This window comes from Bacillus rossius, chromosome 13 (genome assembly GCF_032445375.1).
Source record: "Bacillus rossius redtenbacheri isolate Brsri chromosome 13, Brsri_v3, whole genome shotgun sequence".
Taxonomy (NCBI): Eukaryota; Metazoa; Arthropoda; class Insecta; order Phasmatodea; family Bacillidae; genus Bacillus; species Bacillus rossius.
In genome coordinates, this window is record NC_086340.1 from 33,784,491 (window position 1) to 33,928,669 (window position 144,179).

The window sequence follows — 144,179 nt, forward strand, 5'->3', positions numbered from 1 at the left end:
GCATAGCAACCTATCTTTACTAGGCGGTGTTCAGGGCGTGGTAAGTCGTATGTATATATGTTGAATAGGACAGGGCCAAGAATGCTGCCTTGTGGTACACCAGCTCTTATTTGTTTAATATCAGACAGAGCTCCTACAGTTGACACTCTGAAGGTTCTGTCTGCGAGGTAGGACGCGACTAGCTTAATATAGCAGTCGGGGAAATTAGTTTGAAATAATTTTTAGATCAGCCCCGCATGAAATACCCTGTCGAAGGCTTTTTCTACGTCTAAAAACGTCGCAACTACATAATCTTGAGCGTTAAATGCGCTAGTGATCTCTTCTGTGAGACGAACTAATTGATGTACTTTCGAGTGGGTACTTCGGAAACCGAATTGCTCGTCCGGCAGTAAGTTGTGATCGTGTATGTGTTTGTTAAGCCTGGATAGTAGGATTTTTTCCGCGACTTTCGACACAGTGCTTAGTAGGCTTATTGGCCTGTAATTCTGAGGCAGGGTTTTGTCTTTCCCTGGCTTGTGGAAAACAATTACTTGTGCTTGTTTCCACTGGGTAGGGAAAATATGTAGTCTGAGCATTGCGTTTATGCATTCAGCTAAATATTCTAGTGCTTCGTCGGGGAGCTGTTTTAGGACAACTGCCTGGATGCGGTCGTTGCCTGGTGCTTTACGCGGCTTCCTTTGCTTGATAGCTCGCTTAATTTCCTGGGCCTGTGTTAATAGGGGCTCGGAGACTGTGGGCAGGTGCAGTTTAGCGCGTAGTTCACGGTAAATCTGCGCTGTGAACGGCCTATCGCAGGGCACCATGTTGGGCTGGAAGGCGTTTTCTAAGACATTAGCGAAAGCTTGTGCCTTGTCTTGGGGCTGAAAAACTATGCCGTTGTTTGTTTGAAGGGGAGGGATTTTATCCGTTTTATTTAAGAGTCGCTTCGTCATGGCCCAGGCACTCCCGTCCTGGATCTTGAGTTGCGAGATCTTTGTTTCCCATTGGCTGCTGCGCCAGAGGGAAATTTCGTCGGAAATGACTGTTTGGATTTCATTTATCCGGCGTTTTGTGGCTTGTGTGCGCCGCCGAGTGTATTCACGGCGTAATCAGTTTTTTTGCGATGTAAGATCGCTGATGTAAGCTGGCAGCTCGTCATGTGCTAACTTAACTTCCTTTTCTGGGATGCACGCGTCTATACCGGCCTGGATTTTCACTGTGAACTCAGTTATCGCAGTTTCAAGATTAATGCTATTTTCTATAGTGAGTTCGGCCACATCCTGAAGGTTTGTGGTCAAGTAATTTTTAAACCCGCGCCAATCCGCGTTTTTATAATCTCTATACTTCCGTGGCGGGTTTGAGTCTGTGTTCGCGTCATCGAAAATTAGGTGAACAGGGAAATGATCTGAGGAAAGGGCGCGGACAACCTCGAGTTCGAATCCCGTGTTGACACGCTTGTTTATGGCGATATCTAGAATATCTGGCAAGCAATTAATGCTATTTGGGTCGTGAGTGGGCTCTGAGGGAGCATGCACGTGATAGTTTTTATTCTGTTGGTCGGCAAACAGTAGCCTACCATTTGCTGTGGTGCGTCTGCAGTTCCACTGTGTATGTTTGGCATTTATATCGCCTACTGCCAAGAAGCTCGGGGCTGCTCCGTACAGGGCGTTGAGATCGTCCTGGCAGAGGGACCTACCGGGTGGGGCGTACATAGAAATGATTTTAAGTTGTTGTTGGTTTATTGAGATATTAATTCCAACAGCTTCAAGGTTATGAAAGTCGGGGAGTTGGCATACTGAGTGCTTAATACTGTTATGAACAGCTAGGGCTACCCCGCCGCCTCTGTTGTTTCTATCGCGCCTATATATTACGTAATTTAGTATCGTTAGGCGATCTATCGGTTGTAAGTGTGTCTCGTTTATAGCCGCGATTTTAATTTTGTATTTTTCCAGGTGGTTTATAAACTCAGGTAATTTATTTTTAATTCCGCGTGCATTCCAGAAAAGAAGGGAGTGGACCTTAATACTATTAGTCGAGGTTGTTAAGCAACTCGGGACCGGATTATTTGCTACCATTGAGTATGGTATTCAATCCCTGAACAAAGCCCAGCGTAGCTTGGACTTTTTTGGGTAGGTCAAATGTGGGAAAGACGACATCCGCCCGACCGACCACTTCGTGCATCTTCGTGTATTGTCGGAAGCAAAAAAAAAAGAGGGTCGCAGGTAAGTTGTGGCCACAGCGGGTGGTACCCCACCCCCTAAACCTGCCTTGCGAAAATCCAAGCTCTCGCTCTGCCGGAGCACGGAGGGGAAGGATATTGCCGGTGGTGGGGGAACAGATCTCAGGGTCGCGCATTCTTGAGGCAAACGCCGGAACTAAATATAAATATTTGAAATACTGTTTATAAGCAAACCATCTATCGAATGTACACAAATGTATATATATTCAATATCGTCGTAAAATTTCCTATAGCTGTATTTTAAAATAAAACCATTTTTTGATGATTAAAAAATGAACAAATATAATATGTTTTTAAACTTATTAAAAACAGTTAAGCCGCTAACTTTTACTATGCATCCAATGTCAACAATGTCTACTTGCTGTAGATAATTAATTTTATGCTAAAAAATCCCCAAATTTTTTACTCCTTGGCTCTTTTCCCACAGTAATTCCAATGAAAAAATTAAGAACTAAGTAAATATGTCAATATCTGTTTACCAAACAAAAACTAAATCTAACCCTTTTCTTTCTTTGAACCGCAGATATGAACTCCAAAACAATTATAATAATCTTATATTTATATTGAGTTAAAATTAATTTTGCCAATAATGATTTAATAGATTCCATGACGTTTTATTTTTTTTTATAAAAATAATATTAACCCCTGTTACAACTTAAGATAACTATTCTTAAATTAAGTTTGATTTGATCGGAATATATTATTTTTTTAATGTTGAAACACTTTTTTCAGAATTTCTCCTTTTAAAATGTAGGACTTCAGCATGTTGTACGAAAGAATTGGTATATGTTGCGTTTCTGTAAATAATACCACATAACTTACACTCTGCTTGATTAGCTTCAGAAATACGACCTTTAAAAAAAACTTAACTACCTTTTCACCCATTTTAGTCGAATATAGAAAAATTGTAAACGTTAAATCTAATATTAAATAATAATTTATACCTTATTATTGCTCATTTTTTACCTTCATCTTGCAGGTGCACAGCTGGCTGACATCACATGTAGCCGCCGCAACATGAGACGCGCTGTAGATTACAAGGATTGTCGCTCCCCCCCCCCCCCCCCCCCCCACTGGCCAATCTTCCCATCACTCCCCGCGTGGGGCTGATAGCTAAGACACCTGACACCTCACAGCTGCGGGGTTACGCGAGCAGCCAAAAACGTGTTTCGAGAAATTTCTGCCGTTGGGTCGGCGCGGAATGACGCGACTGGCCCCAGCCACGCTGGTGAATTCGAGAAGCGGCGCCTGTGATACATAAGCACGGGACGCCGGCCTCCAAGTGCAGTGGAGAGCAGAGAGAGTTCAGGTGGGAGCTTTCCCGCTGCGGAATTTCCGGGTCGATAGTGCCGCAGGTGCGGCAGAGTGGCGAAGTTCTTGGACGAAGGTTCCAGGGAAGGAGTTCAGTGGAGTCGGGAGTTTTCCCGCGGAGGAGTTTCTGGACATAAAGCGGCGAAGTCCCTGGACGAAGGTTCCAGGGCGAAGAGTTGAGTTCCGAGCGATAGTGTCGCGGGCGCGGCGAAGTCCGAGCGAGGCGTCGAGTGGGATCTCGGCGGAGGGAAAGTGCGACGACGGAGTCCTGCGACGGAGGACCACGAGGGGTGTTGCGGCGAGAGTTGCGCCAGAGGGGCGGCCCAGCGAGGTGTGCGGTGTGTGAAAACTGAGTGACTGGGCAAGCTACATTATTTTTAAGTGCAATTGATTATTGGCCATTTTAGAAGATTATTTGTAAGTGATATAAGTATGAAACCAGCGATCTCAGCCACAAACCCTATTCCCTAAATATTCTGGTTTCGTACATGACGTAAACACAATCACATCATTTAACAAACAAAACATGCTTATATATTATAATTTTAATATTCTATTTTCTTTGGAGTGAGTACAAAACCCTTATAATAAAATTTCAGAAACACACACAGCATATAAAATTAGCTAAATCATATTTGTTACGACCCTCATGTAGCCGCAAATACAGCACAATTTTAAGAAGTTGACTATATGTTTATCTCATACAAAGGAAATTAAGAAAGTTACATATTATTACCAAGAGTAAAATCACATCTCGTATACAGCTGTATATACTAGCCGCCTTTACAAATTCAAGATTACGGTTATGGAGCGTGTCATAGCCAGACACGTATACTACACATAATTATTTACATTCATAATCAACATTACAATAGCTTTCACATATGTCATTCACGTAACATGTTCGAGCTTCTTGTATACTTAATAGCTTTCATTAAAAAGGTAACCAGAATGTAACTCAACATTAAACAAGCATCAGCAGTTTGCCGAATCTAAATAGTACCCTAGAGTGCTAACTTATTACGCGACCGAATTGATTGCAAGTAAGCTCCATTTAACTTACGATAGAAAAGACTCTATGTATATTAGTCTAAAATGACATAGCAGACTAAAACAATGAATCATAAAAAGCCTGATCGAAATGTCGCTCGGGCAACATGTTCATTAACTAGTACATAAAAAATAAAAGTTACATTCAAATCAATTTCTAAGGGCGTGCCGAAGCGAATTGACTAGATAAACGTTCCTACGATCCGTACTCACGCTAAGTGCTGCCCAGACACCCAACTACCATTACGACCTAACCAGACTATGTCATGTCAGTTACAAAGTTACGCCGGAGAAGAAAGAGCCAACCAAATTTACGAGCTTATATAAACTTGATGTGACGCCGGCGCATGCGCAGAGTGGACGGATCCAATTCAGGAGGGGTAAGGGAGACCTATAGGAGGGGATATCAATCTCTCATCCCACGGCGGGCACTTCAAAATATTCGCCATTACGTCGGTCTGTCGGCTCAACCCCCCATCCTTAAAGACCCAGATCTGGGTTCAGTCATCGTTACAAGAAATCTGCTTATTTCTATGCCTACATAGCGTAATATGTCCACCAAGCGTAAGACCATCATAGTTCAGAGTCACCATCACACATATAAAATAAGTTGGCAACGCTCCATCTTCACGCGCCGGAAGAAGCGACTCCGATGCGAAGCGAAGAGTAGTATAAATGTTAGTGCAGATTGACTAGCACAAACAAGTCTACAGCCAAGTCGCCAACAGCATCACAGCGTTGACGGTAAGGTGGCCTATCTCCAGGACGCTCAAGAAGGTCCCAGGACACATCAGTGGAAGGCAGATGAGCAGATGGACGGAACGACGATTGACAAAGGGGGAGCCGGCAGCACGGTGAACCACTCCAATGGCGTCGCAGTATCATCTTCACAGAGTAGAGCGGCAGTCGGTGTCGCTCGACGACATGCAACAACAACTTGCACCATGACCATATGCTTCCAATCCAAGGAATTAAGGAAGAATATAAAAGGTAAAAGCACTACATAAGGATGCGCGCAATGCAACCAGAGCTAAATTCATATAAACTTCAAAATAAAAATAAATAAATACACAGAAACATAAATTACAGCTATCATTATCCGCAATATTAAAAAAAAAGAAAAGAAAATATACCCCCTAAAGCTAATACACTGTAGTTAAATAAATGTATTCAAGAAACTCGCAGAATCCACACACATATAATCATTTTCCATTCTTTTTGGTTATAATAAACTTCATACAATAAATTGTAAGGCATGACCATTCAACTTACATGCCATCCATTCATGGCTTAGAAACATAAAGCTTTCACAAAGTGTATACAAATACATCCAACGTATAGTTTAAGATTTGAAACTCTTTAAATGTGTTACATGAGCTTTTCTGAAAACACGCTTATTATTCGGATTAACTAATAACACTGTGTTTGGAGCTAAAAATTTCCGAATCAAGTATGGCCCCACGTATTTAGGGATAAACTTACTGCCAATATTGGCTGCAGCATCTGGTAAAACAAAATTCTTACAACACACTAAGTCTCCTGGGCGATAACCATGTTCAATGTGTTCATCATTGTAGCGTTTAGCCACAATGTTCTGAGAGCGTTTCAAATTTTTCGCTACTTCCTCCATTAATGACTCACGAGAAGCATCATCCATAGGAAGGGAGGGGGAAGGAATTCCCCATTCATTAAGTAAAGGATGTACAAGGTGACGTCCCAGGAACAGCAAGGAAGGAGGGTACCCAGTGGATCCATGATCAGCCGAATTAAATCCAAGATTAATCAAATCGATATCCTCGTCCCAGCGCATATGATCTGAGTTGTAAAAGATCGTTAAGCATGCCTTCAAATTACGGTTGAACCGCTCGACCATGTTTCCCTTAGGGAAATAAGGAGAACTAAACACATGACGTATAGACCATTCGAAACACATGTTTTTGTACAATCCTGAACGAAAACACTTGGCATTGTCTGAAGTGAGAAAGGCGGGGGCTCCGAACAACTTCCAAACCTGTTCAGTCAATACTCGGACCACTGATATTGCTTTCAAATTCTTTAAAGGCAGGAGAAAAACAAATTTTGTGAAAACATCTAACACAATTAGAATTCAAACGTTGCCCTTTCTAGACCTAACTAACGGACCAAATATGTCCACATGTACCGTATGCCACGGCATTTCAGGTAAGTGTGCAGCATATTGCCCCACATTAGTTTGACGAGCCGGTTTACATAACTGACACTCTACACATTGCTCAACATATTTGTTTACATCCATAATTAGTGTAGGCCAAGCAAAATTTACAGAAATCATTTTTAACGTCTTTCCTCTGCCTAAATGCCCTCCAAAGACAGATGAATGAAAGTATTTCAAAACCAGGGATCGCACAGACTCGAGCACCACCAATTTCCTAGCTGGGCCGTTTTTTCCTGTATAACATACCAAGCCCTGATGAAGACAATAAGGCACGTTCGTACCTGCTTCTATCTTCGCCCTAATATATATACAAAGAGGATCTAGATTCTGCCTTTCATGAAAATTTATAAAGGACTCCGGTATCACTCTTAGAGCCGCTATTTCTCCTGCGAGGGCACTTTCGTCACCATCCTGTATCTCGTAATCGTCCGGGTGAAACATGCGAGAGAGCGAATCAGCAACTACGTTCTCTGAACCACGCACATGGTGAATTTTAAATCGAAAACATGAGAGGCGTAACACCCATCTACCCAACTTACCAAGCTGATTGAGATGATTAAGTAACCACGTCAGAGCCTCATTATCCGAATACAAATCAAAAATCGAACAGTCCAAATACGTTCGGAATTTCTCCATGCCGAAGAGACACGCAATCGCTTCTTTCTCGTAGGCACTTAATTTTCGCTCCGCTACAGTCAGAGAACGACTCGCGAAAGCTATAGGTCGCAACTTACCATCAATTTCATGACCCAGCACGGCTCCTAAAGCAAGCGAGGACGCATCTACCTGCAGCGCGAATCTCTTGGAAAAGTCAGGCAAAATCAAAATTGGCGGAGAGGAAATTTTACATTTAAGGGCTTGAAAAGCTGACTCCTGACTTTCGCCACAATTATACTGCTGTCCTTTGCGTTTAAGCTTTTTTAGCGGTTCAGCCAATTCATAAAAATTTTCTATGAATCGTGCATAATACCTCAACATGCCCAAAAATCTCTGCACACCCTTAATGTTTTTGGGTCGCGGAAAATTCACAATTTGAGCTACCTTGTCCGGATCCATGAGCAATTCCCCTTGAGACAATATATATCCTAGAAACTTAACATGAGTTTTACCTAATGATATTTTATCCGGGTTGACTGTCAGTCCAGCTTTCCTCAACCGACTCAAATCCTCTGCTACATGCTGAACGTGTTCTTCCCAGGTGGAGCTAAAGACTATTACGTCATCAATATAATTAAACACAAAATTGTATTTAATGTCCCCTAACAAATTATCTTACACTCGTGACAATGCCTGTGACCCAAATGAGCACCCTAACGTAACCCTATTATACTCAGAATGACCCCAGGTGTTGAAAAGGCCAAATATTTTCTACAATCCGGGTGAATCAAAACCTGGTGAAAACTATAATTCAAATAAAAAAACGGTAAAAAATTTTGCCCCCCCTAAATGTCGGCATAGGAAATGGGTCGAAAATAATCATATCATTAATTTGTTTAAAAGAATGAATGAGTCTGAACTCGCCGGGCTTTTTTTTTTTTTTGCTACCAAAAATGCAGGCGTACAAAATTCAGATTTTGAAGGAGAGATTACCCCAATACGCAATAACTTATCCACCAAAGAGCGCATGATCTGCAGCTTAGGGGGCAAAAGCTGATGCGGACGAGAACGTACTACCTCCTCGCTATTCACTCGAAAGTGATATGGCATAATGTCGAATCTACCTAATATCGTAGTCACTATGTCAGGATAAGATTTTACTAAATCATCCAGCGCATTATTTGGCTTATCCTGATAACAGATAAGTTTTCCTAGAACTGCTCGATTACTTTCACGAATAAACGGAATTTTCACATCAGCCGCAAATGCAAACTTCACGCATCTTTTTCCAGCATCCACAATTCCCTGAGCGTGACCCAGAAAATATAAACCCAAAATTATGTTAAACGACGACCTCGGTATAATCCAAAATTGATATGTCCACGAAAAACGATAAATTTTAAAATTAATGTAAGAGAACAGATTTGTTTGATGATAGGACATCTCCGTTCGCCACACACAACCATAAATTTTCATTATCCCTAACTTTTTTACGTAAATGCGGAAAGTTTCTCAACAACGACTCAAAAAATTCTTGACTAACTACGGAGTGCGTAGCACCCGTATCAACCAAAGTAGGTTATTGCCTGTCATATAAGCAGAGTGAAATTTTACATGACTGAGGCGATTTCTGAAATTTAAATTTCTTTCCTCCGCGCACACACCTCACATGAGCGGAACCCGCTCGTTTCCCGAGCATTGATTACGTATGTGTCCGGGTTTACTACACCGGAAACACAACCTATTCTCTGACGTCAGAACCGGAAACGTACAATCTATAGTACTATGACCATAATTACAACAATTAGCGCATCGCATACTAGAAGCACTTGCTACTGCCGCAGCAGGTATACGGGACTTTGAGGTTTCCAGACCCGCACCGTGTAGCTTCGGCCCCGCGAACCCAGAGAACGTGCGCAACCTATTTGACAAGCGCGTAGTTGGACCACCCATTGCCCGAGAGTAGCTACAGGGAGCAAATTTCGACTGGTACTCTTTCGTGGCTATCAGTCAGTTTTCTATTTCACTCGCTAAGGCCCGCAACTGCATATATGAAGAAGGGGCTTTGACAAAACTGCAGTGTTGCAATGTTAAAGGCGACAAGTTCCCCACAATGATGTCCACAAAAGTTTTCTCTGAAAAGCCGGTGGCTAAAACTGCAGAATAATCAATAACAGAGTTGACAAAAGTAATCATGGGTTCGTCCGGCCTCTGAAAACGTAAAACCAAATCATTCATACATTTCTCTCTAATACGTGGCGGACACGCATAATCTATCACAGCGTTCATGAAATCCTCAAATTTTCCCCGCTGTTTGATTACTTCACATAAGAGATGTAGGAGCTGATCCGTACATTTTGTCAGTAATGAGTGAACAAAATCTGTTTCGCTCACCAGCTGCAATTCATGCAATTTACCGGCAGCTATAAAAAAATCTAACACCACCCGAGGGTCTACCGATTCCAGTGTGGGAAGAGGTTGCAAAGACTTCATAAAAAGCTTCATACTTAAGGAAGGTTGGACGGCGTGACTCACGGATGATGCTTCCGAGTGAGTAACCGAGGCCAGCTCTGTGCGTAGAAACTGCACCGCTCGTCGCCACAGAACCTGGACAGTCTCGCCTTCCTCAGCTGATAAACCAGCGTCCACCAGAAACTCCATAAGCTCAGCCTTGCTCATAGCGTACACCCAGGAGACAGACATGACTGCTGATAACTCGTACTCGCTGACTCGCATGCAACAAAGAACATACACATGATTAATAACAATTAATAGCAGAGTGGCGCAGATTGAAACCAGCGATCTCAGCCACAAACCCTATTCCCTCAATATGCTAGTTTGGTACGTGACGTAAACACAATCACATCATTCAACAAACAAAACATGCTTATATATTATAATTTTAATATTCTATTTTCTTTGGAGTGAGTACAAAACCCTTATAATAAAATTGCAGAAACACACAAAGCATATAAAATTAGCTAAATCATATTTGTTACGACCCTCATGTAGCCGCAAATACAGTACAATTGTAGGAAGTTGACTATGTGTTGATCTCATACAAAGGAAATTAAGAAAGTTACATATTATTACCAAGAGTAAAATCACATCTCGTATACAGCTGTATATACTAGCCGCCTTTACAAATTCAAGATTACGGTTATGGAGCGTGTCGTAGCCCGACACGTATACTACACATAATTAGTTACAAACTTAATCAACATTACAATAGCTTTCACATATAAGTCATTCACGTAACGTGCTCGAGCTTCTTGTATACTTAATAGCTTTCATTAAAAAGGTAACCAGAATGTAACTCAACATTAAACAAGCATCAGCAGTTTGCCGAATCTAAATAGTACCCTAGAGTGCTAACTTATTATGCGACCAAATTGATTGCAAGTAAGCTCCATTTAACTTACGATAGAAAAGACTCTATGTATATTAGTCTAAAATGACATAGCAGACTAAAACAATGAATCATAAAAAGCCTGATCGAAATGTCGCTCGGGCAACATGTACATTAAATGGTACATAAAAAATAAAAGTTACATTCAAATCAATTTCTAAGGGCGTGCCGAAACGAATTGACTAGATAAACGTTCCTACGATCCGTACTCACGCTAAGTGCTGCCCAGACACCCAACTGCCATCACGACCTAACCAGACTATGTCATGTCAGTTACAAAGTTACGCCGGAGAAGAAAGAGCCAACCAAATTTACGAGCTTATATAAACTTGATGTGACGCCGGCGCATGCGCGGAGTGGACGGATCCAATTCAGGAGGGGTAAGGGAGACCTATAGGAGGGGAAATCAATCTCTCATCCCGCGGCGGGCACTTCAAAATATCCGCCATTACGTCGGTCTGTTGGCTCAAGTAGTGGCCATCAATAAAACTGTGTGGTAGTAAAATCTTTAATTGGGCTATCCTTACGAACCCGGTAAATCGTAACATTATTATAAAAACTAACCTGCCCAGTTTCATTGTCTTTAGGTCAAATATTGAAGAGAAAAAAAAGTAAAGAACTTTACATAAGTAATTATTAGGTTATTTACGGCAAGTTTCTTACATCCAGATTTATTTGTTATGGAGGTATGACATTTTTATGGTAAAACATACATTACTCCCTTTTACCACTCTTAAAAGACGAAATCCACGTAAACTGAAAAAATGCAATTTGTAATTATATGTGCTTGTTCATTCTTAATTTCTAACCCTTGGAACTAGTAAAATAGTAAATATGCCTTATTTCGTTTACTCCTAACGTCACCCCTTTACAAACCTTAGAGGACGAATCTTGCAATTTGGCATAACAAAATTATTTTTAGTTTATTGCTTTTACCATTTAATTTAAATAAAACTTTGTTATTTTCAGATTTACGATTTTTTAATTAAAACTTTACAACACTATCACACCATTAAAAGATTATTTATTTAAATTCAAAAAATAAGCAATATATAATTTTAGATGCGTGTTATTTTTAGTATTTTACTTATAGTCCTAATTGATTTGGATGTGTTCCATAAAAAAAAAACTACACCTTTTACCAACTTTAAGAGTTTGAATAAAGCAGTATTGTAGAACAGTGGTCGATAGTGCTTATATGTGTATTATTAGTACCCATTTTTTTTATTGTGCTTGATAAATTTGAAAATCAAATCATATATCTTAAAACCATATTCACCCCTTTTTCACAACTTATGGCTGAAATTTCGCAAAATGGTAAAATTGTAATTGGAAGTTTTCGTATGTTTATTATCGGTAAACAAAATATTTTCCTATGCTTAATAATTTAATTCGGAGATATGATTATTAATAAAAAATAATTAATTTTTTTCATTTATTAAGGGCTGAAATTTCATAAAATATAAAAATTTCGGTAAGTAGTAGTAGTAGGTAAATGTTCCTCCGGCCCAGGCTTCAAACTGTGGTACTATGGAGCCAACCACCATCTTGGATTGGGAAATGATGGCGGCCATATTAGATTACCTTGATATTGAACTTTAAACTTGACCTTGACCTTAAAAATTAGCCAAAATTTGCCCAAAATTCGCCAAAATCAGCCAAAAGCTCCAGATTTTTGGAATCAAATTTCCACCAAAAATTCTCAAAATATTTTTCTACTTCGAGGGAAACAGTCCCGTTTTGAGGGAAAATTTCCCGTTTTAGTCCTCAAAATTGCCAATGGCCTCTAAAATTCCTAAAAACAGCTTAAATTCTTTAGCGACAAACCACTCTAACCCGAACCTTGAATTATGATGTAACGGTTGCAATAATTATCGTTAGCCTGCCATCTTAAAAATCCGTAATTATTAAGCTATAAAATCGGTGAAAACTTTATTTTTTATAAAAAATTAATTAAATTTTAAAAATTAATTTTTTAAAACACCATTGCATATTGCATTACGGTCGCCATACTGGATACTAGAAACGTTACATGTTTCGTTACGCTCGCCATCTTAAATGTGTATGTCGCCATCGTTGCGCCTTTCGTTACGACCGCCATATTGGATTCTATATCGTTGCAATTTTCATTACGGCCACCATATTAAAAATAAATAATTTCTATGCTAGAAAACTAAAAAATATATAAAATTTATAAAAAATAAGAAAAATTTAATTAAAAACTCTCCGCCATCTTATATTATGACACCACAACTGTCTTATTTAAAATCGGTAAATTTAATACATTTCGTCAATTAGTATGACGACATGTCCGCCAGCTTATTTTCGTCTGCTGGCGGCCTCCATCTTATTTTCGTCCACTAGAGTGCACTGCACCATGTTAGTTTAATTTTTACCTGCTAGAGTGCAGTAATAATTTATTATTACTATGCCATCCACGTTCTTGATATTTGGGTGCCATCTTGTACATACGTAAATATTTAGATAGAAATTCGGGAAAAATGCCAAAATTCATTAAATAAATTTGCAATTAATATAGATACTGATTTATTCGATCAGTTCCTATCCTCGGTTGGATAGTTGACGGATGCAAATATTTTAATTTTATGTAAAAAATTCTTATTTAATAAAATATGGTGAGAAGTCCTAAAGGAGGCTTATATTCCTCAGATACCAGCCTCCTTTAAGCCGATATGGCCGCGGTATTAAAATTCTGTTCTAATTACCCAAGAAATTTGGGAAAAAATTCCAAAATTCTTCAAAAATACACTTATAAAATTAATTATTAATTTAATCGATATCTGTCCTAGCCCAGTAAAAAATTCAATTAAAAAAAAATATTTTTTTATTCTTTTTCCAATAACCTTTCGCGGAGTTTATTATTCGTTTACTCTAAGAAAATAACTAGACAAAAAAAGAACGACGAAAGTAGTATGTTTTGGGGGCTCCTGGCACAGGCGCCAGGTGCTGGAGCTGGGAGTTGGTTAACCATCATTGATTGTGACTTTACGGTGGCCATTTTGGACTCAAAAATTCCTCTAAATTCCTCAAAAATGACTCTAAATAACTCAAAATTCCAAAAAAAATTCTCGTATTGAGGGGAAAATTCCCGTTTTTGTTCTGAAAAAGTAAAAAATTCTGAATTCGAAAAACCTCAAAAGTCTTTTGCCTTAGAAAGCATCCATGTCTACAGCCTCCGATAAGCCTCTGAAGTCATCTAGGATTATACATCACCATTGTATTTCTTTTACGGCCACCATCTTGAAAATCTTTATTTATTATCCAATTTTAATGAAAATAATTTTAAAATTTATAAAAATAAACATTTAATAAAATATTATTTAAAAACCACTGTTGCACATATATTTATGGTCGCCATCCTGGCTTCTATAAATGTTGCATGTTTCGTTGTGCTTATTATCTTGGTTGAGTATGATGACATCGTTACACTTTTCGTTACGCCCACTATATTGGATTCCAGATCGTTACACATTTCGTTACGGCCGCCATTGTATACCAAGGTAGATACATATCATCAGCTAGTATGATGTCACGTCCGCCATAGGTAGATACATATCATCAGCTAGTATGATGTCACGTCCGCCATCTTGTTTTCGTCTTTTGGAGACCACCATCTTGTTTTCGACTCCTATAGTGTGCCACCATTATTTAAGTTTAATTTTTGCCCACTAGAGTGCATTAATCATTTATTATTACTGTGATATTTAGGTGCCTTCTTGGACTTGTAAAATTATTTAGCTAGAAAATCGGGACGGATTTCAATATTCATTAAATAAAATTTCAGTCAATATACTGATTGATTCGCTCAGTTTATGTCCTTGGTAAGATCCCTGGACGATGCAATTATTTTTTATTTTTGTAAAAAATATAAATTTCAATAAATCAAAATAAAAGTCCTAAAAGAAGCATAGTTTCCAAGTCAACCATCATTCTGTAACGCCCCTCGTGCCACCAAATTAGATTATTTTAACTTGATTAAAATGAACCTTGGAAACTGCTGGGTTCAAAAATATTAAGACAATTAAAGTTATTTACCAGAGGGGACACAAGGTGTTGAACAAGACAAATTTATACTCCCTGCACACAGTCAACTTGGGAGCTAGTGGATAGTTTAAATAGGAAATAGGTGAATATGAAACAAATCACAATATAGGTAGGTTGGTCTATAGGTTTCCCGGTTTATTCAGCCTAATTAAGTTCAATGTGTTCGTCAATAGTTTTATATTAATTAAGTTTCACAAAGAAAGATATAGAAAAGATTTCAAGCTTCCTAACGGTGGGCCGGCCCGATATTATTAAAACAATTTATATTATACTAATTACACATCATCACAGCACAAAAAATTGAAATATTCCACCATATTAGATTCTTTCACTGATTAAATTGATTATCGTTTCTAATTATTTTACATATTCTCGTGGATTATATTATTAAGTCACTGTTCGCTGGTTTGCATTTAATTAATTTAGTTCATTGTAAGGGAGAGATATGTTTCTAATATCACCCGGGTCTTCAGAGTGTGCCGTTGGGCCGGGAAAAATTATCTTCTTAAGGGGACTCGGAGCTCGAGGTCCCGAATAACATGCTGGGAGCAAATTCGTCCCCCAACACTTGGACCCTGTCTGAAACACATGTCAAATTCCAAACGAATTAGACCTGCTTCCAGACAGTCAAACACATTCGGCGCGAAAAGGCCAACAAACGGGGATTCGGGGAGGAAAAAGACCGGATTACTCACCAAACAGGGTGTAGCTCCAGGGCTCAGGAGATGTCTCGCGCCGACATCAGAATGTCGTGGACCGAGAAATGCACGGATGACGTGGCAGAAATCATCAATTAGTAAAATTAGTAAAATTAATAAAATTTAAACTAAAGCATGACTTTTTTTCTAATCACTACTACTGAATGGCTACTACTGAAATATGAAGCTGGGATCACATCCCTTAACACAGCTGACTACATCTTTAATTGAAGGCGATTCCATCATAGCCGCGAAAAGAGACGGCGAGAAGTTCTGCCCGACCTGCAGCGCGGTTAGTAGCCAATGTCAAAGTCCCTTGACGGCGGACAACACTCCTAATTAAAATGGGCGCTAAGGCCCTAGGGAAAAGGAGGGGGAAGGTTTGGTTCTAGGCCGAAAATTTCCGAAGGAGTTTGAGGCGGGCGTGGCAACAACACAACATGCGCGCTCTCTCCCGGCGGTAACAGGAAGCTACAAAGAATCGACTTTCACTGGACGTGACTTGAAAGCATAGGGGCTTATGGTGCCGTGGAGCTGCTCTCTAGCGGCGTAAATGGGAACTAACGGAGGAGGTGAGCTGAATCGCCACCAGGTGTCACGGGCGTGGGCTCTGCTCGCTTGCGACCCGGGCTGAAATTATTTTTTCTGTCACTAGCTGTCGTGGGGGTGGAGTAAGAGGGGACAGAAAACGCAACCAGGCTGGGAACGGGGGTCCACGGGATCCTTGTCCGTGCCGAGACACGCTAGTCTCAGCGGGTCTCTGAGAAATAGAGCTTGCAGGCCAGAAGCTGCTCTATGCGATTTTAGTCATGCAGAGAAGTAATGTTACAGGCCCCGGGCGTGCCTGTAAGCGGGACAAATGTCATACGGTCTGCTAATGCCTACATTAGACTAGCAAAAAATCAGATAGGTCCCTGAGAAAAGGGTGCGTCGGTCCACTGGCGCAAAGTTTAACTATGTAGAGTAGGTACACCAGCCTTACAAAGTGTTAATCGCCCTTTTTGTAACTAAATCATATAGAAAATAAAAATTTCCAAAAATAATTTAAGATTATAATAACAATAAAAAACGTGCCCAAATGCCTAATTTCCGGCACAATCCTAGAAGCCATTATGACTGTCATCTTGAAAAGTTGTCATAATAACCTAGAAATTCGGGAAAACTCCCAAACTTCATCAAAAAATCACTCTTTAACATATTTATTGACTCGATACTTGGTTAATGAACAAAAATAAGTGATTTAATAAAAAATACCAGAAAAATGTCAGGTTTGATAAATAAAACACTGCAAGTTCTTTTACAGACATAAAATTTATTTCATAAATTCTACACTACTACAAGTAACAAAAACACACACAGGTAAATTACTAAGGTCTTGAGCATTTCTCGATTCAAACAGTCTTCTTAGAGTACAAAGTAAGTCCGTTACATGGCTTTAAATGTCTTTTCAGTTTGTCAGGCCGACTCATTGGTACACCACATTTTTCACACAGGGAAGAATTATCGATTTCATTTAAAGGACAGTGATATACTTCATGATGTTTTGCACTTGGAATATTTGCTAATATTTTACCATAAAATATACAGCTTGAATCTAATGAATGTTTATCCTGTCCTTTGCAAAACCACATGTGCTTTTTCAATTTTCCATGGTGTATAAACTGGCTACAACACACGTTGCACTGATATTTAATGCATTCAGAGTTATTAATACAACTGTGTATTACATAATCACCTAATTTCAAGTTTTTAGTTTCGTCACAGTACGTACAGTTGGATGATGGAACACCGTTGGATATGACACGAACTTCGCTACCTCCATGTGAATTTAGTAGTATTATGTTCTGTCCGGAATCTCGGGGTAGGTTCGGCCTTGTGGCGGGAGGCAGAGGTTCGATGCAGCAGGGCCCCCCGAGCTGTTTAGGCCACTCGGGACGCCTGTTAAGTCCAAGAAAACACTGTGTTATAATTTATTAACTTAATCCCGCACAGCCCTTTACATGGTGCTACCCCTCCTGGCCGTAACGGTTGTCCCGAAACGAATCGTCACACGCGCGGCCACTCTCTCAGTGTGGCTCGTGATTTTATTTCCAGGTAATGTCATTCAGTTCTGACACGACATGATGATTACATATAGGAACCCTAAACATAACATGACGGACCATCTTTCAGTCCTTACACAGTACTTACATATGATGTAGCACGCTCGTCTTGGAGCACTAAATAATTAAGTTACATACCACACAGTAAATCGGGGCCGACCACGGGACTGAAGGAAAAGGTTTGAAGAATTGATTAATTACGGTAAACTACATGTCGGTGAAAATAAAGAAAATGCTGGGCCTGTGACGCGCGGAGGCTGCCGGCCTATGTGAACTCCGGAAGGATACTGCCGCACTCACTGCATGCGACCCCCCTCGCAGACAGCTCTCCCGCGGAAAATGCGTGATTTTCGCGGGAAACTGAACCAGCCAGGTTCGGGCCAAGGCGCACGGTTAAACATAAATTTGAAAGAAATAAAGTGTTAAACAATGAAAATAATATGTAATATGTTCCTGTGGAAAAAATACCTAAACACTCTTTTAGTTCGGCGTAGGGATATGCCACACCTGGCCAGTCTTCTCCGCCGACATGGCACTAATTGCGTGGCAATCGCCCCGTTGCACTTCCTACTTTCCGGTGAGCGCCCGAGCACGTTAGGTGCACAAGCTTTCATGAGACGTTGATGAGGCATAGCGGTCTATGCGACATAGAGGAGCATTGGCGGTCGGCGTCAGATGCTGCTTCCTTTATCAATGTCACTGGCACTGTTAACAACTATTGTAACACCAGTGAAATGTTATCTTCTGAAGCCTTCGAAGTCTGCTCTGCAGAAGATGTTGCACGCATCGAAATCTCGTGCTGTGCTGAGAGAGTAGGTGTAAATGTTAACGACGTTGTCATCAGGCTCTCTAAAGTTTATGATAGACCTTCCATCCAGGTCGGTGTTAATAAGGGAATTGATGCCATCGATTTTTCAACAATAGTGTAAGGCCCCTCGTGTCCTTGTTATTACTATTGACAAGATGTCGACAAAACAAGCCTTGGAAGTGGCGGGCAGAAAATAAATAGTTAAGAACAAAATTTTAAACATCAGAGGCGGACACGGGGTGGGTCCAACGAAAATTTGTAAACTCCCTATCAAGACCTGGGAGCATGGTGTGGATCGTTATTGCCTTAAGTAATAAAAAGAAACAGCTACGTTTTTAGGCATCCTTTTATTTAAGATCAAAGTTTGTTTTCAAGATTTTCTATTACAAGTTATAAAGAGAAAATACTTCTATCATTTAACCATTATTAAAGAGAGCTCAGTTTACCTACTCATTTGCCGACCCGGGCCGCCAATAGAAAATTATTTTTCCAACACATCATTCTTAAATAAACCGTAAAGTTTTAACATTTTACAATAATCTGTGATCACGTTATTAGCTTATCATTGGTTAATTATAACCATTTCACATATACAATTTCGAGATGGCTGAAGAGACCAAAACTGTTAAACTGGTTCGAATTTGATATATGAAATTACATTTGGAAATTAACAAAAAAAAACTTTCACTGGCACTCGCTCTCACGAACTGAAGATTTTCTGGCGGTTCGTAGCTGATGGCGAAAAGGCCAGGAGTGAGGGTTTCCACTGGCGAAACCACCAATTCAAAATTGGAGGTCGCCGGGCTTCCTTAGTTCCCCATGATGGTTTCTTTCTCTTTGGGAGGGGGGGGACTAGGACCCTGTCTGTGGACAGACCAAACCAAAAAAAAAAAATCAGATCTGCACCACAGACAGAACAAGGTCGGGTCAGAAAACGACCGCAAGAGAGACAAAGTTCAAAGGACCGAAGACAGAACTTACCAAAACAAGGTAGTAGTTGTTAGGAACAGCCATTTTGCCTGGTAGGAAGATGGAGGACGATGCGCGGCCGACGTCGCAGTTAAAAGAAAAAAAAGGATGCGGCACCAGACAATAAATTTGGTTCGCGGAGAAACTAGGATTACTACGTAGAGGCTATGTTGAGATGACTAAAATAAAAAACCAAAAGGTAAACAGGGAAACATCCCTTTCCTGATCAGACTACATCTTAGTACTGCTGCTCGGCGTCGCCTTTTATTTAACTGAACGGAGCCCGAAACGCGATCAGCGGACTACCGACGCGGTCGTTCCTGAGTGCAGAGTCAGAGTCCGCTCAAATCGGCGCCGCGTCACTAATTCAAACAAGGACCTCGCCCTAGAGGGTGGAGGGGCGTCGGAAACCTTCGGCAACTCTCGTGGTTCGGCCCGAAGTGAAATATCGTAAAAGACTTCCCTCTGTTGGAGTATGCACGCACTAAAGTTGCCCAGGGGCGAGTTGCGGTACAGTCGACTTAAAAAAAACTACATCTTTGTGTAACCAATTTATATGGAAAATAAAATTATTTCCAAAAATTATTTTAAAATTATGACAAAATTAAAAAAATGTGCCGAAATACTTAATTTCCGGCACATACTCCCCCGCTTGAATGCGGAGCATAGAGGAAAAAAAACTTTAAGTTAGGCGAGTAACCAGGTTCGCCTGTATCCTACTACTAAATTTTATCGTGCGCGCGCAGCGCTGTTACTTCTCAAAGTCAGGCTTCCGAGGTATTTGTACCTCGTAGGGTATCATGATTTAAAACATGGCTCTGTGAACTTGAAATACTGTTAATATTATAAACTTTAGTAGGTACTAAATTAATGACGTGAAATTTAGACCTGGTTGTTCTCGATGATTGGACAAGCTGTAGATTCCATCTGTTGGACACTGTGAGGGAGGCCATAAGGTCACTGAGGCGAAAAAGTTACCCGTGTCCATGCACTCAGTATAAAATGGAGACTATACACTCCTTGTAACTTAAAACTAGAATGGGAATTAAAACCCCTGTACAAAACATCTTTCCACAAGAAACCGAAGGCATTGGGACTTAGCCCTGCTCAATCAGGCTATATTTGATGCTTGCTAAAAGCGAAGCAACACCTCGGTCCCGGAATCTACAGATCTTAGCTAACGTAGGCTCCGTATGTCCGTGCACTGATGGTTGATCAGACCAACAGGCCGGAGCAGAGAGACCTATGAGGTTTTTTTTTCCCCAAGCTAGACTGGGTTTGAGACCCAAAACGATCAACCACATTAATAAATTTGAAAAGGGTAAAAATACTTTGAATGAATTTAGAAATATTATTAATAATAGCTTTGATTATACCTCTAATTAAAGTTAATGTAATGAGTCAGAAATATAATGTACGTTTTAAATATTTAATCTTATAGAGTGATGACTGCCTTGTATATTTTGCTTTTAGGGATTTCAGCCTCAACAACTCTGATGTTTTTAATATAATTAATTGAATATCTATTTTTTAAAAGTTTTCTGCAAAAAAAATTAACTACTCTTCGCACTCGAATTTAAATTATTTAAATATATATATATATATATATATATATATATATATATATATATATATATACACAAGATGAATCAAAATTCATGTTACAACGCTTGAGGGTAGAAAGCTGTTATTATTTGCAACCATTTTTGCCAATAAACATGTTGTCGGAAACACGTAGTTAAGCCCCTGTAGCCCCAGAAAGAGTCAGCATAGGCAACCCGTCGTAGAGTGTTATGTTGTGGATGTGCGGGCGTTCGAGTAGAGAAATAACGTTTTTAATCGTGGCACAGATTTTAATTTCACTCTGAAATCAATCACAGCTTCGGCTTTGTTTCACAACATTGAAATTGTTGCATACGTTTTAACAACGTGACAGTCTAAAGCAACGGCTCAAAAACACGCCCACCTTGAGCAACAAAGAGGTGGCAATGGCGAATCATGTTTTCATGGATACGCTAGAGCATGTGTGGAGTCGACCTTATGATTTCAAATGCTTCAATGATTCGCTGTGTAAGCTCTTCTACCGTTTCTACTGGCGTAGCGTAGATAAGCCCTTTTACGTAACCCCACAGAAAGAAATCTAACGGGGTTAGGTCCGGTGACCTTGGCGGCCATGCGACAGGGCCCGCTCGTCCAATCCATCGGTTTGGAAATGTTTGGATTAAATACTCTCGCACTTGCAGGGTAAAATGAGGTGGTGCCCCGTCATGTTGGTACCACATCACACGTCGGACATGCAATGGAACCTCTTCAAGAAGACCTGGTAGTTCGTTCTGAAGGAAGTGGAGGTATCCGCCGCCGGTAAGTTGTGGCGGAAGAAAAAAAAGGCCCGATGAGTACGCCGTCAACAATACCGGCCCACACATTAACTAAAAAACGTTCCTGGCGAGCTGTAACACATGTTGCATGCGGATTGACATCATTCCAAACATGACTGTTGTGCGAATTGAGAATAGCGTCTTGAGTGAACTTGGCTTCATCGCTGAATAAAACCGCTAAATCGGGGTTCCTCAATACTCTTCGAATGTACCAACGAGAAAAGGTCATGCGAAGAGGATAATATGCCGGACCCATGTGTTGCACTTTTTGAAGGTGGTACGGGTTCAAGAGTTGCTCATGAAGAACTCGACAAACAGCCATTTTGTCAGCGTCCATATCGGAACCTTCTGCCCTTGTGCTTGTATCCGGACTCTCCTCAAATCTCTGAAGTACATCTTCTTCAAAACTTGGAGTACGAACCCTGCGTGGAGCACCAGCATTTGGTCTTGTGACGGCACATGTACCAGTATCACGCATTCGCTGAGTAAGTCTTGCAAACATGGTGTGAGCTGGAATCCTACGACCCGGATATCGTTCTTCGTACAGACGACGGGCGGCTCGTCCATTTTGTCTAGCTTCCCCGTAAACAAGCAGCATGTCCGTGTACTCACTAAACATGTACTCCATTGAACTCCACTAAAACGTCGCCCTTTTCAGAACCACAGCGAAAGAAATGACACCTCGAGTTTGCTTGTACGACAGAACAGTCAACGACAGACCACCAGTGATATCAAAACACACTGCGACACTGCGATGTCACACTACGCAGTGCTATGGCATGGCACAAACGGAAGAAAAGAGGTGAGGGCTCCACCAACAGAAGTAAAACGGGGCGGGGGTCAGCATTCGACATCGTACAGTCCTCTCGAGCGCTGCCCGGCGTCGTAAACACGTAATTCACCACAGCATCGTCTGTCTCGCACAATGCCCAACGGGTTGCCTACGCTGACTCTTTCTGGGGCTAGGGGGCTTAACTACGCGTTTCCGGCAACATGTTTATTGGCAAAATGGTTGCAAATAATAATAGCTTTCTACCCTCAAGCGTTGTAACATGAATTTTGATACACCCTGAATATAAATCGCAATAAAAATATATTAAACAAAGTCTAAAAAGGGGTGAATTACAATTGAGCGGTTCGACCTTCCATGACTGCTGATAGATTTCACACTGCCAGTAAGGGAGGGTTGGACAGGTCGTCCAAAGTAGAGTGCTGGGGATTTGACCCAGGGTTCACTCCAGTGGTCATGGGATATTTCACCCAGAGGACCCAGTCTTGGCTCGTTGGCTAAGAGGACTGATTTTTGTGCTGCACTGTGGCCAGCTTGACCTAAGTCCTACTTTTGAAAACACATATAAAAGAAATCAGTTTGCAGTCTGGAAGTCACGTAGCTCTTACTTAAATAAACAATGTGATCATTAACAGTATAGAACAAATACGACTTTGGGGGTAGAATGCAAAAGATAAAATAAAAAATGGCTAGATGTGACAGCTTCTGTGCTCAGACTCTATATACGTCGCTGTGCATCACATTTACGTACAAGGAAAATAAAAAATATAAACTTTGTTAAATCAAAAGTCAATTAAAAAAAATTACTACAAAAAAATTCTTGCCTACTTTACAGATTATTATTTATTAAAAAAAATTGAATGTAATCAAAAATTCACTAGATAAAAAAATCGCCGGACTAAATTCGTGAAAATTCAAAAGGCATCAGAGAAGTATTACAGATTAAAAAAAATTAAAAAAATTAAAACTATTTACGTTAGTCAGTTTGCTAAAGACTGAACTTACGTATGTAAAAATTATCAATTAAAGTATCTTAAATTACCTAGAGTGTGCTAGCCTATAAACGGGATGCTTAAATGTACACAATTTAATTTAGTGGACCTCTCATTTGAGGTTGAAAAGGATTTCACCACTCTCGGTGATTAGTATAAATATAAAATGAGGCTAGTCAACCCGTAGGTGCTTAATTTTTGTGAAATACTTTTTTTGAATACGCTTGATTATATTATTATTTTATGACTATATTATGTTTTCAAGTATTACTACTTTAACAATGTAAGAAGTGAAATTTTTATAAAGCAAATGTCTTTAAGTATAGGTTAAAATAATTATTATGATGGGGGAGGGAAGCCCTTGAAACATTGGTATATTAAAAATCTATGTTTAACTATTACTTGCGTGTTAACTAGTAAAAACATTGGTACCAGATAAAAAAAGATACTCATAACGTATAGTTCTTTGTTTACCACTAAACTTAATCCTTAAATTTAAATACTTTTAGCTAACTTCTGCTGGACGACAGTAGCAAACGATAATTTAAATAATTCTCCGTCTTAAAGAAACTACGGCAGGCGGAGATAAACAAAACCCGGCGTCACAACAGAGACATCAGCTTTCGTCAGCCCTAGAAGAATAGACGCTGGCGGGCGACACAATCCGCATGGCGTGGAACGGAGAGGGGATGTAACAACATGGCAGCAACCACCTGGCTATCAGAAAAAACGTAAACTAAACAGAGGCTCACATGAAACTTTACTCTCCAGGATATACAGTGCATAAATTTTAAAATCATATCGCGGGCGATAGCCTTGCGCTAAAGAGACGAAAGGGTCCCGGGTATAGGGACTTTGGGTACCCCTGAAGAGGGTACAAATAAGCTAACGCGGCCCTGGGCGTCAGCAGGGCCCCTGGGGCACGGGGGAGACAGGCGTCGATGGCCGGTAGAGTTACAAGCGATAAGGCAGGCGCTTGCTCGTCCAGCTTCGCGCAGGACTTCGCGCGAGCTTGCGTGGGCGTTGGAAGTTACGAAGTTCACCGCACGTGAAAAACTACGAGAGAAAAATTAATTTAAAACATTTAAAGAAGGACAAGAAAGTTGTTTAATGCCAGCTCCAGCTTACAATATATCATAAAAAACAGGTCTAAGTACCAAAAATAAATTTAAACGTTTTGAAAAAAAATTTTTTTTTACGTATGCCTATTCAGGTATTCCTATAGACGAAACCACGCTCTGCTACCAATTGTAACGCCCCTCGTGTCCTTGTTATTACTATTGACAAGATGTCGACAAAACAGACCTTGGAAGTGGCGGGCAGAAAATAAATAATTAAGAACAAAATTTTAAACATCAGAGGCGGACACGGGGTGGGTCCAACGAAAATTTGTAAACTCCCTATCAAGACCTGGGAGCATGGTGTGGATCGTTATTGCCTTAAGTAATAAAAACAAACAGTTACGTTTTTAGGCAACCTTTTATTTAAGATCAAAGTTTGTTTTCAAAATTTTCTATTACAAGTTATAAAGAGAAAATACTTCTATCATTTAACCATTATTAAAGAGAGCTCAGTTTACCTACTCATTTGCCGACCCGGGCCGCCAATAGAAAATTATTTTTCCAACACATCATTCTTAAATAAACCGTAAAGTTTTAACATTTTACAATAATCTGTGATCACGTTATTAGCTTATCATTGGTTAATTATAACCATTTCACATATACAATTTCGAGATGGCTGAAGAGACCAAAACTGTTAAACTGGTTCGAATTTGATATATGAAATTACATTTGGAAATTAACAAAAAAAAACTTTCACTGGCACTCGCTCTCACGAACTGAAGATTTTCTGGCGGTTCGTAGCTGATGGCGAAAAGGCCAGGAGTGAGGGTTTCCACTGGCGAAACCACCAATTCAAAATTGGAGGTCGCCGGGCTTCCTTAGTTCCCCATGATGGTTTCTTTCTCTTTGGGAGGGGGGTACTAGGACCCTGTCTGTGGACAGACCAAACCAAAAAAAAAAACAGATCTGCACCACAGACAACAAGGTCGGGTCAGAAAACGAATGCCAGAGAGACAAAGTTCAAAGGACCGAAGACAGAACTTACTAAAACAAGGTAGTAGTTGTTAGGCACAGCCATGTTGCCTGGTAGGAAGATGGAGGGCGATGCGCGGCCGACGTCGCGGTAATAGAAAAAAAAGGATGCGGCACCAGACAATAAATTTGGTTCGTGGAGAAACTAGGATTACTACGTAGAGGATATGTGAGATGACTAAAATAAAAAACCAAAAGGTAAACAGGGAAACATCCCTTTCCTGATCAGACTAAATCTTAGTACTGCTGCTCGGCGTCACCTTTTATTTAACTGAACGGAGCCCGAAACGCGATCAGCGGACTACCGACGCGGTCGTTCCAGAGTGCAGAGTCAGAGTCCGCTCAAATCGGCACCGCGTCGCTAATTCAAACAAGGACCTCGCCCTAGAGGGTGGAGGGGCATCGGAAACCTTCGGCAACTCTCGTCGTCCGGCCCGAAGTGAACTTTCGTAAAAGACTTCCCTCTATCGGAGTATGCATGCACTAAGGTCAACCAGGGGCGAGTCGGGGTACAGTCGACTTAAAAAAACTACACCATTATGTAACCAATTTATATGGAAAATAAAATTATTTCCAAAAATTATTTTAAAATTATGATAAATTTAAAAAAAAAACTTGCCGAAATAACTAATTTCCGGCACAATAGCTAGATACTGGTCTATTATGTTGTCATCGCCGGGTTCTCGTTTTCGAGACCGAGCGTGTATCCTAGCATGAATCTGGCTCTTAGTGAAATGTGTTCCGGGAGGGTGCCAGGCTAGCTCTGCGTCTAACCACATTTGGGTTCTGTGGGTGCGTTGCCCCTGCGTGGCCTGCTAGGACCATCAGCGATGTGTGCATTTGGAGGGATCCCTGGCTGTTAACATGTCACAGGCCCTGTGCAGCATAACACACTAGCTGGGGTAGGGAGACTCAACACAATACCATACACGGATTTGAACTTTATACTGTCGGTGACACATCGCGCACAGATTGTGCGTAGTGGACGTTTAATCGGTTCAACAGTTACAATTACAGTTTACACTTACACAACATACATTGAATTACCCTACGAAATTACATTGAATTAACACTGAGTGCTCTGACGCACTGTCACTAATCTCTTACGCCAGTCGAGGTTAAGGGGGAGGTTGATTGGAGACAGCCAATCCCGAAAATTGCTAGTGTTCAAGCACCCGGGTCCACCTGTGTTGACCGCGGTCCGCAGTTAAATTAGATGCAAGTCCTATGCGTAGCTGTCGTTGGTGCCTGTGCACTCGATGTTTAACAAAAATTCTCTTGTAGCAGGATTCGGCCCATGCCATATGGTGAACTGCCCCGCGTAATGTCTAGTGGGGGGAGTTTATCATAAAGGTTAGGACCTAAACCGTAAAAAGACCAGGGAAGCAGGTGGTGTTTACGCAACGATAAAAAATTTGGTTTAAATGACTATAGTTACCAGCAATAATGTTCAGTGGAGACAAAGGGTGATGACTCCCCGTGGAACGCACGTCCGCCCTGGTCCGCGAGTCGCTCGGTACTGGCGTCTGGCCTTGGCGCGAGGGAATGTCTCAGCGTTCTCTCGCGCCAAAGTTTCTAAAGTTCTGTTATTTGGAAACTATTTTAATAACAAGAAACAGAGAGTGACTCTAAATTACTGCATTAATATATAATGAATAATCTAAATGGTGGATACTCTTTATGAATAATGGTTAACAAATTTATGTATATTAAATTTAAATAATAAGAGTCACACCAGAGACTGTACGTCACCTGTTGACTGCTCCAGTGGCTAGTTACACACAAAAAACTGGGAGGTAATATTTATGTTAACACAACACTATAATTAATTAAGGCTGAAGGCCGCAAAGGGGGCACTCACATACTTGTTAAAGTAAGTTCAAACGTGAGTGACTCGGGCACTCCTGTGTCGCACTTTTCTTAGGCGGGGGTTTTAATTATTATTGTGGTTATTATTAAATCATGTCTGATTATTCGTGAACAGTGTTTAACTAATTAGACACGGCCCTTGATTCTACCTTGGCATCGAAGGCTCGCCTGACTAGAGTGGGCAATGGCTAGGGGGGCATTCCGTTAGCGGGGTCGAATACTGGCGGTTGCAGGTCGGGCTTTGGCGTGGCCTTCGGCCGGACAATGTCAATGTTATGCAAGTCTAACTATCCAATCTGCACGGCACCGCGGCCAGAGGTAAACTGAGGGTCCAGTCGTCTGAACCTCACTTATATATTCTCATTGGCTGCTTCAATACATGTGTAAAAACAACAACAATGCTCAATATGTTTGCACTTATCTTTCTCGGAGCATTTTTTAGAATGGCGATGTAAGCTATCGAGATGTGAAATTTGTTTATTGCACTTGGTGCACTGAAATAGAACTTTTTTGAGAATTACTTGAACAATTTGCTTCTTGCATATCTGGGCGCACTTGATGTGGTAGTGAATGATGGACCACAGTATTTGCACTGACGCGATGAACGCTCGTCATTCATTAAAGTCTGCAATGCTGATGTGGAAACTTCAATCGATGGAACAGCACAAGTCGGTACCGGTATCACATATTGCACCGAAATGTCTGCTGTTGGTGGTACCGATGATGCCAGGATCTCCGCAGCTGTTGACACAACAGCCATTGAGCTGTCCCCTGTCACTGTAGTCGCTGTTGTCATCGTCGGTGACATCAGGGTCTGTGATGTTGATGATAGATCGTTCATCAAAGTCGACATTGGAATAATTATTAATTGCACGAAACTTCCTGAAGAAAGATTATCTGTACTGCACCACAGCCAGAGGTGGACTGAGTGTCCTGTTGTCTGAACCTGACGTTTATACGCGTGGCCAACTGGTATACTACGTGGGTCAAAGTATTGACTTTATTAAAAAAAATTTTTTATATAGGAAAGGAAGCACATTGGGAAGCACAATCATCGAAAAGTAAGCACAGTCGGAAGCTCAATCATCGAAAAGGAAGCACATGTGTAAGCATAATCTCAAAAAGGAAGCACATTTGGAAGCACAATCATCGAAAAGGAAGCATATTTGGAAGCACAATCTTGAAAAGGAAGCACATTTAGAAGCAGAATCATAGAAAAGGAAGCACATTTGGAAGCACAATCAACGAAAGTAAGCACATTTGGAGGCAAAATCATCGAAAAGGAAGCACATTTGAAAGCACAATCATAAAATGTAACCTAAAATAAATTTTTGATAATTTACTTTCTGCGCATCACTTGCAAACAAATAACTAAGTTGTCTTAGTATTAAAAAAATTGTAGATTTAGGCTTAACGAGATTGAATTTGAAACTCCAGTTACATAACATTAAAAGGATACGAGTGAATTAGGTTTTGCTTTAATGTAAGGATAATGGGCATGTAGTTAAGTTCCTATAAAGTGTTAGTTTATTCATCAATAAAATTAGACATTCATTTCCTAATATATTAGGTTAATTTTTCTTTTACAAGTTTCTTGTGATCCTGTGATTGAATCTTATTAGAAGTAAAACATAATGTAACAAAGCCTACCGAGTATGAAATAACCAAACCAATGAACTTTGCTATATATTCAAATTGACGTCGTACCGACCATGGTCGTTAAGCCCGCGCTCCGCACCGCCAGTACCGTATCCCGTTTTCGGAGCGTGACACTCGCCCAGCCGGATTGAGTCAAGCGAGCGCCCCGGGCGTGACCTCAATTAACTGAATTAAAACAACAGGACACGAAACCCCGGGGGCTCGACTACGGAAAACAATGCCCAAACGAGGCATTAGGACTAAATTAAGTAATCACATGCAGTGAGCAAGTGCGTCGTAGAGACTCCGTGCGTGCGCGGCTCGCACGGAACAAAAAACAACCCTCGTTACTAGCCAGAGCGGCTACGGGCCTTGATTAATTGGCCTATGATAGTGGTCTAGCCAAACTTAGGGAATTCAAACCCAAACAGTGCACATTGAGACAAATTTGTAGTTAAAATTACAGTCGCCAACTTGGTGCCGCTTTTTAAATTAATTATTCAAGTAAAACAATTGTTAAGCCTTAGGCAAATATTTACCAGGTGCAAAGTTCTAATCAAGCACCTGGAGTATGTTTTTTACTCATCATATAACCAGTTAAATTATTATAAGTTTTTGGTGCCGACTCACAAAGAAGAGAAAGTTTCTCTTTCTTGCGGGGCGGCCATGTTCGGCAGTCTCCAACCACTCCGCGCCGGGAACAGACGTGTGTCCGTGGGCAGCATTCAAGTTTGTTTCATTGATTATTTTTATTCTGTACTACATCTTCAAATTTAAAACCTTTTATTAATTCACCGCTGCCCACGTCGACTCGGCACGGAACCGGGCCTATCCCGACCGTCTCCAGTGTGATACCGCACTACGTATCGTATCACAGAACTTATGGTACTGGCCGACTCCAGCGAAAGTATTTTTAATTACGGACGCCGTGCATATGCCTGCCGGCTGCACTCACGTAAGTGTTTCTCCGAACTTGGGAGCCCGCTCATAGAGCCCCCCCTGCACCCGTTAACTTTCGGCGCTGGCCGTCTCCAGTGAGCATCGACCCACGTCCCGCGAGACTGCCGCGGTAACCATTAGTGTCGCGTAGTGTTGTGTTTTTTTGTGTTAATTGTGTAACCGCTAGACGTCGCCAAGTGTTTGTGAGAGTTTTTGTAGCGGGACTAAATTAAAGGTAATTCTCACCAACTCGTGTACAATAATTTTCCGTAGTCTCTCGTCCTCCACACGGCCGAGCGGCCTTCACAATCAAGGGAGAACCATTCAGGTTAGTTTCAAGCCGTGTACCTGGCGGGGCACGTGGGGGCCGAGTACCCACGACCCAACAACAATGGCCTAGTAGTCCGCTAGCCTGGCTCCCCTCCGGACAACCACAGCATCGCGACGTCTGTAGCACTCGTCAGGTACCCCCCGGACCTTTCACAGAGGTCGGGTGACGGCAAAATATATTATAACAATTATATAAACAAAAATATTAATAATACAATTTTTCTTAAAGTTAAATTTGTATTCAATAAACTGTAAGTTAAAAAAAACTAGTGTGATAAATGATAATATTTGAACCACAGATAATATAATTTCACGTTGGTCTCTGTTTCCGAAATCGAACACTCTAACCATTACACTACCGAAGCTCTAAGGAATTTAAGAGGGAAATTATGTATTATAACTGTGAATGCCACAGTTATTTTAATTATTTTTAATGGATTCTGGGTGTCCCGAAGTAAATTTAATTTTTCTGATGGTGATATGTACTTTATTTACCCTTAAACTCATTTTCTTCCAAATCCATTGTACCTACTCGTTTTGTAATCGATATGTAAATAAATGGGTGTGTTTAGTACCTGAAAATGTAACCACCGGTCACAAACAAACACTAAACTCATTAAAAACACATATCCTATTGCTTTAGCACTTCATATTGGATTTATATAAGTTTAAAAATACGTAGTCAACGATAATCAGCCATTTTATACACTGCGATCTGAACAAGCAATTGCTTGAGACATATCTGCAGTGGTCTTGGCAATGACAGTCTTATTCGTGTTCTTAAGTAACGTCTCAACGTCTATGAAACATGCTTATGCGATGGTGATCTCAAGCAAAGACTATGATACAAGAGAATGCCCTCTCAGAAATAAGAAATAGGGTACTAATTTAAGATGGTCTTCAACAAGACTGTCTTGTTTGCGGTCTCTTGAGACAATCTCAAGCAATGTCTATTGCACCCAAATAAAAATGCATATAAGAATTTCTTGATGAAGGAATTGTTCAAGAATAACTGTGAATACCACCTTTAGAGCTGTAAGTACGGCAAACAAGATCTTGCTTGAGCATGCTGTCTTCATAAAGTTCATCTCGTTCACGGAATATGAAACATGGATATTAAAATGGCCGCCTTGAGAAACAAGATGGTCTTAGCCATGATAGTCTCAAGATAATGCTAAAGACACGACTATGAATACTAGCCGTACCCATGGACGCATTTCCAGTGGGCTACATGACCCGAATGGTCCACGTAACTGCCTCAACGCATGAGACTCTCCACTGGGCAGAGTGAAACCATAACATCTACTTCCACCTAAAGACATCCATTACATTTCCGCATAGCTCACCTTAGTATTGAAATTTTTTTGTAACTATCTTATAAACAAAAATACTGATAGTTATATTTTCTTCGAATAATTTCAATACATTGGTTACCAGCATAAATACGAAATAAAAATTATCTACTTGTGTTTAACATTGATTCTTAAAGCTTTACCCACTCTCCAGTTTCGGAGAAGAAGAGGAACAGATTGTTTACATATTATCAAAACACACATTCTGTTTATCAATACACTGATGTTATTTTAGCTGACAAAGTGTTGTGCTATACTTTTATTAACGATGTTTTGGTTAGTTCATCAATCACAGTTAAAATTATTTTCTCGCACTATTATCACCTCATATGATCCAAGGCTTGGCAACATCTGCATGATTACATGTTAAACTCAGTTGTAGTGATGGGCAGAACGGTTCTTTTGACCGAACCGGTACTTTCGGATCAGTTCCGTGAAAGATTCGTTCAGAACGATTCGTTCATCTCGGTCATTTCGTTCTTTTCTGTGAATAGGATCTGGCTCTTTTATCAGGTGTCGTAACTCGTTCATCCTTTAGAGTATTGGCTACGTGTTTGCTTCCAGCCTCCCCTCGTTATCGCGTGACCCGATAACGAGAGGGGGCTGGATCGCGTGGGTGGTTATCTTTATCTACTCTGCATGGGTAAATGAAATTTCAAACGTCTAGTTGTATACTGACTGTTATAAAATTATTGACTGTTGATCGCTGCAAATGCTTCATGCAGTGATTCTATATAATACGGGAGCATTAAATCTAAGAATGTTAGGTACGAAAGTGATCTTTCTTAACTTTAATTTGTAATCGCACTATTATAGCTAGTAGGTACTTGAACATTGCTTTTCGTAGCCAGTGAATCACAGTTGCGTATATGAAACAAGATTATTTATATTGTATTACTTTTTAAGTTACAAATATTAATATACAGGCTATTTACACTCTAGAGAGAGTAAAGTGTTTACATGTAGACCAACACATTTAGAGAAAAAAAGACAAAAATTGAATACTACTACTGCGATTCAGTATGAAGAGAGAAAAATGAAGTAGGTACATTAATTAACACCTAAATGGTAAGTGTGAACATTTGTAGTTACTTTCCCTGTTATTTTTAATTCATGTTTTTTTTTCCCCCCAAATTTGTGTATGTGAATGTGAAAACGCAATTTTAAACCACTACTTAACAGTTGACATTTTCAGGTATAGATACTTTTCATGTTACCCTATTTTATTTGATCAGTTATCGTTTGCTCTTATGAACATGCTCACGCTGTGATTACTAATTCTTCAGACTCCTGACGTCATGAATCATTTCACGAACGAATCAGACCGGGCGCGTGGCCGGTTCTCTCATCTCGTTCTCTCGTTCTCTCCGCGTTTTCGTTCTTCCGAATCTTTCAAGGTACCGGCTCTCAAAGAGCCGGTTGGTTCTCTCGTTCTCTCCGCATTTTCGTTCTACCGAATCTTTCAAGGTACCGCCGGTTCTTTACATCGCGAACGAATCGCAAGATTTCGTTCTCTCAAAGATTCGTTCTTTTTGAACGAATCGTTAACGAACGACCCATCACTACTCAGTTGGACAGAAAAATAAAGAAATGTTTATCTAGCTCTCGAGCAGTGTTGCTGAGATTTGATATTTCCTTTGGTCTGCTATTGGCCAGTAAACTCAGTGCTGGCAATAGTAAATAGAAAGCGTCCTATTATTATTTTTTTTTAATTTTGTAAACAAAAACCACGCAATTGTCACGTGCCATGTATGTCAAATGCAAATAAAATTTTTGTTGTTGAATAACGTCTACTCAAAGGCCTTTGGACTCGAGTATCTTACTCTGTAGATAAGATCAAGGGAACCGTTTAAACTAATTAAGAAAGTGAGCAACTTGAAAATGTCACTAAAATTAAAGTTTTGTGCTAATTTGTCGTTCATGTTTCAAGAAACGAATACACTATTGGAAAGGTATATGGTAGCGAAGGAAGTAGGTTTCAAAGCCGTTGAATGTGCTTTTCCGTACGATTTCTCTGCAGACGCTGTTAAAACTGCAAAGGAAACTGCTGGTGTTGAACAGATTTTGATCAATGTGTTCGTAGGCAAGTGATATTTTGTTAATAATTAAATGGATACTTTCTACGGAGTCCCTGGCAATTTTTTGTCGTAATGGAAGTTTGTTAAACTATACTTTCTAAATAGAATCAAATAATTTTTTATGCTTGGAAATGTTGAGTGACGATTTAAAATAGTATGTTCGATAAAGAAATTCCGAAAATGTTTACTTTTGTTTTTGATAAAAGTCCGAGTCTCATTTGAGTACTACTGTTATAGTCATTATAATGGAAATGGTCATCCGTGGCCAGAATGTCGTATTTATGGCTGAAGGTCGTCGGTTCAATCCCACCACTCAGGCTTGAACTTGATGCAGATTTATGACTGAGCCAGCACCCAAGTGGTTCAGTATAATTGAAGAATATCTTCCACCACCTTGGTGCCTAACAGCGTGATGTCATACCCCAAACAAAACATACATCAGCAAAAGTTTTGTATCGAGTATCCAAGTCTATCCCTTAATCCTAATGGCATTAATAATACGTTCATCCTGTGGTACATGATGGTTGCTGTTTTAATTTAGTATAATAGATCCTGGATACAACATAATTGTGATATAACAATGAATTATGATTGTATTATCAGATCAAATAAAAATCTGAAATGAATATTTTTTATTCCTAACATTGTTTGTATTACCTACCTACCTATAATATTTTTGTTTTGTCCAGGATCTTTCAACGTACTAAATTAAAACAGTATCATGTACCACAGGATTAATCATTCAGGATCATGCCATCAGGATCAAATGATAAACTTGGATTTGTGATACGGAACAATTACATCTAAAATTCACAATTTAAAATTCCTTGTTCTCAATATTAGACATAGGTATAACTATCTTATTGCATACTGATCAGTACATTACAAGAGGATGAGCCTAATAAACCCCAAGGATTTGTGAAGTAGTTAACACTTGCTAATAAATTTAATTAAGGATGTATGTAGTATAGGTCTGCTAACCTAACAAAATCAATTTTAACCTAACCTTCATGGGTAGATCATAATTTCAGAGCCAATTCATTAACTGTTCTGTCTCTTGAGAGTGTATGTTAGGTATTTCTTTGTGAGCAAGCCATTTCATACTCCATTAAGCTTTTTCGTACACTTGCTCTTTTTTTCATCAACACATGCATTCTTTTGTAAACAAAGTTTGCAAAGATGAGAACCTTAGCTTAACTCATACCCACATGAACATTTTAAAACATTGTTTATAATCTTTGAATACAAAAAACTAAAACAACAGTTGGAAACGGAAAACGTATAAGGTCAAAGTTTTAGTTTGGTATGTGTGGTGATATTGGTTTTAACCTCTTAGCAACCTTTTAGCAACCTCTTTGCATGAACATTGTTTAACCTTCAATATTACCTCTTATTCAAATCTATGTATTAATTCATGTAACAATCTAAGTCATGTTTTGTGCTTAATAAAGCCTTAGTTTCTGAAGATAAGGTTTATTATGTCAATTTATTAAGCACAATAGATCTCAAGAGCGCATATTATCAAATACCAATAAGGGTTGAAGACAGGCCGTACACCGCCTTCGAGGCAGCAGGAAAACTCTGGCAATTCAAACGTATACCAATGGGCGTCACCAATGGAGTGTCTGCGTTCCAGAGGAAGATGGACGAGATCAAGACCAAAGAAAGACTACAAGGAGTTGACATCTACTTGGACGATGTGACGGTGAGCGGAAAAGACCAATCTGAACACGACTCCAATCTACGAAAATTTTTAGACGTCTGCAAGAAATATAATTTAACCATTAATCAAGAAAAATCCCATTTCAATTTGAAGTCTCTTAAGCTCCTCGGTTATCTCATCGAAAACAATATACTCAAACCAGATCCCGACAGACTTAAGCCACTGATTGATTTCCCTATCCCTAGAAACAAAGCATCCTTGCAACGAGCACTAGGGATGTTCGCTTATTATTCTAAATGGATTCCAAAATTTTCAGATAAAATACGTAGATTAGTGAACTGTAAAGTATTTCCTATGGCCCCTGAACTAATCCAAGACTTCAACAATTTACAGAACTGCATAGTTAAATCCTTCGTCGTTAACGTAGAGGAAGACATCCCATTCTGCGTCGAAACAGATGCCTCTGACGTCGCCATCGCCGCCACTCTGACTCAAAACAAGAGACCAGTAGCCTTCTTCTCGAGAACCCTCACTAAGAGCGAACAACACCATTCAGCTGTCGAGAAGGAAGCTTATGCGATCATTGAAGCCCTTCGGAAGTGGAGGCATTACTTGATAGGAAGAAAGTTTCAACTTATAACCGACCAGAAGTCTATTTCTTACATGTTTAACATTCGGCATCCTGGTAAAATCAAGAACGAAAAATTTACAAGATGGCGGTTAGAACTTGCTCCTTACAACTATGACATCATCTACAGACCGGGGAAGGAGAACGTGGCGGCTGGCGCTCTCTCTAGGACTTGCGGCTCGCTCCATACCTTCGACAGACTTGTCCACTACCACAAGGCTTTGTGTCACCCAGGGATCACCCGGATGGCTCACTGGGTGAAGAATCAGAACCTTCCCTACTCCATCGACGAGATACGCCGAGTCACGTCTTCCTGCAGAACATGCTCCGAAATCAAACCTCGCTTTCACAACAAGCGGAGCACCCTCATCAAGGCCACCGCACCCTTCGAACGGCTCAGCGTTGATTTTAAGGGACCATTACCATCCAACACTCCTCGGAAATATCTGTTAACGGTAGTCGACGAGTACTCCAGGTTCCCTTTTGCCATCCCTTGCAACGACCTATCCTCCACAACCGTCATTCAAGCACTAAATCAGATCTTTACACTCTTCGGATATCCTTCATACATTCACACAGACAGAGGCACATCCTTTATATCCAGAGAACTTCAATCATTCCTACATTCCAATGGAGTTGCTACTAGTCGTACTACACCATACAATCCGTGTGGAAATGGCCAAGTAGAACGTTACAATGGGATAATATTGAGAACTGTATCGCTGGCGCTGAAAACGAAGGGACTCGTGATAACGCAGTGGGAGAAGGTGTTACCTGAAGCGTTGCACTCCATCCGCACACTGCTCTGTACTGCTACTAACGCTACACCCCACGAACGTATGTTCTACCATAAGAGAAGGGTCAGTTCTGGAGTTACTCTTCCTTCGTGGCTTACTACACCAGGGAAAATTCTAATGAAGAATCACGTCCGTCAGAGTAAATATGACCCCCTGGTGCAAGAAGTAACTCTGCTTGAGGCGAACCCTGACTATGCTCTGGTTCAACTTCCAGATGGTAAGGAGACAACAGTCAACCTCAGGCATCTCGCTCCTGCAGGGGATATTGTCAACAATGAATCTAACTTAGAAGACGTGAATTTTCCAAACCTCGCTGATGATCCTAATCAACACACTGAAGCATCTGAAGACACCCAGCTGAACCTCACTCCAGAAGATTCACCTGCGAAGAACATGAATGATCAAGACCTACCTCAAGTGAACCCAATTCGGACTCCACCCAGATCTCCTCCCAGACCTCAACCTCCACTCCGGAGATCTTCCCGCACCACTAGACCTTCTGAATATCTCAAGGACTATGTCCTTAAATGAAGAGGGGGCGAATGTGGTGATATTGGTTTTAACCTCTTAGCAACCTCTTAGCAACCTCTTTGCATGAACATTGTTTAACCTTCAATATTACCTCTTATTCAAATCTATGTATTAATTCATGTAACAATCTAAGTCATGTTTTGTGCTTAATAAAGCCTTAGTTTCTGAAGATAAGGTTTATTATGTCAGTATGCTACGTAATTATTTTAAGTGTGTAAAACTTATGGCCATACCTAATTATTGTTTTGTCAAAGGCTTTGGTGTATGTGGAGGGTAGGGACTTTAGGTTATTTTGCTAGCTATCCTGCGCTGGATTATCAAAGATTTGAAATATCTCTCCCCACTTTTTAATAATATTTGCAAATAAGTATCTGTCTGCTTCCCAGAGTGTGAGTGGAGTGAGTTCTGAGGGCACACCCACCTACCTGCAGTATTTTATCCCTTACTTTAAATAATTAACTAAAAAAATAAGTAACACAACTAAATATTTAAAAGTTACATGACATAGATTTGTAACAAAAAAAAAGTAATTTAATTTATTTATGTGCTTTTGCAGGACACTCAAATAATATTAGTAAAAATTTAAATCAATTTGATAAGTTAAACTTATTTTTCCAGAAAACACTTTTCAGGGTTCTACAATTGCAATTTAATGAGGGCAGTGTCCAATTTTATCTTCTAAGGGCACTTAGCTAGCTATATTTCCATGAAAAGAGCATGTCAAACATTACTTCTTAATGTCTTTGTTCCGAATTCTCTCGAAGGGACAAATCCACTCTGGAATGTCTTGTTCCACCAAGGGACTTGCCAATCCTTTTCCTGATCTCTGGATCTTTGTAAAAAGTTTATATTTTAATGATTATTTTTTTTTGTAAATTGAAACTATTATAATTTGTGAAACTTTCAAAATGGATAAAAGTTAAGCACATACAAAAAAACAGCTTCGCTAATATATTGATAAAAAAGGGTATATAATGTTTTTTATCAATTCATAGAGTGTAAATTTTCAGGTTTCTTCATAAAACTGACCAGCCATTCCATGTTGAAGTCAACCATATAACCATTTTAAAAAAAAATGGGTGCGTGTACTTATGTACGCATGTGAGAAGTTATACTTCTTTGGCATCATTAAAGAATAGTTTTTAATTGCATGCAAATAATTAATTACAATAAAATAATAAAAGGGATGGAAAAAGATAATCAACAAAGTCAATAAAGTTCAGTTTAAATTTGAAAAATTTAATAAATAAAATTTATAGAATAATAAATATATATGACATAATTTGTACTAAGTATTATAGGATTCTTAATTTTAAATATTTATTATTGATTATCTAATATTTTAAAAGAAAATAAATAAATTTAATAATAAATTCAAAAATTTAATTTAAGTTTATTCATTTTTAAAATATTTATTATTTTCTTAAATTAATAATCACTTTTCATTTTTATCAAAAAGTTTTCATTAAATTTGTTCATTTATTTTTAAAAATATATATTATTTATTAAATTTAATAATAAATATTAAAAATTAATATTTTAATTTGATGTTCGATTTATAATTTTTATCACAAATTTTTTTGTTAACTGTTTTATTAAATTTATTTATTTATTTTGTAAATATTAAATAACCAATTATAAATATTTAACATTAATAATTTAATAATATTTAGTATTAATTATATTAAATAATAATATTTTAATTTATATCAATAAATAATATATATGGTTCGATAACCCCAATTATATTGGAGCACTTGAACAAGTATAAAGGCACTATTTTTTAAAATATTATTTACGAATAGTAAGTAATATTAATCAAAATATTAAATTTAAATCACCACTGAATATAATTTATTAGCACATATATAATTCACACTTGTACTTATGAAACTAAAATATGTGTTGTGAATGTAGAAACTAGAAACTTGTGGATAAATATTATAAATATGAAAACAGTGATCAGAGGTGATGAGCGTGCCAACATGCGCGACTAATAGAGGTTCTATTTATATTTTGTTGGTAGCTTTTTTTGAGACTTAATGAGCGGTTTAGCAGGCAGCTTCAACCTGTTAATTTTGTGTTACAGCGTGCATCTTAAAATTTCACTCTCATCATTTTTTCATAACGCGCCTAGAAGAAGTACAACTTCAAAAAAGTAAAAAAAAAATACCTATGCCGAGTTTTGAACCACGGCCCTTCAGCATATTGACCGCACAGCATAACCACTGCTCTGACAGAAGGTTAGGAGGAAATGTGTATTATATTTATGTAATATCATAATAATGTGGTTTTTTTTAAATCTTGGAATTTCCTCTTCACTATGACTATTTTAGTTTACCAAAATAAATTCCATGGTAATTTCACTATCATAAAGTTTCATTTGGCACACCAATACGTTTGCTATGTCCCCTATTGTGGGTATATGTTCATACACGTGAGTCCGCCATCTTCCTGTGAAAATGACGTCACATGGTGCGCGCGCAGCTTCAACCTGTTAATTTTGTGTTACAGCACATCTTAAAATTTCACTCTCATCATTTTTTCATAACGCGCCTAAAGAAGTATAACTTCAATAATCTAATAAATGTTATTTAAATAATTGTTCTAGTAGATAAAAGTACAAACAAGTGAGATCTGAAATTATTTAAAAGTAAATTGACATATTTTCAATTTTTTATGATTTTGAAGTTTGCATCAGGTAATTGATCAGAAGTAGTTTTCTGAAGTGCAAGTTGAGAGTGCTGTAACTTAAATAAAACACTGATTATTATCAGTTGACCTAGCTCCTGAAAAAACCCTGTTGTGATTGACATCTGCAATGAGTGTATCAGAAACATTTCAACCCTCTTGCCAATCAGTTGAGACATCAAATACATGTAAGCAATGGATTGACTTTGATGGTCACCCTAAACTTGCTGCATATTTGTGGCACAATTGAAGAAGCAATTGGAAACCTTGAAGGAAAATTATCATCATTTAAAGTCCATTGTTTTGTAAAGTCAATTCAAGAACAACACTTTGAGCAAAAATAATATTAAATGTTACAGTTGATCAAGAAATTCTACAAATAAACTTTGCAGAAAATTATTCACTAGTTGCACAAGATGAGATCCAAAGTGCACATTGGAGCAACAAGCAAGTGACGTTATTTACTTTTGTATGGTACACAATGTTTTGCAGTAATAATTGATTTTATATCATATGATAAAAGCTGTGTATGGCTTTTCTAAAAGAAATCATACACTATTTAAAAGAACAATATGGCATTAAAGAAGTTTCAATTTTTTCTGATGGCTTTGTTGGCCAATTCAAAAATAAATTTACCATGTCAAACTTATGCTGCCATATTGAACAAGATTTTGGCATAACAGCAGTGGTGTAGCTAAGGTGACTGGCGCCCCTGGCCGAATTTGAAAATGGCGCCCCCTCTTGGATTAAAAGAGGGGGGGGGGGGGGGGGGGTTCAATAACACGAAACCGTTGCTGCAGCTCCCCCCCCCCCCCCCCCTGCTCCAGCGCCCCTGGCGGGGGCCATCCCTGCCACCCGCTTGCTACGCCGCTGCATAACAGGTGAGTGGTGTTTCTTTGCAACATCCCACGGAAAAGGAGCCATTGATGGAGTAGGTGCAACAGTGAAGAGGATGGTATGGGACAGAGTAAAATCTAGGCAGTTGGTTGATTCAACAGCTGAAGAATTTCATAACATCTGCATTAATCTCTGTAAAACCAAAAGGAATTAAGATAATGTTTCTGGATTCTACATCAGTTATCCAACACTGAGACTTCCTGGCCAAGAGATGGAAAAATGTAATACAATCAAAGCACTATTTCCGAGCAGTAAACCAGCATTTTATTGTCACTGGAAGAACTGGTAGATCTGAATTTAATGCACTTGAAATCTGGCTAGATTGTGAAAGTGATACTGATTCACAAGTTTCATTTCATGAACCTGAACGTGAGAAGTCCGATTGCAGAAGAAGATTACATTATGAGGATGTTTATTCTGATTTGGATGAAAAAATTATCCTAAAAGGCGTAAACAAGAATGATGTAGAAGAAGAGGAATACGTTTTAATTGAGCACACAGGTGAAGGCAATTTGAAGAAGCATAGATATTTTTTCTTTACCCAAGGTTGTGTACAAAATGACAACGTGGAAGTGATTTATATGAAGAAAGTTGTGTCTACCAAAGAACAACTTTTTAAAGTAGACAATTCAACCATATTTGTGGTGAATATCACTGAAATACTAGCAGTAGTGCTCCCAAATCCAGAATTAAAAGAAATGGGAATAGAATTTTCTATCAGTTTTAAAATAAAGTGCATTTGTTATTCAATAATAAATGAGTTCACGTACGTAATGTTTTCTATCTAATATTATTTCAGACTGTATTTTCCAATGTGAGATTTACGTAATAAGTATAAAAATAATATTATAATTCCTTTATTTCAGCTTTGCATTAGGTTATCAAGTTCCTTATAATAAAAAAAATGAAATTCCTTGAGAGTATTATTCTTTAATTTAACATTCCTGTCCATAATGTACCATTCGTATCATACCACTTTTTCTCCATCTATCAATTAAATAGTTAATATCACTGTGAGTTTTTGTGAAAAATTCTGAAATATAATAATTTTATCCATGGAAAAAGTTACCACTCAATCATCCATTAATTCTATAATTAATCACAGAATTTTTCCTTTAAACTGTGGGTTACTTTTACTAGTTCTCAATTGTATCCTGTTGGTAACAAAGTATTAACTAGTGCTTGATAACATATTAAAAAAATAAACAAACAATCATAGTTTTCAAAGCAAATGATTCACCAAGTCTTGAGTAAATGTATCTACAATAAAACATATTTGATTAATTAATGGTTAATTAACTGAGTTTATAAATAGAAAAAAAAAAGAAACAAAAAATGTCTCGTCTGTAACAATGGAATGGCTGCAAAACATGTAAAAAATAAATGTAAAAAAATTGATTATTTTCTTGCAGTAATCAAACCAATACAATTAGTTATTTAATAGTGTATTTTGGGATCGTTAGATGGTACTATTTTAAGTGAGGAAAATTGCATGGGTTTCTTTGCACTAAATATACTTATGACATCATAAATTTACTAATTGAAACACAAAAAATCGAACGTTTGAGGGTGTCTGAATCAAGAAAAGCTTATTTTGAAAACAAAGGGCACATATGTTATTGGTCATGGAGGGATCAAGTGAAGTTAGTAATGCTCATCACAATGAATTAGGACACAGTCAAGGACTGATTACTACTGCAGTATTCATGATATTGTTAATGTATTTACCTTGGGTGACAAGCCTTTCTTTAATTGTTTTTATTCAAATTTTCTGAACCATTCCCGGATTTTTCAGAAATTCTGAAAATTTCTTGGCTATTCCAGTTTTTTCCTTGATGTTTGACTTGCAAAGTTTTGGCCATTAATTGGCATCAAGCTTTTGGCACTACCTATGTTACCTAAAATAAAATTAACGAAGAGTTCATTCTTCCATGTTGTTAGATCACCTACCATTTTTTCTATTATTTATTGGTTGCATACGGGGTGAAACTATTTTCAGGGTGTCTACTGACCCTGGAAAACCTGGAAAACCTGGAAAAATCAGGGAATATTGTAATCAGGGAATAATCAGGGAAAAATCAGGGAATTTTTTCAAAAATCAGGGAATTTTTGTTTGGTAGGTTATAGTTGGCAATACTTTTTTGTTTATTGATCAGCTTGCATTGACGTAGCATCAAGTGTATCCCCTCCCATTTTTATTTTTGAATGGCAAATAATGAACAGTTCCCACGTCCATTTTCTTTTATTTACCATCGGATTCGGAAGTTGCATTTAATCACGTGATACAAACTGGTTCAAGCTGGTCTGTAATCCTGCTGACGTATGTGCTGCGGCATGTTCTTCCCGCGCTCGGATTATACCGACAGATGCATTTAATTTTAAGTAATTATGGATGCCCCCAACGTAAACTGGGCATTTTTGTTAGCTTTGAAAATACATATCACAGACACTTTTGGTGAAGATTCGCCATCGTTGCTAGAAATTGGTAGCTGTGGGCTTCATAAAGTCCATGGTGCTTTCAAAACTGGAATTTCTGCTACACAATGGGACGTTGTTAGTTTTTTGAGGCACAGTTACTTTTTGTTTAAGCATGTACCTGCAAGGAGGGCAGATTACATTAGAATAACTAGATCAGAGCTTTTTCCCAAGAAATTTTGTGCAATCAGATGGTTAGAAAATACTGCAGTTGCTGAGCGTGCCATGAAAACGTTACCCCACCTAAAGAAATTTGTTATTGAAGTTTCTATTTCATCTGTCTTTCAATGTAGGTAGTGGAAAGTGCTCTTGAAGATAATCTTCTAGAAGTAAAATTTACATTTTTCCACTCTTTGGCATCAGAGCTAGAATTGTTTCTTACAATGTTCCAAAGAAATTTGTTAGTGAAGTTTCTATTTCATCTGTCTCAATGTAGTGCTCTTGAAGATAATCTTCTAGAAGTAAAATTTACATTCTTCCACTCTTTGGCATCAGAGCGGGAATTGTTTCTTACAATGTTCCAAAGTGAAGCACCCATGGCACCTTTTCTGTATGATATACTGGTAGACATTTTATTAGCTTTGGCAGGAAAGTTTACTGAAAAGCTTTAGGGAAAAACGCAATGTATCTCGATTGGATGTAGATAACCAGGAAAATCTATTGCCTGCTAACAATATTAAGTTGGGTTATGCAGTACGCCATGCCATCAAGAAAGAGAAAGTACCAGAAAAGTCTGTCCTGTTACTGAAAATTGATGTTAGGACTTGTCCGAAGGTTATGGTAATAAAACTTCAAGGCAAAAGTCCCCTAAAGTACAAACTTACCAAAGGAATTTCCTGCTTATGTCCGTCTATGGCTTTAAATTCGGGTGTGAGGAAACAGCGTGTGAAGTACAGTTTAGAATTTTGTCTTCGAAACAGGTGGCTATCAGGACAAGAAGCTGATAACATTGAGTGATCATATCAGTTGGTATGTTCCTCGCATGATTCTGAAGCACTGTTCTCGTCTTTTTCTCGAGAAGATGGGCGCCTTGATCATTCTTAAGGCACATACAGTAGTTGCCAAAACAGGCCTTCTAAAGTTTGTGAGGATGATGATGGAAATGCATCATTGGAAAGAGGATTTTCAGTGAATTCTAATCTGCTGACTAAAAACTTGCAGGAAGAAACACTGATTGCACAAAGACAAGTGTATGACTTTGTTCAACGTTCTGGAGGTGTAGAGCATGTTGATATCATCAAGTCCATGTTACAGTATGTAAGAAATGCTAGTTGTAGGCGTAAAGAAACCCTGCAAACAAAACAAAAAGAAAAGGAAGCTACAGACAAGAATAAGGCAGAAAAAAGAAGAGTTGAAGGGGAGATCAAGGCATTGCAGTTTAAGAAGGCTCGAGTGTTGGATTGGGCTTGTTCTGAAGCAAGTGCTATAGACGCAAAAGTTGAGTCACTGCGAAATTTATGGGAGCTTCCTTTTACTAATGTTTTTTGCAAAAGTAAGTGTGTGAAATATTTGTAGCAGCATGTTTTATTTGCCATCAATTGAGTCACTTTGGCCACGTCTAGAAGAAGGTAATATTTTTACTAATTTAAGTAAGTTCAAATACTTTGAAAACCATCAATGTATTGTTATGCAGTTTTTTCAGTTTCATGGAATGTTGTAATTGTGTTAAAGAAAACCTGGAAATATTCTGTTTTAGACCTGGAAAACCTGGAAAAATCAGGGAATTTCATTTACTAGATCTGGTAGACACCCTGTATTTTTGTTCTGGAATCTCAGTTTGTTATTGAGCTGGTGTATGGACTCTCATGGATATGGATTCTCCCTAATTTCAAAGAATTGTATATTTTATAGTTTTAGAACTCTTTTACTAGGCCTGTGCGAAACTTTGACTACGCGAATCAATTGAAGCTCGTTTTAATATTTGATTTGACATTGCCAAGAAATTTGCTGTTTGTTTTATATGAAGCTTTGGTTGTGAAGCAAAGCTTCATGTCTGATGTGAAGCTTGGCGTTTGTTGCAAAGCTTTTAAACATGGAGACTAAGAATTGCTCGTGAAAATATTTAGCTTTTTTTTGTGTTGTATATGTTTTGTATGAATAAAGTTGGCTACTTAAAAAAATCAAATGTGGTACTTAGGTTTGCTTTTATAAACGCTCACTATTAATAATAAGCATGGTTATTTTATTATTTTTTGAATGGTTTTTATATACAGGAAGGCTCATTGGTTGATCACTTAATTAGTTTAAACATTACAAATGTGTTAAAATACTATTTTTTTTTTTCAGTCCAGTGTTTTATAAAATAAGTGTAGTACAGTCTTGCTGAGAACAATAGTCGCAATTAGTTTCGACTTCATGAATATTTTAAACATTCAATTTGATATTTGCTTCACATCAAAAACCAGTATTTGTACAGACCTATCGTGTATATGTATCACTATAAAATTACTTTTCTGTGTGTCTGCATTAACGTCATCTGTGGAGTAGAAGTACATAAAAAATTTATTGTTATTTTGTTGCTACAGAAATTTTAAGGATGTGAGAAGCATTTTTTGGTGACTGTGTGACACCATATTTAATTTTGATCTCTGAATTTTTTTTCAGGCGATGTTCGGAAGAAAGAGCTGGGTTTCGCTGCGATTCCGGGCCAAGAGGAGAAATTTAAAGATAGCTTACATATGGCGATCAAGTACGCAAAAGCACTCAACTGCAGGAGGTGAGCATACATAGTGGTTGGGTTCAGAAATAAATTTATTTTCCCCCTAATTTCCCCTGGATACCCCATTTTAACTTGTGTGAACATTGAGTGGCAATTGGAAGAGGGGTTTGTTAGTCGCTCAGTTGCCCTACTTCCTCTCCCTGGATTCATCGGTGACTTGTGTTAAGGTTTATGGCATAGTCTCACATACCATGTTGATTTTTTTCCATCATTGCTTTTATTTAAGGGCTATTTCTAAAATTTTAACTCTATACCTCCCTTGCATTTGACATTCAGCCTCAAAATTTGTTTATAAATATTTACTTAATTGAATATGGGTGTAGAGAAGCACACAAGTCTTTGTAATTATCATAACTTTAGTTTATATCACACGATGGAAGGCTTCATACAGGTTCCGCTAGAAGCTTCCAGGAAAACTGTTAGCCAAGTCTCCATGTCAGCAGGTATGGCTGTTTTTATGGAAGAAACTATCACATGTATAATTGTGACTGATGTAGTCCTAGCTTGTATGAATGATTGTAATAGGATAGTTAATACTTTTTGTATTTTATGAGCATGGATGTTTCTCATAATTGTCGCATAATGCTGTAACTACTTCAACAGACCACATGTTCACCGAGTTTCAAATAAATAATCAATATAACTTCAATCCCTCCAAAATATTACAGTTTTTAATACTAAAGGCTCACTGCCACTTCATTCTGATTGGATAAAATTTCACCTTCTACGAATCCTTCCGCAGAAATTTGAACACGACCAATTACAGAAACTTCCATGAAAACTGCCAGCGCTTTGCTAATTCTTCCACAGAACCATCCATACCTGCTGTCATGGAAGATCTTCCAAGGAAACGGTCATTGTGTGATAAGGGCTTAAAGCAACTTTTTACGCCCATGACTTTACACTGAGTAAATATATGTGGCTGAAAAACAAATGCAAGAGAGGTATAAAGTCAAAATTTTTGGAATAGCTCTTAACAAAGTAATGATGAAAAATAAATACAGTGAAACCTCATTAATACAAACCTGAAGGGGAGTAAAATATTTCAGTTTGTAATAACGAGGTTCATATTAATGAGGTTCTTGAACCAATAGGTAGAATAAGAACTCAATAAGAAATATTGAATTCCTACATGTCAGAGCACTAAAAATGTGGAATATTATTATTGTAATAGAAGCCAGATATTGACATGCACACTAACAAAATACACTTAGAAGCAATTTTAATAGTATAATAAAATACACTATAACAGACTGATAATTAGTATACATATACATATGTATGTATTCTTATTTAATGTTTCCAAAGTTTTGACAAAAATGATTAACATTTACCGTACAGTTAATTGCTGTTGAGTGTATAGCAATTCTTATGCAAAGTATGCAAGAAATATTTACATAGGTTTAAAAAAATTATTAATTTTTTTCTGGACACACTTATCTCTGTAAATATCATTTACAGCAGAACATATCTTCTCAAATCCTGCAATCAAGTCAATTGGCACATCACTTGCAGCAAGTACATTTTCCAGTGTACGCAAAGCACTGATTGTGTCACTTTTGCTTGGAAGTTTATGCACTACCTCACCATTGTCGTCATCACCATCATTATCCTGACTTGTACCACCCTCACAAAGTGACTGTACAGCGTCAGCCCTTGGTGTTTACTGTAATCCTCGTGAACCAACAAGATCTTCTGCAGTTAATCTTTGCACTGGTGTACACACTGTCATCAATATGAACAAACTCATTGAAGTCATTATCAACTTGCACATGTTCTTTTAACTCTTGCCAATCCTCTAAAGGTTGATCACAGTCAGGTTCTTCAACAGTTTTCTGGCCAAAACCACTTTTTGCAAAGCAATGCACAATTGTCTTTTGGCTGATGCTGTCCCACGACATGGCTATACTGCGGACAGCATCCAAAACTGACCATCTAGGAAGCTCAGTCTTTCCTTTTTCACACTGCCTGATAAGGTATTTCACCAAGCGCTGTCTGTAGTTTCTTTTGAAGCACTGTATTATACCTTGGTTGAGTGGTTGTGTCACACTTGTTGTATTTGGTAGCAAGAAGAGTAGGGTAATGTTTTCCAACTTCATACCATGAGCAGTATGTGCAGCACAGTTGTCCAACAATAACAAAATTTTGCGATTTAGAGTCGCCATTTTCCTGTCCAATTTTAACAACCACAACTGGAAACTTTTTGTGGTGACCCAAGCCTTACTGTTTGCCTCGTAATCTACTGGCAGGTTTTTTGCTGCAACATCTTTGAAACTTGGCTTGGCAGACTTGCCAATAACCAAGGGTCGAAGTTTAGTACTGCCATCTTGATTACAACATAGTAAAACTGTAAGACGAACTTTACTGTGTTTACCGCCATGGCAGTTTTCGCCTTTTATGGTTAGTTTTATTGGGCAACAGATTGTAAAAAAGCCCTGTTTTATCCATATTAAACACATCATGTGGTGCAAATTTACTTACGATGGTCTGTACTGACTGAAGCCAGTCACTCGTTGCTGTTTGGTCGACAGCTGCAGATTCGCCACAAATGGTTTTTGTGGCCAAATTATGCCTATCTTTGAAGCGTTGAAGCCATCCGTTGCTGCAATGGAAATCATCAATTCTGAGTCGCAGTGCCAGCTGATCAGCCTTTTCTTGGATAATAGGCCCGGAAATTGGAACTCTGGCGGCGCGCATCTGATGAAACCACTCCAGCAGTTTGGCCTCTAATTCGGAATGTTTACCGACGCGCATCCTTTTCTTAGTTTGATTACTACCTTTCCTGACCGCTTCTTCTATTTTATCTGCTTGCTTTAGAATTGTACTTAAGGTTGATTTTGATATACCAAACTCTTCAGAAAGTTCTGTTTTCGTTTTTTCACCCTGACGAACTGAATTTATTTACTATCTTAATTTTCGTCTTCAATGCAATTTCCTTGCGTTTACGTTTTGCCTCCATTTTTATGTGTGTATGTACAAATTCTAAAGTTTAATAAAATTCTCACGAGATAATTCACTTAAAATTTCATTACAACGTACACAAATATTAAACGGGTTAGGCGTAATATATATTTTGATTTTATTGGTCCGGCACAGATTCATGTATACAAAGGAAGTACAAAATCGAACGTAAATACAATCCCACGTGAAGTTCGATATATCGAATATAGTACAAACGCGAGTGATTTCTGAACATATCGAACACACGAACGAGTGATTTTGAAAACATAAGAGTTAAAAACACACTTCGGACACTCAGGCGGGCCGTATCTTTGTGGTAATCTTTGGTTCATATTAAACGGTAAACATGACTGTTTGTTTATACGGAAGGGAATTGTTATTGTTCGCTATACATAATGAGAATTTCGTATTAACCTAACAGAGAGGGGAAAATGGATGCTAGGAGACCTGCTAGGAAGGGAGACTTCTGGCCATTTGGAAAGGGCAAGGTTTGAGCAGCAGGGAAGAAGATAGCAACTAGATAGTGAGGAAGGTGGAGAGAAGGGGGGTGATTGTGAATATAGTGCCGATAGCAATGCTAGGGAGGAGGTGACAGCTAAAGTCAACAAAACTCAGATTGGTTGGACGGGGAGCGAGGAAGGAGGAAAGAGGGGGGTGGAGTTGGATAGGGCTGCAAGAGTGCTGGAAATCGGGGTTCTAAGGGGAAGGGGCACTCGTATCAGGGCGGAAGGGACAGAGGCGCAAGGGGGAAAATGCCAATATGTAAAAGTCGCAGTTATAAACTGTAGAAGTATATATAAGAAGGTGGAGGAGTTCTGGGGCAGGGTGGAAGCCTATGGGGCGGATATCATTGTAGCGGTGGAGACATGGTTGGACGAGGAAATTAGAGATGGGGAACTGAAGAGAGCACACTTTGAAATATTTAGAAGGGACAGGAACAGGAATGGAGGAGGGGTAATGGTGTGCATGCGAGAGGGACTCTGTGGTAGGGTTGTATGGGTTGGGGGGAGAGCGGAGTTATTGGAGATGCAGTTCCAGGTAGGAGAGAAAAATGTACGGCTGATTGCGGTGTACCGGCCACCAGGGCAAGGGGATGAAGCCATACGGGAGGTGCAGGACAGGTTGGACATGCTAGGGGAAGGCAAGTGGGTGATAGTGGCGGGGGATCTGAACATGCCAGGGGTGGCATGGGAAAAGGGGCCGGAGGGGATGGGGTCAAGGGAACAGAGATGGGCATCTCAACTGGCAAACAGAGGACTGGAGCAGGTGGTGACTGAAAGCACCAGAAAAGGTGCCAGGAGAGGAGAGCAGGATGACGGGAACCTGTTGGATGTGGTACTTGTGAGACCAATGGAGGCGGTCAGGGGAAGTGTGGTAATGGAGGGCATCAGTGATCACAGGATCCCAGTAGTGGAGTTAGACGTGGGCTGGAGGGAGAAAAGGGTAAGGAGGGGAAACGTGGTAAACTGTTGGGGTAAGGCTGATAGAGTGGGGGCAGAGGCATTCCTGAAGGGGGAATACAGTAGATGGGTAGATATAGAGGACCTCGAAGGTAGATGGGCTGCCTTAAGAAATATTCTGCTGCAGATGGCTACACGTTTTGTACCTCAGAGGAGGGTAGGCCAAGGAGGTGACCCTCCCTACTATGGAAGGGAGTTGAAAGTGTTGAAAAGGAAATGTAGGAGGCTGCATGCGAGGGCAAGGAAGCTTGGGGGAGAGGAGATAGAGGCGGAAATGAAGGCGCTTGGGAAGGAACTAGGGAGGAAATCGCGGGAAGCAAGGGATGCTTACATGGAACAGCTGATGGGGGAAGGGGGGACGGTAAATGGGACGGAGCTCTACAGATACATAAGAAGAGTGAAGGGTGAGGAGGGAATAGGGGTTCTCCGAGGAGGAGGGGGGCAGGAATATACAGAGGACAGGGAAAAGGCAGACTTACTGCAGGAGCAATATCTGGCAGTATTTACAAAGGGGGAGGCATGGGAGGGTAAAGAGGACGACAGTTTAATGGGCAGGAAGGCCTTTGAGCTGCGACTGACAGATGTAATTAAGGTGATCAGGAGGTTGAAAGGGAGAAAGGCAGCTGGGCCAGATGGTATAGGGAATAGTCATTTGAAGTTGGGTGATAGGGAGATTGGGAAGTACCTGTTGGAGGTTTTCAAGCAGTCTCTGGAGGAGGGGAAACTACCAATGGAATGGAAGGAGGCAGTGGTAGTTCCCATCTACAAGGGGGGAAATGATAAGGCGGAGCCAGGAAGTTACAGGCCGGTCAGTTTGACGTCCTGTGTAGGAAAAGTGATGGAGAGGTTGGTAGGAAGGTACGTAAAGGGGGAAATGGAAGATCTGGGGTGGGTGGATAACAGGCAGCATGGATTCAGGATGGGGTTCTCATGCGAGACCCAGATGGCTGGGCTGTTGGAAGACCTGGTGGAAGCGGTGGACGGGGGGAAGCAGATAGATGCAATCTTTATAGATTTTGAAAAGGCGTTTGATAAGGTCCCCCATAGGAGGTTAATGGAAAAGGTTGAGTTGCTGGTGAGGGATGGAAGGGTGGTAAACTGGGTGGGTGATTTCCTGAGGAATAGAAGACAAAGAGTGAGAGTGGGTGAGGAAAGCTCCGAGGAGGGGGAAGTGACGTCGGGGGTGCCACAGGGGAGTGTGCTGGGGCCTCTGTTGTTCACAATTATGATAAACGATCTGGGGGAGGGCATGAAAGCCAGATGGAGGCTATTTGCAGATGACTGTGTAGTGTATGAGGTTGTGGGGGAAGGGGAATGTTTAGCAGAGGACTTGATAAGGTTGGAGCAATGGACGGAGAAAAATGGAATGTCCTTGAATGTTGGTAAGACAAAAGTTGTCAGATTTACAAAGAGGAGGAAAGTCACACGAAATGTATATTACTGGAAGGGGCAGGAGATAAGAGAGGCAGCAGGATATAAGTACCTGGGGGTGACACTGAAAAATGACCTAGGATGGGCGGAGCACATAGAGGGGGTGGTCAGGAGGGGAAGGCAGGCGCTGGGGTTGCTTGGTAGGACCCTGCAGGGAGCTGGGAGGAGGACAAAGGAGAAGGCATACTCCACATTGGTCAGGCCAATGTTGGAGTATGCGGCGGCGGTCTGGGACCCCTACCTGGTGACTGAGGTGAAGGAGCTGGAAGGGGTGCAGCGCAGAGCGGCTAGGTGGGTGATGGGAATGTGGAGAAGGAGGGAGGGGCAGGATGGGAAACTGCATAGCCCAACGGAAATGATTAAGGAGTTGGGGTGGGAAACGTTACAGAGGAGAAGAAGAGTGGAAAGGTTGGTCAGGATGTTCAAGGTGCTGAAGGGGGAAGGGGGATGGGGGCAATTGGGAAGCAAAGTACATAGAGGGGAGTACAGAGGACGAAGAGACCACAGATGTAAGCTCCAGAGGGTGTGGAGGCGGACAGAGAGAGGGCGGAACACCTTCCTGGTGAGGACGGGGAGGGAGTGGAATGGGCTGGGGGAGGAAATGGTGGAGGTCAGGGATGGGAGGGAGCTGAGGAGAAAGTTGATGGAGGGGGGGGGGGAGAGGGGAGTGAGTGGGAGTTCTTGCCACCGGGTGAAAGCCCAATTGCAGGTTAAGTAATAATAATAAATCTTCATTGTGTTTAATGGGCATATTTCACGGGGAAATAGTAATAGGTAATATTAACGAGTCGTTCGTAATAAGCGGGATAATATTAACGAGGTTTCACTGTATCAACATGGTGTGTGGGACTGAGCATTAAGGGGTATTGATCCCTAAATTAAAATTGCTCAGATAAAGTTTTCCTTTCGTGAAATTGTTCATTACATTACAAATATGAGTTCCTGTAAAAAAATAAAAAATAAAAAAATTTATTAATGAATTTTTGAACATTTTAATTTAAAATTGTATCATGTTTTGCAGCACCTCCAGCATGAAGCAAGTGCAACATTTTTTTCAAGTAACTTGTTTTTACAAAACAATAAAGTATAAAGACTGCCCTGATGCAAAAAGATTCTTAAAACGGTGCTTCAAAAGTTTAAAATATTGAGTTTTAAATTCAGATGAAAATACATTTTTTCAAGTAGCGCTCTAGCAACATTTAACACTAAATTAAAATGAGTTTGTATCAAAAAGGTAGAAACATTTTACCACAGGTGCATTTTTAAATATTTAAATGATGTATATCTTCAACGATGTTAAGGTTTAATTGCGTAGCTTTCTTGCTGGAGCAGCTAAGACAAAGGCTTGCATTTTTCAAACAGATGTAATATTCAAAGGCCGTACAGTGCAGCGCTCTCGCGGCAAAGAGGCAAACTGCTTGGACTCGCCACGTATTTTCCCCCTACCCCTCTCCAAGGTTGTGTGAATGGAGCCGAGGTGTTGTTTGACATGCTATCGGCGGGGGATCACGCGGTCTTCTTTCTGCACGTGGGGGAGGTAGGCGGGGGGTGGAGGGATGAGCAGGAAGGGCCCAGAACAGCGTTGCCAGATGTCCTTCTGGCAGGAATGCTCAGCCACACGCAGTGGAAGGCTAGACTGCTCAAGCGAGTGGCAGTTCCGAGCGATATTGGGCACAGAGTGTTGTGTGGCTAAAATAATTTTTATAAATTTTGAGGGAGGTCGTATTGAGTGACGAGAAGAGGCCGCAATACAGTAATTAAGAAGTCAACGATGCATGGTATCCTGAAAACTTACACATTCCACCAACAAATTTAATAAATGAACATCAAGCAAATCTTTTGTATCAGTCATTGCATTCGTTATCAATTTATGTTTATCAACAAAAAAAAATACAAAAGAAAATAATTTTATTTTGCTTAAACAATTTTATGGACGCTTTTACTTGCTTACAGGCTTTTTAAGATTTATTATTGTAATATTTTCTAAAAATACACATAGAGGGGCTTATGTTCATTTAAACATATTGCGATATGTAGTAGTTTTTGCCATTCGTATATTAATTACACCTGTTTGTAATGGGCCGTCTGGAGGGGAGGATCGAAAGGGGCAAACGCCCAGGCGTCCAGTTATATGAGCGGTCCAGCCAAGATATGGAGATAAATAAATGGATTTATTAGTTACTTCGGTAATATAATAACATCCAAAATAACATGAATTAGTTATACTACAATTGTAAGGCATTCAATACAAGGTATACTAAGCAGTTTAATTATAGTGATGCACTGTGAAAGGACCTTTTTCTTTTGTAGATTTTCAACGGACTCGAGTCATTCTATGCACCATTTTCAAAGTGAGATACAATCTTAAATATCTTAATGCAAAAAATATTTGCAGTAAATTTTATCTTTGGCAATGCATGAAATAAGTTTGTTCTTTATTGAATACATTGCGCTTAAGGTTTGTTTATGAAAAACGTTTAATACAGCGATGGGAGTGGGAGGAATTGGGGACGTAAAGGAAGTCAATGTAACGTATTTGTGTAAAAAGAAAATTATTAATGACTTTCATTCGAACGAATATTAAAATATGTAATTCTAAATTAATAGGACAAAGATATAAGAAAGTTTGTGGCTTATGCCATTAACGTATTACGTCACACGCCACCGAAACATTGTCGCTAATTTTTAGAGGAATATTACCAACTGGGTGAGCGGAAAAAAATATAACTGAAAAACGCTTAGGCATAGGGTTTGGTGCAAGGTGTGTTAAAACGTATGACAAGTTGAATGTACTAATATACTAATGATAATAATGAAAACAAGTCAATAATTGTTTCCGTTAACGGGTTGAACTTAGGTAACATTAGTGTAAAATTTTAAAAATGCCTTTGTTTGAAAAAATATTAAAGAGAAATTAAAATATATATAATAAAATACTTGAATCGGCCTATCATTAAATTGAAAACATGTTTTAAATTGTACTCAATAACATTTACTGCAAACTTTTGGTTGAAACCATTTAAAAGTACCAGAACGAAAGGAATTCTCTAGGAACACTCGTGCAAAACACAAAAATAACAGGTTATAACTGAACTAATATTTTTATAGTTACATATATTTACATATTTTATATTAACATAATTATATTAAACAGCCCTCATGTGGGCACACAGCTGCACTATTGAGAAATTACTTCCTTACCTATTGTCAGGAAAGCAGAAATCGGACAGTAACATTTAGGAATGAAGAAAATATTTGCAATTTCACGAAAAGTTGCTGACATAAACCATCATAGCAATAAAAGAATAGCATGAGAAATACTGTATGTTTTCACATTTGTATTGCCATGAAAATAAGTTTTGAACGTTGGTTAAAAGTGATGCAGCAAAGCAATAGCGAAAAAATGAAATAACCTAGCATAAAATTTCGTATTCTCCACGGAAAAGTTATTTATTGGAGGTATGACCAAAGCAACACACAGGCTAATTATTACAAGGGAATTTCACAATTTAATTTGAAATTAGTACACGCTAGTTTGGATAAAACATTAATAATTTAGCAGCATGATTGTAATTTTAACACTTCAATGCATATAAATGCTATACTACCAGAAAAAATATATGTATTGAAGTGGCACAAACGAAATTTCAAAACACTAAACTCGAAGAGCAACCCTTTTTTTGTATAATTTCTTAATACTGTAACAACAACTACAGTATTATACAAACATAACTTGTAGAACATTAAACACAAAATTCATTAGCCCTACATTTATCTTAATATGATAATACATCCACACATACTTTACAAATTTTTTATTATCTTATTACTTATTTTGTTACACTGTAACACAATACCACTCACTGGTTGTGGTGTCTAGTGCACTGCACTATGCACATTAGTTGCAAAAAGATAAAATATCAGTTAGTGAAAAAAATTAATATGTGTCATGATATACACAACCCATGAATAGCTGACATTTACTTTTGGCAGAATCATAAATAGGAATACAAAATAATAAAATTATTTTAAAACTAATATATTAATTAAACACAAATAAATAAATACCATGTATTCCTAAATTCAGTATTTACGTTTAACCGAAATAACATTCAGGTTTTTCCTATCTATCGTGGCGAGATACGATGAGCCATAGGTGTACCCAAGGGGGGGGGGGGGGGGTGTTTTGGGGGGTCACCCCCCCCCTCCCCCGAAATAAGGCAAGAAAATTATGAACACTAATGTCATTCGAGCTCAATTTCTAAACACAGAGCAACGAGAGAAATAACGTCACCAAGCAGTCCAATTGGTAAGTAAACGTAAACAAATTTGAATTGCAGCGGTTGGTTCATGATAGGTCAATCTAAATTCTCAAATCGCGGTGATTGGTCTATGGAATAATCAGTTCAACTCTACTTTGATTATGTTTTAGATTTGCTTAGTAGAATTGGGCATTGAGTAACAGTAGTGATTGCGACTTAATTTCATACAAAACTCTATAAAACTGTTAAAACGTTGGAGGGGGGTGGATGGGACGTTTTTTGGTCGTTGGTTTTGTCAAGTCAGGTACTTTCATTTAAATACTGTACATCTGTACGTATAACACGAAGAAAAAAGTTTGATTATCGCAAGGTGTGTAATTTTAAACGACTGTTACAAACATTGAAAAGCTGAAATGTAAATTTCTCGCCTCAGATGAAAGGGACCTCGTTGAGTGCAACGTGGTATGAAGTTGTGTTTGAGTCAGTAGCTTAATGGCCTCAACTTAATGTGTAGGTGTTTTTAGCGAATATTGTAAAAGAACAATATAATTTAATATATATTATACTAGCTGCCCGACCCAGCTTTGCACGGCTATACTAATGGGGGAAAAATGAGACTAAATATCCCATTTACAGTAATAATAAATGAAACATAATGCAATTAATTTTGACAAAAATTTATTACAATGCTTTGTAATGTACCGGAGAGAAAACGAGTAGCACCGATGGTTTCCAGATTCTCGAGCACGCAACGTACAACTGATGTATGCCCTACCCGTACTTCGCTACGGCAGTCTACAGACAGAACACTTGCACCGCTCATTATACATGCCCCTCCTTGTGGGTACGCCACTGTCGCACCTCGAATGGAAAAAAAAAAATCAAAGCAATGCTCGTTGCCATGGAGATGCAGAAGGCATAAACAATGCAAAATCCCGCTGTCCCACTGTTGCCCGGGCTTAACCACCCTTGGGAGTTGATTTTCGGAAAACGTCATTCTGCATAACATGAGGAACATTACTGTCAAGTTCAAGTCTGTAGGATATAAAATTGAAAAAAAGGGCAATTTTTGATATTTAAAGTCCCCGTAAAATTTCAACGGTGATGAGGACTGCACTAACAGTGAATCAGTTGTTGCCATAAAGAAGAATGAAGCATCAACAAAGCAACAGCCGTTGCCATGGTGATTTTCTACCAAAACTGGAATTTTGATTTTTTACACCCCCAAAACTCCCTTCGGAAAATCATATCTTAGTGAGCGTCTAAATACATCACAAAATGAGTAACTATGCCTAGTTTCAATCGGTTGAAAGATTTCAAGTCATTCGTAATGAGTCAGTCAGTGATATTTCGCACAAATATATTTTTAAATTTAAATAATTTTACATAAAATAATAATTAAATCTATACAGAAATATGCCTCGAATTGAAAAAAAAAAATTGATCCAAGCGATGCCCGTTGCCATGAAGACGCAGAAGGCATAAACAATGCAAAATCCCGTTGTCATGGAGATGGAGTACCCACTCTTGCCAGTGCTTAACCACCCTGGGAGCTGATTTTCAAAAAACCCTGTCATTAATCGAAATAAAATGTAGCCTATATATATAAAGTTGGACAAAGTTACAAATATTTGTGCGAAATTTCATTAAAATCAATGAAGTAGTTTCGGAAATTAGCTCGGACAAACATTGTGACACGAGATTTTTATATATAAAGATTTAATTCTGTTCTGCTACACAGCCTGAATTACAACAGCCCGTCGCATCCGAGCGTCATCCGTTCGTCCGTCAGCCGCCAAGCGATATACAACTTCACTTCACTGCTTAGATTTTGGCCTTGAGCGGTATCCGTTTAGCCAGAAATATCAATTTCATTATTCTTTTTCATCATCTTTTATTGCAAGTGTAAATTTTGAATAAGTCTCAATTTTACTCCCATGCCTTACCCGGGACTCGAACCCAGAACCTCTCCCACCATAAGCCGGTGTGCATCCGACTACGCTACGGAGGTCGGCTGGCGATTTACAACACTCCGCTCGTCCGTCATAATGTTTCTCCATGTCAATGCTGACAACTGTTGAGAAAGCTTAACAATTTGGGGGAAAAAATTATCATATGTAATTACATATATTACTTAAACAATTATGTAAAGTAAGTAGGTACTTGAAACTCATTAAACTCATGGTGTTTATTTTGGTATGTATTTTCACATTTCCAGAGTTACCATACATAATTATAATACTTCCGTGACTTAGACCATTTTTGTTTCAATAAAGAGCTTTCAAAATGTGTCTAAACGTAAGCTAAGAAATGATTTTGGAATCAGCTAAACAATTAAATAAACTTTAATACATTTTAATATAATATTTTATATGCAAACACCTAGAAGACATTAGGAGGTTATAGTTTCATCCGTTCACCCATCAAAACTATAAAGTTACCAAGCTTTAGACGGACGAGTGGATGACATTTTTCAGTCCATGTTATTGGGTGCAGGTCACGTAATTAACATGACGGATGGACGGGGCTATTGTAATTCCGGCCGTCAACTTATTAGGAATAAGTTTGTAAAGTGCGTACGTAAATTTGTTAACTAATTTATATATATATATATATATATATATATATAAATATAAATATAAATATAAATATAAATATATATATATACACACACACATACACACACACACATCTTTTTGGTTTTTTTTGTAGGTATTTTAATATTGTAATGTGAACTTACTTAAGTTAATAGAAAGAAAAATTACGTACAAATTACATATCAACAATAGCCCAGGTTAAAAAATGAAATTTGAGACTATTCTATTTATTTACTCAAGAAATAATTAATTTTTGGTGTTTATGGAGTTTTTCTTAAAAATCTGGAAGAACACCCCCCAAAAAAAATTTCTGGGTACGCCTATGCGATGAGCACACCGTTAAAAATGTACAAATAAATTTACGTTTAGAATGTTTGCTAGCTCATCAATTTAATCAATTGTCCGGTAGAACTTGAGATCTATTATAGTCTTAATATATGTAAGTCAGTTGTGTATTTGAATGTTCATATGATTGTGCCATTTAACACTTCAAAGAGGCTAATGAAATTATTCAATATGATATTTAAGAGTGGCGGGTTAAAGTTTATTAACGTAATATCAATGCAATCAAAATATCGCTCGCAAATGTTAATATGTTGCGTGGCGTCGGTATAGGCTAGCGTTAGTGACAAAGCATTAACAAAATGGCCATACCTGGACGGACGATTTATTCTTACGTTAATAACGTAAAATTTTTGAATGATGGTTCGCAACTTATTATATCATCAGCCTTATGATGATATCAGGTATCTTTTGTAAATCTAAAAATAGTAATCAATAATTATATTTTAATAGTGCAGAAATACTAAGTTTATCTTCATCACTTCCTTATTAATAAGAGCATGCATTTTCTGCGAAAAGATTTCGAGACTAGCTGAGAGTTAAAACACTAGTATTGTCTATGTTTCATGACTTGTTCAGTTTCGTTCAAGCACATGCTTACTATTAGTACATGAATCACAGCCATACAGTGCGGGAGAAAAAGCGTTCTGATCTGCACTGTGAAATAGGGCTGTCTTCTCTTGCAGGCGGCCACCAGTCACAAGGAGGAAACCGTTGGCGTGGGCATACCTTTTTGCGGTCTAATGGGCATTCAAATTTTTTCGCGAACTTCATGGCCCTACTTATTAGTCGAGAATAAATTAATTTTTGGATAAGTGATTGTTCTACGGAAATGTGTCTTTTTCGTTAGGCATTAAGAAACATTTAATTACAATGTTCCTGAGACCTTTACCCATTTGTCTAACATTTTTAATAATAGGTGTTGCTTTAACTCGCCCTTGTTTCTCCACTCTTGATGTCTGTACCAAATTTGCCAACGATTTCTTACTTTTAACACCATTATTCATTTTCTTGATAAAAAAAAGTTGGTTGTCTGTAAAGTCGGTTTATGGACGATAGTTTAACGTGACAACGTCATAACAAAACATTGATGAAATGATTGCATACTGTTATGAATAAAATTGAAACATTGTTATTGAATGATCACTATTTTGTATGGATACAAAGAAGGAGTGAAATGAAATCTACAATTTAATTGATAAATTTACTTTTATTTGCACTCATTAATTCAAATATATTTATTACTTTAATGAAGAGATTATATTAACTATAACTTTTATACATGTTTGCTATTTAACTTCTTCCAATCTGTGTTATTCTGTTATGGATAGGACGATGATAGGAAAAGTAGGAAACGAATGGGAGTGTTTCAAGTTTAATGTGCCTCGAAAAAGTCAAATTGATGGTTGTTCCAATCGAGTGGAAGAGAGATATATGTGGCGCAAGTGCACAATGAGCGTAACGGGACACAGCGTAACGGGACACAGCGTAATGGGACAATGTGCGTTATGGGACACTTTTTTGTGCGTGCAGCCGGTGTCCATCGATTTATTAGACGTTGTCACGTCAATAAAGAGCGTTTTGAACGTTTTCGCCCTTTGCGCCACTTTGGCATTTTGACAGAACCGAAAATGCCGTAGACTGCACTCCAACTCTATCGCTCCGTCTGCAGTTTGGCAACAACGGAGAGGGCGACAACCAGGGAGGGGGCGAGCCCAGCGTCATTTCTGATAATCGGCTGTGAACACGAGAGAATGGTGTCAAAGATAAAGATAAGAAACGGGAGGGGTGGGAGGTGGGGAGGAGGAAAGGGACGACGGAGGCAGCGCTATCCTACAGGCAACAGTTGAACTTTTTTCTCATTCTTGCCCTATGTTTCTGGAAACGAACAACAGATGTGTTAGCATCGGAAATTTATCCTCGTAGCCGAGGGCCTAATAAGCCTTAAGAGTGGTTTCAAGTCCTATCCCAAGTGAGGAAAACACTATGTTTTTTTTTTAAATTTCTTTGTTACATCAATTAATTTTTTAACAACAGTGATGCAATATATATCTATACTATAATAAAACAGTAGTTTTTTTTTCTGTCTGTCTGTTTGTACGCGGTGTTCTACAAAACTACTATACGAATTTTAATGGGGTTTTCAAGTTAACTTGAGCATAGCAGAGAAAGAAATATAAGCTTTATTTCATCAAAATCGGCTCAAGGAAAGAAAAGAAATCTTAATTTTATGACATACAATATAATCAATATAAGAAGCCATTAAGTTTTGCTATTGTAAGGAACTATGTAGAGAGTAAGAAAAAATAATGATCCTGACAGTTTGTAGTGTCACCATATTTGTTTCAATTTTCAATACCCTTTTTGTATATTACAATTTAAATTGCAGAAAAAAATCATGTTTCATAGACACATAAATAGTGAGTGTTGTCATTTCTCTATGTCCACGAGGTCTCGCCGCGTCAATTTTCTCCTTGGGGCGAACCCGTCCGCTTAATTATATTAAATAAACAACCTTTATCGTTGAATGATTTATTTCATGAAAATCTGCTCTCATAAAGACAATAATGAATCACCAACATATTCGATAACAAGAAATTGTGATATGGTGTCATTTCTCTATGCCCACGAGGTCTCGCCGTGTCAATTTTCTCCTTGGGGCGAACCCGTCCGCTAAATTAAATTAAATAAACCTTTAATCGTTGAATGATTTATTTCATGAAAATCTGCTCTCATAAAGACACTAATGTATCACCGACATGTTCGATAACAAGAAATTGTGATATGGCAAAAGTGTTACAAGATTGTTCTCTAATCGTTTCGGATGAATGCACGATGGCGAATAAAAAAGCAGTTGAAGCTGTGGACAGGACACTACGGGACATTAGGCGCGATGAAAGGCCAATTGGGAATGTCACACTACCCTTTTCTGGAGATTTTCGGCAAACTCTACCAGTTGTAAGTCGAGGGACTAGAGCCGATGAAATCAAAGCTTCACTGAAGAATTCTTACCTCTGGCCTCAAATAAAAAAACTGCAATTAACAATTAACATGAGAGCACAGCTGGGTGGTAATTCTCATGCGCAAGAATTTTCCGGTGTTCTATTAAAAGTTGGAGAAGGTGCCCTCCCTGAGCAACACGGTCAGGTGACGCTTCCAGAAATACTTGGCAGAGTCGTAACTTCGGAAGACGAACCCATAAGTTCGGTATTCGGGGATCTGTAAAACATACAAAATCAGGAACATACGTGGTTATGTGAACGTGCCATACTCACTCCAAGAAATGACCAAGCTGCTGCAATCAATGAAAAAATTTTAAACGATTTGAATGGGGCTGAAGTGGTTTTCACATCGTTTAACAGCGTCCTTAATCAGGACGACGCCACTAATCATCCAGTTGAGTTTTTGAGTTCTCTCACTGCAAGTGGTCTTCCTGTTCACAAAATTGTTCTCAAAGTCGGTGTTCCAATAATGCTTCATAGGAACCTTACTCCCCCAAAATTGTGCAATAGAACCCGACTTAAACTACAACGAAATATAATCGAAGCTGAGATTCTTACAGGATGTGGCTCAGGTGAAACTGTTTTCATACCACGCATACCGATCATCCCGAATAACTTCCCGTTCGGTTTCAAGCGCACACCGTTTCCAATAGCAGTTTGTTTCGCGATGACAATAAATAAGTCTCAGGGTCAGAGCCTTAAGGCAGCTGGTGTCGACTTAAGGTCTGATTGTTTTTCCCACGGCCAGATGTATGTGGCTTGCTCGCGGGTCAGTAATGCAGACAATCTTTACATTCTAGCTCAAAATGGGAAAACAGTAAATGTGGTTTACAAAGAAATTTTATGAAGTGTCTTCCCAACATTACATTTTAAGGATAAACATATTTACCCAAAATTTAGGTAGTAACATATTTTTATTGTAATGACTGAAATAGAGATGAGAACAATTATCATTTGTGAACATAAGAAAACTACTACAACTGTATCAACTGTTATGTTATAATGTTTAAATTTCTAAATGGTGCAAGATAATACAAAATTCAATGCGAAAAAAGTCGTGGGCAGCAGCTACGTTTAGTTATAGGTATAGGACTATGCATTCTGATTTTTCATATACTGCATGGATGCGAATATGTAAGAATAATCTATCTATCTTACTATAGTAAAACAGTAGTTCTTTTTCTGTCTGTCTGTCTGTTTGTACGCGGTTTTCTACACAACTACTATAAGAATTTTAATGGGGTCTTGCGTATAACAGTCATTACTTAATTATTTGCCTTCAATGCAGTTACCTTATTTTATGTCCAGCGAAGCGGGCGGGTTTGGCTAGTATATATATATAATGATGATGAAAACACTTAACTTTGCATAACCGCCAGTTAACTGGAACATAAATTTTTGAAAATAAAACCACAGCAGAATAGGTCGTATCGTAGTTTTTCATACAGGTTCGGTCACTGCATTGAATTTTTTTTCAGTTTTCAGAAAGCTATTGGTAAGCTTCATGCGAAACTCTTTCCATCCGAAGAATATTGCATGCTTTGTGCTCAAACCACCTTTACCTTTGTTTATAAAACACTCCTGAGATGTTGCCATGCTAGTTTCCATCAGACAGACCTGTGCCAAGGTAGGTAGGTAGGTAGGTAGGTAGGTAGGTAGGTAGGTAGGTAGGTAGGTAGGTAGGTAGGTAGATAGATAGCTGGTAGTTTGGTGATTAGTTGAAAGTATTTGCAAACGTTTTGCACATGAACTAGCCTCAGGATGATAACTAGGCACTCCGTTGTTATTTACATGTTCATTCTGCAATGCCATATCTTTTCCCTTGCCATTGTCAGTAAACATTTAATTATAATTTTACAATAAAAATTTAATATTTTGGTTCATCATCAACTGCTTCCAGCCTGTGGCCGGGTTAGTAAAGTTAAATACCTCTATCTTCCTATGTCCCTCTGTCCCTCCACCATTCCTCCTCTACATTCTTCTCCTCCCTCCTGCACTTTAACTATCTGGTATTACCACACCTTCCTTGGTTGTATTTGGGGCATTCTCCTAGGCAGCCTCTCATCTCCCATTCTTGGTACATGGCCATACCATCTCATTCAAGTCCAGTACGCCTGCTCTTGTTTGCACCGGCTCATTCCTCATCTGTCTCACCTCGTGACTGCTAACATACTCCTGGCCGAGGATACCCGCTAGACTATTCATCCAGACTCAATGCCGAGTGTCGGGCTACGAAAGATAATCTGACTCCCTATAGGGTCCAACATGTTCGGACGGAGGAGACCTTGTAGTAGGAGGGTATTTGAACCCCCTGGAAGAGGAAATGCTATCCCTCCCACCATTACTGGCGGTAGGCTGAAGATAACTGACATCAACAATGACTCATGATTAGGGACAAGATTATATGGTGAATTACGGTAAAACAAACAACAATGAAAAGCTTGTCAATACATCATAAAACTAATTTGCATTTTCAATCAAAATTTAACTCTAATTAAATATTAGCATGAACATTTACCACAATTTACAAAAAAAAAAAGATTGGAGAAAAAGTTTACTCTTTTTTAATCCCGCAGCTGTTATTAGTTACTCATTTTTACATTACCATGTTAGTACATTTTTCAAACACCGAAATATTTAACATATTTATTTTATTTGTTCTGAAAAGTTAGACATGCTTATTACAAATCATTATATTGAAAAAAAAGTGCATCATGTATCAGTAAAAATGACACTGTTTTAAAAAAAAAATTGTAATGGAACTTTTAGGAATCAAATTTGTTCAGTAATAGGTTATCTTTTTTAATAAACATTTTATAAAAAAAAACCAAATCTCCTGTTTTAAAAACAAAATTGGTCTGAAAATAAAACCATAAAATCTTATCTCAACTCATGATCAGATAGTAGCAGGCATGGATGAGGCGTCTCTAGTGGCTGCTACACAGCCCCACTTGATAGCCTCAACAGCCCGGTGTAGGCTGCTACAGGCATAGTGAGCCGGCAACCGAAACTACTTGAGTGAATTATTGAAATGCCGGATGTATAATGTTTTAATTAAACTATTTGAATATACATATAAACAGAGTTCAACTATAAAAATAATCAGAAGTTATTTTTTGATCATTCACATTACCTTTGATTTATTTTAAATATGGTATTTAATTAATATTTTATTGGTAATTTAGTTTATTTTTATTTATCATAACTAAATGATAATATTTACATTATTAATCCTAACTTTTGTGAAGTATTATCGTATTTAAGACCTTGGTTGTGGAAGTACAGACAGCTACTGTGTCGACACACAGTGGTGTCTGAGCTTGTGGGTACAAATCTGGTGTGCTGTTTCGACCTTCGCTGTCTTGTGAGTCATGTCGAACCAAAGAGCGCACAGCAAACTTATACCTTGGCATCAGGCGAGCGTCTAGACCCGCACACTGCCTGATGCCTCGACCGCATGGTGACGAGTGACTCATGTCTTGTGGCCAGCTAGAGCTGTTACGAACCTCAATGCTTGTTGTGATTTGTGAACACCTTAGTGCGCACAAATTTTTGTTTTGTTTTGTCACATTGTCACATGGGATCTTTTATTGCAAGTTGTTTTTTGGGTTTTGCAGCATTTGTTGATGTTAAGTTATGTATTATTATATTTAAAGTTATTTTAATTGTGTTTTATTATCCAGTTTAGCATTGTTTATGGGAAAATATAGCAAAACATAGATTGAAAGTATGCCGATAAGGAGTGAGTCCTGTTCAGAATTATCTAGTTAAGATTGTAGAACGCTAAGTTAAATTTAACATTTATCAGTTACCCATCATACGGTGGTTTGCTATAAATTTACAAAAAATTTGAATGTAGTTTTGGTACCCTTCTTTCAAAATAATTGGTACCATTTTCAGTGCATGGATGCAAGTCAAAGAGTGTTGTGTTTCAATGTTAATTCAACACAGGGTGAAAAGATGCACAATGAACTAAAATTTTTTACTCTGTTTACTTGACTCTTAAGATACCCATTCTAAGAGACTTTTTTTTTTGAGCATCATTCAAGGATCTTAAAGTAAATGTTTACCAATAAATTTAAGATGGACTTCAACAACTTAAGTATAGAAAACATTTATGTAGTAAAGGTGAATTTTGTTACAGTAAGTGGTGTTGTTTTGAATGAGTTGAGTCACTTTAGTCTGAATAACCCAGAGAAAACAAAAGTTGAGGTATACCAGGGTTTCTACCATTCTTTAGAGGTTTTTAGAACCTTTTTATAAAATATTTTTATTAGTTTTTCAAATCATATTTTTTTATTTAATATAGATAATAAGCATAATTGAACTTAATATAAAATATTAACAATCGTAGGAATGTACAGATTTTTATGTTAGAAATGTAAAACCATTTCAGAGAGGATTTTCGCATAATTTAATGGACAGTCTCCAACTATTTTTGTTTACTGTGTGACTATGAACTGAAGAGAGGCATCAAAAAAAAAAGAAGCTAAGTTGGTAAAATTCTGCTGGAAATTAAAGTTTTATATCTTCTAGTACCGTCTCTGTTTGTTTCTGAACTTTTTTGTAACCAGTTTTTCAAGTTTATAACTTTTTCATAACTTTTGTGGTCTTTAGTATAGAGATCCTCTGTATGGATGGAATTTCTTGAATCCTTTCATAAATGCCAACATGGTTGTACTTCCAATTGGTTGTAACAGTTGTTAATTAATTTAGTGTTAAGAGAGAGAGAAATGAAAATCGACGTGTATTTTCCTCCCTGATGCAGTGTCTACTTGGATGGAATGGGACTGACACTCATTAGAGCCTGCTGCCCTACCCGAGGGACGGGCTTGTCTTTCTGGCCAGCCTGAAGAGTGCTTGAGACGAGATGGGGCAGCAACGGAATGAATTGGTGGGGGAAGCGGGAGTACCCAGAGAAAACCCACAGCTCATGGGGCAACGTCCGACACATTTCCCACTTGTGAAAAATCTCTGCTGGGAATTGCACCCTGGTTGCCTTGGTGGAAGGTGAGTGATCAGCTAATTGACCACCGTGCCTATGTTAATCACAGTAAGCCTTGCAAAGGAGACCTTAATGTAATACTAGCTAAAGTACTCATACTTCACTATGGCAACTCTTCGCACAGCTCATTTTACATGTCCGTCCTCGAGTTTGTGACAATGCCGCACTTCGAACGGAAAAAAATTAAACAATGAAATAGCTGTTGCAGTGGAGATGCAGAAGCTAAGTTCCATCAAGAAGTATCAAAATTCTGCTTTTAATGGGTGGTTTTCTTGTAATCTCACGTAGACAACGGTGACCCTTCTCGTGTCTTGAAGGTCAAGTGTGCAAAATTTCATCAAGGTTGGAGTAAAACTGTAGATTTGTATGAGAAACAAACATTTTGCAGAGTGCACGTGATGGCGGGGTATGTCCCCGAGGTGAGTGAAGAGCACAACAAAGTGTACGAGAAGAACATCCGGTACGCAGCAGCACAGTTCGAAGCTACGAATATCATCGGCCTCATCGAACCCATCAACTCTTACTCTGTCCCGAACTACTTCCTCAACAGTTACGACAGAGGTGAGCCAGTTGCTGGAATCATGCTTTATTACTGTTATTCTCACTTGTTCAGTTTTATTTTTCTTTGATTCGACATGTTCGGACCACTGCCTTGTCGGATAATCGGAACATCAATACCATAACATAAATACCAAAGAAAACATATTATACAGTAGAGTGGTATTTAAAACACGTTGCAATAGCTGCTTTGTAGAAAGAAACTCTACAGATGAGTCTTGATCTTCCTCAAAAATTTTTATGGAAATGCAGCCCGCTATATACTGTACTAAATAAAAATGACTGCAACAATAAATTTTGAGTGAAATAAAAATGGTCAAGGTCAACAGCCAGAACACATGACTGTCTGAGGGATTGCTCCCCTTTTATTTGTTAACCCAGCCCTCTTAGCCGTCAGGCCCTGCTGGCCTGGGGCCCCCACGGGCTTGGATACGGATACGCCGTATACGCGTAACAGGAGAGGTGTTAGATCTCCGGCTATGTCCAGAGGCTGAGGCTACCCATCCCAGCATAGACACCACCGTCACCCCCTGCATCACTCAGCTAACCAGACAGTTGGCTGAGTCTTGAGCCCTAAGACTTTACCAGCACTGCCGGTGCCTTCCCCGATCTCCCTTATCACGCTGGGACCCCTCAAAACACCCAATGAACCCCGTGGTCCGGTGGAGGCCTATCCAGGCTAGCACCGGAGCTGTGTCGTCGCTCACCACGTCGACTCCGCATCGGACTAGGGAACCCTCGGAGCCTGCTCCAAGCGATCGGAGTGAAATAATAATGCAGGTGGTCAAGATTAACAGTCAGAATACACCTGGAAAACTCCGAATGAGAGGGGCTCAATTGGGTTAGGTTACAGAACGTGCCAGATTACAGAACACGCCAGATCACATAATGTGCCAGATCACATAATGTGCCAGATTACAGAATATGCCGAACTATAGAATGTCAGACTGAAGACCTTTCACTGTAATGATAAATTTCACGCAAGATTTTTATAGTATGCCTACACATTCTTATCTATACTAATATTATAAAGCTGAAGAGTTTGTTTGTTTGTTTGAACGCGCTAATCTCAGGAACCACTGGTCCGATTTTAAAAATTCTTTCAGTATTGGATAGTGCATTTATCGAGGAAGGCTATAGGCTGTATTATATTATCAATAACATTAGGGATCCTTACTAAAAGTCCAATAAGGTAACCCAAAGTGTAAAAAAATGACCCGAAAAAATCCTTACATGGCATGTGCTGCGAAACCTATTGATTATAGAACAAAACAATGTACTACCACTTTGCAGAACATATAATTGTCTTCAAAAAATATCGCGTAACCATATGTCTAACTATTGTAGTTATCTCACAATTAGTGTTTTCTTTTATTTTTTTAAATAATTAAAATGCCATCGCTTCAAAAACTCTTTATTGTGTACCTTGGTATTAATCCTTATCAAAATAAATTACTGCATATCCAAGACGAATTCAATACCTTTCTAGAACTTTTTGAATTATTCAATTCGGACGTTTCATTCAAAAGATATCGCAATATTTAAAATGTTAGTATTAGTGTTGTAGCCAAATAAGTATTAAGTATTGCACGCGCATGTATGACTAGCATTGAAGACCTAATCTCTAAAGTGTACCCAGATGTAGTTCATATAGAAAACAAAGACTACCAGTGGATGTGTCAAAGGGCAATATTGGCAGCTAGAAACAGTAGCGTTGACGACATCAATAACATGATACTGGGTAAACTTCCAGGAGATAGAGTGAACTACAGGTCCATTGATAAAGTAATGGATCAAGAAGATGCGGTACATTATCCACAAGAATTTTTAAATTCTTTAAATCCGAGTGGCCTTTCCTCACATTCACTCAAATTAAAAACTGGCTGTCCAATTGTGCTGCTAAGGAATCTTAAACCACCAAATTTATGGAACGGAACCAGACTCCAAGTAAAATTCCTTCGCGATAACGTGATTGGTGCTACAGTATTGACTGGTCCAGCAGTAGAGCTAACAGTGCTGATACCTCGCATACCTATGATACCAACGGATTTGCCTTTTCACTTTAAGCGAATTCAATTTCCGGTGAAGGTATCGTTTGCAGTAACAATTAATAAGGCCCAGGGACAAACATTTAAGTACGTAGGAATAGATTTACGCCAAGAGTGTTTTTCGCACGGGCAACTATATGTTGCTCTGTCAAGATCTGGTTCGGGAGAAAATCAATTTCTACTTCTGCCGGAAGACAAAACTAAAAATATAGTTTACGCAGAAGTACTTTAATATACCATTGGTTATGAGTGTTTTGAGAATAACCTTAAACTGTGCATCTACCATATTATCTCAGAAAGTCACAATACCCCCCAACAAAGTCCACGCGGACAAAGTCGCGGGCACTGCTATAGAGCATCCCACTCTTAGATTGCACTGTGGAAGTAAATGGGCGCATTCTCTCTCTCTCTAACACACGCCGATTGCCGTTAGCGCTGTCCTTGTTTCTTCGTGCGTTGTTGCCAAATATCAAACGAAATTAAAATTTTAATTTTTGGACCAAGCTTTTTTTCATATTGTATAGCATCGAAATATGCATCAGTCAATGCTTATTTTGAATACTTAACAATATTTTAAGTGTCCGAAAAAATTAAAAAACATAACTTATTCACTGCGAACTGTTTTGAAGTATTCCGAGATGTTTCACATCAAAAAAAATAACCTACATGTGTATTTCATTCAGATTTTTTTTATTAATAAATTAATGCCTTAGGACACCACCGAACAAATGTTAAGACAAAAACTATACAGGTTTCACTTAAATAATTTTTTTAATATATTGAAATGCATTTTCTCACAAAATGACACATCAAAAAGTTGACCAGCGAAAAACGTTTTTTCTATTAAAGATAGATGGGGGACAAAAGCGTGAAAAATGTTCACAATGAATTGAATTAGTTTTTAAAAGCAGTTCCATCTTAATTGCTTCTACAGTTTCCGTGGAAATAGCTATTAAAGATGTGTCTATCACAGTACAAGAGCGCGCTGCAATAGAGGTTTCTCTCACAAGCTGCCGTCGTAAGAGGAAACAGGGTCGTGTGTTTAGATAAGTGGGGTTCTGTCCTGCAAGCAATTTCAAATACATGGCTTCCTTAGTCAACCATGTATTTCCTTAGACACGCATTTCTGAAAACCAGCCTGCCAGTAGTATCGCGTCTCACGACGAAGCAACGCGTTGTGTCCGGTGACTCGTTACAGTTATAATTTTGACAAACAAATTATATATTAACATACGTGATTTTATTTTCTACATTTATTTTTATTACGTACATATAAAATATGGAAGATAGAACACCGAAAAGAAATTATATCGGTAGGCTACACGGGAGGGAGCGCAAGATTGTGTTGAATGTATTTGAGTATTTTTCAAAAAATATGAGTGTGTGCAATGCAATTAAGGAAGCTTACCATTCTTCTGGTCAGCTCTGTGCTACTCTTATGGAAGGGGTATCAACATTGGTCAGCGGTAGCGATAGTGATTAAAAGGTATGTGATGTTATTAATTTCTTAATCAAGTTAACGTTACATTTATCGTATAAATTTCTATGAATGAAATGTGTGTGAACAGATTCTTGTGTGATGGTACAGGCTTTTGTGGTCCGGCCGAAGATGAGCCGCCAGACGAATAACTTAAGCCGAACTACTGGTGTTTCTAGTATTCATTTATTATCATATGCCCACAGGCCCCAGGTCACTGGCCAGCACTTATTACACAGCACGGCGGCGCTCGGCCATTCCTCTCGCGTCACACAACACAACTACCTAGTTCCTTCCTGCCCTTTTTCATGAACAGCACTTTTTTAATCCAACATGGCGGACACCATTGGCTCCACCCACAATCACAATTAAATATTACACAGTTCAGGCAAGTTCCTCATACTGGTTGCAAAGCACATCTAGATATATTAACCAACTTTGGACTGCTCACCTATGACAATTAAACATTATGATAAGCCACAAAGATTAAAGTTACATGCGGATGAAGAAATAGTCCCGCGGAGGGATCTGTGCCTGACAGCAACATGGAACAGTGTTCTTCACCCATAATGTTCTAGAACGAAAGTGGGCCGCCAATGCAACTTCCGGCAATACATTCACATGAGAGCAAAAAGGCACCATCTTTATAATTAAAATAAGGGAGGTTAACTAGAACAAAGAAAACTTGTTAAATATAAAATGAATAAAAATGGTTATCAGACATAAAAGATCAGAAATAAATCAGTGATCACAATGGTACCTAAATTGTCAGTGATATTTAGTATTTAAAATTCTATTAAATTTAATGACAATAGGAATTTGAAATTTAACTGTACCAACACCACTTTCCATGTTACTGACGGTTACCTTAAAGGACCAAACACATGTTACACCAGGTTAACATCCTTTTCTATAATTATTAAACTATTAAGTGACAGACATTGAAGCATATAAAATTATGTTTCTTGTTCACAAATTAAGGGAATACAATATCAAACACAAAAAAAATAAAGATTACAAATATTCCAATTATGGTTACCGTGAGCAGTCTGCTAACTAGTTAAATTATAATAAAATTGGCCTTTGCCGTAACCCAGGGGAAAATTCATATTTTACAGTAATTTTATTACAGCATTTGGTTTTAATTAATAGTCCAAACAGAGAAAGAAAAACCATAAACATAAGGTATTAACTCATTTTTGTCCTTTCAGTTGCATTGTAGAAGATGCTCATAAGTTCTTACTAGCTTATTTGTGGATTATTTAAATTGTAACACCAGATCGCCATCTGTTTTATATATATATTTATTCAAATACCATGATGTCATCATCACATGCTCCTTAAATCACTCACACACGATGCTGTAGATCCTTGTTGTTGGTGCGTAGGGGAAAGCATAATGACCCAAAATACATTGACATACCTTTGACAGAGGCCAACTAATTCACCCGGCTCGTCTGAATAGAATGCATTCTGGCTACATAAAAGTTAACTATTATATATAAATCAAAAAGGTTGGGCGGGTGGAAGGCCAGGTTCTTCACAACCCCCCAATATAAATGTTAAGAGTGAAGCTCGCAAGTTTATATTCTTTAATAAAATATCAAAGATGGCAAATTTAAGTGCCCAAAAGTTAGCTATCAAAAATAAAATATACATACTTGCATTCTATTTGGTGGCATGTTTGCTTAGGACCATCATTAGGAGGCTTGGAGATTGAGACAACTAAGTAAAAATTAAAAATTATTAAATGGTTTGAAATAATTCATACTACACAGGCAAACAAATGTGCCATTCGCTCCTTACTGGGGTAATATTTGGGATGGAGCTGTTTACAGACGTTCTAATTTTCCAAAACGGCCTGCCGCATGAAATATAGTTGGTAGTACCCTTTGTTTTTAAATAGTCAGTGAAAGCTCACTGAAAAGAAACTGCATTAGTCCAGCGGCACACTCTCTACACTCCAGCAGTGACACATCGAACACCCAACACAATACTTCACTAGATTACATCACTAGGGAGACAAACTTGCTTAGCCTCACTGTTCTATACATAGTAAAAGTTTTAAACACAAAATATATGAAGTGTGCACACATTATCTTGAGCTATTCAAAACAATATGCCCATCAAATAAATTATACCATAAGGGCCCCAATGGTACCTGTATCCTGCATGGCTAGTTGCCTGCTCCACACACTAATTAACATAGTTATCACTAAAACACTTATTCATGGAATTTCTTCCATTCTTTCCTAAACAATGAAGACACATTTTACAACCATCTCATGCATCCTCCATTTCGCTTGATTATTACAAGGACCCAAGTGAGATCATTGTGCAAAACTTTAACACACTAATAATACAGTAAAAAGGGGAAATGGAACAATTTATCTACATGTTACAGCAATTATACCTTATACTGGTGACCATTGTCATATTACATAGTACAAGGACGCAAACTAACAAAAGAAAAAAAAAAACAATAAAGAAACGTCTTGGTACAGCGCCGTGCAGTGCTACCAACAAGGAGCCAGGGAAAACTGCTAGACGGGTTCTAACAATAATAATAATAATAATAATATGCATAGAAAATGTAAATATGACAAAAAGAACAGACAACAAAACTTTCATAACTCATATTGAGCAGAGTTTTCCCCTTACTCTTTGATACTTCCACTTATTCCAATTGCACATAAATGATATATATAAAACAAAACACCATAATCGAACATGAAACACTAAACACAGTTGCCGTGGGTACCAGCTATCACTCTTTCCCTTGATTTATAAGGCTTCAGAAGGTACGAGTTATATACACCTTTGATGCCGCCTGCCGGCGTTAAATACCCTAACTCCCATGAGTTAGGCCCTGCCTGTCTTAAAATAATGAAAGGTCCGTCATATAGAAGCATCAATTTCTTTGTTTCCTTCGCTTGAAATTGGCTCCTCTCTGCCACTCGTAACAGGACTCTATCCCCAACGTGAAAGTTTTGGTACATGCTCCTCTGATATCTACCCCGTCTCTCTCCTTCCAGTCGCAGTTTCTCAGAAACGGCCCTTAACTTATCCTCCCTGGTTACGTTGACCTCGGGCGGGAAAACCAAACCGGCAACAAGGCTGTCACGCATAACACTGTCGCTGATAAGCTCCGATGGAACAAAACCTGTAGTGGCGTGAATATGCAAATTGAGAAAGTTATTTAAAAGTGGGACTGCATCGGCCCAGCTACTGTGTCTCTCATGACAATAAGTACGAAGAAGGCGGCCTATTTCCCGCATGCATCTCTCCACCGGATTTCCCTGGGGATGGCGAATAGATGAATATACTAAATCTACACCTAACCAAAGCAATTCCCATCTCCACACGTCAGCAGTAAACTGCGTACCATGATCACTAATTATTCGTTTCGGCCTGCCAAATGACGGGAAATGGTCATCTAACAGACGGTCAAGGCATGCTTGCCCTGTTGCTTTCTTGAGTGGATAGCAGATGACATGTTTTGTGTAGACATCCAGAACAACAAACAAATACTTAACACCTCCTCGTGACCTTGGCAATGGGCCATACAAATCCACAGACAATAGGTCGAGTGGGCCAGCGGGAAGAATGACATTCCACGGGCCTTCCCAGCTCCTATTTGGAAATTTAGACTTCTGACAAACATCGCAGCAGCTCACCACCTGCCTCACTGAATGAGCCATATTACTCCAATAATAGCTAGTCTGTAGCAACCAGAAAGTCTTCTTCTCCCCAAAATGTCCTGTGGTCTTGTGCACATGCTCAATGATTGCTCTTACCCAAATCTTAGGCACACACACACGCCAACTTATGGATTCTAAATTAACCTTCCTAAATAAAACTTCATTACACAAACAATACCAATTAACCACTTTAGTTACCACAGGATCGGCTAAGTCCCTATCAACATTCTCTAACACACAAATAATACTACTCCAAACAGTATCTGCACGCTGCTCTTTTGCAATACTACCAAAATTCTTAACTAGATGTGCATCTTGTTCCACACTAATTTTCGCAATTACCGGGCCAGACCTAGGCTTCTCTTCTGAAATGAGAGTGCCGTTCTCGATGACCGTACGGCTCAATAGATCAGCGTCGCGATTGTCCCTGCCTGCTATGTATCTAATTTCTAATTCAAATTCCTGCAGCGCTAGACACCATCTTGTTAGACGACTTCCCATGAGTTTACACGAGAACAAAAAGGATGAACTGTGATGATCCGATAAAATGACGACTCTGTGACCTAACAAAATATCCCTGAACTTGCTTAGGCCCCATACTGCAGCTAAACACTCCCGTTCTGTTACGGTATAAGACCGTTCTGCTCCCGTTAACGACCTACTCATAAATGCTAAAAGCTTCTCTTCTCCCAAGTCATCAATTTGGAATAATTTAACCCCAAGCCCATAGCTAGATGCATCAGTACTTAAATAGAAAATGCTACCGAAATCAGGATGGTAGGCTACGCACTCGTTTAAAAACAAATTTTTAGCCGCTTCAAAACTCGCCTGACATCTGTCGTCCCATAACCAAACTTTATCCTTTTTTAACAACTCTAACAATGGTGAAACAGTTGTAGAAAACTTATCTGCAAAACGCCGATAAAAATTACAGAATCCCAGGAAACTTCTAAGTTCTCTAGTGTTGCGCGGAACAGGAAATCTTTTTATAATGTCTACTTTATCTTCGTCTGGCATAACGCCCTGTGCACTCAGAACAAAACTAAGGAACTTGACCTGACGTCTTAAAAAACATGACTTGCTCAATTTCAAGGTTAGATGAACCTGACGTAATCTGCTAAATAACTTATACAACGACTCTAAATGCTGCTCAAAACTCTCACTAACTAGTAACAAATCATCGACGTAAGTATGGACGATTGAACTAACTTCCGGGCCTAATGACGCTTCAACTGCCCTACAAAACTCGCCGACACTATTGGACAAACCAAACGGTAAAACTCGAAACTGATATGTCCGCCCCCTATACAAAAATGCTGTGAATTGCCTATCATCTGGGTGCAGTGGTACTTGCCAAAATCCCTTGCAAAAATCTGTCGTGCTTATGCATTGAGCTCCTTGAAAAGCTGAGAATAAAAGGTCCGGTTCAGTTGGTGACTCCCTGTCTGGTAAAATACGTAAGTTTATGCCTCGTGCGTCGAGACAAACCCTCACAGACCCATCTCTCTTCCTCACACACACAAGTGGGTTTATCCATGAACTACTGCTCCTCTCTATTATCTGTTTATCCTCCATCGCTAATATTTGCCTATCAACTTCTTCTTTGCAAGTCCACGGAATGGGATACGACCTTGACTTAAATGGCGATCGGTCAGAAACAGGGATGCGCGCGACGTAACTCGTGGTTAAGCCCGGCTCGTCGGAAAAAACATCACGAAACTCGTGGATGAGACTCTTAAGCGCTCCCCTCTCAGCTTCCTTTGCCGTCTCACAGCTGTCAATCACCTCACTCACCTTCTCTTCCCAACTCGCTACTGCCAACCTATTCACAGAATACTCGGTACCGCTTATCAACCCTGCTAGCTCGTAGCCTGCCTCATACAGATCCGTTTCACCCATGATATCCAACCGCAGCGACTCTACCGCTCTCTGTTCTCGTGAAGATTTCACTACCATACTGACACGATTTTCTCCAAGATGAATACCCTTGCCAACAAAATCCACGATAACATTATGCGTCTGCATAAAATCTATGCCGACAATTATATCCCTTGCTAAATTTGGAATTACCAGACAAACAGCCTCATAATCAACATTATTGAAATTCAATTCAAGAAAAACCTTCTTGCTTTTACCCTTCGTAGCGCCGATAATAGTAAGCTGCGGAACTGGCAACGTTGGAAAATTGAAACCACGTGTTTTTAAATCTATGATGAGCTTTTCAGACACCCCTGTAATCTCTGAACCAGAATCGAATAATACTTCCACCTCCTTATCACCCAGCCGACAAACTAACTCTGGCACTACACAAAAATCCACGACAGGCTCATGTTCCGATAATAAGAACTCTCTCTCATCTTCAAATATGGTTGCGGTCATGCGGATTGGGTTCTCGGTCGTACTGCGCTGACCATTGTCTACGTACGACCGCTCACGTTTCCCTGTGTCTGCTGCGCCTGCTGATCAGGCAGTACTACATGTTCCGGTGGCGCAGTCTCCGTCATGTGCTCAGACCCCCCAAAGTCTGCATTCCTTACATTCTGATGGGATGCACTCCACCCCCCATTACCATGATTATGATAGCCGCGGCTTGACTGTTGATGACCCCTGTGGTATCTATTTCCCTGAGTAAAACCACGCCTAAACGCCTGCCCCCGATACTGATGTGTATCACTCGCATTATGTGCTCCATACTGCTGCTGTGACGGTGGTCCCGTGTATTGTTGTGACTCATTGTTTTGACGTGACTGTCGCGCATGCTCATAGCCCCTCTCATTACCGTTGCTGCTACCAGGTTCTGTGAAAGCGTGTGTGACGTCCCCTATTCTGTCATATTCCTTCAGGACACAACGTAACTCTTCTATTGTACTTATTGACTTGCCTACCAGCATTCCCTGCACAATCTTAGGCGCCTGTTCATAGATTAGTGTTACAATGTCCTCCTCTTCCAATGGTACATCGTAGTATCGTGCACGCTCTACCACCTTTCCTAAGTGACTCTCTAAGCCTCCTACCTCGCATGTACCTTGGTACAAGTTTGCCCTGTCAGTCCTTTGTACTTTTTTTCCCCAATACTCACTTAAAAACTGCCGCTCAAAATCATCATAGCTATTAACTCTTCCCTCGTGAATAATCCACCAATCTACACAGTTACCACCAATAGAACGGCGTGCAACGACTAGCTTTTCTGCTTCGGCACAGGAATAAGTCTGGAAAAACTCCCGCAACGCATGATATGTCGTTTAGGATGGTCGCCTGTGCTACCCCTGAACTTAGGGATGTCGTGCTCCCGGTACATCATGCCTAACCAGACCAGGCCGTGAACTCAGTCTAGCCAGTGGCAGGGAATTCACTCAAACAAAAGCAACGTCTACCCATTCAGCTGCCGGTAACTGAATGTGCTTGATCACTCATAATGCATCGTGTTCAAGTATTTGAGACAAAACTAGAAGTATTATGGCGCGCAGATTGTCATGAAGGCCACGCTTTTGGTCGCACTTTAGTTTTAGTCAACTGTGCGTACAATCGTACGAAATTAGGACTCTTATCAAAAGTTTATATAAGTCTGATGCTGTTGGTTGTACTAGTGGAAATATATTGGACATTAGATACCAGAGCAAAAATGAACAGATTAATCACGTGGAAAAAATTGTTAAATGAATGTTGGAATGAAAAAAAAAAAATAATCATTGGCCTGAAAGGATTGGTGTGAACTAGGTAGAGATACGGAAATAAGCACTTAGATAATTTTGGAAAAATAAAATGTAATAATACGGACAGTAATATCAGTTTCACTGTCAGTAATGGATGGTTTGGAAAGGTACGCGACGTGATTTGAAGGTCATGCCCGGGCGGGCAAGTCAGCTAGCCGACTGACGATAAAGTACATAACCACGTATCTCCCGTTACGTGGTGTCGTATTCGTCATACATAGTGCGATGGGAGGCATATAAAGATTAATGGTGTGACATATTTATAGTTGAGTGTTATTCTACGCATTAATATTACGTAAAGTATATTTTCCTACACAATTTTCGAACACATTAAATAAATTAGCCTTGCTATTTACGGAAATTAATGCTTTAAAATACGTGATTTCGAATAACACGAGAATTTTTAGGAATGAATTAGTCGTGCTAAGTGAGGGATATGTGTACAGAGAAACTTTTCTACACATCAGAAATATTGTCTCTCTTCAGCATTTTGTACAATGAATCTCAAGCATACAGTGGGTAGGCTGGCTGCTGCATATATTCAACAATAATTTTTGTAAAATTGAGGTAGGTGTGCTATTAAAACAATAATACTCCTAAGGAAATTCAAGAATTCGAGCATGCAAATGATAATTATAAGGTAGATATTTTGTAAAGTATCTAAAAAATGTCAATCATGATATTTTATTTTTTTATTTTTTAATTATGCTGTTTTTAGATCAGTGCAATTTTTAAAGTATGTAATTATTTATATTTTAGATTCTTAGTATTTGGCGTATACTATTGCATTTGCTTCATGTGAGTATGTAGTGTGATTATGAATGGGATCCGACCATCCGAATCCGGTTTTCCATGGTTCCTTGAATTTACTCCAAGAAAATACTGGGATGGTTCTTAATGTCTGTCCTGGTCGATTCTCGTTCTCCCAGACTTGTAGAGTGTTCGTCCATTTGCAATGACCTCACTGTCAAAGAGACATCATGCCCAGATGTGGAAAAAGAAACTTTGTATTACCTAGAGGATTTTTGAAGCCAAACTTCATAATAGCCTTTAGGGTAATTGATGCGATAAATTATCAGAGTATAACAAAGAGTGAAACAATCAGGAGTGGAGCGCTCAATGATGAAGAGGGGGAGGGAGAGTAATGAATAGACTGTAAGACTATTTGCAGGTTTATTGTCACCATGTTTGTTAAGGTCCTGTCAAACACAAATTTTTATCTCTGACCATATTTGACAATAGAGTTTGAGGGGAATTATTGGATGGAAAATGGTTTCCAATTTTATTTATCAAATAAATTTGGTCAGATAACCTCAAATATGTTTTAAATCTTTACACTATCAAAGTTTATTTTTAGCCTGAGCTATCTTAAACTGTTCCATTTTAATCTCTTTTTGAAGTTAAATGATGCATCACAGTGCTGGATGGAATTTTTAAAATTGTTATGCTATTTGTGAATTTAAAATTTTTTTAAACATGTCAATATTTAACTCACAATAATATTGATTGCATAATATAACAAATTTTGAGTAATTTTTTAATGTTATAGAAACATAACTTCCTTTTACGTATAAAATTATTTTGCATTGGGCATTTATATTAACATTATTTTAATTACCGGTATTTAACTTTTACAACCTCTTGTACTGTGCTGGTCATGTGCTGGTTACCATTTTAAAGATATGTTGTGATGGAAACAAATGTCATTTGCGTTTTCGCTAGTCACATTTTCAATGATGTCATAACTCCAACTTTATTTGACACAACATATTGGAAGTTGTTGGAGGCAAAAGTTTGACAGTGCAACAGGGACTTAACAATTGTGAATTTTAGTGTGTTTATAGTTTGCCTCAAGTGCTCTGAAATGAGTAATTTCTATTGTTAAATTTATATACAAAGCCACCATTTCTTACAGGTGTGGAGGTTGTGAAGAAAATTAATAGCCCGAATTTAAAACTTATGCTGGATCTTTTTCACCTGCAGTTCATGAAAGGAAACCTGACAAACAACATAAGGGATTTACTTCCCATCGTTGGTGAGTGCTTAAATAGTGTGAGATATATAAAAAAAAAAAAGTTGTTAAAATAATAATTTTGTGCATAGTACATAGAACTCTTAAATTCAATATTTCTCATGCTAAAAAATAATAAACTAAAAATATAGTATGTTTTTTGAATTAATCTTGCAATCGGAAAGATTTATCTCAAGTATTTTATGGACATTGCTGGTTTCCACTGTATTCACACATTTGTCATCGACTGATTTTGGCTTGTTTTTCTGTGTGTCTTTCTTATCCATTTTTGTGGTTTCTCTATGACAAGGGTTAAGATTTTATGGGTCAGGCCACAGTATTTTTTTGTCACAGGACGGCATGTTAACATTTCAATCATAATAATTTCCTGAGTATTATAAATATTAGTTAGGGAAATGTTTTGGAAGAAAATGTGAGTTTATAGGAATGGTTTGATATCAGGTTTGCTTATAATATATGTAGAATTAATTTATAAAAATTATAATGTGTAACGTCACAGAAGGACAGGAATAAGACATATTGTTCTGTATTCAGTGTGAAATTTCATTTTTTTACCTCTTAATAGAACACTAATTTAACAAGGCTCTGTATGCTTAATATTCCAGGTATGTACATCATTTTACATTTAACAACAAATTTTTATTGTTTTGTTTACTTACATATTTCAATTATTAAAACTCTTCAAGTACCAATATGTAAGGAAATTGTGTCCCATTATTGTTTAAAAATTCATGGGCTTAATAAATTGTTAATATTACATAGAAAAATTAACAGCACATGTTAGAAACAAATTAAGCTTCATTTACGTCAGTAGGAGAGTTAAACTTGTAAATAACCCTATCACTACCAATTTGACATTCCATTAGTGGATGCGGGAGTAAAAGCAACACATAACTTCTTAAAACTGTATCACTTTCATCATATTCCTTTGTTATCTATTACCTTCAACCCCATTACTTGAAAATCACTTGGAGACAATAATTATTTAATTATACACTAGTAACAAAACATGGAATTATTTTCAGAAATAACTTTGCATAACACAAATTTTCCTTGACTTGGTTTAGAGCTTTTAACTTCCAAACCAATTCTTTGTGACAATGTCTCTGGAGAGTTTTCATCATTTCCTGGTAGTATAGTGTTACCATTCTTAATAATTTCATTACGCTCCTGTCCAGAAAACATGGAATTAATTAACAGCAAAGCACGGTTGCCATTTTCAGCTGGCACTACTGTGCCGTTTCAGTGCTAATTTCAGGCACAAATGTACGATTTACTTAATATTACGAAATTTTTAATTTTTTTAAACTTTATTTTCCATATGATGTCCCACTGCTTTTTTTTTTTCCCTCATTGAGATTTGTTCAGTTGAGTGTACCGACAGGTTAGTTTGTTTAGCAGTCCAGTGCTCCCAACGCTGTTCCCAGCGATTAAGGCTGAGGTTTGCTGGCGACATGCTGGGCCAGCGATCGTCTTGTCTGGACCCTGCTAGGTGTCACTCGTCGAGCTGTTCACCCTAGACGGTAGCGTGACTAGAAAAGCTGTTCTCTGCTCCCAAAGATGCTAACTCCTCTTCTTGGAGTTGTGCTGAAGTTAGCTGCCTCTCTCACGAAACGGTGTTCCGTTCATCAGCCCAACAACACGTACCGTCGTGTCGGACCAGCCTGTTCCCAGGCCGGGTCAGTCACCGGTCGTAACCTCTTCCCCCCCCCCCACCCCCCCCCCCTCGTTTCTTCTGGTCCACACAGGTCATAACCCACAGCCGCGCCAATGCCCGGGATGAAGGCCACAGCCCCTCGCGCCCCAGATGGACCACAAGTGACATCTCGCGGGAGTTTTGCCAACTACCGGGCATGATCCCTCGCCTCTCCGCCAGAGGACAGCATAGTCCCCTCCTATCCAAGCCAGGCCTTAAGGATCGACTTGCGTCCAAGTCGAAAGTCGTTTAGGGCTTGTAGTTCTGTGCGCACTCGCCAGGACGCGCTAGAGTGCTGCTCCTCCTCCAATCGGAACTTCAGGTTTTCCAAAGCCCCTCCCTTGGACAGGCGACCAAAGACAGTTTTAATTGGGCGAGCCGGCGCCATTTTTGACGATTCGGCGGGCACGCGGTAAGGGCGGATCTCTCTTCGCAGCCCGAGACAACGCGCTTCTGAAAAGTCGTCAACGGCTTTCTCTAAAGCATGTAGTTGGTTATCGACAAGGCACTAAATTTTTAATTATTAGCTGCCCGGAATAGTTTAGTTTTTGAAATAGTCTCTTTTTGTCTTAACTTATTATTCTTCATGGCGACCGCGAACTTACGCGTCGCATATCACCTGGCCATCTCTATGGACCGACCTGATCTACTCCACCCCGCAGCTTAGGTAAGTTGTTTCGTCGCCCCACACACACTTTTCCTTTTGCTGTTCTCCTGGGCTTAGCTTCGACCAACCTCAGCTGCCTGTTAACCAACCTAATTTGATGGGAATACTGGTTGCAGGCGGGGATCAAGAATTAGGACGAGAAATTCCGCTCCAAATTCAACTCCCGAATGCGCAGTTCATGAGTTAGTTCACCAAAATTCATCGCCCCCTGCAATCGGAGAATTTCTCAAGAGTTCCAGCTTTCAAAGTATTTTCCCCTGAGTGGAAAAACCACAAAATAATTTATAATTCTAAACAACCAGTTTCAGGACACTTTTTATTTATTTAACGAGTAAATGTAATTTTTTTATATTATGTCTTAAGAAGAGTCTGCGCGCTCAATATTCAATGGCCTGTGAAGTTAAAGGACCAAATGACCTAAGATTCAGTGAAGTATAACCATTGTTACTTATTATAATATCTCGCCCCGGGGCCTCCCCATTTTGTTTATTGTTTAACAAGATTTAATGTATTAAGTATAGCAAATAAGGTCAACAATTTTCTTGGTATTTTGTTTCGGCTGTAATGCCATGGGTCATCTTCAGTGGGATAATGTTTGTAAAGTCAAAAACAACAGCAACAAAATCATTAAGTAAGATTTAGTAAATGCCTATATAAACCAAACCAGATCTTATTATTTTCTTATCCTATGATCACGATCCACATAACCTTACCAAGTTTTAAGGAGGTTAATCATAAATTTTGTTGTGCGTGCGCTGTGTCCCTATGTTTAATACTGTTTCTGCCTGGCGCTTCCACGGCCAATCTATATTTGTTCTTTAGACGAAATGTCATATTGAGCGCAGCCGCACGTTACACTACATAATGATAATTATGGAGTCCGAGCACTGGGAGAAAACTTTCCCAACAATGCTGTAGTTTGCATGCAATATTTGGTATTTTAGTTTCAGGAACATAAAATATAATTATAGATAATTGGCTTGCTACACCATCAGAAAAGTAGTGAAATAATCAAAATGAAACAGGAGCCTTGTCTTCAAATCATTGAAAATGGTTTCATTGAATGCAGGCACACTGTCTTTATTATGGTTCAATGAATTTGCATAGCAAATATGTTGTAATCGACCTTAAAATTTTTAGTATACTACAGCAATGAAAATTGTAACACTGGGTGAATGAACTCCAGTAAGCCTGCATGATTTCAGACTGATGCTTAATTAAATAATTTTCTGTGAAGTCTTCCGAAATAATTGTTTTGTTTTCTGGGAGTGTTTCTCTTAAAGTTTGTAGTTCACTTCATTGTATTTTAGCATTGTAACTGTGCCAGAAAATATATTATTAATTGTGTGTAAAGTTTACATTTTTTACATTTTACTGATTCAATGTCTGAATGTATTTCTTGCTTTACAACTCTGCAATTTTCTGTTCCCCATTTATAATAGGAAATACTTTCATTGAACTCAATGTCATCAAAATTTGAAGTTCCACAGTGTAACAAACCGTGTATGTTTGTCACAGTCTATGAGTCTATGAGTGCTAGAAATAAGACAGTTCAATGATATTGTATGCTCTATATATTGAAAACAGAATAAGTACAGGCCAATGCTTTACACCTCTCTAGGTTCTGATGAAAATATAAATTTTGTTATGGCACAACAATGAGTGAGTAATGTAAGTAATGTTTTGCTATATCAAAAAGAAAGTTTATAATTGTATTTTGAATTAAGTAATTGCATTAGCTGGTTTTGCATTTATATCATAGCACTAATGATGTTGATGATTTTTGTTTATAGTTAAATGTGGATAACTTATAGGGCAGTTATACAAATAACTGTATTTAGGTTTGAATTGAAATATCTACCTTCATGTATACATAATGTTACGAAAGTAAGCAGGGCTGCGGCGCTGCACGGCCGCTGACGTCACGTGGCCGCCACAACGTGAGACGTGCCGTGCACGTCTGGAAGATAACAAGGGTCGCCGCTTTCCTCCCTCCTTCCCTTCGCTCCCCGCGCAGCTCTCTGTCTCGGCGGTGTTACCATGACACCTGACAGCTGCGGAGTTACGCAAGCCGCCGATGCGTGTCTCGAGAATTCTGCCGTCGGGTCGGCGTGGAATTGCGTGACAGGCCCCAGCACGCTTGCGACTTCTAGAAGGACGCCGGCCTCCGAGTCAGTTGAGTCGGGAGTTTTCCTGTGGCAAAGTTTCCGGGCGATAGTGCCGCGCGTGCGGCGGAGCGGCGAAGTCCCTGGACGAAGGTTCCAGGGCGGAGAGTTCAGTTTCGGGCGATAGTGTCGCGGGTGTGGCAGAGTTCTGGGGCGAGAGAGTCCCGAGCGAAGTTCCGAGCGAAGCATCAAGCGGACCCTCGGCGAAGGGAAGTGCGACGGCGGCGACAGAGTTCCGTGACGGAGGTCCACGAGGGGTGCTGCGGCGAGAGTTGCGCCAGAGGTGCGGCCCAGCGAGGTGTGCGGTGTGTAAAAACTGAGTGACTGGGGAATCAACATTTTTAAGTGTAATTGATTATATGGCATTTTTAGAAGATTATTTGTTAGTGACGTAAATATTGGCAATAAATAAAACTGTGTAGTAAAATCTTTAATTGGGCTATCCATTTACGAACCCGGTAGTTTTCCTACGACGATTTATTATTTTTATTGTTTTAATAAATTGTTAACAATACTTTATTATAGAAGATATCATTTAGAAGCTCAAATCTCACTGAATATATATATATTGCTTGGACATGAGTAGACGTATGAGCGTATAAGTAATTAATAATCTTTATTTTTCAAGAACTTCTAAGAATTGGATTTAATGTCAAGTTAGTAACTAATTTTGCTGGTCTCTCAAGAACATACCAGTAGTCATGAGGTTTAATACTTGTGCTCCTCGATGAACTAACTAGTGGACAAATAATATATTAATTTTATACTGATGAAGTTAAAGTTGTGCTAAAGGGATACTACTATTTCCAAAATATTGATTACTGTGAAATGTATTGGGATATTTGAAGACATTTGCAAGTGTAATCAGATTTTAACGAGTCATGATACTTTGTAGTTTGGATTAACTCTTATGTGATAATGTGATACCTAACTAATGTTGAATATTGGGTACAATTTCAATTACATTGTTTTATGGTATGAATAAGTATTAAACTTGTTTATTAATTAAATAATTTACGAATTGTTGTGATGTATCTCAAAAATGACACACAAAATTGTTTGACTTGCTTGTTAATTATATGCAATTATTCTTTGCTGGAGTATTGGTAATAATGTAACAATTTGCCTATTTAATGATCCTGTTATCAACCTATCATTATCTAGTGTGTTTGATAAAATAGCTATTTACAATTGAGAATGATCCATACGTGACTTCAATAGCCTATGACAGAAGTATAAACATAGATAACGTATATTAGTACCCTTTAGTTTTTGTGCCCATGTATTCTTAGATAGATTAACAATAACACAAATTTCATAAATTCTATGACTTATTACAGTATGTATGTGTTAAAATGAATAAATTGACTAAATCATACAATAGAAAAAAAAATCTGATATTATAAAGCGTAAGAACATTTACATGTAGTGCCGTAAATAGTAAAGTTGTAACACACTTCAACAGTGATTGCATTCTCTGTCTACACAATGAATATTATTTGTGTCACATAATGTTTGTAAAAGCACTTTGCTTACAGAATTAGGGAAGTTATATAGGTACTTCCTCAATGAGCCTATAAGCAGTTCAGTATTTCCATGATAACTACATACACCCATCCTGATCTGTAAGAGACATAGAAACTATATGTTCAGGGCATAAGGATTTGAATTTGGAATACCCTGATGAAACATCACTGGAATCATTCTTGAAAATACAGATTGCTTCAGTAAGGTCACCAGCAATAGATGTTTCTGATACCACATTTTGCATTTTGAAGTTTGGACAGTTACAAAATCTTTCTGACCTGCACATTGCCAACTTATTTATCATCTCTTTAAAAAAAAAAGTCTTTTAGAGTTCTCACAGTTTCATCTGTAAGACTCACTTCTTCATTTCCTTTGAACTACCTTTTTTTTTTATTATTGCTAAGCCCTGCTATATCCAATAATTTGTTTGGTGACAAAAGTCTTAACAAATTTTCCAAGAACCTCAACACTTTTCCTTGGTGAATGAGGTTATGCCTTTTTCACTCAAACAGTTGCTTTACATATTATTGCACTTGTATGTAAGATCTGTGCAGTTTTGCTGTCTTACTTTCTTTTGTGTATCCTTTTTTCTTTCTCATCCATATTTTCTTAATTTAAAAATACCTCCATTTTTTGTTGGTTATTCTCTCTTTAATTTTTTCCTTTCCTGATCGAAACGCCACATTTCTCCTTTTTCTGCAAGTATCTTCTGCCTCTTTCTGCATTCCTGCATCTGTTGAGCACCTGTATTGCCCATTGTTTACTAAAAATATAACACATCACTTGTAAAGTCATAGAAATGTAAGTTAAAGCCAGTTTTCCATTGTTTAAAGAATGTATAACTACATTAAAGAACAGAATTGTAAACATATAACAAAACCTCATTTTTAAAATATTTGTTAAAAGATTCTAGATACAATTTTACTAGTTTTTTAAATATGAATTTAAATATTCTTTAAAATGTGAAATGACAGTGGAATAAACTTACCACATTTAACAAATTTGCTTCATTATGTAAAAGTATTTTGTGAGACTTAGTATTCAACCTCCAGCTGTCAGTAATGAAAATGGAGGGAAAATATCATGTGATAAAAAATAGTAGAGAACAGGAAACAATAATTTTGAGAAATTTATTTGGACTTTTTCTTCCGTAACAGTTTGTAAGAAATTATTTTTTTTTTCAATAAAAATGTTACAAAATATGTTAGTGGTTAATTAGATAATTTTAATTGCACTTAGGAAAATGTGAACTTACAATTTCATACCTTGATAATTATTAGTATTTTATTTTAAAAAATGCCTTAAAATTATAATGAAAGGATTTTTTAATTTTTGGGGGTCACGCAATGTTGTTATATTTATTTATACTTCCTGTTTTTTTCTCCTGTTTACTCATATAAAGTAACATAGGCCTATTATGAAATATTTGACGAAAAGAAAATTGGAATTTAATAAGTTATAAAAAAAAACTGTTGTTCTTCCATGACCATAAATTTTACAACATTTAAGTTTGAGCACGTGTATTAAACCAACGGTTTTGCTAAGCCCTTAATGCAATTTGTCTACAATACGTTAAAAGTTTAATATTTCTCCTGATCTAATATTAAATTGTGAAACTATGTCCCACTTAGAGATGGAAAATACCCAGGTATATATAATTAAGGGTAAATACCTTGGGTACTTACCCAGGTAAATACCCAAATTTCATAAATACCTGGGTATTTTCATTAAATCAATGATAATTTTAATTTTGTCGAGTTTTAATAATTTCACAAAGTAATATGTTACAAACAGGATGTTAATGAAAGTATGTTGCAAACTTTAGCAGGTGTTCCCTTATCAAAAACATGGAATAGTTACACGCCACCATTTTTTCCGAGCACAATTCTTACGGGGGAAAAGCAATAGTGTGAAATATTTAGAAAAACCAGACAACTAAATTTTTATTTTGGGGAATAGCGAATAGGGTAACCTGACCTGACCTATTATTATCATTATTTTAAGGTTTTTTCCCCCCGAAGGTTGTATAATTCAACACACCAAAGATTTATCAAAATATTGTAATTTTACTCCACATCATTTTCCATACTTTCTCAATATTAACTATTTTAAATTTTTTAACTACAAATTTACCCTAGAGAATAGTACTACGCAAAAAAATGGCGTAGTGTAACTCTAAGACTTGACTACCTTGTTTTTGGAAGAAGGAATCACCTTTCAAAGTTGTAGCATACTTTCATTAACATCATGCATTCAACACAAAAGCACACAATATTACATAACTAATCATATTTACATTTTTTTGTTTTTTAAGTTTCTGTTTTTAATTTATCTTTTTGTTTTTATTTTAATCCATCTGTTATTACTTTCCAGTCCTTACTTAAATCTCACATTAATTAACCTACAATGTTATTTAATTTACACAATATCAAAATAAAAAGTAAACATGTATTTTCAAAATTTTCTAAGAATAGCTGAGAAATTAATTGCATGTTTATTTGTTCTTCACTCTTCATCTGTGCAAAATGGACTAAAAGTTAAAAATATTCCTCGACTAATATTTTTAATAATATTCTTCCAAGTTTAAGTTTGTCTTCATTCACTAACCACTTCACTATCACTTTCACTTGTAAGTTCCAGCTTCTCATCTTCCTGTGTGTCATCTTCCTCTGTGTCATCTTCATCTTCACTGTCAGTTTTGCTGTGGTTCTTGTATGAAGATACCTTATTTCTCTCTCTCTCTTTTTGTTTTCCTTCTGTCTCTGTAGTACTGTTTAGTAATTTCCAGTTATGAGATACATATGTTATCTTGGCAGCATGTAAGGTTGTTAACCTGTTTCTTTTCTTGTCATGAATCCAGCTAAAGGTACTGAATGTTCATTCTGTAGCAGCTGATGTGACAGGAGCCCCAAGGATTCTTACCGCTACATCAGCTAACACACAAGTTCCACGTAGGCCCCTCCACCATGATATTGTTACCCACACCATCCCAAATGAACTGGCGCCTCCACAGTCCTTCTTTATCCATGTAATCAGCCAAATCTTGCCGAATCTTCATTACATTCAAGGCCATGTGGTGACCAACTTCACAGATAAAAACCAAGGCATCAACCAATTCTGTTGGTTTCAATTCATTACCTTGTACTGCAGGATTCAAAAGATTTGCTGCTAGGTGAATTTCGCCAATACCAAATTTTTTTCCATTTTGAGAATTTTTCCAAAATGTTTCTCTCTTCAGCTTTTTGGAGTGGAGACAGGGGAACTGCTTCATTTAAGGTAGATTCTAACTCTGCAAATACAATATATACTTTGTGTATCTGGGGGATGTTTGATTCCATTGCAGTTATCATATGTACTGACGGCGACCCAAGTGTCTCCTCGGCTCCTTCAGGCCGTTATGCCTCGTCAACGTCCTCCCTTGTTTCCCCAGTGAACCAACAGTGTGGTGCATCGGCCAGGGACACACCCGCGTGCGCCCTAGCATGCCAGTGGGCTCTGTTGCTGTGTAAATATTCTGTTTCTCCTCAAGTATGCTAGTATGTAATTGCAGCCTGGCGCGCCGCGGGGCGGGACCTCTCCCACGCCGGCCGATTTCCCCTTCCCTCCCTGCAGCCCGCGGGCGCCGGCCCGCGGGCGGGCGGGGAGAGTCAGTCGTATTCAGGGCTCGATCGAGGACAGTCGTGTACGCCGCTCCGCGCTGCTCGCGAGGCGCGTACCCGGAGCACGTGGCCAACCTTTCGTTTTCAGTTCACGAGTTGATACGGCAGTCAAGCTGCCTCCGTGAGTCATTCGCCGCGTTACTGAATTTACGAGTCGTCGAGTGACGTTACTAGCAGAGTGTTCTAGACCGCGGACGTGCAATTACGGGACTCAGAGCTTCTATTGTCGTACGAAACGTTATGTAACGGGGCGCGCGCGCACTGTTCTTCTTCACGGTGTAACCTTAAACGGGATCAGTATTACGTATAAACACTCTCAATCTGTGCCGGGACGTCCTAACGGGCTGTACGGTGTTACGGGAGTCTGGGTCGTCGCGGGAAGGGAGCTTGTTCCGCGGCGGTTCCGCCAGGCTGCGGCAGGCTATAAATCGTTAATAAAAGAGGCTCGTGAAATCGTCAACGCCGAATCGTTATTGGAACAGTTTACCAATATTCCTCTCCACCTAACCCCTCCCTCCAGGTCCCGCAGTTCCCTGTCCCGGCCACGTTGGCCTGGATCCACACCCCACAGAGCAGTACGGGCATAACTGGACAGTCTCGCAAGCAGGGAACTGGGGGCCTCAAGCCGAGGGACGTCAGTACAATGGGTTTCAAGATGTTAGTGATCTTTTGAACCTGGATCCAGAACACACAGTCATCAAGCAGTCTTCTTTTAATGTTTGGAGCGAGTTCAGCCTCTTCACTAGCTGCTAATTTCTGGAGAACTGACTTATTGGCTAACAAACTCTGTAAAGAAAATAAGCTGCTCCCCCACCTAGTTTTTGCACGTAACTTTAACAAAATTCTTTCATTAGACTTTCTCTGAGATTGAATCTGATTAAACAATGCATGCAGTATGTGGCTATTCTTGATTGTCTTAACAATATCAATTACATAAGCCATAAAGTTTTTGACAGATGCACATCCTAAAATGTCGGCACAGAGAAGATGCAAAAGATGAGCATATATTTCTGCTATATTTCATTAAAAATTTGAGTGTATTTTTTCACTTTATTTATGATTACTAAATGGTTTTATAAGGTTAATTTAGTAACAGATAAGCATAAAGTTACAGCAATAAAATAATGAATATGAGAATATGCCATATGATTATACACTTAAAAAGTGATTTTACTTTAAAAACCCTCATATTGGGTATTTACCAGAGGCAGGGGTAAGTACCTAGGTAAATACCCATTTATAAATACCCTACCCACCGGGTATTTACCCAACTCACAACACTAGTCCCACTTTATTGTGGCCAAACCCATACGGTGAATTGTGATAAAACCGAGAAGCATGTGAAAACACCCCGTAACACCAAAATGCAAGTTAATATACCTCTTAGCACTGAAATGCAAATTACATTATGGAATTAAGTAGCCTTTAACCCAAACTTACTTATAATCATATAAAAAAAGATTTTAATGTTTGAAATTCAAGGAATGTAATTTTTTTGGACAAAAAAAATTGTATCTATGTGCATGAATCAGAAAATTAGTTTTATTGTGCGTCTCTTATCGAGTCAATTTTAAACCATAAATGGTAGATAATTTATATTTATTTTTCTGAATGTATCAGTTTTAGACCATTTAAAGAAAAAAAATTTTACCGTAAAATGCAGCATATAAATTTTACCAATATTTTGGTGGAATACGTATTGCTAAACAACTTAAATAAAAACTATAATCCTCTGTTTTATAAATGAAATCTGACTAAAAATTAAACCACAAAATCTTGTTTCAATCTATGACATAAAGTGAAAACCAGCTTATGTCCATAAATTTTTTTTAACTAATTTTTTTTAACTAAAAGTATGGGTAACATAATACATGTTACTGTATTTGGGCGTAAACCATGACATGAGGTAGTTAAGAAAGTGTGAGTTTAAGGTTCGTATGATTAATTACATTTTGTTAGTTAAAATGAATAAATGTCAACTGAATAGTTTTTTTTTTTAATTAAAGTTTCCTAAAGAATAAGTAAATCATGAGTGTTGCAGTTTGTAAATCATTCTGTCTAGGTCTATTGAACAGACAGTCCGTAGGCAACATGCAACACTCCAAACCCCTAAAGACTGGCCCACTGACTAAAACACTTGTTTCCTAAACTTGGGATTTCCCAATGAAAATACATATGGAAGTATAGAGAAAAACTGTGTAGACAAGTCAATGCCTCGATTTTGAACGATGAGGACGTTTATTTTTGAAAATAAATTTATTTCCATTGTTGATTTACTTTAGACGTAAAATCATTTATGCATATATATATATATTTTTTTTTTTGATAGCCCTGTTCTACTCCTTTCAGCACATTGGCGATTCCTCCGCCACAACACCTTAACTTAAAAAGTAATTGGAGAGATAGTTCTTCAGGCCACAACCAACTTCTAAAGTCAGTTCAATATTTTTTAAATTCATTAATTTACATATTTTGGTGGTACTATATTGTGTAATTTTAAAATGTTGGACTCCCTATTCAACCCACTTTAATAGTGGCACCTGTTTATTTACAACTGATACAAAAGAGATACGTATTACAAAGTTATACTGTCCTTCAATGTAGTCAGCAGCATTGTATACAACCCGTTGCCAGCGCCTGTTGTGGTGAAAGTTTGACTGGAGCAGTATACTTCTTGAAGAATCTGTGGAACATTTCTCAAGCGAATGCCACTAAGTGGTTCCTTCATCTTAGGAATCAAGTCAAAGTTGCAGAGTGGATTATGGTGAATGGTGCAGCACTTCCCAGCTCCATCGACCGAACAAATTAGCCACTGCCTGCACAGCATCGTGATGAGTGGGCAATGCAGATTCCCCGCAAGCCTCTCGAAGAATTTACTGACACTATCGTGCCTCAGTTTTCTCGTCAGCGACATTACTTGGTTCCGTTGCATGGTGTCTCTGCAGCAGTGAGTCCACTATTAACATTCCTAACCTCGTATTTGGTAGGGTATATTTGTGTTATTTTGAATACTTTAATTCATGTATGAATTAAAATTTTCTTTGAGACCATGAATTTGTAAATATTCTCAGATGTCAAGCCTCACATAATGAGAACAGGGGAACCAACACACAGCAAAGTTATGAGACTGGGTGTGAAAAAGGTAGGTAGCTTGTTGCAAGAATGATGAAACAAAACAGATGTATGCACCTCAACTGTGGAGAGTTATGCTTTTGTAGCAATTGAAACTGAAAAAAAATTAAAATATGAAATGAACATACTTAACAAAATGGAATGCATTAAAGAAGTGGAAACAGATGAGATTGTTGTAATTGAAATTCCAAATTAAATATTTTCCTTAAAAAAATAATTTAAAAAAATATTTTTAAGGCTGGACAGTTTTGCTTATGTCAATGCTTGTGATTTATATACCTATATTTAAATACACATATTTTACCAAATTCCGAAAGGAATAAAGGAAATGTTGTCTCAACCATCCCCTTAGCTGATCTAGTTGTCCCTTCACTTTATTTAAATTGGAACCTTGTTTGTGCCATTTTATAGTTTGTATGTATATCCACTAAAACTATTTTATATATTATATGCTATAAAAGTATGGGTAATGGCAGACTGAACCTTTACATTTTTCCAAATTGCTATTACTGGGGAATTCCCATTACTTTCGTAGATTTAAAATAAATTCCCTGACTGCAGAATGTTGACACCCTGCTAAAATCATTCAGGTTTTAAAATCTATTTAGTGTTAAAGTTGTCACGAGTATCAGAAAATTCTCTTTGTTATTGATGTTTGCGATTGTCTTGTTTGTTTCAGGTCACATTCAGGCAGCGCAAGTGCCAAATCGAAACGAACCAGATACCAGTGGAGAAATAGACTATAGATATGTTTTCTCCTTGCTGGAAGAACTCGGATACGATGGCTGGATAGGGCTGGAGTACAAGCCGCTCACTACCACCAAGGAAGGGCTCAAGTGGATCAACAATTTTGGAATAAGCTTGTGAAACACAGCAGCCTGTAGTATTCACTGGAAACAATGGGTTTTGGATAGGCAGGCAGTCACTTTGAGTCGAGACTTAACATAACTATGTGCTCGTCTCGTATGGCCAGTTGCGAGTCATTAGCTGGTTTGTTCCTTGTTGGATATTTTCTGTTGCACCATTGAGTTTTGAGCGCTGAGCGAAGATCATCGGGAACTTCGATGTAGACAGACTCTCGAGTCGGTTCATGGCAATGATCTGGGATCGACACTGGCCCAGCAGATATGACTGCCATTTTCACGGACTTTATGGATGTAAATTTAATCAGATGTTAATATTAGATTCTTCTTTTTTTTAAAAAAAAGCAGATCATATATAACACATGTATCAAAAATTTTACTTATTCTAGTAGTAGAACCTCTTCTCACATGACCTCCCATATTTTAAATGCATAAAAAACTTGTTATTTTAGTTTAATGTTTAAATATTTTGCCATGATTACTTTGAATATTACAGGGTGCGGCGCAGAAACTTGCTAATTTGAAAGGCCAATAAAAAATAAAGTAGTAAATATATCATTATATATCTATAATTTAATTTTTCTTGCAATACATAACACCTGAAAATTTTCCATTATATAGTTTTAAAGATGACATGCATCAAATGATGGCCCCCATAGTCAATGCATTGAGTTACCCGATTTCGGAAGTTCTGTGCAACTCTTTCAAGCATATCGACGGGTATGTAGGTGATAGCTTGGCGTATGTTGTTTTTAAGATGAGGTAGGGTCCTTGGACGGTCATTGTATACAATTGATTTCAGATAACCCCATAAAAAAAGTCACACGGAGCCAAATCGGGGGAACGAAACAAAGTCGCCTCTCGTTGAGATAAGGCGCTCTGCGAAATATTAATTCAAAACATCCATTGAACATCGCGCGGTGTGTGCCGTGGCTCCATCCTGTTGAAATCAGACATCCCTAACATTCATTTATGCGAGTGAAGGCAGACAAAATCCTTCAATCATTTGTGTAATGAGCCGCAGTCACCGTGACTGCACGTTCATTTTCCTCAAAAAAATAAGGACCAATTATCCCTGTCTTGACACTGCACACCACACAGTTACTCGTTCACAGTGAAGTGGCCGCTGATGAAGTTCACGCAGATTGTTATCACTCTAATAACGCATGTTTTGCTTGTTTTCACTGCCCGAAATGTGAGTTAGCCTCATCACTGAACAACACGAGTGCGTCATGAGCCAAGTTTTCACGGAGCACTTCACATGCATTTCGGCGAGCAATAAAATTGCGTTTACTAAGCACTTGTCACAACCATTTTGTAGGGATGAAAGTTCAGTTCATTATGAAGAATTCGTCTCACACTGCGGTCCGAAATCCCCAGAGCAGCGGCGTGTTTACGTGCTGAACACCATGGAGAGCGCAAAAATGACTGCCTCACTCTCTCAATGTTTTCGGCGGTAGTGACAGTCCGCGGACCTCCTGTCCCACTTTTCATCACGCTTCCACTCGCCCTCAATGTGTCCGCCCACGTGACATTCAATTGCCGACCAGGAACTGGACCTGCAGGACGAATGTTGAACCGAATACGGAACGCTTGTTGAGTGGCGATAATGGAACTGCCATTAGAAAAGTAAGCCTCGACGGCAAACGCGCGCTGCTCGTTGGTCCAATGCATGGCAGCAACTGACTAGGCAGGTGACAACACGTCATGGATTGCCCTTTCGAACGAGACCCTCCCCACCCTTTTCCGACCCCTTCTCACTTCTTGACGCGAAATACAAAAATTGGCCCGAATTCTCTATTACGACCATTCCGTTTATAAGTCCGTTTTTCCGGAAACCGTGAGGGGTCATATCAGCGAGATTCTACTGTATATTTTGGTACAAACTTCCTGCTAAATAAATTAAATTAATTTACTATTTTAACTTGTATTTGTGTTTAAGAGAGATTTTGATTAAAATGCTCAATTACTTGACATTTAGATGCTATATGGTGTATTCACTTTCACTTCGGTGTAATAAGTATATTGATGTGCATTTCTGTTTTCACAAATCACCATATAATCTTGTCCCTAATCTATACAATAGTTGGGGGATAGAGAAACTTAGCAACAATATCTTAACTAGCACAACATTGCTTGATGTAAGTTTTTGGACATACGCCATTGCTAAGAACTTTTTCTGTTGAAGAAAAACTAATAAATAAAATAATAAGTATTGTTACCAAGGTGAAACCAGCCACAGAAAAATTACAAACTCACAACTGTGTGTATCAAATCCCCTGTGAATGTGGCCACATGTACATAGGTGAAACTGGCAGAGCTCTATCCACCCGAATCAAAGAACACAAAAACAACTGCAAGAAGGGTGAAACCCTAAAATCCAGACTTGCTGAACATTCATGGGAAAATAGCCACAAAATTCTCTGGGAAGACTCCACACCACTCATACAGGAATCCGATAAAATAAAAAGGAAAATCAAAGAATCAGCCTTCATTATTAGCAATAAAAATATTTTCAGCCAGCAGAGCATTGAATTAAAAAATATGTGGATCCCTTTGATAAAGAGAGAAACATCCCTGCAGCACAAAACAATAGCCAATACTCAACCCACCATAACCAATCCGCTTTAACTACATGGTGCACAGCCAATGGGGAGACAGCTCGTCTGTCATTGGCTGAGCAAGATGTAGCCCTTTCTCTGATAAATACCCTCATTTTCCAGCCCCTTCTCAGTCGCACCTGTGTTTCCGTACCATGTGCGTCTCTGCCTGAGGACGGGAGCAGATAGCAGTTCCCGAAACGTCGCTTGTTTCTGTTTAGGTAAAACTATTGTATTTGTTTGTTTTTTCGTTTTGTCATGTTTTTTGTCTCGCTTCAACTGTTGTGCTGAATCATTTTGGGTTTCAATATTTTTGTGTTGTCATCATTTGTGGGGATTTTTTCGTTCTCTTAGTACATTTTTCTTTGTTTTTTCTTTGTTTGCTGACCATATTCCTGTTTCGGAATATTTTGTGGTGTTCATATCCTTGTTGACAACAGCAATTGTTTGCTTAATTTTGTGTGTTTTTTGTATCTTTTTTTGAGTATTTTTATTTTTATTTATTTATTTTATTTATTAGTTTTTCTTCAACAGAAAAAGTTCTTAGCAATGGCGTATGTCCAAAAACTTACATCAAGTCATGCACTCCCATTGCACAAATCTTTTAAAGATAATAGCACAACATTTTATACACCAACAAGCTCTCCCTAAAATTGGGAGGCCAGGAAGAAAGTCTATCTTCTCTTATTCAAAGAACTTTTCCATATACAGTAATCTAATAGGTGTTAGTACCAGGGGTTGTTTGTCGTATTATATTTGTATTTTTATTAATTGAGGCGAACACTAATATACTCCAAATATACTGTATAGTTTTTTTTTTTTTTTAAGTTTATGAGTAAACTACAGTGATAAATAGAACTGTGCAAGTATAAATTTGTTTTGTTCAAATCATATTAGCATAAAAATACAGTAGAATCTCATTACTAAGTACTTACGGGAACCTAAAGTTTTGTACTTAGTAATGAAAAATACATACACTTTAAAAATAAGAGAAAAATTATAAAATAAAAAATATTATAAGATACATTATCATTTGGTGAACATCTGACATCAGTTTAAATATAGGTGTTTCTGCATAACTTAAGTTAATTTATTTTTAAAAAAATCTGTTTTGTTTTTTTGTTTTTTTCACTTTGTTTTTTTCGTTTCAATGATGCTCTGTTGAACAAAATGTTCTATGTCATAGAAAGATTTCCTGATCTCTTCTGAAACCTTTTCGTGTTTAGAGATTAATTTGTTCAGTTTTTCTAAGCTCAGAATAGCTTCCGTAGCTGTCACAGTCACAATAAGCTTTTAATGACTGTGATCAAATGACTTCACGAATGATGTCGCTGTCAGTCAGCACTGGTGTTGTTTATAATTTCATTATCCACAGACACATAGACTGTGAATGAAACTGCATGGAGGCTGATACTTCTGGGTCAATGTCATTGCTTTCGCATGTTTGTGTTGTGTGGTTTGCATCCTGGTCTGATCAAGTTGGTGTGAGCTCGTCAACTTTACATTTTACATTGCCAGACTTTCTCCAGCAGTTGGCAATAGTTTCTTGTTGAAAATTCCACCATCCATCCACCTGTGATCATCTTAATTGCCTGACGAACATTGATGTTGGTGGGCACTTCAACCTAATGTTGATGAGCAACCTCTCAATGAGGCATTTTCAAAAATGTACCTTGGCATTCTGAATAATGCATGGATTAAGCCTGAACTGGCGTGGAATTCTTTGATGTCCATAAGCAATGCAAACTGTTTTGCTGTAACTTGTAACATTGGGCTAGTTACTGGAACATATTTTTATAGTACTTCTTTCAACCATTTTCAAAGCATTTTCCATACCTTGGTGATCTCCAGAACAAAGGTTTTTGTGGTCACAACCAAACAAAGTAGCTTAATACATTTTTTTTTTTTTTAATTTTTGCCCGGTCTTTAACAATTCTACATTCGGTCTTCGCCGCAATGCCATATGTCTTCGCAACTGCGACCTTTTTCTTTTTGTCCAGTTCTCTGAGCATTTCTGCTTTTTCTTTGAGCTTGAATTGCTTTGATTGATTGATACACTAGCGATTGGGTTTCTGCCCGGTAGCAAGGAGTTTCCCCCCTCTCTAGTCCAATTTCTGAAGCCTCTTCCTCACTTTCCTCTTCTCGCATCCAGTATCTTTCCCTCAATCCCATTCCACTCCCTCCCCATCCTCACCAGGAATACTTGCCTTCCTCTTGCCGTTCTTTTCCACTCTCTAAATCTTCCATCCATGATCTTTCCTCCCTCTATACACCCCTTTGTTCAACCTGTTACCCAGCATCCCCCCCAACCCCCCCCTCACCCTTTGTCACCCTAAAAAACTTCACCAACTTCTCTACACCTATCCCTCACTTAGCACGACTAATGTGTTCCTAAAAATGCTTGTGTTAATCGAAATTGTGTATTCTGAAGCATTAGTTTCCATAAATAGCAAGGCTAATTTATTTAATGTGTTCCAAAATTGTGTAGGGAAATATACTTTATATAAATATGTCCCACCATTAATCTTTATATGCCTCCCATCGCTCTTTGTATGTCAAATTTGACACTGTATAACAGGAGATACGTGGTTATGTACTTTATCGTCAATCGGCTGGCTGACTTGCCCATCTGGACGTGACCTTCAACTCACGTCGCATACCTTTTCAAACTATCTTTTACTGACAGTGAAACGGATACAGTAGAACCTCGCTACTATGAGAGCTGACAATGGCAGGAAAAATCCTTGTAAAGAGTAATCGATTATAAAAATTAATGTTAAGTTAGATTCTGAACCATCTAAACAGTCTTAATTTCACACTGTAACTTGAAAATGGTGTACTAAAGTGAAAAAACCCACTGAATAAAAGTTGTAGCAAATTAAATTACGAATAGAAAGTGTTTATATGAAATTTTTTGTATCTACAATGGTTTTTTATTTAATTGCGAATGAAATGGCCTGATAGAAAAACCGGTACTGTTCAAGAACGGAGTGGTGGTATTTGAAGCGGTGGAGGGGGGGGGATAAAATGAATGGAGGAAGAAAGGTCATTGGCTGGTCTATTTTTAGATTTCCCCTTTGCCGACATGGGAGGAGAAGCAACTGGCGCCGTCAAGAGATAGAGAGATAGTGCATGTTGATTGTCACCCACATTCTTCCCCCCTCTTCCTTGCTTCTACCTGCTAAGGACCTAGTCCGTCGACGTAGCCATGCAACATATACGCGCGGACGTAAAAACATTTGGTCCTTTAAACTCCATAGCCGCAACTTAACTTGCCATAGCTGATGTTTGTACAACAGCAGATAGCATAGTCAATCTTGCGCACGCATCTCCCCCCCCCCCCCCCAGTATACCTAACTGCATGCCACCACACATCTATTGTTTACAGAAGTTGAAACGGACACGGACATTGTGGCGTCATGCACGACTTTTTTCACCCCTTCCCTCCTCCACATACCCATTGCCCATCTAGCCCTAGGTATGGGTCCCAAATTGCCACTGCATGTTCAAGCATTTGCCTCACCAACATTGAATACGCCTTCTTTTTCCTGTCCCCTTCAGTGTCTTAGCAATCAGCCCCAGCCCTCTCCTCCCCTTCATTACTACCTGCTGCACCTGCTTTCCCCAACCCAAGTCACTCTGTACTCCCAGGTACTTGTATTCCCCTACCTCCTGAATCTCTTGCCTTCTCAAAATCAATCAAGATTGTGTCTACCTGTTCGCTCTCATCCACTGCCTCTACCAAGTCCTTCAGCAGTCCCACCATCTGCTTCTCACAGGAGAAACCCTTTCTAAAGACTTGTTGCTTCTCGTACATCCATTCCAGCTCTCCAATTTTTCCTACCATGTACCTCACTATAAATTTTTCCATCACCTTCCCTGCACTTGATGTTAGGCTGACACCTATTATTTTCTGCTTTTGCCTTATCTCCACCTTCCATGAAAATAGGCACCACCACTGCCTTGGCAGTTGTCCCTCCTCCAGTGATTGCATACTTGCAAGTACAGTAGAATCTCGTTATAGCGAGCACGGTAATAGCGAGAACACGGCTATAACGAGGTATTTTTGAGGAATTTACGGCGTGATCGCTTGAAGCGCGCTTTTGTTATTTGTCTGCTTTATCTCCACCCCTCTCGCTCGACACTAGACATCTTGCAGTTGACGCCTGTCACATTCTTCAGCCTTGCTGTCGCCACCTAAGTGCGTGGCTTTAAAAATAGAATCCCATCCTTTCTTTCATCAAACTTCCGTTAGTTATCTGTGCAGTCTGCCGTGTGTAGGCAAAGTTTGAGATTGGAACAGAAACAACGTAAGAAAGTATTTTTTCAAATTAGAAATATGTTTTTGTTTTTATAATCGCGTATTTGCACGTTTTTTGGTTGTCATCTTAAAAGAGATAATATTAAAAAGCCGCTCTAATGAGATTTAATTGTTTCTTGGTTAACAAAAACTATTAATTATCAAATATTGTTAATTGTTTATATTCTATTTATTATTATTTACGCGGCGGCATACTGTACGCCTACGCAATACGACTGGATTCTTTGCTGCAACATAACATAGCATGTTATGCGGTATCAGAAGTAACGAGTAACGTAACGATAGTAACGAGTACTAATTGTTATAGTAACGAATACATACGGGTACACATATTTTCGTTACTTTTACACCTCTAGTAGGCACTACCGTATTTATTTCCGAATCGCTAGGGCAGTTTTCTTGTAACTTTTGTTTCGGTCAGTTGTTGGGGTATCTGTCCGGGAAAGGGGTGGTGATGGTTTGAGTTTAATCCCAAATTTATTTTCTAAAAGGTTTCTTTAAATGAAAAAAGTATAGTTTTCCAGCGACTATTTCGTTTGAGGCGTAAGTGCGTTGCCGCAGCTGTACTCCTGCTTTTTTGTAAGGAATTAAATCGTCGCGCTACACAAGCACCACCTGTTAGCAAAATCCCGAACCAACATGGCCGCCAGCAGACTGCCCGCGTCGACAATAGATAGCAGGACAATGCTGCGTCGGCCGCGGGCTGAGATGCTATACTTACGTGGTGTGGTAGGGTATTCTGGTTATTTTGACGCAATCAGTGATTGCATCCGTACTTATGGGGTATCGTTTTAAAGAAAATTCACACATCTGCTCACAGAAATTAAGATTTCGTTAATATAACCTGTTATTTTCCAATTATACAGGTTTAAACACAATTTTATGCTATTTTCGGTTAATTTTAATTTTTGGGGGCCAAAATTTGTCCAATTCGGTTATAGCGAGGACACGGTTATAGCGAGGATCAAACCCGGAACCGTGACACCTCGCTATAACGGGACTCTAGTGTATCTACAAACCTCCTTTCCCCCAATTTGAGGTGACTGTTTCCTATCCCATTGGTACCAGCTGCATTCCTCCCATTTAGTCTACCCACCTCCCTCATCACACCTCTATCTTTATTTCCAGGTCTCTCTCGCCCCTTGGCTTCTTGCCCTGAGCTCCAAACCATAACTTCCCCTCCACAAATCAGTATTTTTGCCTTTTCCAGATCCACACACTCTCCTGCCCATCTCTCCCCCTCATTACTGGTAGCTTCTCCTTCCCCTTTACTCTTCTGACATTGCAATACAAATCCGCCCAATTTCCCCTACCCCCTTCATCATTCAGCATTTCCATGTAGGCATCACTTACCTCCTTTGCCTTTTTCCCCATTTCCTGGTATCACAATTGTAGGTATCATCAAGGTCTACTTATAATCAGTAAATTCTATAGTCTAAATAAACCAGTCATTAACATACCTAAGTCCAGTGGTTAAATTATTGAAATTTGGGGTGCATTTACAATCCTACAAATGATTGTCGGTGCACAATATTCAAATTTGTGATAAATATGTAATGAACTTTTAGTAGAATATCACAGAAAAAAATGAAAACACACCTTAAGCTTATTCATTCTTATGTTAGTGAGAAACATGAGCCAGTAGTCATTAAAATAACACACAATAATGTGTTAAAAAGAGTAGTATATCTATATTGAATTTTTATAATGGAGTAACAATATTTATTATATCTGGATGTATATTTCCATGGAATATCACAGGGCGAACCTGTGCACCATGACGCATACCGTATAAACCCACGTCTCCACCCGCACCTTTTTTAAAAAAATCAGGTTCGGAAAAAGTAGGGTGCGTGTGTTACATGGGTCTTGGGCCATTTTTGCACAGTGACGAAATAACACCAGCACAACTGGAGGTTGCTGCGATAGCAAGAGGGGTAGGGGAAAAGGATGGGAAGGAAGCGGCACAGTCAAGGTCACATTCCTCACAGGGTGGTCACACTACAGCTTCGCTGGTTACAAACGCACGCTCCCACGCACTGTCCTACCCTCATTTGCAAAGTACCCAGGTGTTACACGTGTGTTGGCTGCAAGTATTGTAATGAATCGTAAAAAGTTGTTCTTTCACAGTTGTGGAAAAATTAAAAATAATCAGTGAAGTGGAAGAAATCGGTAGCCGTGCTGCTGGGCGAAAATATGATGTCGACGAATCATGTGTGAGGGATTGGAGGATGCATCTGAAGCGGCAATACTCAGAGTGGATGGCGAGCGAAAACCACAAAATGACACAGACCAGGAGAATAAGGCGACCTATCTTGTTGTATCAGTGGTCTGCGATCCCAGAAACATTAGTCGTAAAGAGTTTTAAAAAGTGCTGCATTTCAAATGCGCTCTACGGCACGGAAGACGATTGCGTGAGCTCCGATGATGAGTGTTCCGACACTGACAGCATTGTGGACAACAGCTGTGAGGAAGTTTAAGTCAGTTCTTGGCCGACGGCTGTGACATGTTATTCTTTTGTTGATTTTATTTCTGTGTGATTTTGTACATCACTTTTATTTAAGCCTAAATAAATGCCATATTTGTGTTAACCTAATTTATATTTTTATGTAGAATATGCCACATTTAGGCACAAGGTTTTTTACTATGCATGTAATAAAAATACAGTGAAACCCTGATTATCCGTTTTCCAATGGACCATGAATAAAAAACGGATAATCCAGGAAATCCTACAATGTGGGAACACACTCTAAAGTTACCAAATGCACAATGTATGTACTATTGCAAAAACTTTCAGTGAATCAGTTAGTTATTTCCTTAAACTGACACCAGCAGCACACTGTATATACACTATCAATATTGGAAAATTATACTTCCTTAATTTTTTTAAATGAACAAAACAAAATAAACTTCAAATTTGTATGTTTTAAGCAAGTAATTACGTATGTATTATTCAAAATTTAAAAGGTACATACTCACCACATGTTATAAGATGCACACTTCTTTCTTATTTATAATGCAGAGAAATTATAAGATGAGTTTTTATGCAGCAAAATATTTTTGGTGTTGGTAATCACAAGTTTGTTATTATTAATACAATGTACAATAAGAAATACACTTATTTAAATCAAATAAAAGGGGGAAATAATGTACAAATGAACTGTATATAACACAAGTCTCACATCCTCCTTGACACTTAATTTTTATTGAAGAAGTCTTGTATTTTTGTTTGCTTGGTATCAGAACTTCTTTTAAGACTGAACAGCAAGGTTTGCATCATTGAAATTCTGTCTTCTTCCAAATCTCCGAGCTTCCGTGCATAGCAAAATGCCTTCACTTTGTTGAAAGCAGCTAGTGCTTCCGAGAATGAGGGTACCTCTTCTCCATCATCTTCATTTGCTGCTTCTTCACTTTCTTCCTTTTGTCCTTGAGCATCGCTACACAACATCTCAATGCTCACCTCACCACACGTAGCAAGATCATCGTCCAGACTGCAGTAGGTTTCGAAGTCAACATCTTCACCCAGCTTTCCCAATCTTTTTCGAACTCCTTGTCACTCTCCGTCACAATTTAATCAACTGGTGAAATTACCTTTCCAACGCCACATTTCTGGAAGCAGTGGGAAATTGTTGTCGCTGTTATGTTTTTCCACGAAACTGACAAATAGTGGATGGCCTGGAACACACTGATTTTCAATGGTTTACCTGACTTCTCCTCTCTGGCATCTAGCAGACCCACTGCCTTCCACACAAGCATTTTTCTGTATTGTTGCTTGAAGCACTTTATTACTCCTGCATCCAATGGCTGCAACACACTAGTGCAGTTTGCAGGGTAGAAGACTACTCGCACATTTCGTAAAAAAGACATGTCCTTCGGGTGAGCTGTGCAGTTGTCCACAAACAGAATGATTTTGTGACAGTAAGTGCCCATGCTGGAGTCTAGTTCACACAAAAATGATCTAAAAATATCAGCAGTTACCCATGACTTTTTATTGGCGTGGTATGTAACTGGCAGTGTTTTAACATTTTTAAAACACCTTGGCTTTGCTGATTTTCCCACTACAATGGGTTTCCTTTTGTCACTTCCATCACTATTTGCACAGGTAACAACACAGTTATTCTATCTTTCGATTGCTTTCCTCCATGGCAAGATTCACCTTGAAATGAAAGGGTTTTGTCGGGGAGACAGTTGAAGAACAGCCCTGTCTCATCAGCATTGTAGATGTCCCTTGGAGAATATCCATCTAATAACTGTGGAAGTTGTTCCAGCCACTGCTCAGTAGTATCTTTATTTACTACAGCACTTTCTCCAGACAATTGTTTGTAGGCAAGCCCATGTCGTTCCTTGAATCTACAAATCCACCCATTGGAAGCTGTGAAGTTTTCAACTCCAAGTCGTAAAGCTATTTGAAGAGCTTTTTCTTTGATCAGTGTGCCATCCACTGGGATGTTTGATGCCTGAACTTGCTGGAACCAAGAAAACAAAACTTTTTCAAGCTCACTGTATTTCGACTGTCTTGCCATTTTCCGTTTTTTTGAAGACTGGCCGAACTGACTTGCTTGTTTCCGAATCTCATTTCTTCTAGCGAAGATAGAATTAAGAGTCGATGGAGGAATACCATAGCGCTTTGCCAAATCAACCCGTTTTTCGCCTGGATTTTTTTCAACAGCATTTATAATTTCTAAACGCTCTTTAATGGTTTTAACCTCTTTTGTAGGCCGATACATAGTGATGGGTCGAGACTCGAAAAATCAAGCGAGTCGAGTCGAGCCGGCGAAACTAAACTCGACTCGAAAACCGAGTTGATTAGGATTGTGTCCTCGAGTCTCGTCAAAGTTTAGTTTTCGGCTCGACCATAATGTTGCACAATTTCCAATCGTGAAGGTACTTATCCGAATTCATGCACTTTAAAATGAAATAAAACGTATTATTTAGGCCTACCTAGTGTAAAACCTCTGATCCAACACTGAAAACCTTGAAAACAAAGTCGGAAGATTATTTATTTTCGATCGTGTATAACCGCAAACAGTGCATCCCATCCTTCAATATGCACTTAATATTTCTAATTGCAACAAAATACCTTTATTTAACTATAATGGAATTAAAAAATGTTCCCTAGATTCAATCATGAACGAGATCACGTCAGTATTTGGGCAGCTTTGTAAGTAAATAATATTTACTACTAAAAACTAGTTAGCCGCCATTTTAACTCCGGGCCAATGGCCTACGTAAGTGATAATACAGCCAGGGAATGTTGCCACTTTGACAAATCGATATAGACAATAATTGATATCTCCAACCAGTTATCCATGGCCGAACGGAAAATTGAGGCTGTTGAAGTTTATGTTTACACTTCAATGTAATGTTTACGTCGCCGGCGTCGTATTAATCATAAACGGTTTATAATTAGTGGAATGGATGTGTTTGTACGGCCTGGGACGTCACAAAGTGACGAACATAAATCAAGAGCAGATATTTGGGAATTCTTTGAAAAAATTGATCATCAGACAGCTAGATGCAAGTGCTGCAAAAAAATTTACAAGACTCCGTCATCATCAACTTCAAGTCTGATTCGTCACTTGGATGTGCATTTTCACTTAAAGCGTCAGTATGAAGACAAAAAAAAAGACAAAAAATCAAAATGTGTAGGGCAACCTTCAATAATTCAAAGTTTTGAGGCGAAAACAATGTTGTTGCACGACAGTTCACGCTCAAAAACAATTACATCAAAAATCGCACACATGCTTGCCTTGGACTATCAGCCCTTTTCAATTGTGAATGACCGTGGGTTTAGGGAATTAATAAATTTTCTTGAGCCTCGATACAGTATTCCAAGCAGGAAGCATTTCTCAAAGACGGTTGTGCCCAAACTCTACGCAGATACTCGGGGCAAAGTTGCAGAATCGTTGCAGTGTGAGCTACAAACTGCTCAGTCTTTCTCATGGACATTGGACATATGGACTTCTAGAGCACAAGTACCTTTCATTTCACTGACAGCTCACTACCTCAATGCAGAATTCTGTCTCCAAAACAGGACATTAGATTGTTCACACTTCCCAGGAGAGCACACTGGTGCTGCAATCTATGAGAAGATCTGCCATTTAACAGCTGACTGGAAAATTAGTGCTCTTCTCATATCCGTACCCGTTTATGTTGTTAGTGACAATGCCAGAAACATTAAAGCTGCTCTTACTGGCAAACCTGTTGAGCATTTATTCTGTGTTGCTCATACCTTGCAGCTTGCAATTGATAATGCTGTTACACAAGTTGGCATGGGCAAGATTTTGAAGAAATGTCGCTCCATCGTTGGGCATTACAAGCAAAGTAGCAAGGCAAGTGAAAGACTCCATTCACTGCAATCTAAGTTGGGCTTACCTGAACACTCCCTCTGCCAAATGGTGGAGACGCGCTGGGACAGTGTTTACATAATGTTGGAGCGACTTCAGGAGCAGAAGGAGTCAATATCTGCAGATTTGCCAAACACTGTCAAAGATAGTCTTACAACACAGGAATGGCGACTAATTGAAGGCTACGTTACCATCTTGAAACCTCTTTTTCTGGCAACGAAAGAGCTCTGCCGAGAAGATTCCCCCACTATTTCCATTGTCCGACCTCTTCTGTTTAGTATAGAAGGATATTTAAAAAAACTATTTGAGTTTACATTCTGGAGAATATGGAAGTGGAATTACACTGGCAAGAGAACTCTCCAAGTCACTGGCCACTCGTTTTCAGTGTATCAAAGAAGTACAAACCTATTTGCTAGCCTCTGTGCTTGACCCACGGTTCAAATGTGTTGTGTTTGAAAGTCATGAACAGCTGCTAGCAAAGAAACTGATAGTTGTGGAGGCCAAAAAAAAGGCAAAGCTGATGGACCCTCAAGGAAACTACAGAGTTCACAAACCATCAGCAAACATTTCTCCACAAGCATCTACATCTGCACATGACCTGTGGGGGTGTTTTGAAATAAAGTCAGTGGAAACAAAGCCTCGAATTGATCAGGTGGATGTGGTAGAAAATGAGGTAAGAATAAAAATTAATTCTTAGGAAAGACATCATAAGTTATTGCGAGTAAAGCACGGCACTTACTGTCAGGTCTTGTGTCTTATTTTTTAGGTTGAGACATTCCTACAAGAGTCCGTAATAAATAGGACAGACGATGCCCTGGCATGGTGGAAAAACAATAAGACAAGGTTTCCACATGTAGCCCCTGTAGCCCAACATTATTTGGGAATACCTGCTACATCAGTAGCCAGCGAGCGGCTATTCTCAAAAGCAGGTCAAGTGGTGACCGTGAAGAGGCAAAACCTGTCTCCTAAGACAATTGAGAAATTGGTCTTCCTCCATGATAATTTGTAAAAACTTGTAGATAGCATGAACTAATGTGATTTTTGTACATTCATCTTGAACATTTTACTTTTATATTTGTAATGTTAAATTCATGTATCTTAAATTTAGTGGTCTTTTGAGAAATTAGAACAAATTCAAAGAAACTTTAATTTTACAGGTAAGCATTTTTTCATATTTAATTACATATATTTTATTGAGAAATATTTAACTTATATTTATTTTTCACTCATCATTCTGCCACTTGAACCTCGCTTAGTTTTACTCATCTTGACAAATTTCCATGAGTTCGGCTCGGGTTCGACTCTAAGACAAATTTCTATGAGTTCGACTCGAGCTCGACTCGAAGATAAATTTCTTTGTTTAACTCGAACTCGACTCGATGCTGAAATAGGGTGACTCGACCCATCACTACCGATACATATCAATGAACCTTTACAAATTTCACACGTGCATTAGAGTTAAATGCGTAAAGCTAACTTACCATAAACAAAGAAAATCTTGCGCATATACGGCCGGCCACGGAAACGCTAGGATGAACAATTTCGTCTATGTTTCTGGCAGGATTTCACTGTCGCTAAATAGAAACGTGTTTACGTTGGGCTAGTATGTACAGTATATTGACCACGGTTATATTGTTGTGTCGATTATCGCACAAAGCAAGAACTATCGTGCGAGCGTTAGCTTTCGTCTGTTGTTTTATCGAAGTTGGTGAACCTGTTAGCAACAGCGTCATGCTCACTTTATTCGTTTTCTTTTAGTAATGGCCGCCATATGTAAATATTGGTATTGCGTGTCGTGTAGACACGCGTAAACTGGAATATTTCTCGGGAATTTGAATGTGAAATCGGTAAAAAGCCTGTAAAGCTCAACCCGTTAAACCGGGTTAAAAAATATTTGTAAACGATGGAAACTGGATTTTTTTAACATTGTTCTTGCGGGATTTTTTCGGGACCACGGACATTGAACAATAAAACCGGGAAATTCTACAATGCGGGAACGAATAAACGAGGTTTCACTGTAGTTTTTATTATGCGTGGCTAGGACTTGTGTGCTTAATTGTTTAGTTGTCTGAACGAGGTCATTGCCCAGCGCACGATAATGGACGTGGCAGATTGTAACTGTAAACAGCTGGGAGCTGGGCAAGGTCACATGCCGTATTGATCGTGCGCACTGATGCCACGTTCTACTCGCACAATGTTGCCACATTGCAGTTGCCTGCCTTCTGTACACTTTTAACACAAATGCCGAGACTGTAATAAGTACAATTTTTCACTGTTTGAAAGGAAATTTAAATCACGACTAAATTATTTTTTTTTTTCGTGCAGATTTGCAATAAAAACATTTTTTCCTACCAAGGCATTCTAAAAATAAGGGTGCTGGTCTTACCCGGGGGCGGGTGGTACGTGGGTTTATACGGTATTTTGAGTACTACTACTTGTCGAATTCAATTTTTTTTGCAGTTTACACTACAAATTAATCACCAATTGGCAGAAAAAATGTCCATGCTTGTGTTTACTCACATTGTTTTACTAGATGTTATGACCTATCAGTAATTCAGGCAGTCTCTCAAACTAAATAATTAAACACAATTGCTCTTAGTTGTTTTCTTAAACAGTGCATCAATTTATTTCACATTTAACAAAAAGGTTTAAATATCAAATGGGATATTTTGAAATTATGACTTCAATATGTGCCTCAATAATTAAGGTAACCTACACATGTGTTTATAGTAGAACTTCATTACAACCCCATTCCTCCTATTTTTACAATTTCTTACATTTTCACCACTTTCCAAGTCCATTCTGACACTTACTACAGTTTAATTCTCTCTCTCTCTCTCTTTTTTTAAACAGTTTTTCCTGTTGCCCTAAGAAGTGCAAAAAAAGGAGGGGGTTTAACTGCAAATGGAAATAACTTATAAATTACAACACACACATTATTAGCCCAGAAATAAAGAACCAGTCATAATGCAATTATGTGCACTGCTATCTTTTGTACAGACAGAAACAAAAATAAACCAACAGTGAAGAGATTTTCGATTCCATTGCAAAACACATTTAATACAGTCAGCAAAAAAAATAGAAGCAAGTATTTAAAATGTGTTGAGATACAATAAAATTTGTGCAAATATAAAAATTTGACATTTGCTTCTGGTAGAGTTTTGCAATGCATCAAAATAATTTTAATATAAAATTACTTTACTATAGAAACATAATTTACAGTCAACTTTTACTGACGGGTAAATACAGTTGTATATTCTACACTAAATAACAGTTTCATGGCATCAGGGCTAACTACTGCACCAAACTTTCAACTGTGAAGTTTGCCCTTATGAACAGTCCACATGGAACTCATAAGAAGATACTTCAGAGTATTTACAGAATCAAACAAAGAAGGAAAACTGATAAATAAACGCACATTGTTTTTTACAGAACCCACAAAGGTGAACATTTTTGTCCTCGCCCTTTGCTAAAATGTTGCAGCAGCACAGTACTGCGCAGGTACAGTTGTTTTAACACATGAATATGTACACAATATGTATATTCACAATAAAAAATCTTCTCGCACTGTGTCTATGCATGCAGCACGCAATGACGTCTCATTATGTGCCCATGGTGGAGGGCGACTGGGCCTGCCGCGAGACCACCATCACTCGCGGCAAACTGTCCGGGACCTGGCCCACGCCTTGTGTCTGATTCGTCGGCGAAGTGATCATCTGCCCGCCGCCTGTCGCCACTGAGCTGGGCACGAGCGTCACCGTCTTCTGCCCGCTCCCGGTCGCCACCTGCATCGTCACCGGCTTCCCGCCGATCGAGATGGTTTGCTGCAACACGCTCAAACTTAAAAACAACAGCTCAAATTACAAGTCTCATTTTGCTCACTTGGCAAAAAAAATCTCAATTTTTATTAGTAGGTGAATGCCAATTAAAAAATTACATCAAGAATAACAACCATTAAAATCCCAAAAAGCAAATCGGTCGGTGAGGTCATGTGACTGCCCTTCCTGCGTGGAGGAACCAGTGCCATGATTTCACCAGTCGTCTGTCGATCGCTGCACCAGGAGGGCACTTTCGGTGGCTTCTCACAAAATATGTAGTAACATTGAGAAGGATAAATTTAACATTGGTGGTCAGAGCCATGCCGAGTTTTAAGTTAATCTAACATTTTTTTTTTCATTCGGCCATTTAATTAGAAATTGTGACCATTTTCGTCGGCGTCTGGCTCTTGGGGAAATTCATTTTCGCTGGGTGCAGACACGTTTGAGGCCGCACTGATTTTGTGTACTTTCAGTAAGATGTTACTGAAGGACTTAACCTACGTTATTTTTCCATTACTTCTCATCGCCCGAGCTGCAAGCAATTCTCGACAGGCGGATGTACGAGTTGAATGAGGGAGATATATTTTGAAAGTGATTGGATTTGTTTGTACAGCATTATATTTTGAAAATAAAAAAAACAAACTACAATTGGCGCTTAACATCTTTTTTTATTTATTTTTTATATAACGAACCGTTATACCTTAACTTCAAATGTTGAATAAGTTATGAACCAGATTAACTGTACTTACAACTAGGGATGGGAAAACCAATTCCTAATTTCATTGATACCTACCAATTCTACTTTAATAATCGAGAATCAGTGATAAAAGTCAATTCCCGCATGTAAAAAAAAAAATCATTTCACAACATTGCAAATCTGTCAGATACAATTATTTAACGACTAGTTGAGTGGGGTTATGACTGATTAGATGCATATATAACACAGTCATATTTCCCCAAATAAACAATATTTAAAACTTGGGTCGATGTTATACACAAGTCAAAGTACAAAAATTATTTATAAAAAAATTATCACTGCGTATTAGTAGGGGCCTGTTCTTTTCGTGATCGCGATTAAATAACGATAAACGCGAAATCACCGTAAAATACAGTTTTACGCGAAATCGCCATAACACAGCATTTTTACATGAAATTTAGTATTAAAACGCGAAATCGCAGTGTTTTTACGCAAAATTTAAATACTGGGTAAAAGACTAGTCTCGTCACTCGTAAACAAACACCGCAACATGGCCACCACTGAACATTAACCAAAATTGCACTAAAGCAAACAAAAGCTTACACATGCTCACGTTATAATGTTAAACCCAAAAATATACTGTAAAAATACGCAAAACTACAGCGTTTATTTTCCTTTCCGGCATAATGTTTGGATAGATGAGACAAACAGGCGAAGTTTTAAAGCCTACGCACACCGCTCGGGGCACTGACGTCAGCTTGGAACAGCGACACCGGATAAATACAAAAGCAAGCAGATGATTGGGCGAACGGTGGCAAACGGTGTTTGGAACAGCCTTACGTGAGTGGCCATACCACGTCAGCCGGGGGCCCTGGCATATAGTTGGAACAGCGTCGTAGCATCAAGCAGATTATCGGGCGAACCAGGTACCAGGCTCTGGAAACTCTTAAAGGGGACCTTGGGAACTATCTTTACTTCGTCAACCAGCCGTACGGGGCAGCACAAGCATTTTAAATCGCGCCAAAAAGCGGAAAAATGTACACAAACATTCATTTTCGAATGGTGTGACGATGATGATTAGTTGGTCAAAAGTGTTTTATAGATTTTGTTGGGTCGTTACCACAAAGCCGAATGTCAAAGTTGACCAAAACGCTGAAATAACAACGAATGAATTTGTGTGTGTTTCTTAAATGTAACTTAACGCTGAAATACCACAATCAAGTACAACACTTTCATTTCACAAATTTTTTAGTTAATTAGTACCCTTCTCTAAGTTAGGCAAGTTGTATGAACGAAAATAATTAATACTGCTCAAGGAAAGCCTAAAATATTTTTTTTTATAGTTTATTCTGTATTACAAAATAAATTTTAGATTAGTTTGACCCCTTTGACATATGAGCCATTAACTTCTGATGATGTAAACATTTATATGAGTTAATGTTAATAACTTAGTTGTGTACTCAAATTTGATAAATCTGAATTTATGATGTATGCTACATCATACATGTATTGAAAGCTGAAAAAAAATGTTGCAAATAGAATTTGAATTATTTAATATTAAGTTAACTAGGTGAGTATCGAGTATTGAGAATCAAAGGATTTGTTAAGGACTCGCTAATCGGGTATCGTAAAAGAAAATTTTGGAATCGTCCCATCCCTACTACAACACAAACATTCGTTGTTATAAAATGAAAGTAATATTTGAAATTAAATAGAATTAGGTTATCAGGGGATAACCCCCCCCCCCACAAAAAAAAAAACAAAAACAAAACAGACTGAGAGCACACTGCCATTCTTAGACGTAGTAGAGAGTTCCCTGCCCAGACGTCGTGAGTGTTGAAGACCATGCTCGTTCTGGGCGCCCTTCAACATATCAAAACAGTGAAAATGTTGAAAAAATCAGCCAAAAAATCAAGGATCATTGTTTCACGATAGATAAAGTTTCAGAAGAGACAGGAGTGAGCTGGAGCTCGTGCCAACGGATTTGCAAATGACACGTGTTGCCGCTAAATTTGTTCCTTGCCTTCTCAAACAGGATCAAAAAAACATCAGACTGAATTGGAGCCAGGACTTGAAGAGGTTGAAAGTGATCCTAACTTTTTGACCAAAGTCATTGCTAGTGAAAGACTACCCCCCCCCCCCCCCCCCCCCCCACAAGACCAAAAACAAGCAAGACAAGTGAGGTAGAATGTTAAGATGATGATCATTATCTTTTTTGATGTACGTGGAATTGTGCACCAGAAATTTGTTCTACCTGGCCAGACTGTTAACCAGCAATTTTATTCCAAAGAGGATGCCCGAAGGAAACACCTGGAACTTTGGCGATCAGGTGACAGGTTCCTTCATGACGACAAAGCCCCCGCACACACGACCTTATGAGTGACCTGCTGTTTGGCCTCTCAGGGGTGGTCTGTCCTTCCCCACCCTCCGTATTCGCTTGACCTAGCCCTGTGCGACTTTTTCCTGTTCCCAAGAATGAAGAAAAATCCAAAAGGAAAGTGTTTTGATGATGTGGAGGTGGTAAAAACCGCTTCGCAAAGAGATATCAAAGTTGAACAGTTGCAGAGGTGCTTTAAACATTGAGAAAAAATACTCAACAAGTTCATTGAATTTAAGAGAGTACTTTGAAGGTGACTGAAGTAATTTTATATAAAAAAAGGTATAAAAATAAATTTATGAAAAAAATGCATTTTTTAGGTTCCTTTTCGTATTTTTTAAAAGGGGATTTGACCCTGCTAACTTGGATTATTCCATCTTTTTAAAATAATTCTAATTTTAAAATATATATACAAATGTTTTGGCAAGTCAATGCATAAATTATGTCTCCCAGACCTACACCTTGTTGCAACTACGTATATACTAACAGGCACTGTAAGTGCCACGAGGAAATAACTTATTTCACACAACCATCATTATAATCACACCAGTTCACAAGTATTGCCTTCGACAAGTATGAGCAAGGAAGCATCGTTGCAAGAGGTGAGGAAATACCTGGGTGCTGGTGAGGCCAGCCTGGGAAGGCACTGTCAATATCTGGCCGCCGCTTGTAAGCAGGGACGGGTGCTTGGCGAGTGTGACCGTCTTGAGGGGCCCGCCCTGCTGGCCCGGCACTGTGATGGTGATGGGCTTGCCCCCGGTGCCCGAGCTCATGGCGCTCGACGACACCACGAACATCTTCATGCCCCCGGGCCCCGTGATCTGGCTGCCCACGGACATCGGCACCGCGGTGCCCGCCATACCGCCTGCAACACCCGTATCATTCAACATTCACATTGACTAGTGATGGACCGATGTAATAGTTTCCAACTGAATACAGGGTAAGATTATTTGGTGAATTGAGAAAAAACCAAAATAACAGAAAATAATGCCAATATGTACTTTAGTTCAGCAATACTACAAACCTGATTTCTGCTAATTTAATCTGGAATAAATTAAAAACCCTAAATAAATAAAAAAACTTTTTATACCCATGTTTCCCTTCTTATTTTTTGTTTATTTTCATATCCATCTCCTTCCTCAAGAGAGAGAAGGAAGACACCATACCATTTCTGTTCAGTGACTTTAAAAAAGGACCCTTTGTATATATTTATCATTTGTTTGTGCTCGGAGCATGGACATGTTACAGTGTTTTTCTTTTTGTTGTTGGTTGTGTGCGGACAAAACTTTCTCCTTGCTTGTGTATGCAACAAAGGACAGTAAAAATTTAGATGGCCGCCTAGACACAAGTTGGTGCTGGGCGCTGCTAGAATTCTCCAATTTTCGGGTGAATTCTTTAACTTCCGTAGTCACGGAACAATTTGGTCCTCCTGGCCGGATCGGTCACGAACGTAGTGATATTTACGGCGGTTCGGTTCAGATACAGTCGTTAGTAGAAGACACGCGGACGTCCGCGGCACGCGCGGGAGCCGGTGCGTCTCGGTTTATTTGTGGAAGAAGCAAGATGGAAACAATAGACGTTCTGTTGTTACAGTGCGTAGTAAAATCAGAACTACAGCAAATTTAGTGGTGCTTCGAAGTTCTAGAAAACAATTAACGCGTGCCGGTGTTTATCTTTCTTTGTCTTGTCTCGAGTCCTTTGTCTGACGTCATGCGGATCGCGGTCACTCTCATGACCCGCCGGGACAGGGTTGACTTTTTTTTTTGGGGTGAAGGAGTGAAAGACTAACGACAACAAAGACCCGGGCGGTAACAAAGAAGCGTTAGAAAGGGAAAGTGGGGGAGGGGCGGTAGGGAGGATTGAGTTCAAGGTCAACACGGAACAGAGGAACCTTAAAAAAAAAAAAAAAAATTACAGACTTGACAGCTGTTTACTTCAGGCTTGCGCGGTCAGAAAATGGTCTGCAAAGAGCATCAACCCTTGCAGAGAAGGCTGCATCTGATCCATCTCAACAGAGGCTATTGGAGGCCACCTACAGGGACTTGGATCAAATACGGAAGGGCTTTGAGGAGGACCATCTCCTAATTGCCGCCAGTTCAGGGCAGATCACTGACTTTGATTCAGAGGAGCATAATAAAAGGTTGGATACATTTGATGATTTATACTACAAGATAAGGTTAATCTCTGATTCCTTTGCAAGGATACCATTACCCAGCTCATCACATGCTTCATCATCCACCTCTCATGACTCACCTAGAGTGCACCTTCCAACCATTAAATTGCCATCATTCAGTGGTGATATCAAGTCATGGCAAACATTCTCCAACCTATTTGAGACCTTAGTTGCAAAACAGAAGCAACTCACGAATGTGGAACGACTCTCTTATCTGAAGCTGTCATTGGAAGCAGAACCCTTGTCTTTAATACAGTCCCTCCCTCTAACAGAGGATAACTAGATTTCATGGAAGCTTCTCCAACGGCGATACAATAATAAGAGGCTCATTATAAATCGCCACATTGAGGCACTAGTCAATGCCCCATCAGTCACTGGAAGTTCATCTACCCTAGTACAGCTGTTATCAGCTATCCAGGAAAATGTTGTTGCCCTCAAGGTATTCAGCATATCTGTGAATACTTGGGATCCCCTGTTACTCTATCTATTAGAGAGGAAATTGGATTCGACTCTTAGACGAGACTGGGAGTTGACACTAACAGACCCGGCACAGATACCAACACTGGAACAATTTATCATCTTTTTGGAAGGTCGACAACGATTGTTGCAGTCTTTAGGAAGTGTACAAAAACTGAAGGCTGTTAACAAACCAAGCCAACAACAACCCAACTGGAGATCTTCGGGGCCTCACTCCACACATTCATTTCTAGGTCATTCAGGGGAGAAAAGGTCTCAGTAATGTATGCTGTGTGAGACCATCACTCATTGTCTCAGTGTTCCAAATTTGTGGAAGCCTCCCCTAAGCAGCGATTTGAATTTGCAAAACAGCTGAAGGTGTGTATAAACTGCCTCCTGCAGTTTCATAAGGCCAAGGATTGCTATTCAAAGACCAACTGCAGAACTTGTGGATCACGTCATAATATCTTGTTACATTTTGAAGACTCAGTATTATCCAGCCAAAACTTGGAGAAAAACAATGAGCTAAGTACAGAGGTGCAGTTGACTGATGATATCCCTGAACAACCTCCCACGTCAGCTTTGACCAGTACTGGTCCATCATGTGTTTTATTGGCAACAGCCACTGTTGGTGTTAGAGATGCTAGTGGCAACAATCAGAAGTGTAGAGTGCTGCTGGATTCGGGAAGTCAAGCTAATTTCATTACAAGCCAGTGCCTTCAGAAGTTAGGCTTGCCTCGACAAAAGTGTTCACGATTGATTCAGGGTCTTTCCGGTGTGTCTGTCACATCTGTGAGAGGAACTGCCTTTTGTCAGATACATCCCATCGTTGATGATGCTAGAGTATTCACCCTTGACACTTTGGTCCTAAACAAAATAAGTGAGAAGTTGCCTAATACACATATTTTTTCTGGGCAGTGGAAACATCTCTCGAATCTGAAGATGGCAGATCCCCACTTTGGAACACCTGGTCCAATCGAAATGTTGCTTGGAGCCGAAATTTTCCCTCTTTTGTTAACTGGTGGTCGTGTCGAAGGCATTCCTGGCTCTCCAACAGCATTGGATTCCATTTTTGGGTGGTTGATCATGGGAAAAATCGAATCGACGTCTAGGTCTTCAGTGTCTGGATTATCAACATGTTTTCATGCTTCACTTGTGCCACTGGAAGATACCATAAAGAAGTTTTGGGAACTCGAAGAAATTCCAGATGTGATCCCTGAAACACCGGAAGAAGTTAAGTGTGAAGAGATCTTCAGAACTACTCACAAGAGAGGAACTGATGGCCGCTATACAGTCAAGTTGCCATTCAAAACCATGGCCCCAGAATTGGGAGAGTCAAAATCTCGAGCACTAAGGCGCTGGGAAAATTTAGAACAGAGATTATGTCGCCAACCAGAGCTCAAGTCTCAGTACGAAAACTTCATGAAGGATTACATTACAGAGGGTCACATGGAACTAGTGGCTGAAGCAGAACATAATGTGAGACTGGGTTACTATATCCCTCACCACTGTGTCTTAAAACCTGACAGCACCACCACAAAACTTCGTGTTGTTTTTGATGCATCGGCAAAGACGTCATCTGGACTGTCCTTAAATGACACCTTGCTACCAGGAAAGAAGCTACAAGGCGACATAAGTAAACTTTTTCTTCGCTTGCGATGCCATAAGATTGCTTTCACCGCTGATGTCCAGCAAATGTACAGACAAATTATACTGGATCCACAGCAACAGGACTATCACAGAATCCTTTGGCGCTCCAACTTAAGGGACCCAATCCAGGAATATTGGCTGAAAACCGTAACATATGGTGTCTCTGCAGCACCGTTTCTTGCCATTCGAACACTTCACCAACTTGCGGAAGATGAGAAACCAAGGTACCCTCCTGCAGCAAGTGTCCTTGTGGCTGACACTTATGTGGATGACGTAGTGACAGGGTGACTACTCCAACCCTAGAATAAAATTCCTGGGTATTTCCAGGTTTTCCAGAAATTTATTTTCATTTTTCCAGAATATTTAACTCATTTTCTATACTAAGTCTATATGTTCTTTGTAATACTAAATTACACTTAAAAATATATTACTATACCTGCACAAATGTGGAAATTTTTCTCGGAAAAAGGTACGCTGGAATAACTTACATCAAAGAAAAACTTAGAAACTCTAAATTATTAGCTCAAATTATGTAAAATAATATAACATCCAATCAATTTGGTTAAAATTAATATAAGAACACCGATATATGTTGTCAGTAAGCACAGCACTTAATTTCATAGCTTCACAGTTTTTTTAAACCAGCAAGTTCATCATCAATTTTTCTGGCTTCAGCACGAGCCTCTTCAAGAATTTTACACTTCTTGGCTTCCAGTTCCTTCACAGCCAAATCGCTTAGTTTTCGATGACGAGATTCCTCTAACTGGGCTGATGCTGCTGCTCTGCGTTCCTGCTGGGCTTCTGTGAAACGAGCATTTGCATTGCATGCTGCGTGAAGGATAGGCTTGGTAAGTGGCACTGACTGAATCCCACCCAGATAGCTAGCTGACAGCATCATACACACATCGGTGTGCTATGAGGGTCTCTTCTTTCATGTTGTCTATAAGACAATCTGCATTGACCGAAAATCCTCTCTCAACACTGGCATTACGGTGCGACCTAATGAGAATGATTTTAAGCACTTTCCAAAATGCTTCAGTCTCACTGTCAACACTACTCAATAAATTTTTCCAAAAGTGGTCCACACGATATCTTGATCTAACAAATGTGCTAAATGCATCTTTGTTATCCCTCTTGGAGCAAACTGTTTTGTACTGCTGCATTGCTTTATCTGCAGTTGTGCCATCCAGCCAGTTATTGTCAAGTAGAATTCCGAGTATGTCTTTGAGTCATTTACTTGCAACGACATCATCTGCTGCTATTGCTGGATCAAGACATGACAATGCTTTTGTAAGCTAAATTTCAGTGGGGAACATGTCATCCTCTTTTTAACAAATTTTTGAAGTCCTTTTTTGCAATCATTGCAGAACCTCAAAATGTCAATCTCTTTAAGCCCTTTGCATTTTCTTATAGCTGCACTTGTACTGAAGCCTATGTCAATGTTCTTGACTGGAAGAAGTTTATCATTTTTGTCAACATCAACAGACATTTTCACAGACTCTGACTTCACAAATCTTCCCAAGATATGTAGTTTGAACCAAAGAACTCAATGCGCTATGGAGAAATGGCACGAGAGGCCAGTCTGACTGAAACTCTCTCAAAAATTGTTCACAATCTGAATCAAGAGTTTTGAAAAATGCTAATTTAGGGCCAAGCAAAGGGTCTTTTACCTCAGTTTTCAAACTTTGTAACTAGCACTTGAAGGTTCCAACTTCTCTTTCTGAACAGTTTCAACATAAACAATGACTTGAGGCAAATATCAATAGCTCTTTGAGCAACACCTGCATTCTCCAGCCAGCGTACAGCACAGAACTTGAGAGGAAATACTTTACAGCCAGTGATCAATGTGAACTGAGCGTGCCGAGATGGAACATCCTTGAAAACATTGTAAAGTGCCCTTAAAAAAGGCACTACATTCCATTCTGTGCCACCAACACCAGCTTTAAAGGCACAATGCTTAGTATGGAGGCCACATGTTCCGATATCGAGTAGCACTCCGTCATTTTCATCATCTTTCATAGACTCCTTCAAGGCCATTAAAAACTTTACATTTACATTTGGACCATCCAAAGAAATCTGTACAACTTTCCTGGAATCTAGTGGTGAAATTGATTGTTGAAATGCCTTCAAAAGGTCTACTGCTCTTGAACGATCCAAGAATGCTGATGTAAAATAGCGCACAGTCACCTCATCTTTAACACTGTCCCAGAAACAAATGTTAATGTCCATTTGATGCCGCTGGTTTACCTTATTCAAAGATTCATCAAATCCAACCACTACATAGCTATCCTTACACAAATTCTGAACTTCTACCTTGAAAAATGGTGCTAAACCAAAGACAATAGTGTATGCAATTTTGTCTATCTGCAGTTTCATTTTTGCGGCTATCTGACTGTCAGGAAAAATCTGAACAAAGAGATTAACATCTGTAGCAGCACTTCGCATGGATTTGTGAGTCATCACACATTGCATTGCCCATAGCATTTCTGCTTTTGTTATGTCATCATTTAGCAAATACTTATGAATACCAGTAGGTTTAGTTTAGACACCTGCGAGTACTCGAAATTCGAGTTTTGAGTCGAGTTTTTTAGTAATACTCGAACTCGAGCTCGTGGCTTTTCAACAACTCGAAATTCGAGCGAGCTTTTCTTGCACTGTACCTATAAAAAAAAAAGACTCTCATTATATCGGAATAAAAGTCTTACAACACTATTATCCTTTACTTTATAATGTAACATGATCGACCGTATACATGAACACATCATTTTTACGTACCCGGGATTTACGAATTTCCGTGATTAATTTTTTTTTACTTCTATAATTTTACGCATAGCATTAATGTATCACTTTCCTGCTTTATGCGGAAGTATTTCCCGATTTATGCGGAAACATTTCCCGCATTTTACTGTAAAAAGCGTTTAAATTGTCCGGGGTCTCATCATTTACGCCATTAAATGTGTGATATAAAGTCCCGTTTGAAATTTTTATGAAAGTTCCTGCCAGTAATGGCGCACGTAAATATAAATATGAAGAAAAGACAAATGAACAACTTACGAAGAAATATGGATGATGTACCATAACTACAGTACAATTCCAATAGTTATCTTAAGATAATTACCATAAAAAGAACTAAAGATTCTTTGTAGATACCATAACTACTGCAGAAGCATGATAGTTACCACATTTGCACTATAGTTGCCGTAATAACCGAGATGTGTATTTACCGTGATGGTAATGTATTTATTTAGGACATATAAAATTAAAGAACATTATTGAAAAAAAAAAAGGATGTTAAATCTTGATATGTACGGTTGGCACATGTTGCTAAGAAATAATGTGATCTGAAAGAATGCAGTACTACTACGAAAAGTGAAAAGGGTACTCGTGGATTTTTAGGTTATGGCAGTCTCCTTCGTTTTTCAGTAATATCGGCCGAAAATTAACAAGAGTATTGGAAGTTGGCAGAAATGCCGATTCAACTAAATATTTGCAAAATCGGCTTCTTCAGTACAGCTCTACATTTGATGACATGAGTAAACATATTTCAGACTACAGGACATTGAAAAAGACTTTAATTTCCATGTAGGTTTATTGTGCGTAAGTTTTTTTTTGCAAGTGTAAATTGAACTAAGTAAAATGCTTCTATTTTTATTACTTTAAATTGAATTAACTTAATGACAAGTTACAGATATTTGACACTAATTTTGAGGTTAAACAATTTGGTAAATATGTAGAGTAACGGTATATGCGAAAAAAAATGCTAAAAATCCGAAAATACTTTTATTCTATGATCTTTCACTTCCTCTTTTCAAATCAACCGGCGGAGATAAGAAATTCCAAATACTTTAGGAGATATCCAATTTTTTATTTTTAACATGTAGAGTAGCGGTATTTGCGAAAAAAAAAATTCCAAAAATCCGAAATTACTTTTATTATATGCTCTTTCACTTCCTCTTTTCATTAAAACCGGCGGAGATAAGAAATTCCAAATACTTTAGGAGATATAGAATTTTTTAATTTTGCAATACAACACCTGTACAACCATTAGACCGACGCCATTTTTGTTATTTTGCCGTGTGTTCGTGAATGCGTAATAAATAAAATGGTCGATTAGGTCAGGTCAGTTACATTATTAATACTTTCAAACTAAGCGGACATAAAAAATAATGTGAATTAATTTCAATGGTTCTTTAGTTTTAAAGTATGTATTTATAATGTAACTGACCTGACCTAACAAACCCGGACAAATGATGAACATTAACAACTCACGTAAAATATTTTTGTTACTTATTACTTGCGCAAAAATATCCAAATAAAAAATAACTTTAAAATTGAAAACGTTAAAAACCCACCTAAGTTGGAGGCGGGTACATTTCCTTTGCCATTAGAAGGAAATGATGTAGTCGTTCACCTACGTCGCGATACCTCCAACGGAACATTAATAAATAAATAATCACGTATTGGTTCATTTGAATACTGGCCAATCACGGAACTGTCACGTGACAAAATTGTCCAATAAGAAACATAATAGATACTCGTAAACCAGAAACAATGTTGATCGCCGCATGAATACCCAGGTATTGTGATGAAAATAAAAAAATTTGATATTCCTAAAGTATTAGGAATTTCTTATCTCCGCCGGTTGATTTGAAAAGAGAAAGTGAAAGAGCATAGAATAAAAGTATTTTCGGAATTTTAGCTTTTTTTTCCGCATATACCGCGACTCTACATATTTACCAAGAATTTTACTAAAGCATTCCAGCCACACAGGTTGCCAGCGAGAGACGCTTCTCTTCTGCTGTAAACACCATCTCCAATCGTAGAGCTAATTTAACTCCTGAACGTGCAGAACAAATTATTTTTCTGCATGATAGATTGAAGAACAGAATTTAATACTCTATGACAATCCATCTCAGAATTTTTGTGCCGAAAAGTGGAAATGTTGAAACAATGTGAATGTACTTTTCAAACAACATGATTTTTGGTGTTAGTTGAAGCTCAGTAACGACTCCAGAAAAATTGACAAGGATGAAATTATTCCAAAGATATGTTACATTTACACAAACATATACGTACTTGAAAACTGTGGTTATGTTAGTTGGATGATATCAGTTACTAATGAACCAATGGAAACAGGTTAGATTCAATGGAAAACATGTTTTTTTTCCTAGCAGTGCAAATTATAAAAGCACTCTGTAAATAGTTACCCAAAATTAATAAGCCCACTTCATTTTAATACTTTATTCAAACATTATACCTACTAAGTTTAAGGTAAAAATAATTTCCCAAAAGTGTAACTGTATCACAAAAGCTCAAGCTTCGAGAACTTTCAAGTAGGCTCGCTCGAGCTTGGCTCAAAGTAAAATTCTTAGTCTCGCAGACCTCTAATGTAGGTCTATTTAGTAGGCTAACAATGATAATGTTTTTTTTTATTTCCATATTTTTCTCAAAAGTTCTCACATTTTATTACTCCATCACAGTAAATTTATGTGCAATAACCTAAAAAAAAAAAAATTAAAATCGACTCGATACTCGCGAGTATTTTAGCAAACTCGCTCGAGCTCGACTCGAAGTGAAAATCTTCTGCTCGCAGACGCCTAGTTTAGTTGGATCTTCAAGAGACTGCATTGGCATGCTTGTAACATTTGTAATTTCTGTAACAGTCACTGGTATGCATCCAACATTTTTCACTGCTGTAACAGGAGCTGAATTTGAGCTGAAAGACTGAGTCATAGCAACTATACCATCTGTTGCATGTTAAGATGAACTTATAGCTGGGCATATTAGAAGATTGCTGACTGCTCTTGCATAAGTTTGTGTTTTTTGCTCCTTTCATATGACTCACAATTGCAGTCCGCCCCATTGATGACAATGAAAACACCTTGCAACAAAGAAAGCAAGAGGCTGCATATTTGTCACCCTGTACTTTATGTAACCAATCATTAAAATAAGGTTCATTAAACCACTGTTCCTGAAAGGAAGACTTTCCTGTGTGGTCATTATTGAAAAAATTCACCACCACTGAATATAAATGGATACTAACATATCAGTAACTAAGATTATTTAACGAACAGAAACTATCTTAACTTAAAACATCACAACATGAAACAGAATAACAATTGCAAAACAAAAAAATTGAGGTTAAGTTACATACGACATGTTATTTTTTCCAAGCTTGATCTTTCCATTTGTTACTTCAACAGTCATACATTTATAAAGTAGGACGTAAACTATTTTCGTTACAGCGACGTTAACTAATTAAATTTAAGTTTACTTCCAAGCCTGCCTACGTAAACATATCTTAACAAAATGCCGAATTACGTTACTTTCCGCGCAAATGCACATTGCAGACACAATGATATTGGTACATTAGATGAAGCGTTTCTAGCTGCATTTCGTAGATTTGTGGCCCGACGTGGTTCTTGCACAGACATCTTCAGTGACTGTGGAACAAATTTTGTTGGTGCTAATCATCAGCTGAAGGCTTTGCAGTCCTTCCTTGGAGATAAAACCAACAACAATATTATCACTCATGCCTTGGGCAGCCATGGAATTCAATGGCACTTCAATCCATCAGGCGCACCTCATTTTGGAGGACTGTGGGAGGCAGGGGTGAAGTCTGTCAAGGCTCATTTGAGTAAGGTGATTGGCAGTCAGCTGTTGACGTATGAGGAGTTTAATACAGTCCTCACCCAAGTTAAGGCCATATTGAATTCACGGCCGCTGACCCCATTGTCAACAGACCCGAGTGACCTGACAGCGCTGACACCAAGTCATTTCCTCACTCTGGGCCCCCCTCAAATCTTACCTGAAGAGACTTCGGTGCCTATGAATCGGCTTTCAAGATGGCATCTTTTGCAACAAGCTCACCAATGCTTCTGGCAGCAATGGCATAAAGATTATTTGCATCAGCTGCAGGTGCGGGGGAAGTGGAATCAAGCTGGCGTGAATGTGCAACCCAACACACTAGTGTTGATTAAAGACCCTAACTTGCCTCCACTTCGTTGGAGACTTGGACGAGTGATAAAAACTTTTCCAGGTCCTGATGGAGTGGTAGGTGTGGCACAACTCCGTACACTCCAGGGACTTGTTACTCGACCGATAGTGAAGCTGTGCCCCTTACCCCAAGAATAAGTTGAAATATTTATTTCAAGGTGGGCGGGATGTTCAGTGACTTTAAAAAAGGACCCTTTGTATATATTTATCATTTGTTTGTGCTCGGAGCATGGACATGTAACAGTGTTTTTCTTTTTGTTGTTGGTTGTGTGCGGACAAAACTTTCTCCTTGCTTGTGTATCCAACAAAGGACAGTAAAAGTTAAGATGGCCGCCTAGACACAAGTTGGTGCTGGGCGCTGCTAGAATTCACCAATTTTCGGGTGAATTCTTTAACTTCCGTAGTCACGGAACAATTTCCTTGTCAATTATTTTTTATCAGTTCAGCAGTTTTATCACAAATGAAATGTTGCAGAAGAAAACGTAGGAAATATCATGCAAAAACAATGTTTAAGCATAGCTGCATCACTAAAATCAGTCGAAACAGAAATGTGATGATTGTGTACAGCCCCAGTTCCCGGACGATGAGAGGGAAGGAGAACTGTAAAAACTGCTGCCTGGCCACAAGCCCTCAAACAAACAGAAACAAACAGACACACAAAAAACAGAAAGAAGTGCTTCCCCCCCCCCCCCTTCCACCCAAATTCTCTCTCACTCTCTGGCTGGTTTATTTTTAGTTTTCCCTTCTTGCAGAGCGCCAGCCTTGCGGCAGACAGCCACGTCAGTTACTGAAACACGACTGGTGGCAGACTTATTATTATCCTGTTCATGATGCTTCACACATGTACTTCTGAGAAATTGAAATTAAACAAAACATACTTACTCATAAAATATTTTTTAAAAACAGGCTAGTTATTTAAGCACCTAGTCAACCACAACAGGGCAATGATATATTTTTAAAATCCAAAATGGGAAATTCGCATATGGGTGGCAGTGAGTACATTCATTTTAATAAACAAAAAATCTGCATAAAATCTGAGATTCATATGCTGGTAAATAAGATAATTTATACACTGTTAAAAACTATGTCGTTCATTTCTTTTAATGGCCATCGCAATGGAGTGTCCCTGTTTTGTGTTTTAGTCCATGGTTGCTAACGTTTATTTATTATTTCCCTCTACTGGTAAGTGTGACTAAACGAATACAAATATCATTTTGTTTTCAAGGTTGAAATGCCACAAATATGGAGTGTTTTGAACCATTCACAGAATTTTTTCACTAGTAGTGATTAGTGTTGGGCCGATTCCTAAAATATACCGATTCCGATTCCATTTTCGATTCTTAAATTAAAGGGTTGATTCTTCGAATCCGATTCCGATTCCTTAATTTTTAGCTGACAATGTTCAACAGAGTAATATACTCAGAAAAAAAGGGTTGTTTATGGTTTTAAAAATATAATTGCATTGTGTTTCATTTTCTGTGCAGAAATTAACATTATATACAGCTTATATAATGTTAAAAAGTATGTTCATTACCATCAAGTTATGCTACCTTGAATTTCTCGCACAATTTGGCCTTTTAACCTTGCATATAGTTAGACGAAACATGTGTTCAAACACTGCCAATAATCAAAGATGTCTTATGACGTATTTTGTAAATAATGTTATAACTTAACCAACTTTAGATACCTTACATTATCAACTCAATTAATTAATTGTAAAAAAAGAGGTTTGTACATTTAGGTTAAGAATTTTATTTTCAAGCACAACTAAATAATGATCCAAATAAAATGACAATATTACCTCGTTGATACATATTTCAAGGGACCTGGGCGAAAAAAAATAAAAAGGGGGAAATGTAAAAATAAAACTTTATTATCTCATTATGATGGAAATGACAAGAAACAAATATGCACCACATAGAACTTAATTATCTCACTTGGTGAAAAGAATAAATCCATCCAGTCTTGCAGTTCTTCACAACCGTAAAGTGAAAATAAATTTTCGGTTCTTGACTAAGAACATTCTGTGCATGTTTTAGCATATCAAAATTTCCACATTTTATGGTGAGATTTTCTTACACAAAATATTAAAACACTTCAAATAATCGCGTGTTAACATATAATTCATTTCAGAAATTTATCGGAAACAATTCTGTTGAACTAAAACAACTACTTTCAAAAGATTGTTTATTTTTAGTAATAAAAATTTACAAACGTTTCAGCAGAAATGTTTGGAAATTCAGATTAGCCAACTGCCTTTCCAAACTATATCTAATGTAAAAAGAGCATCGCTGAACACGCACAAGAACGCCGATTTACAGCAGATTGTTATGTTGCTTTTAAACTTATTTTAATATGGTCACAGTAATCCACTGTGAATTTGGGTAAAATCTCGTTCAAAAATTATTTCCTTTAATTCTTTAAAGTTTAAAGTGCAGAGATGTGAAACATCTTAATTTTCACGTTCACGTCACCAAAGATTTGGTTCATGGCCGTATGGTTTACCATGGCCGGTAGCACAAACAAAAAATTAGGTTGTTTACAATGGCAAATGTAGCTGCCATGATCAAATAGTTAACGTTTACGTTATTTTACTTGCCGTTTACATTTACATAATTTTCTTTAAACATTTATGGTTTTGTCTAATTATTTTTGAAGGTTTACATTTAAATGCAGAGCTGCTGCAACGTAATTTCCGAAAAATGCTTTCGCTTAAAGCGGGAAAGTAGATACTGCGTTTGTACTATAGGGAAAATGGCGGTGAAAGTAAATAAATATGTTAATTACCGTAATTCGTAAATCAGTTCCGTAAAAAAGATTGTATTATGTAGTTTAAAAATTATATTTGCATTCATTTTAGTATTTTCTTACGTTGCGTACGAGATGTATTTTGTAAACTTAAAAACAATGCAGGAATTGGTCATGGTCGATTCCAAAACCATTGTATTCTGAATCCCACGATTATACTGGAATAGGTGGGACCGACCGATTCCGGAATCGGAATCGACCCATCACTAGTAGTGATAAAATATTTGAAAACTTGTTGCATTTTAAATTATGAATTACGTTAATATTTTTGATTATGATTACGTTAATATTTTTGATTATGAAGTCCCATTAAAAAGTAAAAAAAAAGGGGTGTTTATATTGTACAAATGTCAACCTCAACAGTGAACATTAGTGTACGACACTCACAATTGTAATACACAAACAAAGTGCGATTTGGCATGCTTTTGTATACTATAATTTGTAGTTAAACACAGACTTTCAAAGCAACATGTAAGCTTTTTGCGCACAAAAAAAGGAACCCCTACTTTTCAAACTTGATTTTAGCATAAAATGTGTTACGACTACGCGGTTAAAAATGGTATGTCATTAAAATTATTTCCTGAATACCTAATAAATCCCCCAACTTATCCCTGTTCCTAAAAATCGCATGACATTTCCGGGTTTTCCCAGTCGCTAGCCACCCTGCGAGGGCCTGTGCCGTAGTGACGACAGACGACAGTGACAGTACCTTGCTGGGCCATGCCGGACTTGGTGATCACTATGGTCTGCTTGCCGCCGGCGCCCGAGGCCTTGCTCACTTGCACCATGTTGGAAGGCATGGTTTTCATTGTTGTCAATACTTTGGCTGCTCCGCCTGGACAGACAAAACACACTTACCTCCAATATTCACTTTCACAGCTGGGAGTTTGAAGATTTACAATAAAAACAAAACAGTTAAAAAAATGTAAACTAATTTAATAACATTTTTGAAATGAAACTACATATTTCAAGGCCGAATTTTAATGCAACGTTTATGTGAAACATCGTTTTGAAATGTTTCTGTCACAAACAGGCCTGAGAAAAGGTTGCAGATGGTGCAGATAAACTTTAGGGCCATGATGCCTTATACCTACTGACCTAAAAAAAAAGAGGTTATTTTATTTTAAAGTGCACTTTTATTTGACTGCATTTAATTAAAAACATTAAACCACAACAGAAATTCTATTTCGTAATTGTTGAATTTAGTTATCAAAAGACAGCATACTGAAATCTTCAAAAATTGCTTTTTTCAGGTTCTGCCTCATGTCTGTGACAACTAAGATTGTTAACAGTTGCCTGGTAACTCTTCCCCTAGGTTGGCAAACAGAATTTAAATACATTTTAGTAGCTGTTTAATTGCTATTTAATAATTTTAGTACTGTTTTTTTTATTTCTGTTAGTTATACAGTCTGGTTAAAGTATTTTTATTTTGCAATTTTTAAAATAATTATGTTATTTTTATGGTTTTAATTTGCGTTTCCCTAGGCACGCTTGCTAAATATTGCTGCTTCAGTTGTTTTCGGACCAAGCCGAGTGTGCCTGCAGACGAGCAGTTGGTTGGCTACGAGTGCGGAGGTCCGAGCTGCCTCCGGCAAACGACGACTGCGATGAACTCACACAATGAATCACGCCTAAATAGTGAAGTAAAGTAAGGTTGACGACACATAAATAGATTTAAGTCGTTGGACATGGAAAATACTTATATTCGGAACGGTGGATTTTAGTGTGAAGAAGCATGCTGTTGCTTCGAATGGGCCAGCTACACGATTTAACACGTGTCTATCGGTTCCCAAATTTTTCTATGGATATTTATATTGCTAGCGAACAATTATGAATAAGTTGTCTTGCAAAAGGAAAAAGTTTGAGCACTCATATTAAATTATGTTTTTCACCTTTACAAACTGATACAAAGTGGAAACAGTTAAATGGGCAAGCAACGTGATTCGAGATAATGAAAAAAATTGTGTGCAAAAATGGTAAATTTCAAGTCAACTAATTAATGCAACTATTAATTATGAATTATGCCTGAAAAAGACAGTTGGGCAAGCATGTTAATAAATAAGTTGAACTTTCATGATGAACAGAAAAGGCCTTATGAACCTTGATGTAGGAGTGTTCCATTAAAATTTTAGTATTTTAGATAATGTGGTAATGAAATAAGAAGTTTTATTTTTACATCTCGTATTTGTATTAACGTGAGATCTTCTCAAATTGTGCAATTTTGAGGCATGTATTTAAGTTACAATATTTTTATCATTATTTGTAGCTATTTTACACACACACACAAACACACACACACACACTTGATTTGTCTTTCGAGCCATGGGATGCTATTTCACCATTTGTTCAAGATGATCAACAGCCTTCATGTACGTGTTGTAACTTACTGCAATCTCTGGTTTCCTACATCAACCATAGCAGCTGTGTGCAAGGTTCAGATAAGCTTCACAACTCACTTGTCCTTCCAAAATAAAACTCTGACATCACCATCTCGAAGAAACACAACTTCTCCCTTTTTCAAATTGTTGGCAGTAGCAACAAGATCTTTGGGAGCACAAAAGTTCTGACGAAGTGTTTCGCATGTGTGTGTGTTGACATTCAAGAGCCTTTTACCCAGACCTACATTGTTGTAATAATTATTCATGAAGAGACAATAACTTTGCCTTTCAGGTCTCCCAACAGATCAAGCAGGATTTCAGAAATGGTTCTGCCATCACCTGAATATACTGAATATGAATAACAATACACACTGTCACATCTCGCAAAAAAATAAGAGTTTTATGCCATATTTGTCAGTTTTGTATGGCATGAAAATTTGGAACTTGGCTCGACCTCTCCAATGAATGATACCTGCCAACATTACAGAAAAGCAATTAGTACAATTTACAAAAGAAAATAGTACAACTATAGTACAATCATTAAAAGGCAATTTTTATACGTAATACAGGCGCGACAAAAATTATTTCGTTTTGCACATATAATGTTCACGAAAAAACTGTAAAAAACAATATGGTAATAAATAATCTAATAATTTGGTTTTGGAAACATACCTTTTTTTTTTAATGATTCTAAGTGCATGTCACTGGATACATATCATGGTGCTTGAATACATTATGTATTTTTTCTGCAGCAGGGATACGTGTGTGGAAGATTTAGCTTTCTTGAGAAAAGTTTCATCGAAGTCTTGTTCATAACAAATGCTGTTAGTACATTTTGCCAACAATATACTGTTTAAAACTTTGTCTGACATTGAAGCTCTGAAAGTGGTCCTATTTTTTTTAATGCTGCTAAAAACCCTCTCACACTCAGCATTGTATGTGGAATAACCAACACTGATAGCATTGCATGAGCAACTCTGTCATACTTAAGACCACCAACACCACTACCTATTTTCCCTATGTAAGACCACAACTTGTCTATTCTCTCCACTGAATCCAGTGGGATGTCATTGTCCACCTGCAAAGAACAAAACTGTTGTTGAAGAATGTCTAGTGCCTCTTCACGTGTCTCCCCATCCTTGACAAGTAGAACAGCAGGAAACATGTCCACAAAATACTTCACTGAAGAAAATGATGAGCGCTCAATATTTTTCACATTAACCACTTCAGCATACTTTAAAATTTCATTTTTCAAGGGAAATTTCAAAATAATGTAATCACACGAGAGTTTAAATAAATTCCTAACTGATGTGTAAAACTTAGATTTGTCAGACTGTGTCAATGTAGCCACTACTTTTAATGCATTGCAACCCACAACTAGGTCTTCATCGGACTTCTGGTTTGTAGCACTATTGTACAGAACATCAATTACTGGTGTTGTCTTGATGACATGAGGTTTTACAAATTTCACAAGCAATTCTTTTAACACGTCTGTCAACAATCCCCTAAGAAGATGTATGTGAGGTGTTTGAGATTCCAGGATAACATTTGTCTTATCAAAAACAGGAATAACATGCCACAAAAACTAACAAACTGCTTTATTTAGGTCATCAGTGAGAAACATGAAAACTCTCTCTTGACGTGACAAAATTGGAATGGTTTTTTGCTCTTCTAGTTCACATGACTGCTTGATCTTCTTGCCATAACAAAAGTTATCTGAAGTTGAAGTTCTTTTTAAGGAACTTTCACCTGAACGCAAGCCTGCATTTCTGTTTTCATCTGAAGCTCTGCAAGAACTTTCTTCGACTTTACCTGGCAACTTCTTAGGGATTTTGTACAAATGTAAAGAACCTTTTGGACATTCAAGCTTATTATCTACTTCTTCTTTATAAAACAAAATTAAGGGTTGCCACAAATCTATTAACCTACCGATACACTCTCCCAGGGACAGCCACCTAGTTGAGACATGTTTCAAGAATTTCTTTGTTTTTTGTCACAGAGGATTTGCAAATTCTTGAGCTGCTCTTTAAGTTTAGCACTTTTATGCAAATAGTAGTAAATATCAACAAGGATTTCATCTACACGAACATGAAGCCCTGTGGAACCCTTTTCTGTTGCTAAGTGCAGTAAATGGCATGCACATCCCAAAACCTTAATATTTTCATGGTGTTGCTGAAGTTCTGCGGCTACACCATTTTTGTGGCCAATCATGACCGATGCATTATCGGAACCTAGGGCAATGCAATTTCTAACAGGAATGGAATGCTTTTCTAAACTGTTGAGCAACATTTTCCCGATGTTTTTCCCAGTTGCAGCACCCTCTAAAGGTACGATTTCAAGCAAATCCATTTTGATTTGAGAATCTTTCTCACGAAAATAGGTCACTACAACTGGGTAAAGCTTAGAATCATCGTTGCTCTCATCTGTAGCAATTGAAAATGGAACTTTTTTCAACATACCTGCTGTAACATTTTGACGCTCACTTGCCATTTCTGCAATTATTGCAGTGTTTTTGGTGCGTCCACAACTGTATTTCTTAGATTCTCCTGGGAAACATTTGACTCAACAAAGGTCCAGCATGATCTGCTACTGACACCGGCAGGTTATGTTCCAGAATAAATGATGTGAAATAACATTCTGCTCGAATAACACTAAAAAAATTACTAATGTTGATTGAACTTCCAAGTGAAGCACTTCTTGTGTGTTTCACTGTTCCTTCGTGAACATTGAAGTCATTTCTACCCCCGTGCAAAATATTTATTTCACACGAGCAAGCACAGAAAGCATAATTGACGCCAGTTTTTGAACGCCTAACCCACGGAATTTCTTTACTATAACAATCTAAAAATACTTGGTTATAAGATTTATTTTTCTGTTTACTCGCCATTTTTACCGTGAATTTCCGCGAATGCTTGAAAACAAACAATTCCCGTACGCCTAGATGTAGCTTCTCCCTGTAGCAAACACGGTAATTTTCCACTGCCAATGGCGTTAAAGGTTACGTTCGTACAATGAGTGAATATTACGGTACTCCGTAGTGAAAATATGGCATAACTACTACAAATGGAGTATGCTAGTTCCGAAAATACAGTATTACGAGATTTCTTTATTATCTACTAAACGTCTTCTGTTGTGTACGATCTTGATACCGCATGTTCGATACCGTAATTGTATGACATCAGTATAGATTTACTGTTACGAATCACCCAAATGAGACAAAAATTGGAAAAAGCTTGGAAATCGTACAATAATTTACACCAATAGTACAATCGTACATTAAGGCGCAAAATCGTACATTGTACGGGAAAATTGTACAAGTTGGCAGCTATGTGAATCGTGCCCTCATCAAGTGAGAGCATTTTCTTATATGGGTATACTTAGTAAAATTTGCTTGCAAACAAATGTATGACAGGTTGAATTTTGGTTCTACATCAGTATTTTTACTGAAGTGCAGAAACTTCTAAAGTTAAAGAAACCTATTCCTGCTCAATATTTCCCCCAAAAAAAATGGCGAATGGTAAATCGTCCAGTAGTCTGTCAGTTTTGGTTTTTTGACTTGGCCCATCTACAAGAGACCCTAAAACTGCCACATTTCTGTTTCAGTTACCGATTTCCAGTTTTTGAAAGCAGAATTAGGGGTTATGGTGCCCTGCACAAGAAACTGCTGTTTGTAATAAGCATTTGTTTTTCAGATGTAGCGAAAAAACGACGATATAGATTTATTGCTCGTCAAGGCTATAAAATGTTCCGCATGTTTCTTTGATCCAATGTGCCGTCTGAAGTCATCCCTTCCACCATGTGAAATCGAAAAGTCACACGTGCATACAATATAAAACGCATGGTGTTCCGAAACATTTGAAGACGATAAGCATGGCCATTCTTTTGAATAGTTAGGTCAAAAGTTCTGAAGAATTGCATCCCCCCCCCCCCCCCCCCAGATACACATTGTTCTGTCACACACTTCATTTCTACAACCGTAACTGAAGAACACAACACTATCTAAAAAACATAAAAAAATTTCACATCTGTAGACAAAACAAAAACACTATAATGAAAAAAATGGCTTTCAAGAAATAAATTAAAACAACACATGTTAGCCAAAGTACCCTACAAAAATTATTGTGATGTAAGTAGCCAACAAACGAAAAGTCCGAGAATATGTACTAGTATCGTACAACGGACGTAATACCATCCCAATATTATTTAAAAACACGAGAATTAATCTACTTATTTCAACAGTACATATGCACAATTACTAGTTCCGTTATTTGCGCAACCACGCAATGTATTCGAACTGCGTTTACGAAACACACACAGCAGAAACTAAATTTTCTCCGTTACCATGCAGCACAAAGCCTCGTTTCCGTAATAAATCAGCGATGTTCCGTAATTCTGTGTTAAATCCGTAATAGTTACGCAAAATCCGTAATAGTTGGCAGCTCTGCACAAGTAAATCAATTCGTCCATGAAAGACAGTTTTAAGTAATCAAAACATCTCAAAGGGGGCAAAATACTATTATTAAGTGGCTCTGAGGGAGTCATTTTCACACCACTCATGTTTATCAATGGGATATTCATATTCACAGGCAGTCGGTCCATTTTAGTCCAATTATCAGACGTAAAACATGTTAAGAATTTTTTTCAATTGTTTACTTTTTTGTGACTTGCGCATCATTTTACGTACCAGGAACGCCACTTTCTTATTGAGACAATTCTGTTCGGACTTGCTAACATAATCATTGTCTGAAATATTACTACTAATGTCAGTGTCAGTTTCCTTTACCTATCAAAAATATTCTTTCCTTGAAATTTTATGTGACCACGAAACATCTTGTTTTACTCAAACTGACTAAAATAACTGAATTTTGACATATGTTTGTTTCATTGCTAGCCAGTAATTGAAACACAGACTGCTGGAATTGATAGCTATCGTCGCACCGCATAGCAACATAGATAGATTGATTCTTGCGCATTTGATGAGTCGACAAATGCAGCCCTGCACAATCATCGCAAATGCGAGACACAGTACAAGGAAACACAATTCCGTGTGTCACATTTATGAAGCTTGGCGATTAACGTGTTCAACAGATGGAAACTCACCAGCTCCTGGGTTCAGCAATTTCACAATTGTAGCACCAGGAGGAATAGTTTTCGTAGTTGTCCCCTGGATGTTCGTTACTTGTCCTGCTGCAACACCTGGCTTGCCTTGAATCAAGCTAACTTTTGGTACCTGGAAAATGAATTTAAAAAAAGAGTTAATACTACCAGGAAATACTTACAAAATGTTTCCAAGACATTCTAGTGCACTTCTATTATTTTACTTCCAGCAGTTTCTGAGGTATTTAAAAATATAAAATAATTTTCTAACCTCTTGGTGAGATGCATATCTTAGCAATAATTAATTTAGACTAATAATTATTATTAATAATTTGCTTATGTAGACATCACCGAAATGTATCACTTGATCAGCCACAATCTGCACATCTTCACAAAGCAAACACCACCACCTAACTTACACTTAAGGAAATTTCGGTAGGCGGTATTTTTAGCCAAGCGATGATATTGACACAAAAATAACTGTAAAACATAAAGTTTACCTAAAAATACTTTATTTGCGGTTAGCAGCTCATTGAAATCAAGGAATCAGTGGCTTATAGTTAGCGACAAGAGTTTATGGTTTTATTTTTTAAGTATAATTATGTAGATTTTTCAAATTTAGTTTATTGCTTTTATTGTTATAAATTTTTATTATTCATCAATATAGTGTAATTTTTTTAATATCAAATACAGCAACAAAATGTTTCTTAATACTTATTTGACCAAAATATTGTAATTTATACACGGATACATTTTCTGTTTAACGTTTTCAGTCCATAAAGTCCATACATTTTGGTAAAAACTTTATGATAAAATAATGATATACATTTTATTTTGAATATTAAAATACCATGTAGTTTACAGAGACATGAATAAAGATTGATTTTACATCTTGATTATTTCATGATTTTACTTACATTTGGGCTAGGCCTGTGAAAATACTGGATTTTGATGTGACGTTTAACTGAACTGAATGTTAAAAATATTCGTAAAGTCAAATAAAATATTTTCACCAAATAATCATGTCCCCACCTACAGGGAATAAACATAAAATCATTTGCCTGGCGAAGAAAATATTTTTTTCATGACTATTTGTTACGTGTTCACTTCAGAAAGATTATGAGAAATTACGGAAAACCGAAATCAGATTGGCAGGCTCGGGATTCGACCCTGAGTCATCTGGAATGTGAGTCAAGTGTCCTACCACTGCACCACCTTATTCCATAACTGAGATATACCATATTTACCCACAGAAGGGTCTGCGTATGGGTTGCATATATAATGTTAGGCATAAAATAATCTAACATTTTCACAGTAAGAGTCATCCTTGAGTAAGGGTTGCACCACAAACTGTCTTCAGTAAAGTTCCATGGATACAAGTGAAATCTTTGTGTTCCATATCTCAGCTTATTGGTAGTGACACTATTATATGGTTTTATTTTCAGGTCAGTTTCATTTCTAGAACAGGAGATTTCGTTGTTTCTGTTTTTATTGCTATACTGTGTCCTTATTTATAAAAATAGTGTATTATTTACTGAAACATGATGCACTTATAAAATCAAATCATTATTAATAAGCATTTCTAAATAAAAAAAAAATACTCAGCAAAATAAAAATAAATCTGCAAACTTTTGTGTGTTTAACAAATGAGTCAACATTAATGTAACATGTTAATGATGCAATATCTAACAATGTATTAATAATTTTTCCCAACCCATTTATTTAGTAGATTTGGGTAAAAATTCATGCTAAATAAATTCCATTCGATGAATTTACCGTAACGAAAAATAAAAATATTTGTAATTTTAAATAAGTGCTGTCGAACTCTTGATTGATTTCATGTTTTTAGTTGAATTTCGGTGTTAAATAGTGTATTAACATGCATTTTGATATTATATGTTGTTTTAAAATGCTTTGTGGTGTTATTTAGGTTTTATCGCAATTCACCATATAAACTTATCCCTACTTTTTGGCGCATAAGAAATACAGCACTGGTGTTTACTCCCCATTATTCTTCGTCTGTTTCCCAAGGGAGGGTTTGAGGCGGCAGTCCTGCGCCCAGCACCCCCACCCCCTAAATTCCTGCAATACCTAACAAAAAGAAAGAGAGGACTGCTATATTTTTATAGCAGTGTTTCCCTGACTATTGTATTTTACTTTTCTACCCATCCCCTTGCCGCAAAGAGAGAAGAGATGGCAAGCAACATTGTCAGTTCCTCTAAAAAAAAAAACTAGCATGCACACATTACCAGCAAACTTGTGTGGGGCTGAAGGAATATAAAAGGGACACTTATAAACACCACAGATGGCTGCGATTATGTCATGGAATGTGCAAATAAAATCATGGGAAATCTCACGCAAAAACAATGTTTGGGCACAGTTGCATTGAGATAGGTATGTTAATTGTGTAGAAAACCAGTTCAAGTGAAATACGTGTGGGAGGGAGAACCATCAACACTGCCACATGGCCTCACACACACTCTCTCACTCGCTGGTTTGCTTTTAGATTTTTTCCTCCTCGCCTCACCTGCTCAGTGCACGAGACACTTACTTGCAGGCAGTGGCCAGGCAAGCGGCAAACGCATTGTCGCTGTTCAAAAATTTCCAGGGTTTTTAAAATCAAATTTCGGGACTTTACTGATGGGACTCTGGGCTGGCTGCTCTGTTCACTCGTTGGCACAAGTGGCGTATCCAAGCAACTGGAGCACGGGGCTGGCGTGGCACACTGCTGGCGGTGGTTACTGAGGCAGGCTGTCGCAACAGGCCGCGCGGTGTGGCCGCACATCCGGGTGGAAGGTTGTAGCCTGCTCAGCTGTACTGTTTAGTTGTTTGTAAATTTGGTTTTAATAACCACACATTGCAATGTAATTTTTTTTTTTACCTAAAATGAAAAACTTGAATAAGGATAGCACAAAATTTTTTTCAACTACATTTTTGAAATATGTGTGAATAATACACAGATAAATACTGTATTTGTCTTCAGTAGAGTTCCATGGATACAAGTGAAGTCTTTGTGATCTATGTTCATCTTACTGGCATGTAAGAAATACTGCACTGGTGTTGACCGTCTGTCCTTTGCCTACTTTCTGTCCCTACTTATTACTGTAGGAGAGGCCGAAGCGGATATCAAGCATATCTGGGGCATAGTTGAGTCATAAAACCACACACACACACACACACACACACAACACCCCACACAACCCCCCCACCCCCCACACACACACACAAACACCCCCCCCCCCACACACACACAGACACAACCCCAAACACTCTCTCTCTGGTTGGTTTATATTTAGATTTTCTTCTCTTCCAGCCAAACGCCAGGGCAGCAGACACGTCAGATAATGCCGCTGGCCAGGCGGGCAGCAGATGCATAGCATAATGGCACAGTTCAATATGCTTCACACACACTGCTGAGATATTTTAATTAAAAAATTTATCTACTTATCTACTTAGTAAAATTCTTGACACTGACTGACAGACAACGCACAGCCTAAACCGGTGGGTCTAGAAGCTTGAAAGTTTGCAAAGGAGTTCCTTATATAACGTAGGTGAGCACTAAGGAAGGATTTTTGAGAATCATCCCTTAAGAAGGTTAAATAGGGGATGAAGTTTGTGTTTTATACACACACACACACACACCCAACGCACTATTTTCATATCCTGAGCTTTATGAAATCATTTTAGGTTTTTTTTTTCAGCAGGCATAGATGATCGCTACCGCAAACCTTTGGCAATCATTGCAACGTCTTCTTACAGAAAAACAAAATCACAAAGCACAGTCAACATGCAAGATGTCTGTCATTCCTTTAAGAGTTAGTAGGTCAACCAACTGTGGAGATTGAAGAAACCTGTGCACTATAAAGCGTTGACATGCGGCGTTGTCAAGTTTTATTAAGCATCGTACCATGATTTCTCAACACACGTTTTCAGGGTGTCCAGCAAACCAGGATAGAAAAATTCCCTGACTTTTCCAGGTTTTCTAGACAAAAATTAAAAATTTTTCCAGAAAAATTGTAAATGACATCACAACACTAAAATAATATATGATCTTAAAAAATATTGACCATAAACTTACCAGTATATATACCGGGCTGTGAAATCATCTAAAACGTTTTTTTACTGGACCAGACTATGTATAAAAAAACGTAGCACTTCAAATAAGGTTTCAGCTTGCACTTCATTAATGAGCAGTCAAGTCCATCATATCAATACTGCATAATCCTAACATAGGCCTATTCAAAATATACAGAGACAAAAAATAGTTTATGCACTTAACATTATATATAATTTTAATTCTTGCCCTTAGTGATAAGAATATTTTCAGTTCTTGAGGCTCAGCATCTTCTTATCTATTAGGGCTGCTTCCTTGGCAGCATGTTCAAGAATTGATTGCTTCTGAGTTTCCAATTCAGCTAAAGCTACAACTTGTCTTCGTTTCTCTTGTTTTCTGTTTACTTCTTCTTCCCGATCTTTCCTTTTCTTCTCTGTAGTATCTTTGTAACAGGCATAAGCATTTCGCGCAGCATGGATCATCTGTTTTGATATTTCCACTTTGTCCATACCACCTGCAAGCAATCACTGCATCAAAAATCCTACGCTGTGCAACCAGAGACTCATTTCTAGAGATGGTGATTTATAGCATTTTTAAAAACAATATTTAACTAATTCTCTTATTTTACATTACTGAAGAAAAGTATATTTTTAAAAAGCATTAAATAATACACATATTCATTATTAACAACCACAGAAATAAATATCTAACACAACTACAAAGGTAGCATATCTTGGCAGGTTGCCAAACAACTTTTTAGCACTTATGTGTGCAATAAATTGAATACTTAAAATTACAATAAATATTTTTTAAACGTGTTCATGGCCATAGTTGATGTAGAGTGCACAAAAAATGTTATTGAAACTCGATTTTTTCAATTTTCGCCTTCTTTTGGTTTTCGATCATGCCAGAAACCGGTGCTTGCCATTTTACCCACTTTTTTTCTTCATCCAATTTCTTGGTGAATCTTTTTTTTTTTTTTGCAGCCAGACGTCCCTCAGATTTAATGTGCTTTTCAAGTACATCTTCTTTTTCCACTCCAGACTGTGATTACATAAATTGCACATTAAAATATTCCTATCACTTTCGTAGAACTGTTCATTTTTGTATTCATCTATGCGATCGCAAATGGAAATTACGTTTCGTCCCATTTTTACCAAGAGAAATAACAGTATACAAAAAAAAGAAATGAAAGATCATTAAAATCTGTTAATTTTAACACACAGCGTATTTTTGTGTCGGCTTTAATACTTCCAATAATGTTTATGTAAGAATAACAAAAAAATAATGGGACATTTATTTTAAAAATATGGCAGCTGTAGGTTCTGCAACGTGAGTGGGCGCACACGAGCTCGCTCAGCTGGCTGGCGGCAGCGGCTTCATTACGCATAAGCTCACCCCTCCCACCCCTCATTAACATTCTTCAAGGCTAGCTCATCCCTCCCAGACACACAAACCATCTAGTGTCCTTCAAAGGAGAGCGAAGTTGGGGTGTTATAAACACCCCAAATTCGCTCCCCTTTGAATAACCTTCAGTGAGAAAATGCTCTTTTCTCCCTCCCTTCTCCTGTAAAATTTGGCTATTATGAATGGGCTACTAAAGCGGTGAGGGAGGGGTAAGAGCGTTGTAAATATTTTCGGACCCCTCCCTCCCCAACAAACACGCCCAAAAAAAAAAAGTATGTTAAAATATGTCACATTCCACACCAAGTTCGAGTTCAGTCATGGCAAGGAATTTACAAGCTTTCAAACTTAAATATAAATGTATTTTAATAGCAAGGGTCCTATGAAAAGGAATATACCGAATAAAATCAAGCTGCTGTCACCAAAAAAAGCATAAAATGGCCCAATGCGTGGTCGCTTCGTTATTGCTCGCGTGAGAGGCGAGACGTGGAATGTTAGGAGAAAGATAAATGCGGGGGAGACAGTCGGCAGCCAGTGTGTTTCCTGCGTGGGGAATAAGTGGCGTAGCCTTTTTTTTTATGCTGGGTGAAGCGACCTTTTTCTGTCAACCCACGGTAAAAGATAATTGCTTGAGCTGTCAAAATAAACATCGCTGCGGCAGTTAAAACAAGTCGAGGCAGGCGTGCATCCAGTCGGTTGCTGTGTATATCTACTCGAAAAACATAACATCTCAATTCATAACAAGATTCCTTATAACCTATATGTAGAGTCAAGATTTTGTGGTGTTATTTTAAGACAATTTTCGGTGTAAAGAAATAAAAATTTCGGTGTTATATGGTTTTATTTATTTGCTCAAAATACCCACGGCAAAATATTCTTGCTTTTCTTTACGACATGCAAATTTATTAAAACAAATATTAATAAACACTAATACCTCATGATATAATTACAATTAAGTTCATTTGCCAATTCATAGGTAATTAAGTTCATTTGCAAATTCATAAATTCAAACTTTTAAATAACTACTAAAAATTTTACAACTGAATTACAATCACATACACTACAAAATTACACAATTAAGCACTTCCAAAGTTACTATTAAGACGGTTTTATTGAAATGCTATCATAGTTAAATTTTCCGCATTTTCTGGAGTGAGACGTTGTCTTCTGTCACTAACTACCAGTGAGTACCTGGAAAATGAACGTTCTGCATCAACATTTGATTTTGGGAACCAGATTGCCCTTAAACTGGCTTGGGCAAATTCACTATAGTCCCCTTTAAGGGAGCAAAGTACCTTTGCAACATCAATTTGGCTTATTTCTGGCAATGAAAGTTCATCCTAAATTATTTTTTTGAAAGCAACATAGCCATGTATGAATGTATCAATGGGAAGATGGGAAACAGAATGCAAGTTATACAGAGACTTCTGTAGGTTTGCAACTTCTATACTAACCCTACTCACATTTCTTGGGTTGAACAGCAAATTAATGGCATTAAAGACTCTTAGACAAGGATGCCGTTTAACAGATGAGTTTTGCCTCAAACGCTTATGTTTCTCACTCGCGACATGTTTCACAAGCGTATCGCGTCTCTCGTAGTCTAGCCTGCAGTTACAGAATTAGCACATTAAAATTTTATCACTGAAATAAAATCCTTCGCTGGAAAATTCTTTCGATTGGTCACTGGTAGAAACCTTCGTTTTAGGCATTATCAAAAATTTTTAATCACATAGGAAGAATTTAACCTCTTAAAACGCAAAAACTTGCCGTGCTGGAATAGATGCGAATACAAACGCATACTGAATACCAACATACGCACGTGAAAATTAATACCAACATAAACATGTACTATTTATTATTTACAATCGTTACGTTAAGCAGGGTTAACTTTATTTTCGTACCCTACGTACTTTATTTTAAATAAACAGTAAAAGCAATGCGCTTTAGTGTGTAATATTTTAATGATTCAAAACGTAATCTTAGAAAAACATATTTTGGACGTTTGTTATTTTTGTATTTACAGAAAGTGAACGGCGCCCATTGTATCATAGTTATCAACATCTTAAATTATTATGGTACACAAGATTACCGTTTAAAGAAAATATTACGTCAATTCCGAGACTTCATTTAAAAATCTATAATGAATCACTGTCGCATATAATATATATGGCTGCTAGTTACTGTCAGAAATATTTGATTGTGCTGAAGATAGTGAATTGTCCTTACAGAATGGAAAAAAAAAAAAAAAGTATATAATCAGGATAGACGAAATTTCGTGACATATCGTGGATTTCGCACAATTTCGTTTTATTTCGTGTTTTCAAGCGGTTTTCGGTGTTATTTCGTTTTATCGCGGATTACCATATACAGTAGAACCCGTTTATAGTGAACCCGCCTATAATGAATTCCCGTTTATTGTGA

At 38.3% G+C, this 144,179-nt stretch overlaps 3 protein-coding genes across 3 annotated transcripts in view; 2 read left to right on the forward strand and 1 right to left on the reverse strand.

The window, feature by feature from the left end:
- The first annotated feature begins 33,386 nt into the window (after positions 1-33,386).
- LOC134538441 (putative hydroxypyruvate isomerase) lies at positions 33,387-95,145 on the forward strand. The gene is made up of 5 exons (XM_063379768.1): positions 33,387-33,888; positions 46,170-46,281; positions 67,733-67,905; positions 80,757-80,876; positions 94,399-95,145. Exons 1-5 carry the CDS (start codon positions 33,687-33,689, stop codon positions 94,584-94,586), a joined length of 795 nt encoding a protein of 264 aa, XP_063235838.1. The 5' UTR covers positions 33,387-33,686; the 3' UTR covers positions 94,587-95,145.
- Positions 95,146-95,244: 99 nt separating this feature from the next.
- Positions 95,245-109,002, forward strand: LOC134538440 (zinc finger BED domain-containing protein 4-like). Its single transcript, XM_063379767.1, has 2 exons — positions 95,245-108,523; positions 108,617-109,002. Exon 1 carries the CDS (start codon positions 106,918-106,920, stop codon positions 108,277-108,279), a length of 1,362 nt encoding a protein of 453 aa, XP_063235837.1. The 5' UTR covers positions 95,245-106,917; the 3' UTR covers positions 108,280-108,523; positions 108,617-109,002.
- Positions 109,003-111,060: 2,058 nt separating this feature from the next.
- The window catches only part of LOC134538439 (host cell factor 1), a 246,133-nt gene continuing 213,014 nt past the window's right edge, over positions 111,061-144,179 (reverse strand). The window contains exons 10-13 of the mRNA XM_063379766.1: positions 136,304-136,433; positions 129,535-129,660; positions 115,357-115,607; positions 111,061-111,674 (exon numbers count right to left, since the gene is read on the reverse strand). Coding sequence (XP_063235836.1) covers positions 111,453-111,674; positions 115,357-115,607; positions 129,535-129,660; positions 136,304-136,433 — 729 coding nt within the window. The 3' untranslated portion in view covers positions 111,061-111,452. The remainder of the gene's footprint in view (positions 111,675-115,356; positions 115,608-129,534; positions 129,661-136,303; positions 136,434-144,179) is intronic.

Coding starts and splice junctions, on each gene's coding strand:
- LOC134538440 (XM_063379767.1), top strand. CDS start 106,918: ATGGATGTGTTTGTACGGCCTGGGACGTCACAAAGTGACGAACATAAA.
- LOC134538441 (XM_063379768.1), top strand. CDS start 33,687: ATGTCACTAAAATTAAAGTTTTGTGCTAATTTGTCGTTCATGTTTCAA. Junction 67,906..80,756: donor CCTCAACAGTTACGACAGAG/GTGAGCCAGTTG, acceptor CATTTCTTACAG/GTGTGGAGGTTGTGAAGAAA. Junction 80,877..94,398: donor GGATTTACTTCCCATCGTTG/GTGAGTGCTTAA, acceptor TGTTTGTTTCAG/GTCACATTCAGGCAGCGCAA.